At 44.6% G+C, this 144,179-nt stretch overlaps 1 protein-coding gene across 1 annotated transcript; it reads right to left on the bottom strand.

Annotated features, from left to right (window-relative positions):
- Positions 1 to 34,349: 34,349 nt before the first annotated feature.
- KCNU1 (potassium calcium-activated channel subfamily U member 1) lies at positions 34,350 to 136,685 on the bottom strand. The gene is made up of 27 exons (XM_056860894.1): positions 136,494 to 136,685; positions 134,476 to 134,577; positions 131,639 to 131,700; positions 127,815 to 127,905; positions 127,152 to 127,263; positions 124,183 to 124,258; positions 122,030 to 122,105; positions 119,994 to 120,164; positions 118,809 to 118,900; positions 116,183 to 116,293; positions 115,133 to 115,238; positions 113,713 to 113,795; positions 112,980 to 113,049; positions 110,989 to 111,145; positions 107,181 to 107,319; positions 105,627 to 105,695; positions 104,415 to 104,501; positions 101,039 to 101,151; positions 92,845 to 92,911; positions 68,110 to 68,209; positions 62,372 to 62,596; positions 60,634 to 60,805; positions 45,004 to 45,093; positions 43,130 to 43,263; positions 39,685 to 39,885; positions 37,468 to 37,553; positions 34,350 to 34,530 (listed from the first exon to the last, which is right to left on the bottom strand). Exons 1-27 carry the CDS (start codon positions 136,683 to 136,685, stop codon positions 34,350 to 34,352), a joined length of 3,165 nt encoding a protein of 1,054 aa, XP_056716872.1.
- Between the last annotated feature and the right edge of the window lie 7,494 nt (positions 136,686 to 144,179).

Raw genomic sequence — 144,179 nt, 5'->3', positions numbered from 1 at the left:
CCCTAGGCAGACACGATGGGTCCACGCGTGCCCACAGAGAGAGCTCGGTGTGCCAGCTGTGGCAGGCGTTCCATAGGTTCGCCAACACAGCTCTATGACATTGAAGTCCCTCCCCTCTCCAAACCCTGGGGCCTGGCAACCCTTCCGCCACCTCTCCAAGCAGTGGTGGGAGGAAAATAAAAAAAACATTCATGTCATAGAGTTGCTGCCATAGCGTTTCCAGTGATTCCTAGAGCCACAGAGTTTCCAATGATTCCCAGAGCTACCATTTGTCACTTTGGTGTTTTACCTGGAAGTGATGTAGTAAGAAGCAGAAGAAGCAGAAGAAGAGTTGGTTTTTCTATGCTGACTTTCTCTACCTTTTTAAGGAGAATCAAACTGGCTTACAATCACCTTTCTTTCCTCTCCCCACAACAGACACCTTGTGAGGTAGGTGAGGCTGAAAGAGTTCAGAGTGAACTGTGACCAGCCCAAGGTCACTCAGCTGGCTTCATGTATAGGAGTGGGGAATCAAACCCAGTTCTCCAGATTAGAGTTTACCAGTCTTAACCACTACACCACACTGGCTCTCCTAATGACATGATTCTAGCAATCTGAGGGCCACATTCATATTTTGGGAGGGGGGTTGATTTTAATGGTTTTAAAAATGCAATTTTACCATGTATGTTTTCAAGGGCCACCTTGGTGACCCTTGTATGGGCAGAAAGGTGGGATGCAAATTCTGTAAATAAAATAATATTAACTTTTCCGTTAAGATGGTAAGACGTGGGCTTTATCTCTTTATGACATTGTACAGCAGCGTGCTTGACCACATGAAAATGGGTTGTATGAATGCTACATCCCTTGCGTACAGAGGTTGGTGTCTTGCTCGACTGTCATTTCTCTATAACAATCATGGTCACGGGGCTGAAATGCTTCTATTTTAAACTCTAATCCATTACTTCTGCATAACTCTTGCAGAACAGATGTCCTTGAAATGTCAAAGTGGAGCAACATGCTCAAGGGATTAAGGGAGTTCCACTCGGTAAATGACACTATACAGTTGCAATTGATGTCCTGGCTTGAAGAACGAATGGCAGTGTCTTGAGGGTGGTATTTAATTTAGAAAAATAAAAAAAAAGGCTTGGAGGTTCTTCTAAGTGTCCTGAACTCCCTGCTTGATTCTGAGCTTTGGGAACTGAGCCTAGAAATCATTTGCTTTGCAGTATGAAATGAAGTTAAATCTCTCTCCCCACCCCCACCTAGAGCATTCTATGTATTTATTTATTTATCTCTAGGGAACTATTTATGTTTGGATCCCTGTGCATCCTGAAACCCAGGGCCAAACCACACATTACTAGGGTTGCAGGTCCCTCTTTGCCACCGATGGGAGGTTTTTGGGGTGGAGCCTGAGGAGGGCGGGGTTTGGGGAGGAGAGGGACTTCAATGCCGTTGAGTACAATTGCCCAAGCAGCCATTTTCTCCAGGTGAACTGATCTATATCAGCTGGAGATCAGTTGTAATAGCAGGAGATCTCCAGGTACTACATGGAGGTTGGCAACCCTACACATTACGAGTTTTAACCTGGTGTGCCTGGCTTCCCCTGACCTGACTTTGTAGCCCATCGGTACATTCCCAGCTGGTAAATAGTGTCTCTTCGGACCATTTCAGGTTGGGGGAATGGCACAGGAAGAAGGCTGAAGCCCTTACCTCTGCTAGGGTGGCCAGACTTCAGGTGGGGCCTGAAGTTCCCTGGAATTGCAGTTGATCTTCAGACTACAGAAATCAGGTCTCCTAGCTTTGCAGGACAGTCTCTATGGCATCACATCCCTGCCGAGCTCCTTCCCCTCCCAAAATGCTGCCTTTCCCAAGCATCACTCCTACATCTCTAGGAATTTACCCAGCCAGAGTTGGCATGCAACCCAATATCACAGTCCAGATTCAAATTGGGGTAAGGTTGCCAACCTCCAGGTCTTGGCTGGAGATCTCCTGCTATTACAGCTGATCTCCAGGCGACAGAGATCAGTTCACTTGGAGAAAATGGCCGCCCTCGTGGGCAACCCTAAAAATCAAGAAGGGGTCCCTGAGAACCGAGAGCCACGACCACTGGAGATTCAGAAGTGATCCTTGCAGAGGGTTGCTGGGTTTCAGGTCTGTGGAGATGGGTGGTGGTGATGAGGTTCTGTCATCCATGGAGACTGGGATACAATAGGTGAAGGTTCTCCATCTAGAGCTCCTTGGATGAAGAGTGGGTTAAAAATATGCTGGGTAGGTAGAGAGGAGCTCTTGGGCCTACGAAGAAGGAAGGCAGTGATAAGAGAATTTGCGATTTCGTTTTGGATGCCTGAAGTTGGTCCTCGCTGCAGGAAGAGCCTTTCATTCTTTCATCACCTTCAGAAGAACGATGTTAACTCAGAGCACACTGACAGGATCTCAGTTCCTCATCTCCGATTTCACAAACCCAAGCCCGCCTTTCTCTTGATAACCAATCTGGGCAACACACTTGCTGACTGACAGTAACAAATGAGACCAATTGTTGCTTTTTGACACCACCTTTCAGTGGTGAGATGACAGCAAGAACAATGCATTTGTTTGCTGCCTGCAAACACTCCGGGGATCGTCTGTCATCACCGGAGCTGTGTGTCAAAACGGGTTGCGCTGAGTGACTGTCAGAGGAAAAAGGGGACAAGTTCACCCTGCGGTTCTCTTACTGCTTGGTCTTGAACATGGATTCTCCTTGTTGCTTCCATTATCGCAGCTGAGGATGCTTGCACTTCTAGAGAAGGTTTGTTGACGGCTGTATCCAAGGGAAATTCTGCCCCACATTTACAGGTCTCCCACATTTGGAATCATTTAAAAATCTCAAAATGTAATTTGTATTTGGGAGACCAAATCAACTCCCCCCACCAGCAAAGAAGGAATCCTGATTTTAGGACATTTTTTTGATCAGGGAAAGGGTAGGCATACCATATGCCAGTTTCTGGAAGGAGATCTCCTGCCAAACACCTCCGCTGCCCTCCATTGATAGGGTTGCCAGGTCCGTCTTTGCCTTCAGCAGGAGGTTTTTGGGGCGGAGTCTGAGGAGGGCGGGATTTGGAGAGGGGAGGGACTTCAATGCCATAGAGTCCAACTGACAAAGCAGCCATTTTCTCCAGGTGAACTGATCTCTAACGTCTGGAGATCAGTTGTAATAGCAGGAGAGCTCCAGCTAGTACCTGGAGGTTGGCAACTGTAACCACTGCTCATTTGGGTGGTGGGAGGAAACTGGCTGGTGAAATGGGGGAGAGGGCAACTCCATAGAGTTGGGGCAAGTACTATAGCATTTCCTCTGGTGTGATGACATCACTTCCGAGTCATGCTGGAACTTGTATCATTGCCCAGGGACTATGATTGTGCCTCCCTCGTCTCCTGCTGGGGTTGTCAGGCCATGCCACGCCTGGTGACCTTAAAAAAGAGTCAGGTATGTTGGCTTCATTGTTATGTAGAATTTTGGGAGGAATCCTAAGCAGGCCTACTCAGAATCCTACTCAGGTCTATTCAATGGGGCTTATTCCCAGGCTTTTGTTTGGCTTTTCTAGAACAGATCTGAATCCAAGTAGGAAGTTACAGTTCCCTGTCTATCATACACATGCCTTCTAGAACATACACAGTAACACCATGGTTATGGTTGCCAGGTCCCTCTTCGCCACTGGCGGGAGGTTTTTGGGGTGGAGCCTGAGAAGGGCATGGGTTGGGGAGGGGAGAGACTTCAATGCCATAGAGTCCAATTGCCAAAGCAGTCATTTTCTCCAGATGAACTGATCTCTATCAGCTGGGTGTCAGTTGTAATAGCAGGATATCTCCAGCTAGTACCTGGAGGTTGGCAACCCTAACCATGGTTGGACATTGACTTATTAAACACAGTTAATCTTAACTATGGTTTCTTGTGATATAGGAATACAGTCATGCCTCGTTTTATTGTGCTTCGTTTTATTGCTCTGCACAGATATTGTGTTTCCGAGCAAGTCTATTGGCACTATTTTTCCAACAGCACGTGCTTACTTCATGTCTCTGTGGCACATTTTGGTAATGCTCGCAATATTTCAAACTTTTTCATTATTATTGCAGTGCATTGGTTTTTTAAGACATAATGTTATTGCACACTTAATAGACTACTGTACAGTGTAAACTTTTATACGCACTGGGGGAAAAAACCCCATGTGACCCGCTTTATTGTGATATTTGCTTTATTGCAATACTCGCTGGAACCGAACCCACAATACTTCCGAGGTATGCCCGTGCAGAAATCCTGGCTTGTTCCCCACCAATTGCCCTTACGTGCTCTTCCAATGACAGAGATCCCTGGCCAGAGCAAAGACGGCGAAACCAACCTTTGGTGTGTAGGCCTATCAGGATTTGAATGGTCAACTACAAGCAGAATGCAGATTTCAGAATCTAACCATATTTAAAAGAAACCAGGGCTTTTGTGTAATGCATGAAAGCTCAGAAAAGCTAAGCCACATTTTGTGTCCAAAGAGCCTTCCCAGGATCTTTCGGATGGTTTTCCTGCCAAGTGCTTCCCTCCTGCATGTCATTTCTTACCTTCTGAAAGAGGATTTCTTTTTCATGACAGTTGAGTGAAGATAAAAGCACACGACACCCTCGAACCCTCCACTGTCTTTCAATGACTGTAACATTCCGGACAAACTTAAGGAGACCTCTGTGGCCCCCATTTCCTATTTGAATCTTTAATTGGCAGCTTAAGACTTTTAGAGAGCGATGGAAATTTGCAGTGCCTAATTGCTGCTTTGCTGAGGGTACTTACAAAACTATTCTTAGCTTCTTCTTTTCTTTAAAAAGCAATTTTTATTCAATTCACACTTTCGTTGGATCACAGGCAGAGCCAAATTATGCTACCTGTATTCACACTAATTTCAGGGGGAAAGAAAAGAGAACCCTGCATAAAATAGAGTCCTATAGTGATGTCTGATGAGGAAGTGTCATGATTTTTTTCACTCCCGGGGGAGAGACTCACTTATAAGCAAATTATACAACTGTAAAGAAACTGACAAACAGCCAACCATGCAGTTCCAAAGACTTAGGGCATTTAAGTTTTCTGAAAGGGGCAGCAATTTTCACTAATTCCTCCCTTCCACTGAACTCCCACAAATGTTGTTTTTTGGGGGGAAATCTCCAGTCCCACAGGAACAGCATAAAGGACAAAATGAAAGACACCAGTGGGAAGGGGGAATTCGCGCCAAGTCTTTGGAATGTGGTTGGATATGGGCCACTCAGGCAGATTATGTGTTGGACCAACAGTGAAATCCTGCAAAATATTCTAATTTTAAGAACTCTTTCACTGTTCTTTCCCCTACTGCTTCATCTCTGTTTTGCGTGCACACGGAAAGATCACATTCAGGGCTGCTTCCAAGTTTTAGGGGCAGTTGCCAGGCTTTCCCTCCCCTCCCCAGCATGGTATAGTGGTTAAGAACAGTGGACTCTAACCGGGTTCATTTCCCCACTCCTCCACATGAAGCCTGATGGGTGACCTTGGGCTAGTCATAGTTCTCTCTGAGCTGTCTCAGCCCCATCTACCTTACAAGTAGGGTTTTGATAGCATACGGGCCTGCCTAAATCTCCAGGACTGGACCTGGCAACCCGGTATGCAAGCGCACTGACTGCTTTCCAGCTGCGCACCTGCCCCAATCGCTATGGGGCGGTCGCGGCGCGGCTCATCTGAAACTGACACAGCCGCTCTCGCCAGCCCGGGCAACCAGCCACTAGGACCAGATGCAAAGGGCCGTCTCTTGCGAGCCTGAGAGGAGCCATGTTCCTGTAAAACCTCTGTTCCAGTAGCAGCCATTTCGCAGAGAGCTGACAGCCACGTACTCAATGCGAGCTGCTCCCCCTCCCAACTTCCTCCGTTGCTCAATGGGTCGTTAGCAGTAATCCTGATATCCAGATGAGTCATCCCCCTTTTGTCCAGCTGCAGCGACTCCAGGACATTTGCACAGATCGCACCCATTGTTCCTGAATGTAAACTCATCAGCAGAGAGATTCCAGACCATCACGGGTTGTGAAAGCCATTGGAATTATAATAGATTTCCAAATTCTCACTACCCTGCCCCGGTAGACACAGCTTAATCCTTTTGGTCACCTTTTGTCACCTGGGAACCTGGGAGGGGTCAAACCCCTCTTCCCGCCCCCAGAAAATAGTATAACTGGGATACCCCTGGCCCATTCTAGGCACCTTAGGTCTTTCCTGGCACCTTTGCCGTTACTCTGTTGGTTTGGTTTCGCGAGCCTTACCACGCTCCCTCCCGCCTTGCTGGTCAAGTCTACGGGAACCCCCCCCATCTCAGTCTTCCTTTTCAATCTGTTTGTAGCCTGCGTGAGTTGGACAACACCTCATCTAGATAAGGTAAATATTGGGTCAGCAATAACCTGCCACATTGGCAAATGTCCCTGTACTACTTTCTTTAATTTACTAGCCTCTTCTATGCTTGTAATGCACCATTTGAATGCTTGAATACATAAACACTGTTTAATTTGAAACTCCTAGTCTCTGTCTTTATTCAGACGTCTCATTAAACGGATTCTGGTATAGTTGAGTGCGAGACCGCTATAAAAATACATAGTTACCGATTGCTCAGCTAATTTCCCCATATAAAGGAGCAATTCGGCTAACAGATTACTGGCGGAGAAGGCGGGCACTCCTACATGTCTGAATGCATGCGAGTCGACACGTGTGCATTTAGCGTGTAGACGTAGGAAAAAGTTTTTTGAGACGCTTTGAATTTTGACCATTGTCACCGAAAATCAATTGTCACGTAAAACGACCGTGTGTGTGTGTGTGTGTGCGTGTGTGGCTCTAGCGAGCGCTATCTCGTGGGTTGGCTTCTCCCCCCTTCATTCTTTCAGCCCCAAGTCCAGCCACCAGCTGAGCTATCTTCTCAGCAACGCAAGGGGACTGCAAGGCTTTGCCCTGGGAACCACCTCTCTTCGGAGACTCCCCATTTGAACGGCTATCTGGGTTGGGTGTTGCAGAGTAGGGTTGCACGTAGACATCTGCACCTACATGTAGGCAAATATAATATTCCCCCCCTTCTCAAGAAACCGCTCGATAGGAACCCCCCCAAAAAACTTTTGAACCTCTGGAGAAAAGTTTTTAAGCCCGCTTTAAAGAACTGCTTCCATTGCCTCCTTTTCGGGCTGAGCCAAGCCCTGCCGTAACTGTTTCACTCGGTCCTGACGAGGATCAGAGTCAGGGGCGAGTACAAAGCCCAAGTTAGGAAGAATCTCGCTCAAGGAAAAGACCTAGGACGGGTCAATTCTAGTGGAAAGTCAGGAGGGGGCCGACGTCTGGCGAATCCGACTTTACGCTTAGGGAGAAGACTGAGGACGGGTCGACCCTAGCGAGAACCAGGGGAGGACCGCGTAGGGTCAAACCTGACAAAAACTGGGAGAGGGCCGCGAAAGGCCAATCCCACAACTACCCAGGAGAGGACCGAGTAGGGTCAAACCTGACAAAAACCGGGAGAGGGCCGCGAAAGGCCAATCCCACAACTACCCAGGAGAGGACTGCGTAGGGTCAATCCTAAGAAAATCGGGGAGAGCCATGATAGGCAAAGCCCGTTTAGAATCAGGGGAGGACCGCGTAGGTCGAACCTGAGAGAAAGGATCGGGAGAGAACTAAGGATAGATCGATCCCAAACCAAGCTAGGGGAGGACCGTGTAGGTCGAACCTAAAACACCCGGGACTAACGTGAACGGACCCCACAGGGCCACTCACAGCACATCCCGAGACTTCGCTCATAGTCAGGCACTAGGACCCAGGGGAACCACGGTTAGGTTGAATGGTTCCTGGTGACCTATAAAGGAGCATCCGAAACCCATCGATTGCATTTACAAGTAAATAAAACCACAAAGAAGGTTAGCCCCAAATAAGGATAAGGAACGGAGTTAACTCCAAGTATGTTCACCATGGAACACAAGGTCAAGAAACCGTCCAGCCTTCCATATCTGGAACGGTGGCTGGCAAAGAAAGGGGATTGTCCTTGGGAGGAGGGAGCTTTCAAAAGCTCAAACCCCCTTAACAATCTGAGGGACACCCTACAATCCCTCTTTGACAAAAAGAAACCGTCCTCCTCTAAGAAGGACCGGTTCATCGCCTGGGGTATCTTTTTAGCGCTCCAAGAGAGCATGAGTATGGTTAAAGACACTCAGGGAGCATACGATGAGGCAGAACAACTCTCTGCCTAGGTCCAGCAATTAAACGCTGAAATCCTTAGCCTCTCCTTTGCTAAGCAAGCAGCCAATGCAGCCGCTGTAAATCTAGGACAAGAGAACGAAAGCCTTGTCCAACAAAATCAACAACTAACTAAACAACTCCAAGAGACTCAAGAAAAACTCGATCTAGCAACTAAGGCAGCCAACTACTTGGCTGAACAAAATAAAAAGAAATATGAGGCTGTCTCCCACGAAGCGTGTAGGGAAGAGATAACTGCCCTTAAGGCTAAACTGGGTATCCAAAGCGCACTAATTTGCACTGTACAACCAGAGACGTTAGAGAAAATGCCCTTGTACCCAGTAATCCCAGAGAAAAGGGCTGCAGAAGCAACCCCCCCACCCCCTATCAAGCCAGTACTGGCCAAGACGGTCCAAGTCACCACAGGAGAAGAAGAAACAGTTAACAAAGCCATCCTTGAAACCAGGTGATGGAATGTAGAGGAGTTAAAGGCAATATCCTCACATATGGGACCATTCAATAGGGAGAATGCCATTCAATGGCTTGCCTCCGTCTCATCCACCTATCCTACGGCCGATAGTATCGACCTCACATCCTTAGCACTCCAATGTACCCCACTGCAGGATAAAGCCAGGCTCAGCGCATTCATTTCCACATGAAAGTTGAGCAGCAAGGAGGTTGAGGAATGGATGACCGAAATTATCGAATTTATGAGGTCCGGACAGTCCATTCAGGCGCTCTTTTGGAAAGAGCACCAGACCCCTGGGGAAGACCCATCCGCATATGTTGCCAGAAAGCAACTACTGGCCAGACTGGCGGATATAGTAGGAGTGGATGCCAATGGAGAACCAGACTATAATATCATCCCCTTTACTGTGCCTTTATAAAAGGGCTAGACCCAGATACTAAAGTGACCGCTGGTCTACTGTCCATAGGCGACATGCCTTGGCACAAAATAGAGGACAAATTAAGAGATGCCTCTTACATAGCCTGGGAAAGACAAACCCTGGCGGGGGAAGGAGTGAAAAACAAACAGAAAATGAAGAATACCCCAGAACCCATTCAAGAGGTTACGTATTCTAATAACGGTCCCCACTCAAAATATAACCCTGAGCGTGCCCCACAGGGTAACGGACAAAAGGGAATGGGGAACCGAGAGCAGCACCGAGGGTATGACCGAGGCAGAGAGGGCCAACCCTCATACTATTGCAAGCAACGTCAACAGGACCATAAGCGCCAGAATTTCACCCAGCCAAGTGCTCCCCCAAAGCCAGAGGAGCACAGGACACAAACTGAGCCCCTGCAACCCCGCAGGAACTCTATATCCGGGTCCTATTCCTACCTAGGCAGAGACCCTGTGAGAATGGCGGCCTGGCACAAACTGAGAGATAAAGGGTTTAGAATGGAGGAGTTCAATGGTAAACCCACCTCAGTCTTGCTTCGTGCGTTGGCCGAAGTAGAGGAAAGCGAAATCCCAGAACAGCAAAGGCAACCGATCTACACAATTTGTAAGGTCCAGACCCCCACTCAAGCAGCGCCGACCAAAACCGAACCCCCCAGTAACGAACTCCCTCCACAATAGGGGTGCCCGGAGTCCCTAGGACTCCCCACAGGGATCGTGGCAACTCTCACTCCCGACCCTTGGGGGAGACCCACTGTTAAGGCGGAAGTTGGGACTCCCGGGAAGACAGAAACCGCCACCCTACTCATAGATACTGGGGCTGCCCTCAATGTGCTGCACCCCAATCTAGCTCGAAAAGGACAAATTACTTCAAACACTATAAACCTCTCCGGATTTGGAGGAGGCAACCACAGGGCTAAAGAATGGGCCAAGATCCCTATAGAAGTAGGGTATGTCCGAACTTCCCTGCAAGCCTGTGAAAACAGCAGGGAAGACGACGGTATTTTAGGGATGCCCTTCCTCAAGGGACTACAGCTCACCATTGACCTAGCAAATGGACTCCTATGGCATGTCCCAGGAGGACCTGAATTTGTAAATGCGGTCCACCGCTGTGCCGCCCTAAAGGCTCCCTTTCCCTTGGCTCCACTGATAGAGGACTCTTGGACACAAGAGTTTCCTGACGTGTGGGTCCGGGATAAGGCTGAGTGAGGTCTGGTTCATGGTGCCTGTGTCCTCATTGAAGGGAAGGACCCCCCTCCCCAGCGGCAGTACAAATACCCCATGGATGCGGAGGAAGGTATAGGGAAAACCATTAAGGGACTTTTGGAATGGGATGTCATTCTCCCAATGCAGTCCATCTGCAATGCCCCCTTGTGGCCAGTTTTAAAAGCAGATGGAGTCACGTGGCGAATGACTGTTGATTTCAGAGCCCTCAATGCAGTGACTCCCCCAGTCGCCCCAGTGGTGGCCAAGTATAATGAGATCCTTGCCGCCATCGCGGCGGGATCAAAGTTCTACTCAGTCATAGACCTGGCCAATGCTTTTCACAGCATTGAGCTCCATCCATCCTGTTGGTACAAGTTCGCTTTTACCTTCAGAGGCCAACAATATGCGTTTAAACGCACGCCCCAAGGATTTCATTCTTCCCCAAGTATCTCCATGCACACGTGGTTCAGATGTGGGAAAGACTCCAGCCTGACTCGCGTTCACACGTGCTGAGTTACGTGGACGACATCCTAGTACATTCTGAGTCAGCTGAAAAGACTGCTGACATCACAAAAGAAGTTCTGAGACTTATCGGAGAGACGGGCTTCAAGGCGAGCCGCGAGAAAGCTCAACTGGTCAAAACCAGCGTCAAATACCTAGGACTAGCACTAGGACATGACGGAAGAACACCAGATGCACAGCGGGTGGAAGCAATTTCAAAACTCCCCGCTCCCACTGATGTTCCCTCCCTCAGAGCCTTGCTAGGGACCTTTAATTTCTCGCGCGACTTTATTGAGTCGTTCTCCGATAAGGCCAGACCCCTGTATGCCTTGCTGAAAAAGAACGCCCCTTGGAAGTGGGACTCGGAGCAACAGGAAGCTTTTGCTGCCCTGAAAACCAGTCTCATGCAAGCCCCTGCGCTAGCACACCCCGATCCAGCTAAACCCTTTCAAATTCAGCTTGCCACCTCAGAGCGAAGCTTAGGGGCCACGCTGTCCCAAGAACATGCGGGTGCCCCCAGAGTAGTGGCCTATGCCTCCAGAAACTTGACCCCCGTAGAAATGCGCTTCAGCCCATGTGAAAAGATATGCCTAGCACTAATCTGGAGTCTGACCCACTGGGAGTTTATAATAGGAGGATCTTGAGTGGTAGTTCACACTACCCATACTCCTCTTAAATATATTCTCTCTGGGAAAATCCAGGACGGACAGGTGTCCAACGCTCGGATCGCTCAATGGACTCTAGCCCTGGTAAACAAGGGAGTAGAGTTTCAGAGAGCCTCCAGTGAGCCATCTTCCCCTTACGGCCTCATAGTTACAGGAGAGGAACATGAGTGCCCCCTCCCAGTAATAGAGCACGACCCCTGGCCAGCAAGAGAGGGGGTCCCCCTAGCAGAAGCAGAAGCGCTTGGCTTCGAGTGCTGGTTCTGTGACGGGTCCTCCTTCTATGTTGATGGCTCCCCTCGCACCGGTTTTGCAGCCGTCAGAGTTAGGGATCACCATGTCCTGAAAGGAATAACGCGCCCTCACTCCAGCCAAGCGGCTGAGGTAGATGCGCTTTTAGCCGTCTTAGACTGGGAGGATCCCAGAACCCCAATTGCCATATATTCCGAATCAGATTGGGCAGTCAGAGCTGCCACTATCTGGCTCCCGGTGTGGCAAAATAACAACTGGAAAACGCAGGATGGCAAGGCAGTCACATACCAGCAACGCTGGATGGATGCCGCAGCCCTAATTCAGAGGCGCATAGCCATAACTCAGATAACACACGTAAAAGGGCACCAAAAAGATGACTCAGCAACTGCCTACTGGAATAATGCAGCAGACCAGGAAGCAAAAGCAGCAGCCGCTTATGATAAACCCTCCCCACCCCACTACATCAATGAGATCAGATCAGTAACTACCTGAAGGGCTGCTGCCCAAATAAAAAAATCCAGAAGTCTTAGACTTGGCCACAATGCAGAGCTCAGACAAGACCATTCAAGAACTAGCCCAAGCAGGCAAAGATGCCACGGGTAGATTCTCCATCCAAGAAAAAGACTCTATAATCTGGGCGGTAGACTCAGAGGGCGAGTTCCATTGGATTGTGCCCACAGATGTTAGAGGGGATCTCATTCAGTTTGTCCACGAACAGGGACACCGGGGCAAAGAGCACACGCTCTCCCGGGTCCAGGAAATTGGGTGGTGGCCGCACATGCGCCAGGAAGTAGCTCAGTGGGTAGACAACTGCCTCTCCTGCGCTATGATGAATGCGGACTCATCAGGCCCCAAAGCCCCCCTCCAGAACCAAAGAGTCAAAGGTCCTTGGGCACAAATCCAAATCGATTTCATCGGTCCTCTCCCAACCACTGCCAGGGGAAATAAGCACTGCCTGACTGTCATAGACCCGTTCAGCAAATGGGTCGAGGCTTTTCCATGTAAAAGGAACGATGCAACCACCACAGCCCGCCTTTTGTTTAATAATATTTTTAGCCGCTTTGGAATATGCGAAGTGGACAGCGACCTCGGGACACACTTCACTGGGCAGATCACCCAGGAGCTGTGCAAGGTGCTGGGCATAAAACAGAGATTCCACATCGCTGGCCACCCCCAGTCAGCGGGGACTATTGAAAGGACAAACCGAACCCTCAAGGAGGCACTTCGCAAAATGGTGAAGTCCTCAGGGAGAGATTGGGACGAAAAACTCCCTATCATTCTAATGGCCCTCAGAGGCACTGTTGCCACCCACGGCTATACTCCCCATATGGTTATGACAGGCAGAAAAATGCGCCTCCCTGAGTCCCTCTGGATTGACTCACAGCTACCCAATGACATGGAGACTGTAGTCATTAACGAGGAATGGGTCCGCAGCCTGGTCAAAACCATCTCAGAAGTGCACCTTCAAGTGGCACGGAACCTAGGAGTCACCCAGCAAAAGATAGACAAAAAGCTAGGCTGGGTCAGAAACCCCCAGCAGTGGGAAGAAGGACAGTTGGTCCTCTACAGAAAATTTTCCAAAGACGGGCATCCCTTGTTCGTAAAATGGCAGGGACCTGTACCTATCACTAAGAGAGTGAGCCCTGCCGTCTATCAGGTCGCCATCCCCAAACAGAAGGGAGACACCTGGTATAAATTCTTCCACTGCTCCCAGCTAAAGGAGTGGAAAGGCAAGCCACCAGAAGCCCAGCCACAAATTCAACAAGCCGCGAGGCCCCCCTCGCTGTCCCCAATCGCAGAAATCAGAACTAGGCAGATCTCAGTCATGAGCATATCACACCTTCCAACAGTCCCTCTGGAAGGCACCTTCATGGAGATCTGAAACAGGCTGTCGCTAGTTTTATTGTTTTTGCTTCTTCTGGGTTAAAAACCTCAGAATAAGCAAGGAGGGGAAAGAGGAAATATTCCCCCCCATAAAATTTTCTTTTGCTGAAACCCCCCCCCCATATCCTGAATCCGATCCCTCTCTGTAATTGCAGGGCCCCCAAAATGGAATGGAACATATGGATCAGGACCTTGTTCTTCCTCGCTACCCTGCAACTTAGTAACGGCCAATCCTTGCACAATGCAATTCGCAGCATTTCGGGAAAACCGCACTGGACATGTAAAGGCACAAGGAGAGAACATGAGCCCATGGTCTGTGACATTCTTAAGAGTAGTTATGCACGCACGGAATACCCCTACTTTTCCCCAAGTAACAGATTTAGAAGTTGTGAAGAACAATGGGATAAACCCCCAAACTTGATTCTCATGTGTATAGAAGTTAAGACCAGCGTTCAGGTCCTCATGTGCTATTCCCATGAAGACAGACAAATTCCACTGGTCGAAGCTACTTGCATTTGGAAACAAGCGGGGAACCCCAACCTCAAAGACTGGGCCCACATAACTCTACCACAACCCAAGCTCAAAACCCAGTGTAAAAAGAAAACTACCCCAAAGCCAGTGACCACCTCGGTCCTTACCCCCACTCCTCCTCCTGTTACCGAGGACTGGGCTCCAGCTTGCGCAGTTTGCATGTTGTCGGCCGCAAGTTGGAAGGCAGGGGAACCCCTAAAAATCATTATCCTAATAGGCACCAGGACCAAAATGGAAGTGTCCACGAAATTAACCACCCCTACCGGGGAGGTCATCACAAACCAAGTGGGAAACTGGACAAATACCCCTTGGACAGTTAGCAACGAGGACTTGGTGAAGCAAGGACCTCCGGACTGGCTCATAAGGTCCACGGACCCCAAATGCCCCAATCAAGCCCACTCAATCAGGTTTCACCACCTGGGAGTGATAGAAATCCGTCTGACTCATTCAGTGAGTCAGTACCACTTAGAAGTGGAAGCAGGGGATTCCTTTAATTTAACATTTGACCCCCTAATCTCAGACCCACAAAAGCTCATGGACAATTTCACTAAGGTCGCTGGCTCCCATGTGATCAAAACAGATATAAAAGAAACCGTTCTGATCCAGCCCCAGATGTCTCTAAAGGAGATCCGAGTCCAACTCTCGGGTCTCAACACCACGCATAGATTGCCCCAATGCGCCCCCTATTTGAAACCGGGCCAGGAAGGATGGAAAGCTTGGCTCAGGTTGTGGACAGACGTCTCTCCCTCCCCCAACAGAAAGAAAAGAGCAGCAGCCGATTGGATTGCCCCCGCAGCGGGAGGAGCAGCCCTTATAGATGCGGCAAATATTGAGGTCCTGGCTAATAAGTTTGCTTATGCTACAGCCACGATCTCAGACCTAGGCAAGCCCATCTCCAACTCCATGCAGTCCATGTCCGAAGTACAGCACTCCATCAGTGAAATATTAGTAGATTGGGAAAGCCAAATTGAAAGGGACTTTGCTCTCCTCTTAAAAGGGACTCAGTCTCTACAAGCTAATCTGTCCATTGCCATAGCTTGTACCCAAGCCCATAGTCTAAACACAGCCGTGGCCATGGGAATAATTAAAGAAGCTTCAGCGGGGCACCTCCCCCTGGAAATCAACCTCATCGCCCCAAGGCTAACAGCCACCGAACTACAGCTAGAACCACGGTGGACCCTAATGAATTCCACCTTCCACCCCCAATCTCAGGAACTTTTACTGTATTTACTAAAGGCTAGCAGCCGAGAATATTTTCCCATTTTTCCTATAGTTCCCCTAGGCTTGCAAGCAGGAGAGTCAGATGTGCTCTACGCTAATAACCCCTCCCACTGGGCACGACTCTCCCCTCACGGAATAATCTTTTTGAATACCGAGGGATGTGTTCACAGAGACCGCCTCGGCTTTATTTGTGAGGACTATGCGTTAGAACCTCACCACCCCTGTCTAACCCCCCAAATAGATCAGGTCAGCACCTGTAAATATGACCTGAAACAGGAGAATGGATCTGCACTGGTATATCTGGGGAAAGGATGTGCTTGTGTAAGATCCCCCTGCCCTTTTCTTATCCTGAATTCCTTTTTGCTACAACCAATGCTCCCATTTATGAACAGATGTTTTTGCAACCTCACATCTGTACAGGGGTGTGATTTCCAGTACACCATCCCTGTATGGACCCGTGAGGAAATGATTTTGTCCCCAGAACTCTTCACCTACATCCAACCCCTCTTTTTGGGAATGGGCTTAGAAGCCATAAGTCAGCTTTTCAGACATCCCAAGCTCCATTCCACCCTCCAGAAAATAAAGCAGTCCGGAGACACCAGCTCTCTAATCGTTTCCCATAATAACAAGGAGATACACCACTGGTGGGAGGTTTTTGGGGCGGAGCCTGAGGAGGGCAGGGTTTGGGGAGGGGAGGGTCTTCAATGCCATAGAATCCAATTGGCAAAGCAGCTATTTTCTCCAGGTGAACTGATCTCTATCGACTGGAGATCAGTTGTAATAGCAGGAGATCTCCAGCTATTTCCTGGAGGTTGGCAACCCTATTTACAAGGTGTCTGTTGTGGGGAGGGGAAGGGAAGGAGATTGTAAGCCGGTTTGAGACTCCTTAAAGGTAGAGAAACAGCAGGGTATAAAAACCAACTCTTCTTCTTCTCTGCCCACCACCAGTCATTCATGCCCTCCCACCCACCTGCATGTCCCCACCTGCTTGTCTGTCCTTCCCTTGTCTGCTCACAAGCACTCCCACTACCCATGCTGGCAGTTGCCTGCAGATTTTTCCCCAGTGTACATACAGGTAGTACATACAGCAGGGAGCTTAGATACTGGCAAGTGAATGGGCAGGGGATGCTGGCAACAGTAGGCCCTGCCAGAAACCCTGGGTCCTGACAGCTGCCCCACCCCAGGGTATGGTGATGCCAGCCCGGCTGTGCAGTTAGAACTTGCATGTGGATGGCCATAAAGCCACCCAACACCATGTTGTGAGAGACAATTCCTTACGTTAATTAGGTGTTGTGTGAAGGAGTATTGTCTTTTGCCTGACCTAAATCTAGTGGCAGTCACATTCACTGGGTGACCCCCTCAGTTCTTATACTATACAGAGCAAAACAGCTTCTAATCCACTTTTTCTGTTGTGCACATAATTGTATAAACATTAATTCATTGATTCATTAGTTCATTCATTTATAAACCACCCCTCTCGGACCAAAGCTGGGCTCGGGGTGGCTCACATCATTCATCTCATCCCTCCTCATTAACCTTTTTGTAACACCCCAAAGGCCTAAACATACTCAAACCTCATGATTTGCCCCTTTATTTATTTCACCTATTTACATCCCATCTCTCCTCTGTGTGCTCAAGGCAGCTTCAATAAAATCAAGCAGTAATGCACCACTTATAAAAACTACAGTCGGCAGCAAACAGTCATTCTAATACTCAGAAGACTTAAGCAATAGTCAAAAGACACTGTGGAACACTTGTTCAAAGAGGTGCATCTTAAGCTGCTGCCAAAAGGTGGGCACAAAGTGGGACAAACAGATTCCCAATGAGAAGGCATTCCAAAGAGAGGGGAAAGACAAAGAAGAAGCTCTGTCCTGTGGATAGTTTCAGGTGGGTAGCCATGTTGATTTGCAGTAGAAGAGCAAGATCTGAGTCCAGTATTGCCTTAAAGACCAAGAAGATTTCCTGGGGATAAGCTTCTGAGAGTCAAAGTTCCCAAAGTATGCAAGGAAGGGAGCTTCGACTCTCAAAAGGTTATAACCTGGAAATCTTGTTGGTCTTTAAGGTGCTACTGGACTTGAATCTTGATTTTCTCTTGTCTTGTCACTTCACTCAGAGGAGGGACACAAAAGAGAGCCTACAGTGATCATCTCAGTGACCACATGAAGCTTCCTTCTACCAAGTTGGATCAATGGTCCATCGAGGTCAGTATTGTCTGCTCTGACTGGCAGCAGCTCCCCAGGATCTAAAATAATTCACATCCCCTAATACCTGGGTCCTTTTAACTGGTAGGGTTGCCAGGTCCCTCTTCGCCACTGGCAGGAGGTTTTGGGGGCAGAGCCTGAGGGCGGGATTTGGGGAGAGCAGGGACTTTAATGCCATAGAGTCCAATTGGCAAAGTGGCCATTTTCTCCAGGTGAACTGACCTCTATCGGCTGGAGTTGTAATAGCAGGAGATCTCCAGCTAGTACCTGGAGGTTAGGAAAACAGCATAGGAGAATATGTTTACAAGAGTAGCAAAAATCTTACTAAGTGCTTAGACATAAATGACAAAACAATAATGGAATACATAAACATGAACTAATCAACTACTGATATATACAATATATACAAAGTATGTATGATGCAGTCTCTATGCAACAGAAGTCTTCTTGGTGTATATTCTTCTTGATATTGACAAGTTCTTAAAATAATCCAATAAATGGTATATAATCAGAGTAATCCCAATAACACAATTAATGGGGAAAGATGGGGGGATGGCCGTTTCACAGTCTTTTCTTCAGCCCCAAATCGAATCAACTTTTATGTTTCCATATTAATTCTCTGCCTAATACATCATCAGGTTAGTTTACTGGTTCCTCGAAGGATACTCCAAAGTGTGGTGGAACCTGTGAACGTCTGCATGCAAATCAGGAGCTTACCAATGAGCAATAGCCTCACTCTGGGCAGGATGATATTCTGTGAACACTTTCCAGCTCTCCTGTACCCTTTTCCAGATTGAGTGACAAGCACTGTGCACAGTGGAATTCCAACAGAGCCAGGTATCTCTGTCTTTCTCCACTTTGGGGCATCAGTAGGAAAGGTTTGGCTCATCAGGAGAAGCTCAAGCAGTAAGGTGAATTTAAAAAAGGAAAATCTGAACAAATGTTTTTGCTCTGGAACAAAATTAAAATCCCTGCATCATCTAAATCATATCCCTAGGAGATGAGGACTCCACCAAGAGCTCATTGACCCTGTGTAAGGAACCACTAGCATGCCGAGTTCCACTCGCAGGGGGTACGGCTTCATTAACAAACGGCGGAGGGCCTCAGGTCTATCATTCTCTTGTGCTTCAGTTAAATCCCCAGAACTGACCAGTTTCAAATTGGAACGGCTGTTATTAAAACCATAAACTATGAGTCCGTTCAAAGCCAAATGAAGGGGAAGTTGTAGAAGGAGACTGAATAACCCTTTGAGCATCGAATGTCTCCATTGTTATTTTGGATCGGCTGATGCTCCACTGACCTAATCAGAGAATCCCTCTTGCCACTGGCAGACAGTTAGGATGTGGTCTTTTTCATGCTGAACTCTTAGCCCTGTCATTTTTCCTCTTTAAAGCAATTTACTAACATGGGGAGGGGTGCTTCTTGGTTATATATTTATTTAAACAGTCCCCCCACACACTTTTCTCCATAGGGAGAAAATTGTTTTATGGTTTCACTGCTGTTTGCTTAGTTCTGCTTTACAGTTTTAGTAGTGAGCTCCCTCGAGTCGGTTTGGAAATGTGGCACACAGCGCTTCTCAAGAAATAAACAAAATAAAGCATCTTACAATGTCATTGTTCCTTCCTTCAATTTATGCCCCCAATAGTAACCCTGTGAGGTAGGGTAGACTGAGAGAGTAACTGGCCAAAGGTTACCTATCAAAATTGTAATCTTGGTTTTAACTTTTTTTAAGTTGCTGGTCAGATGACTGTAAATACTTTATGCTGGAGGGCACTTAGAGAAATTTGAATGAAGGAAATGTTCAAGGTACTCCATCGTGCAAAATACATGTCACTCCCACCACATGTGTAACATTTTGCCTCAGATGTACAGGGAAGTCTGTCATATGAAAAAAGCCTTTGCTCCTTCTACTGCGGCCCTTACCTGGATGGCCCAGGCTAGCCTGATCTCGTCAGATCTTGGAAGCTAAGCAAAGTCAGCCCTGGTTAGTATTTGAATGGGAGACCACCAAGGAATGTCAGGGTTGCTATGCAGAGGCAGGCAATGGCAAATCACTCCTGTAAGGCTCTTGCCTTGAAAAACCCCATAAGGGGTCACCATAAGTCAGCTGCAACTTGACGGCACTTTACACACACACCCCTCCTGCTGGGATCGGTATGTTTCCTTTCCTCCTGTTTCATTTAGTCACCCAACTGTTGATTTAGTACTTCCAAAGGAATTTGTCGAAATTGGTGCTTGGTTTCTTTAGACAATGCACATAGAAAAAAGGATTTGTTTGAGAGAAGAGAGATTGGGTTTTTTTCCCTTTCCACACACCCCTCCTCCATTTACTAAGTATCTCTTTATTCAACACTTTAATTACTTAATCGTAAAATTTCTTTAGGGGGTTACTTAGAAAGAAAATTAGCATCAAAGCTTGGCAGGAATTCTGAGGCTTTTGGAGTCAAGCCAAACTGCCTCACCTGTGATTAATTAGATGCCCCCCATAAGTGCCAGAGGGCTGCTAGCATTTTTAAAGCAGTTACATGACTTCTGGCAGCTCAGAGATTATGATTGATGGATTAGTCTAGAGTTGGGTGCCGCACGTGCTTTTTTTGGTCACGTGTGCACGCCCACCAGCACCTTTTAACAAATGCAACAAGGGAGACGTCGGGCCTGAGAGGTCCAAGGTTTTTAGCATTACGAATGCTCAACCGTGACTCAGCTGTTGCTGGAGATCCTCTACTTCGCGAAAAGGAGTTGCTCAGTTCTTGCAGGTGACTCAGCCATCGTTCTGCAAGCCTGCGTCACTTTTTGTAGCAAAGTTGTTCGGCAGCAACTCCGCTATCCCGCACCAGCTAGCATTTCCATTGCAATGGTGGATGTTGTAGGATGTGGTTATATTCATAGGACAGACCCCTTTGGGTAGTGCCAGTGACATCATTACTGGCGAGTGACATAATTCTTCCGTGCTTGACTAATGAACACATGAAGCTGCCTTATACTGAATCAGATGCTTGGTCCATCAAAGTCAGTATTGTCTACTCAGACCGGCAGCGGTTCTCCAGGGTCTCAGGCTGAGGTCTTCACATCATCTACTTGCTTAGTCCCTTTACCTGGAGATGCCGGGGATTGAACCTGGGACCTTCTGCATGCCAAGCAGAGGCTCTGCCACTGAGCCATAGCCCCCCCATGTTGTGTACCTCCTTCAGTTTTAGTCTTCTAAGCTGAATCTCCCTGTAGTATTCCAACATGAAACTGATTTCTCCTCACACTTTTCAGCAGTGCCCTCACTTCACAGACCTTTTCATTATCATGTTCACTTTTTGTGCTGGTACAGTCTTCACAGTATCATTTCCTTGGCTGTGATTACATAAAGATAAATTTTAGGGCCCCATCCTGTCTTCATTTATTTATCTGTCATATGTGGACTAGACATAGTCGTATAGAAGAGCATGTTTTCTCAAGAATCCTACTCACATCTATTCAATGGGGCTTACTCCCAGGAAAATGTTCTTTGGACTTATGGTGCAGAAGACTATAATGTGCTCCAGACATTGTAGGTGTGCAAACACAGTCACGTGCCTATGGTTGCCAATTCCAGCTTGGGAAAAGCCTGGAGATTTGGGGCATTGCCTTTGGAGGGCAGAGTTTGGGGAGGAAGGGAGCTCAGTGGGGATGTAATGTCATGCTAGGACTTCCATTTCTCCTAGACTCTATGGTATACCATACTGTGTGGCCTCCGAAGCTGCCATTTCCTCCAGGGAAACTGATCTCTGTAGTCTAGAGATTAATTGTAATTTGGGGAGAACTCCAGGTGAAAAATTGAGGATCATAATCCTAAGCGCTTTTCATAATCAAAATAGTAGATGTAGTTCCTTCTTGGGAAAATGGTACATTGTAAGAAGAAGGAGGGGAAACAAACAAACAAACCCTCACCTTTGTTTAACCCCATCAAACACATTTTGAGAGACACTGTCCTTCAGTGTTAATCCTCTGAAGATGCCTGCCACAGCTGCTGGCGAAACGTCAGGAAAGAAAATACCAAGACCACGGTCACACAGCCCGGATAACCTACAAGAACCAACATTTTGTCTCAATTTGCTGTCTGAAGAACCTGTTCCTATAAAATACTTAAACCCTTCTTAAATCAAAAAGCAAGGTAAGACAATTCACTTTGATGCTCCAAACACATGCATAACATGATTATTTCCAACTTCTCCTGGTGATAATAGAATTATGCAAAAAAGGCCTTGACCCAATAATGCCTTTACCTTTTTCTTAAGTATGGGCTTCCAATCTGCATCTGTTGTCAAGCAGGAATGCACTCATAAAGGACACAAGAAAAATGAAAAAGTGGAAGATGTCAAGAAGGAGGCCATGTAGAGAACCAACAATCACTTTTCTGGGGCCTTGGCAAATGTTACATGCAAATACATGTAACAAAATTCAGCAGCCATTTTTTGAAAGCAGTTGTGTGTGTGTGGTGGGGGGAGAGATTTCTACGAATCATACAACCAGTTTTTGTAACTACTCTTCTTTCACTTGACAGTCCAGGTTTCTGAAGTTTGGGACAAAAATCTAGAGGCCAGTATCCCAGTCATATGATCAAAATTCAGTTCAAAAATTGCAGTCAAAATTGGCCTCTGCTTTTCAAGGCTTTGGTTAAAAGTAGCCATTTTCCCTAATGCTGCTTCTACTGCCTGGCTATTCTTTTGTTATGTTGATGACTTAGAAAAGTCTGAAGTTGTTTCCTCAATGGATGTTAATTGTCAGAAGATGATCCCTTGTTAGCTTTAAGTACCATGAGTCCACGGAGAAAGTGAACCTTCCCAGCTGAAAGGAGCGGTCAGGGGTGAGTGTATGAAAAAGCAGGAAGCTTCATTTGGAACAAGAGAGAGAAGGAGACAGACAGAAGCTGCTGTCAGTTTGCTGAAGCATCATGGGATGCAGGATCTTTCTTGGGATCTGAATGGGGTAGTGCATTGTCTGCCTTGTAACAATACCATCTTGCCTCAATTCGTCTCTGCTTCTATCATTGTAAATAAAACAAATATTGCAAAAATGTCCTAAGACTTCACCAGTCTCTCTTCCAATGGGGACAAAGCCCAGGTGGTAGTGGTGGTGGAAAGTACCTTCAAGTCACTGCTGATTTATGGCGACTAGTTGGATTTTCAAGGCAAGAGACATAGAAAGGTGGTTTGTCAGTACCTTCCTCTGCATAGCAATCCTGGACATTCTTGGAGGTCTCCCATCCGAATACTTGCCAAATACTTGCCCTGCTTAGCTTCCGAGATCTGAAATGATCAGGCTAGCCTGGGCTATCCAGGTCAGGTAGCATTGCATATTTGTCCTTCAAAGAAAGCCGTGCCTTTAGAACCTCAAAGTCTAAACAAATGTCAAAAATAGGAATTGGTATTTTTTGAATGAGCTAGCATCTGCGATGACTCTGAATTTTGAGACATTGGGGTAAACAGAGAAGAACTAGCAATGGTGCAGATTTCACCCTGAACACATTTGCCTGTTGAACTTATGTTCAAAGGTGGTGATGCGACCTGATCATTGGATTTGTTCAGTTTACGCCAAGCAGATGCAAATGCCTGCTGAACCGGTTTCCATCTGGTCCTTCCAAAACTGACCATGCAGAAAGATGCTGCAGATTCAAACTGCTCAGAAGCCCTTAGCATCACTAAGGACTGCTTGGATGAACACCGAAGGGAAGGATTTGATTGAATCACAGCATTTATTGGTGAATGATTGATACAATTTGTGAGTGATCTAATTTTCAATTTAAACAATCGCCTGCTGAGCAGAGCAATTTGGCAACAAGGATAGGAGGGGGGGTGTCATAGAATATTGGCCTGTGTGAGAATGTGCATGCCAAAAACCCAATTGCCCTATACCGTGTGGTTAGTAAGAAATACAGTGAGACAACCTGCCGAATGCCAACGAACAGATCGACGAACTGATGAATCGATTGTCGAAAAATCAGGTCTCTGTTCGCAACCAGCAAACAGGTTGTGAGCTGAAGCAGCAGGTGTTCAAGCATCTCTAATAAGATCAGTAACAGACAAAGGGACAAATCACACATCATTTATCAAATAAATCTCACGGTTACTAAATTTTACATGAAGAGCAGGTGCATGCCATAAAAAGAAGTATAAAAGCAGATATTAGGTCATAAAACAGACATCAAAATAGCCACTAAAGAAGCCACTAAAATCAGGAAAAAATAAAATAAAATGGGAAGAATATGGACTTCCTGAACATTAAGGAAATCGAAAAATGTGCAGTTTTATATATCCTTAGTGAGCTAGATTGAAGAAGTAGCATGTGTGTGTGTAGCCATTTCATTGTCTACTGCTTTTCTGTCCGAGAACTAGAGAATATCCAGTAGCAGCTGAATCTTCTGAAAACTGGGGATACACCATTAACTCTTGAGAGCTCCCCAGTACCTCATTGTCTGGTCTCAGACAGAGAGGGAGCAGCTGCAGTACTGTCCCCAACCCCAAACATGTTTGAAGGACTGAGCATTGCTGTCACGCTATGAAAGATGGTAGCTTTGAGAAATGGTAGGAACACCAGCAAGGTTAAAATCTCTTATCCCTGACATTGGCACAAGTGACAACCCGTTATTAAAAATATACTCCTGTTGGCTCTAAATCTCAAGCAGTTGAAAAGGCTGCCAAACCACACAACAAAGGTAATCACATTTTCCCCACACCTTTTGCTCCTCGTGATGTCCCTTGGGGCTTCTTCTTTTCATTTAACACCAGTGTCTTCCAGTAGATTCCTCCAAGATTATCAACTAACCTTTCATTGATTCCAGGTTACAGCAATCCAGGTTGGGCTGTTGGCTATGGTGTGGTCCTGGCTAACTGGCAAAAATATTAGACTTTCTATTTAATGGCTGAATCCAGGTATCAGCCAGAAATTCTACCATCTAACACACCTACAGTACAAGAAATTATTGAGTCAGGGCTGGGACTTCTTTTCTCATTGGCAAGATTCTCTCATCAGGTAGGCCTTAGCAGTTTTCTCCCTCCAAAACATCTGCCATTTTAGGCACCTCTGTGTGCATTTTTGGTAGAGTGACTCAGCATCCCCTACTGCCTTTCTGGCCATTTCTCTGAAGAGTGCAGGAAAAAAAGACAGCTCCTGCTTTGGTGTCTTTGTCTTCTCTTTGGCACCGTGAGTCTACTGACAGGGGCTGGGATAAGAACAGGGCTCTGCATGCAGCTGTGACTCAGGTGAGCTGAAAGTCCTGAGTTCAAATGTCTTGCCCATCATGAACTTACCAGGTCTAAAGTCTCTGTTAGTCTTGACTCTCCATCTCCATAATCTAACATGCCCCTCCTGCACCCAAACATGCTGTTAAATTATCATGTTAGAAAACATATTTCAGAACGAGTACTTGTTTTTCTGATATGGTAACTTTTAAAGTGTTTTTTTTTTAAAGGGGGGCTTTCACAAAAATACCTTGCAAAGCATAACAAAGTTAGTAAAATCCCTGTGGGTACTAGTTAATGGTGAATCCCTCTGGGCTCAACTCAGAGTTGGCTCTGTAAACTGAGCCTCTTTTTTTTTTTTTTTTTGGCTGAAAAAAACGGACACCTCCCACCCACCCCGAGCCCCTATTCCAGACTTTGAAAATCTCATGGCACTTTTGAAACAGCATCAGGAATGCCACAGGGGTTTCAAAATCTTCCCACCCCAGTTCAATTTTTCTGACCGTGGAGGTGACTGTGGGTGGTAAGGAGGAGCGGAGAGCCTCTCCTTCTCCCTCTATTCCCTTATCCGAGTTTCTGGCAGTGTCCGATGCACCCTGGAAAATGTAGTCCCCAGAGCATGTGATGTTCTAAGGAATTCTCTGTTATGGATTCACATTCTGAAATCAGGGGATATGAACTTCAGCAGCACCACAAGGCCCTGTCAGCATCAAATGAAGAAGAGTTGTTTCTTATTCTTCACACAATAGGGTTGCCAGGTTTTTGGGGTGGAGCCTGAGGAGGGTGGGGTTTGGGGAGGGAAGGGACTTCAATGCCATAGAGTCCAATTGCCAAAGCAGCCATTTTCTCCAGTTGAACTGATCTCTATTGGCTGGAGATCAGTTATAATAGCGGGAGATCTCCAGATACTACCTGGAGGTTGGCAACCCTATCACACAAATTAAATTGTGGAACTCCGTGCCCCAGGATGTGGTGATGGCTGCCACCTTGGAAGGCTTGAAGAGGGGAGTGGACATGTTCAGGAGAGGGGTATTCGTGGCTACTAGTAAAAAATGGATACTAGTCATGATGCATACCTATTCTCTCCAGGATCAGATGAGCATGCCTATTATATTAGGTGCTTTGGAACACAGGCAAGATAATGCTGCTGCAGTTGGCTTGTTTGTGGGCTGCCTAGAGGCACCTGGTTGGCCACTGTGTGAACAGACTGCTGAACTTGATGGGCCTTGGTCTGGTACAGCATGGCCTTTCTTATGTTCCTATGTACCCCACTTTTTCTAACGTCTCAAAGTGGCTTATAATTGCCCCCCCCCCCATACAACAGGAACCTTGTGAGGGAGGTGGGGTTGAGAGAGTTCAGAGAGTACTGTAACTTCCCCAAGGTCACCCAGCAGGCTTCATGTGGAGGAGTGGGGTGTCAATCCTAATTCCCCAGACTAGAGTCCACCGCTCATGTGGAGGACTGGAAATCAAACCCAGTTCTCCAGATTAGAGCCTGCTGCTCGTAATCAGTACACCATGCTGGCTCTCCAGTATGGGAACAGAGCTGCAAGTAGCTTTGCTTACCAGGCACTGGCTCTATTTTTAGCAGTAGCAAAGAATGGGCTATTGATCTTCGGCTATGCCCTTGCATAGTGACCTGAAACATTAAACCTTTCCATTGGTTTAGCCTTCTTAAGTACCAAGTGTTATTAAGGATTGCTGTCCACAGTAACACAACAGCTATTGTTTTCTATCCCGACGTTCATGGATCAGCAACATCCCACTGAAGAGTGATTGGAAATGACAAGCCGAGAAGATTATGCCTCTCCTGGCTTTGGAATGGAGGAATCCATCAAACAAAACACACCCCAGGAAGAGAAATCTTACCTCGCTAAGCAAACATGCAAGCCACCCACCTTGTCAGGTTGAAGGCTTGGAAATTCCCAAAGTGAATTCTAATCCCTGAGTGACAGATTGTCTTGGGTTCCCTTGCCCTGACGGGAGATTAGATCTGTTACAGTTGGGCACCTCTTCAAAAATACTTTTACATCTCATTGCTGTCAGCAGTCTCTTCTCACCTGTCTCCACCTGGGTGTTTGCCTTTTGCATAGGCCCTTATGCAACCAGGGAAGGGCCGTGTTTACAAGTCAGCCTTTCGACTGTGGAAATACCACAAGCCACAACACACCTTGGTGATGAGAAGCCTTCAAAGTTCCTTTCAACAGCAAGCAATCCACCTGCTGGTAGGAAACATGAACTTGGGAATTTCCTTTTCCCTGTAGTCTCCAATACTATCAAATTCACATTCGTTTTTAAATTAAAAGATGACATCACAATGCTAGGTAGTCAATTGGATTTGGTGACATTCTGATGTCACTTAGGGTTTGGGTTGCCAACCTCCAGGTAACAGCTGGAGATCGCCTGCGATTACAATTAATCTCCAGCTGACAGAGACCAGTTCACCTGGAGAAAATGGCTGCTTTGGCAATTGGACTCTGTGGCTTTGAAGTCCCTCCCCTCCCCAAGCCTTGCCCTCCTCAGGCTCCGCCCCAAAAACCTCCCGTCGGTGGGGAAGAGGGACCTGGCAACCCTACTTAGGGTAAATAAACCCCCATTCAGAGGGGAAGGGAATGCTTTCTGTTATATCACCATTTTCAACCCCTTTCCTAGTTAACCCTGAAAAATTGCTGAGAATGATCATTCATGAAAATGAATCATCTCAATCCTATATATCATTCCTCAATGAAAAAGATTAAAAAATGCCCCTCGGGGGTATTTATTAATAGCTGGGGATACTCATAATTTGCTACACTCAATTTTTTAAGCCAAAAATCAAAATCTGCATATGAATATGACATATTCATTCAGATTTGCATTCTTTACTTTCTGATCCTACGTAAGTGCAATAATTCTTTGAATGTGTATAGCGCTTTCATTGTTCAAAACACTTCATACAGATTATCTCCGTTCTTGTAAAAATCCGGAAAGATGGATCAGCATTATTCACTCCATGCTACTGAGGAGCGGGGAGGCTGGAAGTCTCTTTTCTCCTCCATGGGGAGGAAAACACATGGAGGAGAAAACATTGTGCCAGTAAAAAAGCATGAAGAAAAGTGGCTCTGTCCCACTCCCCACCCCCCAACCAAGCATCTCTTTCACTAAAGCAGTCTCTCTTTTCCCTGCTGCTTCTCTGGGATTTTGTTGTTGTTAAAAGTTTGGGCAAAATTATGTAGTTGAGTCTACAATCTGGGTCAGAAAATACACACAAAAACCTTCATTTTGTTTGACTGGCCACGCAATCCTTGCAGAACTACTCTCGTGTAAGTCCACTGACTTCAGTGGACTTAGGCTGGTGCGACTGTGCATGGAACTGTGCTGCAAGAAATATGCGATGTTAAATATATCAAGGCTTTTAAGGAGATATAAACTGCAGGCATCTCTGGGGGCAAGGGAGCTATTTGAGGTTTTATTTTGTATATTGTAAATGGTTTGTAAGCCACCTTGGAGAGAGCCGGCATGATGTTGTGGTTAAGAGCAGCAAACTCTAATCTGGAGAACCATGTTCGATTCTCCACTCCTCCACATGAAGCCTGCTGGGTGTCCTTTGGTCAGTCACAGTCCTCTCCGAACTCTCTCAGCCCAAGTGGAAGTAGGCAGTGACAAGCCACCCCTCAACTTCTCTTGCCTTGAAAACCCTACAGGGTCACCCTAAGTCAGCTGTGACTTGACGGCACATACACACCCACGAGCTACCTTGACCCATGAGGAAAGGCAGGTGTGATGGATAATCTGCAGCGAGAGCTGACAGACCAAGAGTGGGCGGAGCCAGAGAGCTGACTCTCTCTGACAGAAAGCATTCAGAGCTGGGTGAAGGGACGGAGAAGAAGCGAGACTATACTCTGTGAACCTGAGGGGGTTCTGTTAAGGCCAAAGTGATTGACACACACGACCTGCGGGAGTGACAGGAGTGAGAATTGGGTTAGAGAGGGCCCATTCTCAGGTCACGAAGGGGAACTAGTCCCTGAGGTAGAGCTATTCCGGTAGCAGGGAGGTGTGGAGGATTACAGCCACTGGTGTGGGGTAATCAGGGAGAGAACTGGAAGAGGGATTTTGCATATTTACCCAAACTTCTGTGAGTTCTCTGAGGAGGGAAAGGAACTCAGGCTCCCTTCGCTCCTGTGAGCTAGGCTGGGGACAGAGACTGAGAGTCTGCATCTGAATAATGGTTTCTGCGAGGTAGAACTAAGCTTGAAACTGAGAACTGAAGGAACTTGAGTGAAGAAAACATCTAAGCGATCTCTGAAGTAATCTTGCGTATATAAATCTGACTCTGAGTTTTCCCTCCAAATTTCTGCCTTTTTCTTGAAAACCAATCTCTGTGAGTTCTGTTCAATAAACTTCCCTGTTTTGTCTGTTTAAGTTAAAAAGCCTCGTCTCCTATTTCTCACTGAGGTAAATACTGGTGTGGGACAGGAGGAGAAGGAAAATAATCTCCTCACAAATACACTCAGGCCAACGCTTTTCCCTCAGCATATATGGCTGGGCTGAGAGAGTGGGATATTGAAGTGGTTGAAAGGGGTGTGTGTCATAACAGGATATAAATATTTTAATAAATAATGAGTTGGATCCAAAGACATTTTCTTCTGGTGAGAAAGGGAGCAGGTGTCCCCTCTGACCACTAAAAAATATGCTCTGGGGGCCTGCCTGGACAAAAGCCATATGGAACAGGGGCTGTAATAAGAAGAAAGGCGGTAGGATTGAGCAAAACAAACAGTAGAAAAGAGCAAGAGTCCAGTAGCACCTTAAAGACTAACAAAATTTCTAGCAGGGTATGAGCTTTCATGAGCCACAGCTCACTTCAGGGTATGAGTTTCTTTTGGCTCACGAAAACTCATACCCTGCCAGAAATTTTGTTAGTCTTTAAGGTGCTACTGGACTCTTGCTCTTTTCTACTGATAGTATGAGGGTTGCACTTTTTTTTTTGAGCCGAACAGAGTTTGCCTCCTAACGCCACTAGTTTACCTCCTAAGCCCAGCGCAGGCATTCCTTTCAGGAATGCGCTGTAACATGGCTACTCATCATAAACAAACAAGCAAACAAAAAAACCCTGGCTAGATACAACCAGAATAACAGCTAATTGTTTTAAAAAATCATTGTGGTTTCTCATATAGCTACATATGCTAGCTATCTATGTAAAATCAGAGTAAGAAGCTGCATTGGAAAAACTAGAGCATAATGGGTAGAGGCATACAGGAAAGGGGTCAGCCCCAGCTTCTCCTGTTTCAGGAGCTCCGGTTGCAAACTTGGGAAAGACCTCTCCCTGACCCTGGAGAGATGAGGTTATGACCTGTCAATCCCCACGGAGATACTGGCCTAGGACAGATGAAGGCTGTTTTTTCCCAACCTGACATGTCCCAGCTTTGTTTCTGTCCTGGCCAACCCTTCTTATGCAGTCGCCTGCGTTTGGAGCTCACTGTTTCTTCTAAACCACACCTGGTGTTTTCCCTTTAAAACCAAGGGACGACATTGGTCTTCAGCTTCAGGGATCGCTTAATTGGCTCCCCCAGTAAGATTGCAGCGAGCTCAGTTGGCTGATAATGATTATAAATGACAGAGACTATCAGATTTACCTTGGGACCTCTCCAGGGAGTTTGCAGTTAGTTTAGTCTGAACTCCGCCTCAGCTGCTTTTCTTCTCAGTATGCGGTGGCTGGAGTCAAGCTGCAGGCTTTCAAACCTAATTAGTGTTAGGGGAAGGGACCCCCCGCCCAACACTTCCATTTACCTGCTTTTGTAGAGAAACCAACTTCAGCCTCCTGCCTTATTCAGGGCAGGAAAAGCATGCCCTAGATTTGTACTTAAACACACACACATATGCACATGCACACAGAGAGTGCAATCCTATGCAGATTTACTCCAGTCTAAATCACTGTAGTCTACAATAACGGTGTGTGCATAATGGCCTTGTAGTCTTTAGGCCTCCCTGTGTTGGCTGCTGGGCTATGAAAGACATCATTAATCTAGGACAACTGCCTGCTGAGCACAAGAACATACCCTTTGGTTTTGCAACAGCACCCCAAACAACCCCAAAGTTGTGAAATGTGCACCATAGTTGACATAGTATTTTCAGCTAAATTCAAGTCCAGTAGCACCTTAGAGAATAACAAGACTTTTGGAGTATAAGCTTTTGAGAGTCCAAGCTGCCTTTGTCAGATAACATTTTCAATGTTTCACATGCAACAGTTCTGCCAATATTATTCTCTCTGTGTCATACATGGCACTTGAGAGATAGGAGCTTGGTTTACAGTGCCATCGAAGCACAGCTATACCCCAGGATGGACTAGGAGGAAAATACAACCCTGAAAAAAGAGCTGCTAGTCTTGGTCTGCCCCAACTCCAGTTAGGGTTGCCAACCTCTGGGTCTGGAGATCTCTCGGAATTACAACCAATCTCTAAACTTCAGAGATCAGTTCCCCAGGAGAAAAATGACTGCTGTGGAGGGTAGACTCTATGGCATTATACCTTGCTCAGTTTCCTCTTCTCCCCAAACACCCTTCTCTCCCCAGGCTCCACCCTCAAAGCTCCAGGAATTTCCCAGTCCACAGCTGGCATCCCTAATGAGGCACCCTTTCTTTTCCCCCACTCCCAATATTTGGTGCCTTCATCTTCCTTAGAGTGGGTGAAGAAGAAGAAGAGTTGGCTTACAATCACCTTCCCTTCCCCTCCCAACAACAGACACCTTGTGAGGTAGGTGGGACTGAGAGAGCTCTAACAGAGCTGTAACTTGCCAAAGGTCACCCAGCTGGCTTTGTGTGTAGGAGTGGGGAAACAAATTCAGTTCACCAGACTAGCCTCCACCGCTCATGTAAAGGAGTGGGGAATCAAACCCAGTTTTCCAGATCAGACTCCACCACTCCAACCACTGCTCTTAACCACTACACCCCACTGGTAAAACACTCCTGCCCCTGTTTGGGCAGAAAGGTGCATGTGCACATTACTGAATATGTATTTGGATGTCAATTTCCAGGAATCTGCCAATGCTTCCACAATCTACTATACTGTAGAGTTTTTGCTATTATCCCAATATTTTAGAGCCTTGTGGGAAAGCGTTAATCATAAAGGTAAAGGTAAAGGTCCCCTGTGGAAGCACCGGGTCATTCCTGACCCATGGGGCGACATCACATCCCGACGTTTTCTAGGAAGACTTTGTTTGTGGGGTGGTTTGCCGGTGCTTTCCCCAGTCATCTTCCCTTTACCCCCAGGGAGCTGGGTACTCATTTTACCGACCTCGGAAGGATGGAAGGCTGAGTCAACCTTGAGCCGGCTACCTGAAACCAACTTCCGTTGGGATTGAACTCAGGTCGTGAGCAGAGCTTCGACCGTAGTACTGCAGCTTTACCACTCTGTGCCACGGACATGATATAAATATGGTGAACTACAGAGGATTACACCCAAGAACCCAAGACATCTCGTTCCCACTGCATATCCCTCTCATATATTTCCTACAGGTCCCCTAGCCCCTAGATCAGCATTTAGCGGAGATCAGTGGGTTGCAGTGAGAAAGTTTTGTTGTGCTCATGGAGAATCTAGTCCAAATACTAACCCAGTTTATGCAGAATTGGCTGCAGCTTTTAGTTCCTTTAGTTCATGATGATTTTTACCTCTCTTTTTGTTGACATTATGTACGTATATACTGATAAACACTGCAAAAAAGTGGCATGAAAGCATTACAAGATTTGTTTGTTTGTGTGTGTTGTTTTACCATTACTTGGGAGGATATGTGCACATCAGTCAAATCTCTTGTAAGAGAGCTTACGTTACAGATGATGCAAGATAAAATTCTCAGGTTGCAATCTCAACAATGCTATAGGTGATCCTATGGATTGTTCCATGAAGCCATTTGTAGTGTCAACTTATCTAGGGTTGGCTGTGGTTTCGAAGCATGTATTGGAAATGTCATTGATTTAGGAAATTCTCCATCCTATTAATCACAAATGGTATGGTTTGTTTTGGTTTCCCAAGAAGGTGTTCTCAAGAACACACACTTTCATTCTTGATAGTTATTGCCACTTCTCATTCTGGTCTGTTCTCATCAGATAGATAAGTAAATGGTAAATAGTTGACCAGTTTGGAGGAATCATAGAATCATAGAGTTGGAAGGGACCACCCGGATTATCTAGTCCAACCCCCTGCACAATGCAGGAAATTCACAACAACCTCCTTCACACACACCCAGTGCCCAGAAGATGGCCAAGATGCCCTCCCTCTCATGATCTGCCTAAATTCATAGAATCAGCATTGCTGACAAATGGCCACCTAGCCTCTGCTTAAAAACCTCCAGGGAAGGAGAGCTTACCACCTCCCAAGGAAGCCTGTTCCACTGAGGAACCACTCTAACAGAAAATTCTTCCTAATGTCTAGATAGAAACTCTTCTGATTTAATTTTAACCCCTTGGTTCTGGTCCGACCTTCTGGGGCAACAGAAAACAACTCGGCACCATCCTCTATATGACAGCCCTTCAAGTACTTGAAGATACACATCCCTATATGTTTTTGGGAGGAGGGTGGAGGGTCAGTACATCCTACCTCTCCACAGAATTGCCACTTTTGCCTCTTATGGTAGCAGATGTTCATGCAGTGGTAAGGCCCATAATGAGAGCTAGTGTGGTTTAGTGAGCATGCCAGACTACGATCTGGGAGAGCCAGGTTTGAATCCCTACTCTACTGTGGAAGCTCATGAACTCTCAGTCCAAAGTGGTGGTTGTGGGGATAAAATGGAGAAAAGGAAAATGATGTATACTGCTTTGAGTCCCCATTGAGTAGAAAGGCAAGGTATAAATGAAGTAAATAAACAATAAATATTAGCCAAACCCAATGTATGAAGGCTCTATGGCTGTGGCTGATTCTTGGATTTAATCTAGAAAATCAACTGGACATGCAGCAGGTCTGGATTGGTCCAATTCAGACGTTATCTGGTGGATCCTACCACTATTCTACCACTCCACTGATCAAAACTTGAAGACTTCCTCCACCCCAAGGAACTTTCCTCCAGTTTCTTCTATTGCAGGCCCGTCTGTTGGAGAGAGGGGAAGGGGGTCCGTGGCTCAGTGGTAGAGCATCTGCTTGGTATGCAGAAGGTCCCAGGTTTAATCCCCAGCATCTCAAGTTAAAGGGACTAGGCAAGTGGCTGATGTGAAAGAGCTCTGCCTGAGACCCTGGAGAATCAATGCTGGTCTGAGTAGACAATACTTACTTTGATGGACCAAGGGTCTGATTCAGTATAAGGCAGCTTCATGTGTTTGTGTGTTCTTGTTCAGGGAAGTGCTCCTTAGTCTGGAGGAAGGCTTGAAACTTTGCTCATCAGGGTGATAACATGGAGTAGAACCCACCCCAATAATATCAGTATTGGTGACAGGCAAGGCACAAATCTCCCTACTCTACAGTATCCAAACTAACCCTGTACCACTGGATGAAATCTTTCTTTTTTGCACTTTTTAGATATTCTCCCTCCTCCTCTTCTTCCTTCTCTCCATTGTCATCTCAGGGGGGAAAAGGAATAGTCTTTATTTGTATGGAGATTTGATTAAAAAAAACATCAGAAAATCCCCCCTACAGTACTCAAGCCTGACCTCCGTCCCTTTGGTATAATATTTTCAACCACATCACTCAGGTGAGTCGCTGAAGTGTCAAATGGAACAAGGCAAAATAATAGATCAGAAGCGAAGATCTCCGAACTGCTGGATGGCCGAGAAATCACATACCTAATTTTTTCCATAAAGAATAAAGAAAGAGAAGAAAAAAGAAGAGACAAGAAGAAAAGAAAAAGTCAGCCATGTCAGAATAGGAAGATCCAAGGAGCTAGCTCTCAGTTAGCACAATTGAGCAAAACAAATGCTAAAGACCTAAATTTTTATACCCCCAAAAAAATGCAAAAAGGAAGGACTCACCCCATAAATACTCTTCAGATCTTTTGGCACCCTTTTTCTACAGCATCTCATGCTGTCTACTGCCATGAACGGTGCAAGTTAAAATATTCATCTGCAACTGATGGATTAGGACCTGCAACTGATTTCAGGTGGGGGCTGTACCAATGGCACAAGTATATTTTTCTTTGATGTTTCCTTTTTTCAAAGAAGGGCAGGTAACAGGGAGAGGGCACTCAATACTGTAGTCTTGCTAAAGATAAGCAGGACTCAGTTGGGTCTATGCTTGGAATCTTCTGGCAATCCCATGCAAGCCACTTGGAATGTAACAGCAGAGGAAACGATGGAGCATCAATACCAAATGGTAACAAAAGGCAAAGGGCTCAGTTCCTGAATCTTTAATTAATATAGGTCAAGGTAGTCCCCTGTGCAAGCACCAGGTCATTACTGAACTATGGGGTGATGTCACATCCCAACATTTACTAGGCAGACTATGTTTAAGGGGTGGTTTGCCATTGCCTTCCCCAGTCATCTACACTTTACCCCCAGCAAGCTGGGTACTCATTTTACCAACCTTGGAAGGATGGAAGGCTGAGTCAACCTTGAGCCGGCTACCTGAAACCGACTGGCAGCCGCCAGTCTTTTTCACTTTTATCATTTGCTGGCCTCCCCATCCTCCCCCAACCTGACTTGGGGGCCCACTGTTGACCAGGCCTGTCTAGTGGCTGTGAATGGAAAGAAATGTTTTAATGTAAAATGAAGAATGAGTTTTAAAGTATGTTTTAATGTAAGTTTTAACTAATGTTTTATGATTATGTTGTGAGCCTGGCTTGCTGGAAATGAGGTTGAGATAGAAATGCAATAAAGAAAGAAAGAAAGAAAGAAAGAAAGAAAGAAAGAAAGAAAGAAAGAAAGAAAGAAAGAAAGAAAGAAAGAAAGAAAGGAAGGAAGGAAGGAAGGAAGGAAGGAAGGAAGGAAGGAAGGAAGGAAGGAAGGGAAATGGACATAAAAAAACCCTGAAGTAAGTCCATGTTGCAGTTTGGGCTTTAACAAAAGTCATAGATTCATAGAGTTGGAAGGTACATCTAGGGTCATCTAGTCCAACCCCCTACACAATGCAGGAAATTCATAACTACCTCTCCCCAACACCCCCAGTGACCCCCTACTCCACGGCCAGAAGATGGCCAAGATGCCCTCCCTCTCATCATCTGCTTAAGGTCATAGAATCAGCATTGCTGACAAATGGCCATCTAACCTCTTCTTAAAAACCTCCAGGGAAGGAGAGCTTACCACCTCACGAGGAAGCCTGTTCCACTGAGGAACCGCTCTAACTGTTAGAGGAACCGCTCTGTCTGAAAAAAAAACTGAAGCTGACCAAGTTAAATGACTCCTTGAACTGGCTGTATTGAACAGCACTTTACTGTTGTGAGATATCAAAGGAAAACAAGCCTAGGCTGGGGAGCAGCATCATGGTTTATGAGCAACAGAGATATTTGTGATCGTGAAATTAATGTCGGTGGAAAGTGCTGCCAAGTCGCAGCTAACTTATGACCAACCTTCATGGGGTTTTCAAGGTAAGAGACAAACAGAGGTGGTTTGCTGTTGCCTGCCTCTGGACTTCCTTGGTGGTCTTCCATCCAAATACTAACCAGGTCCAGATAGGGTTCAGATTGCGCGAAATAATGGTATCTCTTTACTCTGCTCTGGTTAGACCTCACCTAGAGTATTGTGTTCAGTTTGGGGCACCACAATTTAAGAAGGATGTTGACAAGCTGGAATGTGTCCAGAAAAGGGCTACAAAGATGGTGAGGGGTCTGGAGACCAAGTCCTATGAGGAAAGTTTGAAGGAGCTGGGTATAGCTGGTTTAGCCTGAAGAGGAGAGGACTGAGAGGGGATATGATAACCATCTTCAAGTACTTGAAGGGCTGTCATATGGAGGATGGTGCCAAGTTGTGTTCTGTTGCCCCAGAAAGTCGGATCAGAACCAACAGGTTGAAATTAAATCAAAAGAGTTTCCGTCTAGACATTAGGAAGAATTTTCTAACACTTAGAGCGGTTCCTCAGTGGAACAGACTTCCTCGAGAGGTGGTAAGCTCTCCTTCCCTGGAGGTTTTTAAGCAGAGACTAGATGGCCATCTGTCAGCAATGCTGATTCTATGACCTTGGGCAGTTCATGGGAGGGAGGGCATCTTGGCCATCTTTTGGGCATGGAGTAGAGTAGGGGTCAATGGGTGTGTGAGGGGGGGAGGTAGTTGTGAGTTTCCTGCATTGTGCAGGGGGTTGGACTAGATGACCCTGGTGGTACCTTCCAACTCTATGATTCTATGATTCAGGGCAGACCCTAATTAGCTTCAAAGAGCTGATGAGATTAGGCTAGCCTGAGCCATCTAGGTCAGGGCATAGCACAGTTCAAAACATGGACACACCATTCTAAGGCTACTGACTTCAATTGATTTAGATGAAGGTAACTCTGTTTAACAGTTGCCAATCAGTCAGTGGTAGTGGTGCAGACTTCACAGATATCAGTAATTGCTAGGGAATGCCCTAAACAAACAAACAAACAAACAACAGTATTTTGCACAACTACGATACAAAACGGAGTCTTATCAAGACTGAAAGGTATCAAAGGTTATTCCTGTTCTTTCATTTAATAATTTCCTTTAAATACACTATACATATTTGATATCCACCCAGACTAGTGAACTACAGTATTTTGACTACTAGTAACTAGTCTAGATCTGTATGGGAAGTTTGAATTGCAGTATACTTTCCTATTTTCAGCTGAATTGTATCCCTCCTCTAATACACGATAAAGACCAAAGCAAATGATCCCAAACATGTCAAGTGCTTTACAGTACATATCTCCAAAGAAGATCTGTAGGGAAGAAGAAAAAAACAACCAAAAAAACTAGCTCACCATCCACATGGTTTGATCAGTAGGGTTGCCAGCTCAGGGTAGAGAAATACCTGGAGATTGTTGGGGTAGAGCCTGAGGAGGGTGGGCTTTGGGGAGGGGAGGGACTTCAATGCAGTCCAATTGCCAAAGCAGCCATTTTCTCCAGGGCAACTGATTTATATCACCTGGAGATCAGTTGTAATAGCAGGAGATCTCTAGCTAGTGCCTGGAGGTTGGAAACCCTATTGATCAGTGAAATACCAATTGGGGCCTGTGGTTTAAATCAGCAGTTTTTTAATTTCTTGTTGGCTGTGATTTGACATCAAATACCTCTTTCCGTTCCTGCCTTTCACCAAAGCAGATCATCATCACACATGATGAAAACCACTATTTTCTGCTTTGTGTTTATTTATTTCAAAATTAATATCAGAAAATACTGCACTTTTAATTTTTTTAAATGTATATTGAGCTCATGTTGTCCTGAATGTTTAGAGCTAATGTATAAAATACATACAGAATTCAGCTGCAAGCAACCAAGCAAAAGCAAACAAAATAAAATGCCGCATTGTGAGAAAAGTGGAAAAGATACAAAAACATTGAAAAAATAATTAAATGAAATATGATGACTCATTCATATATTTCTGTTTCTGACCCTCCATGGGATATGTGAATGGTCCCCATTTCATTTCTTGTAATATTTGTTTATATTTGAATAGGCCTTTGTTACTGTTTTTATAGATTCCTTTGTACTTGGTCCACATTTATGGTATTTATTAATTGGAATTTACATGCATAATGTACACCATTACATGTATTCTTCATCTAATTTCCAACTTGGTCTTGGCATGCAGATCAAAAATCCACACAATGGGGACATGGGAATTGTCTAGCTGTTTCTGTAAACCTTGGTGATTTCACATTTCTCATCCAAACTGTTCAGTCCAAAACTCCCAATTTTGACTTTGATATCACTTTTTTCTTGTGCAACTCAAATCCATGATTAAAAAAAACAAAACCATACCATTTTCTGTTCTGTTACACCAGATTTCTTTCCCCAAATATACAAATTCTTCAGCTGTATTTGTTTGTCAGTAAGTCAGCAATATATGTTATATGGGGCTTGAAGGAAAGTGAATACTCTACTCCTGGCTGCTGGTCTCTGCTTCTTCCACCCTTTCTCCCACTTCTTGAAACTGGCCATTTATGCATGACTGTTTCCTCGCAGTCACCTTGCCGACTACTTTGGAGCTTTGCCTTGGTTATGCTTGCATTTTCCGACTGTCAGAGGTGGCCTCACTCTCCCCTCAGGTTTCTGCACGTTTTGCCCACATTTTCTGGATTCATGTTTAGCCAGCAGCCAGAAAACATTATTGAAACACACGGGGAGAGTGAGGTGACCTCTAACGGTCAGAAAATGCATGCATAATCAAAGCAAAGCCCCAAAGTAGTCGGCAGAGTGACCGCGAGGAAACAGCTATGCATAAATGGCCATTGGAGGGCTGCTGACTGAGACGAGCTGATGTAGGAGTAACCTGGAGCTGATTAAGAGTAATAGGAAGTTTGAGTGGTAAAAGGCCCATTGCGATGCGGCACTTCCGGGTGTAAAACGCATTGCAAGTTGCCGTTTACCACTCAAACTCCCAGTTCGAGTGGTAAAAGGCCCCTTGCAATGCAGTGCTTCAAGGTGTAAACCAGAAGTGACATGCTGCCGCAGGTAAGCACTCGTGCACATGTTGCCAGCTGACCCTCAGCAGGTCGGCAGGCAAGCAGGTGGATTGGCGGGGGTTTGCCCGCCACCACCTGGCACTTGGCAACCCTACCCCCATATTCGATGAGGTTCATCTGACCCTTGTTGACTCAGCTAAGAGTCTTGGGGTTACACTGCACCCAGGATTATTGCTGGAGAAAGAAGGTAATTCAGTTGCAAAAAATGTTTTCTTCCATCTCCATTTAGTCAAGGTGATGGCTCTGAACTTTGACTCAGCCAATCTGGCCACATGGATTCATGCCACTGTAACCTTGAGGAATTTCGGCCTTAAAGCCTTCTTCAGTGGTCTGTATACATACAGTTCTGAATACACCTATTCCATTATACATTAATATAACTCACCAGGACTCCATCTAGTAAATCTGGATTATCTGTTACTGGTAATAGTGCAAGCTTGCACCTGTTTCTAGGAGCAAATTGTGTTATGTTGCTACAACTGCCATTCAGTGAAGTCTCCACTGCTAGATATTCTTCCAGTTGTTGGCTGGTTCCACCAGTAACCAGAGTCTGGAGCAAAGCCAACACATGATGGTTATAGTAGGCCTGCAATGGAAGGGGACAGTAAACAGAAAAGCTCATCTGTCGATAAAACTCTACAGTATCATAGACAATTCATGACAAACCCCTTTGCAAATGAAACAGCGGAGCAGGCATCTGGTATGCATTCTTGAACTTGAACAGTTTTCATGGGATACCAAGCGTACTTCTTTGGTCTAGTGGTCACCCTACACAAACTGGATCTTGCTGACACCTCAGATCCTACAATGCAGCCAATTTCATAGTAGGGGAACTTCGGTAATGATGGAAAACCCAGTTTCCAGATTATTTCACTGCCATTGAGGAATATGGAACCCCTGATAAGCTTTTTAGGAGGTCTAAGATTCCTCAGAACTAGGGCTGGGTCAGGAATAGGGTTGCCAACCTCCAGGTAATCGTAAGAAAGAACAGTAGCTTTCATTACCACATAGGGTTTCTTTGTATTTAACCTCCAGGTAATCGCTGGAGATCTCCTGCTATTACAACTGATCTCCAGCCGACAGAGAGCAGTTCACCTGGAGAAAATGGCCACTTTGACAATTGGTCTATATGACATTGAAGTCCCTCCCCTCCCCAAACCCCGCTCTCCTCAGGCTCTCCCCTAAAAACCTCCCACTGGTATCGAAGACGGACCTGGCAACCCTAGTCGGGAAATAACAGGAGTTTTGGGGAGTAGAGCCTGGGGAGGGCGGAGTCTAGGGAGAGGAGAAGCCTCAGAAGGGAATGATACCATAGAATCCACCCTCCAAGCAGAAATCTCCAGGCCCCACCAGGAGGTTGGCAACGCTGGACCTTGTCAATTGTCTGATTGCCAAACTCCAGGTGGGACCTGGAAATCTTCCAGAACTGGAACTCAACTCCAGTTCCCCTGGATAAAATGGGTGCTTTGGAGGGTGTATTCTATGACATTATACCTCCCTGAGGCCCCTCCCTACCCATACCCCTCCCCAGGCTCCATCACCAAATCGCCAGAATTTTCCAACCCAGAGTTGGCAACTGTAGTGGGTCAGTGCAAGATAGGGTTGCCAAATCTAGTTTGGGATATACCTAGATATTTGGGGTACAGCCTGAGGCGGGTGGGGTTTGGGGAGGGGAGGGACTTCAATGGGATATAATGCCATAGAATCCACATTCCAAAGGGGCCATTTTCTCCAGTTGAACTGATCTCTGTCACTTGGAGATCAGTCATAATGGTGGGAGAGCTCCAGCCACCACCTGGAGGTTGGCAACCCTAATGCAAGAGCATGTTCTCACTCCCCCTGTGTGTGTGTGTGTGTGTGTGTGTGTGTTAATTGCTGTTAATCAGGTTGCCAACCTCCAGGTAGTAACTGGAGATCTCCTGCTATAACAACTGATCTCCAGCCAATAGAGATCAGTTCAACGGAAGAAAATGGCCGCTTTGGAAATTGGACTCTGTGGTACTGAAGTCCCTCCACTCCCCAAACACTGCCCTCCTCAGGCTCTGTCCCAACAATCTCCCACCAGTGGTGAAGAGGGACCTGCCAACCCTAGCTGTCAAGTCACGTCTGACTCATGGTGACCCTATGAATCAATGTCCTCCAAAACGTCCTATTGTTAACCTCCTTGCTCAGGTCTTGCAAACTGTACTTGTGCTGATTTCAATATGCATGTCATCTGCAGTATATGTGTGTAACAGAGAGAATATGGGTAGGCCCAGTGGGATTTTTTCCCCTGCAGCCCTGTGATGGTTCTTAGCAGTCCCAAGTACAAATAAGGTAAATGGTGTGAAATCTTTGAATCACTCCAGTCACTGAAATCACTTTGTGAACATCTAGGAAGTTTCACAAATATTTCACTCTAACACTGTTAGAGCCCTCTTCTGTCATTTAAAGGAGTTATTGAACACATGAACACCTGAAGCTGCCTTCTACTGAATCAGACCCTTGGTCCATCAAAGTCAGTATTGTCTACTTTGACTGGCAGCTGCTCACCAGGGTCTCAGGCAGAGATCTTTCACATCACCTGCTTGCCTGGTCCCTTTAACTGGAGATGCCGAGGATTGAACCTGGGACCTTCTGCATGCCAAGCAGATGCTCTATCACTGAGCCACAGTCCCTCCCCTATTATGTGCTATAAGGGTTATCTTCCTCAGAAGGGAAGAGCACTTTATATGCTTAGCTGAGGGGTGCTGAGCTCTTTAGCATCTCTCCACACTTTTTTTGACTTCAAAAGGATTGCATTTCCATACTTGGATGAATTAATAGGATTTGTGTGCCACCTGCATTCTGTGCTTTATTTGCTGAGGTACACACTGTTGGAGTTTGCAAAGTGAAAAGAAAGACAACTAAGTTGAGAATGAATGAGAAAAAAATGTTCGTAGAAGGATGTTTGCATGGCATGTAAGATTTCAGTGTATTCCACACAAGGTTAAAGATGCTTCCAAAATTTTGTTCACTCAAGGATCTCCCTGGATTTGGCCATCCAAATTTCCTGATCTGGGTTCCAACGTGGAACCGAAACATTAAAAATTCTCTGTCAGTCCTTTTTTAAAATTTCTGAATGTCGGTCAGAATTGCTACGCATGCACAGTTGGTCACAGGTTTCTGTTCTTCTGTCTTTCCCCCAGTTCTGTATTACTAATGTGGACATGCACACTGATGAAGAGCACATTCCTGAAGGGGGGGAGGTTAAGCTCCTTAGGAGCCAGCGTGACCACATTCCGGCGTAGGTACCACCTTATTACGGATTAAGGTTGCACCTACTCTGGTGTATGGGAAACTTGGCGGTGTCCAGGCGCCGCCAGCCCGCGCCGCCAGCCCCTGCCACCAGTGCAGCCATGCCAGAAAGGCTTTCCCAGTAGGGAAAGCCCATGCTGGCATTGTGGGGGGGGGCATTCCCGGGGTGTTCCTGGGGTGGAGCTGCCCTTAGGCAGGTTCCACAACCCTTTTGCCCTGGGAATGCCTCCTTGCGCAGTGGCAGGGCTGTGCCACCTTTTTTTGGTGGCACAGCCCTGTTGATGGCATTGTAGGGTTACCAACCTCCAGGTAGTAGCTGGAGATCTCCTGCTATTACAACTGACCTCCAGCCGATAGAGCTCAGTTCACCTGGAGAAAATGGCCACTTTGGCAATTGGACTCTATGGCATTGAAGCCCTCCCCGAACCCCGCCCTCCTCTGGCTCCGCCCCAAAAACCTGGCAACCCTAAGGCAATGGGAAATTTCCCCCTTGTTCTCCATTTTTAGTTGTAAAACCCCAGTTTTGCTTTATGTCTGAACAGCGTATGACTTACAGTGCACAGCAGAGAATTCAGAAAGCTGTCAGAGAACACCGTTCCTTTGCAAAAATGTGTGATGTGCTGGTTGTGAAAGTCCCCTGCATTTCCCTCAATGTTCTGCTCAAAGAACTGTGCATTGGAAGCGACTTCTGTAGGAGGAGAGAAAGCAAAACTCCATTTCTGACAAACGCAGGGGCTTCCCACAATTCATGGAAATTTATCAGTAACACAACGCATTCTGCAATGTGCAGGGCCTACGGCTGTAAAAGAATGATGAGAACAGCGATGTATTCACAGAGGGGAGTTGTTTATTTTAATTAACTTGCACGAACGCATTCTATCTAGTTAGCACAATTTTATCCTGGCCTTCCTCCAAGGAGCTTAGAGAGGCATACATGGCCCACCTTGCCTTTTTTTTTAATCTTCACAACAATCCTATGAGGTAGTTAGGCTGAGGGAGTGACTGGCCTACTGTCACCCAGGGAACTTCATGAAAGGATGGGGGAGTTAAACCTGGGTCTCCCAGATCTTAGTCCAACTCTTTAACTGTACTGGCTCAAATTAAGGCCAAGGAATGAAGGTTAATTAAGAAACTAGCTGTCGTAATAATACACTGCAAGCCAAATTCACAAGCGAACTAGACAGTGGCAATTGCTCAGAGGCCCAGGGGCCATTTTGACCTTATGCCTTATTTGCTAAGTCAAAGTTAAAGTATTAAGACCACAGTCTTCACTCATTCGAAACAACTAAGGACTCTGGGTAACACAATTCTACAGCAAGCACAAGACCTGGTTAGCATTAGTGATGAGGAAAATCACCACAGAGTGACTTTGCGCATTTTTCCTCCACATAGGCCAGAGGTCTTGTAAAAGTCCCTTGTGGAGATGAACTCCCCCCCCCCCGCCCTCAGCATTTCAGTTAACAGTCACATAAAAATGCAGATTCACAGGTTTTCCAGTCATTGCCATTTTGGCAGTTCAACCAGTTGACATCATAAGAGAAGCTTCTCTTCCTTACCCAGCATCAGCCTGCTACTGGGAACCCAACAAAGTGCTGGTTCTTAGGCTATCTGCAAGGTGAATAAGGATGCCCTTTATTATTTCTCTTGGTTTTTATAAGTTGGCATTGGGAGAATCTAGGGATAACAAGTTGCCGGCTTTGGTGCGCAACCTTCTGCCCCCCTCAAGCCTTCAGCACCTGCTGTTGCTCGAAAAGTGAGGGTGAAACAACATTGCACTATGCCATTTCTGCCAGTGTCCATGCACCGCTAAGCTTCCCTAATGAGCATGGCAGTATAAGAAATATACTATGAAATAGTACAGAATGAAAACTCCAATCAAAAATGCCTCTTTCTCTTGTCTTAGTATGCTGGAAGCTGTTTGCTGCCCCAGAGCCACTTAAATTGGGGGACGGCTCCTTAGGCTGAAGGAAGGCTTCAAACTTTGCTGAGTTACTTGGTTGGATACAGTCCATTACGCGTCTGATCTGTCATTTTTACTACTGCTGTGGACAAAAGGAGAGATGGTGGAGTACCAAAAAGCTCCAAGGGTGCACTGAGGGGATCAGAAGGGCCTCAAACGTTTAAAAGCACTTCCCAGCTTCCATGCAAATGTGCTCACCCTTTTAAAAGTCTTTCCAAGATGGAAAACAAGAGAGATGTTTTAGTTTCATGCTGGGCCTTTGTGACACTTTGCTATCGTTCTTCTCCCAATAAACTATCCCGACTCTTTCGAAGCCACTGAATTAGCATTTAAGTCAAACCTTTTAATGTTCCTTGGACACGGCACACTGTCACGTTCTGTCTCTGCATTGTAAAGAGGGCTAGGAGTAAATAAATAATGCAGCAGGCATAACGCTTTGGTGAGAAAGGCTCCCGAAGAAAGACTTACTCAGCTCGGTGATGATGGGGATACTTTTAAAAGGAAGCTGTGGCAATTGATTCTCCACCAAGCCTCTGCTAACTCCCAATGACATACCAGCTGTCAGCATGAGGGGGAGAGAGAAAAGTAAAGTCAGGAATTAAATGAATAGATTTGGAGTTTGCAGGCAACTAGGAATGTTTCAAAGATACATTTAATCTGAATTTCTCCTTGGAGTTTAGTGCTTTGAAATACCTTGCTTTTTTTGGGAAGGGGAGCCAATGCATTGTTTGTGTAAAGTCCCATTGAATCTCAGGCCTTTTATTCAGAGACGTTTTCCTGCGGACACCCTCCGACTGCTTCGGGGCTTCCGTTTGATTATACATGCCTTTCCTGCCTGTCAGAGGTCGCCTCGCTCTCCCCGTATGTTTTGCCCAAGTTTTCCAGATGCTGTTTTAGCCAGAATCTGGAAAATGTGGGCAAAACGTGTGGGGAGAGCGAGGCGACCTCTGACGGGTGGAAACAGCATGCATAATCAAAAGGAAGCCCGAAGCAGTCGGCGGGGGGTGACGGTAGAATCAGTCCCTGCATAAAAGGCCACAGTGACTTATTGTGACCACAGCAAGAGGCTTTCAAGGAAGTGAGAAGCAGAAGTGGTTAGCCATTGCCCTCCTCTGCAAAGTATTCCTTGGTGGTCTCCCTTCTAAGTACTGACCCAGCTTAGCTTCTGAGATCTGATGAGGTCAGGCTATGCCATGCTGCCTTCCATCCCAGCCAATGCATTAGGAATTTTCTATTGTTCTATTCCCCCACCCCAGTTTTCATACAGTGCATTGCATGTCCCAACTGTTATTTATTTCAGTTCATATTCATCTCCCTTCCCATGTTACTAGTGTGTACATGGGCAGTGATAAAACACCACAAAAAAACATTCCTGATGTGATTGTTCATATAGATGTATCACCATTCTTTTTGGGTGTTGTTGGATTCATTCACTGGAATGAGGGTAGCCATCCAAATGCTGGCAACTGGCAGGAAACTGTGAGGGGCTGGGACAATGAAATCAATGTCATGCTGACACTGTAACATCACTTCCAGCACAAACCCAGATGTAACATCACCACTTTGGGGTGAGGGTAAAGGATTCACCCCAAACGCTATGGATTTGGGATTAATCGTAGATGCAGTCACTTCTGGGTAGCACTGGAAGTGATGTTGCAATGCCAGTGTGATACCACCCCTTCCCATTTTGCTCCCACTGCTACATGGGTCAGCAACAGGAGCCTGGGGTGGGCGGGAGGGTGGAATGGAAGAAGGGTTGCCAGGTCCCTCTTCGCCACTGGCAGGAGACTTTTAGGATGAAGCCTGAGGAGGGCGGGGTTTGGGGAGGCGAGGGACTTCAATGCCATAGAGTCCAATTGCCAAAGCTGCCATTTTCTCCAGGTGAATGGATCTCTATCGGCTGGGGATTAGTTGTAATAACAAGAGATCTCCAGCTAGTACCTGGAGGTTGGCAACCCTAAATGGGAGGTTTCCTGTGAGACCTAGTACCCCAACTGGAGTTAGGGTGGCCAAGTGCCAGGTGGCGGCGGGCAAACCCCTGCTAATCCAACTGGTTGCCCGCTGCCTAAGTGAGGGTCGGTGGGCAACGCGTGCATGAGCACCTGCCTGAGGCACCACGGCACTTCCTGTTTACACCTGGAAGCACCGCATCGCAAGCGCCGCATTGCATCGCAAGCGCCGCATCGCATCGCAAACTCCCAGCTTGAGTGGTAAAGGCCCCGTTGCTATGCAGCACTTCTGGGTGTAAACCAGAAGTGCCGCGAATGCGTTGGCACAGCCACGATCTCACTCACCTCCACCTGAAAATCCTCCCACCGGAGCAGAGGAGGGACCTGGTAAGCCTCCTGGTAAGCCGGAGCAGAGTTCATGTATGCATCAGTAAAAGACAGAGTGAAAAGAGTCCTGAGGTAGTCATACCCATGACTACGTTTGTGTATAAAATTACTTAATCAAAGCAAATGTCTGCCTTGTTAATGTGAGAGGGGAAAGGTGCAAATGATCAGAAGGAATGGAATGCGGCAGCAAGCTATGAATTATCTGGAAGTAATATTAAAACCATCCTCGTTAAACCAGAGTTAAGGAGCTGTGGAACTCAGAAATTCCAGAATGATAAAGAAATAAAACTGGAAGTATCTGTTCAGCTTAAAAAAAAAACTAAAAAAACGCTTAGTGTAAGTTGAACAAAGAGTGCCTGTGCAGTCCTAAGAACTCTTTCCTGGGAGTAAGCTCTACTGAATAGACCTGAGCAGGATTCTGAGTTAACCTTCTTGGGATTGCTCCCTATATTCTCTAACATTTCACGGATTAAATATATGTTTGTAACACTCCAGTTCTCCTATTGAGAATCCCTGCCTGAACTCTGCCTCCATTATTAGACATTGCTTTACTTTATCTTCTGTATGCTATGCCGATTCATTCTGAAATAGCTCTTCTGCTGATTTAAATGCCAAGAAAGCGAATCAGCGATGGTTCTTTTGGTTAAAGAGATACTTAAAGAAAACCTAATTGTCCTACACTGGTTCAGAATAGCAGCTTCAGTGTGCGAAATGGCAGCCTGTGTAGTGCATCAATGTTCATGCCTTTATTTTCATGCACATGAATAAACATACATTTGTAATATCATTTAGGGAATTCTGTTTATTAGAATCAAGGTTACTACTTCTATTCACTTGAAGCAAGGTTCACCTTCTTACCTACTGACACAATGTTTAGATACTTTTGATTCTGCTTAGATACCAGGGATCCTGGTTTGCATGTGGAAGATCCAAGATTCAAAGTAATGATAAGGAGATTTTCTCCACTATGGCCTTTTATGCAGGAACGTTTCCCTGAGGTCACCTCCATTGACTGCTTCGGGGTTTCCTTTTGATTATGCATGCCTTCCCTGCCCGTCAGAGGTTGCCTTGCTCTCCCCATGCATTTTGCCTGTGTTTTCCAGATTCAGGGCTAATAAAAAAGGAAGCCCCGAAGCAGTCGGTGGGGGTAACAGCAGGGAAATGTCCCTGCACAAAATGCCTATTCTAATATTATCTTGCACATTGGTAAGACTTCACAAAAAAAAAAAAAAATTCTTACCAGCGTGGTGTAATGGTTAAGAATGATGGTTTGGAGCGGTGGACTCTGATCTGGAGAACCGGGTTTGATTCCCTACTCCTCCACATGAGCGGCGGATGTTAATCTTGTGGACTGGATTTGTTTCCCCACTCCTACACATGAAGCCAGCTGGGTGACCTTGGGCTAGTCACACTTTCTCAGCCCCACCTACCTCACAGGGTGTCTGTTGTGGAGAGGGGAAGGGAAGGTGATTGTAAGTCAGTTTGATTCTTCCTTAAGTGGTAGATAAAGTTGGCATATAAAAACCAACTCTTCTTACTTTTTCCCGGTGTTTAATCTATGCACACATGCCAGGGAACAAAGACGCAACAAAACATGCATGTAGAGTGTTCAGGACAAAGTTCAGAAATGAAAACTACAGAGAATCTTTGCTGCCTCCAGTTCCATTTGAGAAACAACACAGGTAGTCTAGAACTGAAAAATCTAGGGCTAAATTCAGACAAGGAAAATTTTGCAGAAGGGGAAGATACTGGGGAAGACCTTTCTCTTCCTGAGATACTGAAGAGCAACTGCTCATTGGAGTAGGTATTACTGAGCTAGGTGAACTTGGTAGAAGGCAGTTCCTATGCCCTGAGAAAGGTTTTAAAACATTCCCGAAAGGAACAAAATATAGGAGCAAAACAAGATTGACCAAGGGCAGACCATATTTTCTAGTACTACCACTACTAGTTTCTATTTTCTATTAACTAGCATGGGGGCCATGGAAGGGAGGCAACATGGTATAGCCTAGGGTTGCCAGCTCTGGGTTGGGAAACACCTGGAGATTTTGGGGGTGAGCCTGAGGAGGGCAGAGTTTCGGGAGGGACTTCAATGCCATAGAGCCCAATTGCTAAAGCTGCCATTTTCTCCAGGCGAACTGATCTCATTCTCTATCAGCTGGAGATCAGTTGTAATAGCAGGAGATTTCCAGCTAGTACCTGGAGGTTGGCAATCCTAGTATAGCCCAATTTCATCAATTTTGGAAGCTAAGCAGGGTGGATAGTACTACTTGGAAGGGAGACCATCAAGGAAGCCTCTGCAGAGGAAAGCAATGGCAAACCACTTCTGCTTCTCACTTACCTTAAAAGCTCTTTACTGGAGTCACCATAAGTCAGTTGTGACTTGAGAGCACTTACAAACATAGCACAATCATATCTTCCCTGCTCCATTCCTTTATTATTTGGAATGTTTACTGGGAAGGATTTCTTATCAGAGGCATTGAAGAACAACAACTAGTTACAGTGGGCAATACAGGCCTAAATAAAACAACTGTCTCTCTAAGTATAAGGTAGCTTCATGTGTTCTTGAAAGATCTGGGCTGTGATATAGGGTAGTCCCCTGGCCACTGGCAGGAGATTACGGCGGAAGAGAAAGATTGCCAGATCCAGGTAGAGTTGCCAGGTCCCTCTTCACCACCAGCGAGCGATTTGGGGGGCAGGGCCTGCAGAGGGTGGGGTTTGGGGAGGGGAGGGACTTCAATGCCATAGAGTCCAATTGCCAAGGTGGCCATTTTCTCCAGGGGAATTGATCACTATCAGTTGGAGATAGGCTTGCCAGGCCCCGCAGCTCCATGCGGATGCTCTAGCGATACAGACCAAAACTGTATGGTTTCCATAGAGTTTCAGCCAAGGTTGCCAGAGTGTCCGCGTCTCTTCTGGGTAAACCCGGAAGTGATGTGCGCAGAGCGTGCGCACTGGCCCTCAGCTGGCCGGCGGGCAACCCAGTGGATTGGCAGGATTTTACCCGCCACCACAGGGCACCTGGCAACCCTAGCTGGAGATCAGTTGTAATAGCAGGAGATCTCCAGCTACTACCTGGAGGTTGGCAACCCAGGTTGGGAAATTCCTGAAGATTTGGGGATGGAACCTGGGGAGGACAGGGACCTCAGTGGGGTACAATGCCATAGAATCCACCCTCCAACGCATCCATTTTCTCCGGGGAAACTGGTCTCTATATTCTGGAGATGAATTGTAATTCTTCTGGGGGATCCCCAGGTCCCACCTGGAGGCTGGCATCCCTGCTGTGGAAATAGACTCAAAACTAAAGAGAACTAAAGAGAACCAATGCAAATTTGATTGATTGACATAATCTCTTCTGATTGCAGGATATCATGCGGAGTACGCATAGCATACTTTAAATAAACACCAGAAAGCAAGATTGAATCCCCCAGTTTTCAAATGAAGCTCAGGGCAGTATTTGGCACACTTAGTTCTCCCTCAAATATGCTAATGAAGAAAACAAGGTCACATTGCCAAGGTGGCAATAAATTGGATTAAAAATTGAATTGACTGCATAAGCAGGAATTTAGGTGGTATTAAACATGTTGGTGGGATATTCATGTCATACGATAAAGGAATTAGAAACTAGATCTTGGAGCACACACAGACAAACACAATCCTACAGAATACAGGAGGAAGTTTATGCAGCAGTTAATCCAATTTATATGTCAATGAGGCCTATAGTAGTCACTCAGCAAATTGTGAAAATGGACTGAAGAGATGAAAGTGTTTTAGACAGGCTTCGAAGAAGTTAGGAGAACAAGACAAAGAGATTCTGAGTACATTGGAAGGGAAAGTTTCAGCACTTGCCTAAGGTAATAGGAAGGACAAGACAACATGCTCAGTAAGGGGTAGAAGGTAATATGAAAAACCTGCGAAGAAGAAGAAGAAGAGTTGGATTTTATATGCCGACTTCCTCTGCCACTTAAGGAAGAATCAAACAGGCTTACAATCACCTTCCCATCCCCTCCCCACACAGACACCCTGTGAGATAGGTGAGGCCGAGAGAGCTGTGACTAGCCCAAGGTCACCCAGCTGGCTTCATGTGTAGGAGTGGAGAAACTAACCCAGTTCACCAAATTAGCATTCTCCGCTTATGTGGAGGAGTGGGGAATCAAACCCAGTTCTCCAGAGCAGAGTCCACCACTCCAAACCACCTCTCTTAATCACTACACCACGCTGGCTCCAGTCAGAGTAGACAATACTGACCTTGACAGACCAGTTGTTGGACTCACTATAAGTGTGAGGATTCCCAACCTTCCTGTGCGAACTCCATAAAATCACTTGCTCAGACTGTCATGCAGAAACAAGGAACTTTATTGGAAGCTTCAGGTAGTACAGGCCTTACACTGGTAAAGTTGCAAGTGAATACAGATTCACAAAGACAGAATTATAACCCCTACAGGGAAGCAGATGTCAAACGTATGTTATGGGAATCTACGAGATAATTGTGCATGGTACAAAACATCAAAGAACTCAGAGCTTGTTAGTACTATCTACCCACCAAGGCCATAGCTGGTGGAAGGGAGTCAGTGAGAGCAAGGGAGGGGTGTGGGAAGAGGGAAGAGACATTCCAACCTGGGGCCTGTCAGACGCTGCGCCTTAACCAAGGAAAGGCAAGAGGCCTGGACTGCTTTTACGAGTCCAGGGAGGGGGGGGGGGAAACATACAAGGCAAATGCCTTACCCAAGGCAAGGCGTACAGACCCTCACAATAAGCAAGCTTCATGTGCAGGAGGAAACAGCTGGGAAGAGAAGAGAGATGAGGGTGGAAAGAACCTGATAAAAGAGGGGAGAGGAAGTAAGGGAACTCTGGATGGAAGGAACTGGAAAATTGTATTGCTAATAGAAAAGGATAATGAAAAAGGGGCCAAAGTTGAATTAAAGGACTTGAAAACTGGGAAGAAGAGTTCAGGCTGTATTTGGCCTATAGCCATTTTTGTTACATTTTTTCACTATCTTGTGAATCTCTCGCTTGCTTCTGTCATATGGCTGCATCCTTCATACATAGTTTTAATTAAACCTTATACTCCCTTTAAGATAGCATTTTAGATAGCACAAACCCCTGGTAAGGTGAGAGAGGATGCATTTGTAGAGGTTGTTTTGGGTGGGGGGAGGACACTATTACACATACTGGAATTATTTCATATGGGGATATGTACCGGTATGTATTTTCTTTCCCATTACTGGATATTTAGTATCAAGCATCCAATTACTATTATTACTAGCTAAAGCTCCATCAAGTTTGATGAGTGAGGGGGAAAGGGGAGGGACGATCCTTTGAACAACTCAGCAGGATTGAGAATTCTCTTATCAATGCTCTTTAGTCATGATAACTAGGAGCAGATTCTCCATGCTCAAAGGCAGAGAGAGCACCTTTTATTATCAGCTGCTGGAGAAAGCTATCACCAACTTGATCTCTTTTTCTGCTGGACATCAGGTCAGCAATTCACACATCTGCTTGTCAGTTGAACTTAATGATGTTGTCTGAAACTATTAATTTCCACTGAAATTAGAGATGAGCAGATTCCCCCTATTGCTTCATTGTGCTAGAATTTCTCTTTGTACTGCTTTCCACTTCCCTTATTTCTCGGTGCTAAAATCAATTCCAGAACCAAAGCAATAATAATTTATTTGTTTCCATTCCCTCTGTTCATTTGCATATCTCTCCTTCAGCATTACTGATGCACATATACAGATTGATAAAACATTGCAAAAAAATCCCCCAAAACAAAAAACCCAGTGTTGATGTGATCACATATTTTGTGCAGTATTTTACTGATGCACTCCTATGAAATGGAGAAATGCAGCTCATAAGGAATCTTGACACACTTATATGTACCTTCCCATCAAGGTTGTTATTATTGTTATTGTTATTGCTCAATGTCTTATCAAATGGGTATGTATACATTATTGGGGGAAGACAACTGTAGGAATTAAATGTATTGAGAGCTAGGCAAACAGAATATGCCAACTGCATTTGCCAAGTTTCTATTAAAAAAAAAACAGAACAAAGAAAAATACCTAATGCATCAGTTTAATTTGGGAAAGAAGATAATTCAGAACTCTGACTCAATGAAGAAAATCAGTGAAGAGAATGAAAATATGAGGCTTGCTACAGAATAAATAGGGTTAGGATCAGGAGGTTAATGTACAACACCATTGCAGTCGCTCACTACAATTTAAAAGAGAGATTGATTTCAGTTTTTTCAGACGCTGTTGTGTCTAATTTGGACACATTGTCCTTATGTCAATATTTTTGTTCCCACATAGTACACAGCCCTATACCTGAAATCCCTCATCTGGGCAGGGTGCTATTACCAAAGATTACTTAATTGCATCTTACTACTGTATATTTGAATTGCAGGAGCATATTAAGTTGTCAGGTTTAATTACTGTTGTATGTTTAGATTATGCCACAGATTATTTAGTTCAGTACCTAGGTTTGCCAACCTGCTTGCGACGTAACATGACAGGGTACTAATTAGAGTGATGCAGAGAAATCTAAACTTCTCCATGATGGGAAACACTGCACTGAAGCATCTGCATGGATCCTCAGAAAACACTGCTTTTCAGTGGGTCTTCTAAATTATTAAACAAGGGTTTTGTTGACAGTCAAAGGCAAGTATTCTGGGACAAGGGGTTGTACGGTGGGCTTCCAATGAACCCTTATAAAATAGAATAGAAGGGGCAAATTCACTGAGGATAGGCCTTCCACTGGTAGGGTTGCCAGGTCCCTCTTCGCCACCGGTGGGAGGTTTTTGAGGTGGAGCCTGAGGAGGGCGGGGTTTGGGGAGGGGAGGGACTTCAATGCCATAGAGTCCCATTGCCAAACCAGCCATTTTCTCCAGGTGAACGGATCTCTGTCGGCTGGAGATCAGTTGTATTAGCAGGAGATCTCCAGCTAGTACCTGGAGGTTGGCAACCCTATCCACTGGCCATTAGACATGGTAGCTAGGAATGGATCCTCTGTGTGTACAAGTAGATTTCCTGCACTGCACTCCTCACACACTGGGGATGATTGCCACCATATTGATCTATTTGCCTGCTGACCTGCATCAACTTGACAGCTGCTCCAAGACACAGAATGCTAGGACGGGTGTGCCTTTGGTTTTAACCTGCTTTCCACCAACCACCTTTTCCTTTTTAGCTCCTCTCCTATTTGCATTTTCCCCCAGTAAGGCTCAATATTCCATTATCAGAGCAATAATGGAAAAGTAGTTGCAATGTCAGACTAGGATCTGGGAGCTCAGATGGGAATGCCAACTCTGTCTTGGAAGCTTGCTGGGTAAGGCCAGCAAGTCTGGCTTGGGAAATTCCTGGAGATTTGTGGGGGGGGGGGTGGCTGGGGAAGGGAAGGGCTTCAGCAGGGTATAATATCATAGAGTCCACTCTCCAAAGCAGCCATTTTCTCCAAGAAAAAAAATTGCTGTAGTCTGAAAATCAGTTATAATTCCTGGTGATTTTCAGGCCCCACCTAGAAGTCGGTAATCCTAACACGAGGTGACCTTGGGTCAGATATCTCAGCCCAATTTACCCACAAGCCTGTTGCTGTGAGGTTAAAATGGTGGCAGGGACAATTAACTAAAAACTGCTTTGGGAACCCAACAGGGGAGAAAAGTGAAATATAAATATTTAAGGAAAAAGAAGATGAGAGAGACAGAAGGAAACTGAGGGAACTGCACAGATAACAATATCAGAAGGGGTTTTCAGTGCCACTCAGCTGTGTATTAAATTAATTTTTAAATTGATTATATTTGATTGTATTTGTTTTATCAAATTGTAATTATGATGTTTTACATGATGTTAGCCACCCTTAGCCCGGTTCACTGGGGAAGGGTGGGATACAAATAAATTATATTATAATTATTATGTTCAGCCACTGTAGCGCAGTGTTTAGTGTTGTGCCATTCTGAGATCTGGAAGACACTGGTTCGAATCCCCACTCTGCCATGGAAGCTTGTTAGGTGACCTAGAGCTAGTCACATGCTCTCAGCCTAGCCTACCTCATAGGGTTGTTGTAAGGACAAAATAGAGGAGAGGGAAACTTTGTAAGGCACTTTGGGTCCCCATTGGGAAGAAAGGAATGCATAACTGAAGTCAGTCAGTCAGTTAGGGGAGGGGCTGTGGCTCAGTGATAGAGCATCTGCTTGATATGCAAAGGGTCCCAGGTTCAATCCCTGGCATCTCCAGTTATAGGAACCAGGCAAGTAGGTGATGTGAAAGACCCCTGCCTGAGACCCTGGAGAGCCGCTGCCAGTCTGAGTAGACAATACTGATTTTGATGGACTGAGGGTCTGATTCAGTATAAGGCAGCTTCATGTGTTCATCTGTTCAGTAAGCAAATACATAAGTAAATAATGCTTTGACACATTTAATTGCCCCTTCCAACCTCCATAATAGGCTCGCATTTCAAAATAAAGGTCTTATAATATGCTCACATTTCAAAATATAGGTATAATATTGGCCCCAGAAACATTCAGAGCATGTGTGAAGTATAGGATTTCCAACCTCAAGGTAGGACCTAGAGTTCTACTGGAATTTCAGTTGATCTCCAGACTTCCAGAGATCAGTTCCCCTGGATGAAATGGCAGCCTTAAAGGGCGGACTCTGTGGCATCACATTCCCTGTGAGCTCCTGCTCCACCCCAAACTCCACAGGTAACATCCCCACATCTCTAGGAATTTCCCAAGCCACTGTTGGCAACCGTGGGAGGAAGGATGCTTCCTGATTCCTTTTTGGTTAGGTTTTTGTTCTCCTTTTTTCATGACTAGTTTTGTACATTCATCTGACTTGTGTCTTCTTCATGTACATTTTCATGGACAATGTGCACAGCAATTATATGAGCAATATGCAACGATGCATTAATAAGTGAAACATGTTTATTGTGGAATACAACTGTACTGTGCAGTACAATTGTACAATCTTGTACATGTTCATGGACAACACATACAGTAATTATATGTGCAATATGTATATGATGCATTAATATATGTGTAGCACTAATCAATTGACCCACAATTGTGAGGGAAAATGTATATATTCATGGAAAAGACTTGAACCAGTGTGATCTAGTGGTTAGATGCCAGATGAGGATCAAGGAGATGCAGGTTCAAGTCCCAGAATGGCCATGAAGCCCACTAGGGTGATTGGGGGCTTATATCACCGGCAGGTGCTCTGAAGAGGGTCAGAATGTGGGGGGGAGGAGTAGATAGATAGAAAATAGCATGAAAATAAAACATTGTCACATTCCATTTACACAGTGGGTATTTAACTGAAGTGGGTATTTTACCTCAAAGCAGCGTGGATGATAAATTCAAAATCATTCCTAGTGGGGAAGCATTTTCTTGAATGTTTGAACTACCCCTCAGTTGTAATACAGTTTGAAACTTTGAAAAACACAACCTGTTATTATTGTCTCTGAAATGCAGACCTAACATTTCATGATGTGTATATATATATTTAATTATTCAAGGGAGTTGCATTCTAAGCCTGCATCACAGTCATGACAAAAAAATGCAGTTTTGGCAAAGTTTTTGATGTGAAACAAAGAGACTTTATCTAGTGTTGCAAAGTTTAAAATAACAACTGAATGGGAACAGCAGGGTGGCAGTATGTCAAAACAACTCAAAAATGGGTCTGTCAGCAACTGAGAAGCATTGTGTTTAAAAGGCAGGTTTTTTAATTGTCTTTATTTTTTTAAAAAAACAGACAAGCAACTTCACAGCCGAATCAAAAACATATTAAATCTTTTCCTGTAGCTCACAGAACTATTATGCTGTATTCAGCACTCAGTGATCAACTTTATTGCATTTGATCCCCTTTACATCATGGTTAGCCTTCTCTGTGGGTAATGTTACAAAATAATGTTCCATAACTTTTTCCCCTTCAGAAAAGCTTGGCTTGGGAGGAACTAATGGGGTGTATGAAAGGCTGAGGAAGAGGAAAGTACTTGTGTGTGTGTGTGTGTGTGTGTGTGTGTGTGTGAGCACACATGGACATTTTACATGACTCATAGAACACTTGCAAAAGTCGTGTGGGTAATTTTAAGTTATTGTTTTTTAAAGTCACAGTTTGAGGATTTTCTCTGTCATGCTTGTGTGCCCTTTCTTGTGATAGCAGAAGAACATGTGAAGAACACACACCGATGCCTTATACTGAATCAGACCATAGGTCCACCTTGGTCCAAATTGTCTACTTAGACTGGCAGTAGCTCCCCAGGGTCTCAGGTGGAGCATTTTCACTTCACTTGCTACTTGATACTTTTAACTGAAGATACTGGGGATTAAATCTGGGACCTTCTGCTCTACCACTTAAAAGAAGAGCTGGTTTTCATATGCTGACTTTCTCGACCTTTTAAGGAGAATCAAACTGGCTTACAATCGCCTTCCCTTCCTCTCCCCACAACAGACACCTTCTGAGGCAGATGAGATTGAAAGAGTTCCATGAGAACTGTGACTAGCCCAAGGTCACCCAGCAGGCTGCATGTGGAGGAGTGGGGAATCAAACCTGGTTCTCCAGATTAGAGTCCACCACTCTTAACCACTACACCATGCTGGCTCCACAGCCACAGCCCTTCTCATGAAATAGCTATCTAAGTACTAAGGATGGAGTTTTCACTTAAACAATAGGAAACACAGAACATGAACATGTGAAGCTGCCTTCTACTGAATCTACCCATTGGTCTATCAAGGTAAGTCTTGTCTAATCAGGCTGGTAGCAGCTCTTCAGGGTCTCAGGTGGACATCTTTCACATCACCTACTATTTGACCCTTTTACCTGGAGATGCTGGGGATTGAACCTACGGCCTTCTGCATGCAAAGAAGATGTTCTGACAGCGAGTCAAAGTTCCTCACCCTATTCCTTAACATTGGCCTCACTGCAAAAAGAAAGCTTCAAAAATGTGGTGAATGATTACAGTAGGGCACTGATTCAGTGGTAGATCATCATATTTTGCACGCTGATCAAATCTGCTTTCATCAATTAACCAAAAAAGGATCTTGGGTAACAGGGCTGAAAGATTCTAAAGCAGAGGGTAGATTCAATAGTGATGCTGCAATATTAACAAAGAATGAGCCTCGCTGACGATGAAATTTATCCTGCTCTCAAGGTGAGTATTCCATACTATCAAATTGCTGGTTGGTTTGAATAGTATGGTTTCCATGCAGTTGGCCAAACTCATAATGACATAAGCAGACCGTTGGTGAATGCTAAGGATTGCTTTGTTTGGACCAATGGAAACTGCCGTTTTTTCCAGCCTTCTCATGTTGGTGAAAATGAGGAAGAGCAATTGCGAAGGAAGGCTGATGGAGTGATGAACTAGTGGGGAACTGGTGGGGAAGGGATTTGAGTGTGAGTGTGTGCACAAATGGGCATTGTATGAGGTGGTGGCAAGTGCTGTGCGAAACTGCCATAGATCAGTGGTACAGCACATGCTTGGAGTGCAGAAAACCCCAGTTTCAATCCCTGGCATCTCTGGTTAAAAAGACCATAGTAACGTTAGGAAAATATCTAGCAGGATTAGGGAAGCGCTCTGCCTGAGATCCTTGAGAGCCACTGCTTTTCAGACTAGATGCTATTGATACAATTTGGTGGGAAGATAGCACCCACCCATTGGGAGCCCCTGGCTTCCCACCATGTCATAGGGACATGGTAAGATGGCACCTGCCCTCCTTGGGCTCCAGTAGTGGGGCAGGATGTGGCAGCAGCCACCCACCTCACCCCACATAACACGATACAACATGAAGCCACCCCCTGCCCCCTTGTCTCCACAGTTTTTTTCCCATCCTTCCTGGGTCTTGGTCAGATTAGGTCTGCAACCTGGTCGTCAAATAAGGCTTCAACTGAAAACACACTCTGCACATGTGCAGATGCTCGGACTCAAATGATGAGCTGAACAAGAAAACAGTGTTTGATTCCCAATACATCCAAGCATTACAAGCTATGTAAATTCATATTCTGAACTTGGTAATTATACATCTCAGCAAGATCACTGGCTCTTCCTAACGTCCCTTCATTACTATAATCTTTGCTTTGGCACTGCCTGTGCATTATAAAATCTCTTGAATGATAATAAAGAAATGGGCAAACCACTTAGCGAAGCCATCCGTTCCCACCTCATCGCCAGTTAATTAATATTTTGTCTTTCCCAAGAGGACGACAAATCTGACTCTTTTGCAAAATTAAAGGTGGGGGAAGAGAAGCAATGAAGATTTTTTTTAAAAATCCTGTCAGACTGGAGTAGTTTTGTAGGCAGGTCTAAGCCAGGAGCCTCTTCCTCCTATAGAAGCCACAACCCACATCCTCTTACTTCCCAAAAAACATTCACTATTCAATGTATATGACACAAACTGTTCCATATGTTATTTCTTTTTTGTATTTACCTTTATCTTTGCTCCTCTGCTTTTCTATGTTTGTTTTGTACATTCATGTGCATTGAGTATGCACACTGTAGCCCTCACCTGGATAGCGCAGGCTAGCCTGATCTCATCGGATCTCAGAACCTAAGCAGGGTCAACCCTGGCAAGTATTTGGATGGGAGACCACCAAGGAATACTAGGGCCATGATGCAGAAGCAGGCAATGGCAAACTGCCTCTGAACATAGCTTGCCTTGAAAACCCCACTGGGGGTCACCATAAATCAGGTGTGACTTGATGGCAAAAAAAAGGGTGCATTGTAGGTTTTTATGCACACACCAAAAAATTAGGAAACAGTGTGAAGAAATAGGAAACGGCACACAATATATAACCATGGGAACAATCTGTGCAAGGAAGAAGCTACATTAAAATGAGGATTTTGGGTCAAAAGAAGAACGGTGAGAACTTTCTTAAAATCTCCCCTGGAAATATTATAGCAGTGGCAGTAAGGACAGCAGAAACTGCTTGCACTGCCATTTCTGTGCTCAGGTTCGAAGGGGAGGGGGTCTGTTCTTGCAAATACTGTGAGCTTGTAAAACAGGTGAATGTCCACCTGCTGAGTTCACCTGCTGAAGGAGGTCATCAGTATCATTAGTTTGGTATGTCCATTCCATTTAAAACTGTTGACAATTTTAAAGGGTGTGCGTTTACTTATTTGACTTCATTTATAGCCCATCACTGAGACTCGGGGCAGATTACGAAACATTACCCCCCCCCCCCACACACACACACAATGCAATAGGTCTAGGATTACAGAATTTAGGAAACAATGTGACCAGAAAACTGTCTAAGGCATGACATACCATCAATAATACCATATATCACTGGAAGGAGAAGAAGGAGGAGAAGAAGAAGATTTGGATTTTATATGCTGACTTTCTCTACATTTTAAGGTGAATCAAGCTGGTTTACAATCTCCTTCCCTTCGTTTCCCCACAACAGACACCCTGTGAGGGCTGAGAGTGTATGACTAGCCCAAGGTCACCCAGCTGGCTTCATGTGGAGGAGGGAGGAAACCAACCCAGTTCACCAGCTTTGAGTCCACCGCTCATGTGGAAAAGTGGGGTATCAAAACCGGTTCTCCAGATTAGAGTCCACAGCTCCTAACCACTACACCACGCTGGCTCCTCCTTAACAATGTTTAGAAGTGCAAGAGATTAAAAGACATTCCTAGCAACACTATTGAAAGTGCCTACAGACTTAGCTCATGTGTAGACTAAATAGCACTCATCGCAGGCTGTACCACATGAAAAACAAGGCTCGTCGTATTCCTGTGTACCGGATTACTTTCTCCACCTTCCCCCTCTTACCTCCTGAATGTCTGTAAAATGGCATGGAACGGATGTTGAGGGTCGCCAGGATAGATTTTGTGTCCACTAAAGTCTGATTACCAGTGCTTCTGGCATAGGCTGAGAGTACAGCACACATGGCACAGTGCTTGATGTTGACAGTCTTCAAGTCTACACAGGAAAGGGCACTGCCCTGGTAAGAGAGTAGGAATGGAGGATGAGAATTAGAGGGCAGTGCCAGGTCAATTCACATGTTAGTAAATCCAATGGCTGCCACAAGGACTTTGGATCAGATGTTTGCCTGGAGTTCCATGCTGGGAACTGAGTTCCCAGTTAGAGTCAAATATCCATTGAGACTGTGGTGAGCAGGGAGAAGAGGCTTAAACCTTGTGTTTTCCTAGCCTGAAATGACCCAAGAGAATCACTCTTCAATCCCGTTGGAGGAAATGAAATGTAGTGAAACATAAGTTTCCCCAGCAAGGGTCCTTTCAAATTGGGAAAATAACATAGGGGAGGGGGCTTCAGCCTGTCGCTGTAGTATAATTTATTGTGGTCCTTGACTGGTATAACCTGTCGATGTGATCCCCACCCAAATTTGGCTCCTCGGAACTGAGTTCCTATGACTGTCATACATATGTTAATAGGTGGACATGAGAACTGGCCCTGAGAACAGTGCCGAATTCAAGCTTCAGTTGAGATGTATGTGCAGAAGTATAGAAGCTTCTTCCAAGGGCACTGACATCCGAGAAAAACAGATCAAGCCCACATCAGGACATTACTGCTACAATGACTGAACTACTTATCATCCCCTTCTGAACAATTTGATGAATAAAATAAAGAAACAGAGAAAATTCATTCTATGGGGGTTGCAAGGCTCCAGAACTAAGAGGCCAATTTCAAACTAACGGTCAGCTACAGACCCTAGTAGCAGGCTATCAGAGCTTAAATTTGAATACTGGAGAGTCAGTGTGTTCTAGTAGTCCATATGTTGGAGAGACCCAGGTTCAAATCCCCACTCTGGTGACTTGGACCAGTCCCATAAATCTTTGTATACTGAGTAAGACTGAGTATTGAGATGTTAAAACTAGGGAAGGGGCTGTGGCTCAGAGGTAGGTAAAATGAAAGACCTCTCCCAGAGACCCTGGAGAGCAGCTGCTAGTCTGAGTTTTGCATGCAGAAGGTCCCAGGTCACCTGGCATCTCCAGTTAAAAAGACCAGGTAGGAGGTAATGAAAAAGGCCTCTACCTGAGACCCTGGGGAGTAGCTGCCAGTCTGAGTTAAGGTTGCCAGCTCTGGGTTGGGAAATACCTAGAGATTTTGGGGGAGAGCCTGAGGAGGGTGGGGTTTGAGGAGGGGAGGGACTTTAGTGCCATAGAGTCCAATTGCCAAAGCGACCATTTACTCCAGGGGAACTGATCTCTGTTGCCTGGAGATTAGTTGTAATAGCGGGAGATCTCCAGCCACCACCTGGAGATTGGCAACCCTAGTCTGAGTAGGCAATGCTGACCTTGATGGATCAAGGGTCTGATTCAGTATAATGTGTACATGTGTACAAAAATGTGGCTTTTTTAAAAACAAAAGCGTGGTCACAGGGAAAGAGAAGACGCAACGTGGAATAATCCCCATTCTTCTTTTCAGAGGCTGCCAGTTAGGTACCACAAAAGTTGTTTGGGCTAGGCCTAGAGTACAATACAGGTTTCCTACAATAAGAAAATACAAAGGAAGCTTGAAACAAATGATAAATAATGGATCTGTATACCTGCAATAAGAACAGTTTAGGGAAATTCTGGATGAATTCCCATTCTCTCTGGAGATATTCAAGAGATCCAACAAAGACAATATCCTTCAATTCGTTAAAGGAGAAGTTGCTGGCACGCAGGGGCATCACAAAGTTGCGTAGTCCAATCAGGGATGAGTTGGCATCTCCGAAAACACAGACGACAATGTGATTGCGAAACACAGGGCCGAGCTTCCTTTTTCGCATCTAAACGAGATGGGAAAGAACTGTTTGTGGCCATGGGACAGTTTGTTCCCTTACGGAGAAGACTCGCAGGAGAATTTGGAGCACCACCATGCTGGGCAACAAACAATCGTAAGTCACATAACTGAGGCAGCGACAGACCATCACGAAGTGCATATCGAATTTCCCTTTGGGCAGAGCATGCCCAAAATTTCAGTGGGGCTTGTGAATCAGATCAACGTGGACATCAAAAAAATCAGATTCCAACAAGCCCACCTGAACTGATTAACCTGAAGCAGTGCTTTGCATTTCTTAAGAGCCTTTTTAACTAGGGTTGCCAGGTGCCCGCTGGTGGTGGGCAAACCACCGGCAATTTACCCCTCTGCCCACCAACCACCTGAGGGTGCATACCACGCGCGTCACTTCCGGTTTAGAACTGGAAGTTCCGCCTCGCAAGGGGCCTTTTACCTCTTAGTTTGAGTGGTAAAGGACCGCTTTACCACTCAAACTAAGAGGTAAAGGCCCTTTTGATGAGGCACTTCCGGTTCTAAACTGGAAGTGATGTGAGCGCGTTGGCGCGCATGCGCACGCACATGCACACGCACTTAACAAGAAGAGCCTCTTGCCGGAGGAGGTAAGGTACCTAGCAACCCTATCTTTAACACAACCTTTTGTGTTTGCTCTGCCCCCACCGTGAAGAATCACCTCAAAAAACCATGCAAAATTACAGCTATGCACACGGTGGTTGTTAATAGCTATGCAAAGAGGAATGAAAGAGAAGGTGTGTGTGTGTGTGTGTGTGTATGGGTGTGTGTGTGTGTGTGCGTAATTTCTCCTTTTGCATCAGGACCCTGAATAGGCATTTTAAAGTAAAGGTAAAGGTCCCCTATGCCAGCACCGGGTCATTCCTGACCTATGGGGTGACATCCCATCCCGACGTTTCCAAGGCAGACTTTGTTTGCGGGGTGGTTGGCCATTGCCTTCCCCAGTCATCTTCCCTTTACCCCCGCAAGCTGGGTACTCATTTTACCGACCTCGGAAGGATTGAAGGCTGAGTCAACCTTGAGCCGGCTACCTGAAACCGACTTCCTGTCGGGATCGAACTCAGGTCGTGAGCAGAGCTTGGACTGCAGTACTGCAGCTTACCACTCTGCACCACAGGGCTCCTACGGCATTTTAAAAGTTGCATTTAAAAAAACAGCTTTGAGCGAGCATCAAAATTGACCCTGCATAAATGGCCCAGGTCTCCATTCTTCTTAGCATTGCCCTTTTGAATGGTCAAAGATGATGTCTCCTTTATTTGCCAGCAGAAAAACTGGTTGGATTCAGCTCATTGTTTTCCAGACAAATTGTATGTGTTCCTGTTAAATACATACAAATTAGAGTCCCGTAAAGAAAATCATGTTGCTTCATAGCACACCACGCTAATTTTTGTACTATCTCTGTGCATGTGATATGACAAAGCAACTATTAATTAGGTATGACTGAGGAAACCTTTACATGATTGGTACATGGTATATGTCCACACTCCCAATCTAGAGCTGTCAAACTCGCGCCTTCATAAAAACACTCCTGCCACAATGGGTTTTTTCTTCTGTGAGAAATAAAAGACTCATGTCAGGGGAACTTTGCTGATGACTGATTAGAATCATAGCCAAATTAAATGATCATCTCTAACTAATTGGATTAGTCTAAATTGAATAATGAAACCTCGAGTTCTATTTAGTGGAACGTGCCTTAAATCCAATTATTAGTCTGTCAAGGGATGCTAAACAATTGAAGCGATCCATTCTATAGGCTTTTAAATAGGGATGATTAGGGAAAAAGCGAGATTGCGGGTCGGATGTGGTCAGATGTTTCAGTGTAGAGGAAGTGGTTTGATCACCCGTTCCCTGACTTGAAAACCCTGCCGTAAATATTGTGCTTAAACCACTTCTCCTCAAGTCACAGCTGACATATGGCGACCCCAGGTGGGGTTTTCAAGGCAAGAGATGTTTGGAGGTGGTTTGCCATTGCCTGCCTCCATGTCATGACCCTGGTATTTCTTGGAGATCTCCCATCCAAATACAAGCCAGGGTCAGGGCTGAGAGTGTGTGACTGGCCCAAGGTCAAGATCAAGTTTATTAATAGGTCGACAGACCAATCACGAGCCAACACATCAAAATTTCAAGAAACAATAGTTTTGCACCGCAGAATCACAGACTGCCCGCACATATAAAAGTGTAAGGTCAATAAAAGCAACCCTGGTTAAAATTATCACATTAAAATTGATAAAATTGTAAAATATTCTAGCAATCCTTCTCTAATAAAGCTCTGCGTATTTTAATAGCAACAGCACAGAACTTGGCAGTTTGGAGCGTAAGCTGAGGGTCTTCTCCTAATAGGAGCTTCTTTGCCGAAAGCTCAACTGACTCATCAGGGAATTTACCAAGTAGGGGGGAAAGACTGGCCCAAGGTCACCCAGCAAGCTTCCATGATGCAAGTGGGGACTTGAACCTGGGTTTCCCAGGCCCCAGTCCAACTTCTATCTTGCTTTAAAATGAATGTCTGTCTTCACCCCAAGATGCTTACTGTTAGGGTTGCCAGGTCCCTCTTCGCAACTGACGGGAGATTTTGGGGGCAGAGCCTGAAGAGGGCGGGGTTTGGGGAGGGGAGGGACTTCAATGACATAGAGTTCAATTGCCAAAGCGGCCGTTTTTCTCCAGGTGATCTGATCTCTATCGGCTGGAGATCAGTTGAATTAGCAGGAGATCTCCTGCTACTACCTGGCAGTTGGCAACCCTACTTACCGTAGGCCCATTTTTCTTTGGGCCTCGGTGGCCTCCTGATCATGCTATCCCAGTTCAACTGAAATTTTCACCAAGAACTCCCAGTTTTTGTATTCTGGCACCTGAAGAGAAGTGGGACAGATGTAGGGATGCTGGCAAAGTCTGAGAGTTTGCTGATTCGGGCTAAACATTGCAGGTTTGTATCGGTTACTTTAACCAGAGGGCAGAATTTGCAGCTGCTGAACATGTTCAGTTTACAGTCCCTGGAACTCAGGGTTCGGGTTTTCAAAAGTAACCATGTAACTTTGCCTGCTGACTATACCTTTAGTATGTTGATGTCAGCATGGTTGATAGATATTTTCTCCTTAGGCATTAATTGTCAGGGGATAATCCCCTCATCTCCCTGAGGTTTCAGGAAAATAAAAGGGGATTGTTTGTGTATGTTTCTGGGGTCACTGCCTCTGTAACACACCCTCCCCCTCAGAACAGTACACAGACACATGCACTCCTTCCCCCCTCCCATGACTGAATTATGCAGTTGTTGATGTAATTTACACTAAAAGATAAAAAATAATGTGTAAAGAGCTGTAAAAAACCCAGCTAAAAATCAGATTATTTAAAGAAAGAAATCTCTGGATATTCTCATGTTTCCTGCGAACACAGACTTTCTCTGCACAGGTCCGCACAGGTTTATTCCTGTGCATCATAAAACTTCTAGTACAGTGGTTCTCAACCTTTTTTGCTCCATCCCCCTTTTTCACCATAGTTCAGACTACAATTCCCCCTTCCCAAAATAGTCTATCTCAAAAGGTGCATTCCAAATAATATGCACTTTGCTGAATAGTGGTCCCAACCCCCCCCCCGGAACCCTAAAATTCCCCCCAGGGGGGAATTCCCCCCTTGTTGAGAACCCCTGTTCTAGTAGATTAAAGCGCAGATGCATTTATGAAACTACATAATCTCCAGATTCACAGTGCAAAAAAAACAAAACAAAAAACCCAAATCACAACAGGTCTGGGGAGAATGGAAGTAACTTGAGATAGGTTAATAAAGTAACTGATTTCCCTGATTATGAAGGAGTTGGGTTCTGTGATCCTAATGTAGCCAGATTTCAAGGCTAAAGATGCATGATATTAACAAGAAGAAGAGTTGGTTTTTTATACCCCGATTTCGTCTACCTTTCAGCAGTCTCAAACTGGTTTACAATCGCCTTCCTCTCCCCACAATAGATACCTTGGGAGGTACTGTAGGTGGGGCTGAGAGAATTCGGAGAGAACTGTGACTAGTCCAAGGTCACCCAGCAGGCTTCAAGTGGAGGAATCAAACCCAGTTCTCCAGATTAGAGTCCACCGCTCTTAACCGCCACACCGCGCTGGCTCAGTTTCAGAGTCTCAGTGAATAGGTGCACGGATACAGCAATGCAAATTCAATTTTAAACAACCAAAGGAAAAGACATAAAATAACCGCAGCAGCAGCAGAAGGAAGAAGGGTGGGAAAATATAAAACAAATAGATACTACTTTTCTTTTGTACACTGGGGTCCAAAAATAGTCAAAATGCACTTGGGAAAATGCTGAGATAGCATTCAGATGTCACGACAAAGGATTGGATCCAACAAAAAGGAAAAAGGCCTCCTCTTTGATCACTCAAAATGGCTATGCTGAGAATCATGGAACATGAATGTACAAAAGCAATGTGGGATGGGATGGGAATTGGATGAGGTTGAGTGAAAAAGCTGGCTGGATCCAACCCAAAGAGAGGTTCATCCATAAGGCTGTGCTTGTATGTTCCCCTGACTCCCGCTTTGTGCATGAACCATGATTGAAGACATTCTGTTTTGGGAAGCCTTGAACTAAACTCCAGTTCATCACAATGTCTGAATGCAGGCATTTGAGCAAAATGGCTTGTTTCCCTCTGGGATACTAAATCTCTGTTTAATTCCAAAGCTGGGGATCGATCCTGGGATCTTCTGAATGCAAACCATGTCTTACACTCCCAGTCCATGTGCCAGCAGTATTTCACCACAAAGGAAAGGTGGCACCTTTTAGGAAATTTCTATGAAGTATAATTTGTGGATGCTGCTTTTTCATTTATTTTTCTGGAAACGAGTGTTTTTAGATCGCTGTGTCTTTGGGGATTTTTTTTTTTTTTTTGCATATTTGTTTTATAGTTTGTTGTAAGCCACCATATGGATCCATTTAGATGGGATATAAATGTTTTCAATCAACCAATCAATCAATCAATCTCTGTTATACTTTGTGTTTGTCAGGAAAAAGAGTGATTTTAAAAAAAGCTATCACTATGTCCCCACAGTACAATAAACAACAGCTCCATGTTTTAGATTTTTAAATCTGTTTGAACTCAGCTGGATGCAGGCACTTCTCTCAGTGGCCCAAAACAGGGCAGGAGAAAGGCAATCCATATAGAAATCTAAGTAGTAAAGGCCCAGACATCAGCTCTGGGTCACCAACTTCAAGGTAGGGTTCTCCCATAATCACAACTAATCTCCACACTACAATTTCCTTGGCACCCTTGGAGGGTGGATTCTATGGTAAATCGTAGAGTCTAGGAGAGCTGGAAGCCCTGACAGCACGCCCCCACTGAGTTCTCTGTTCTCTCCAAACACCACCTTCTCCAGGCACTGCAAATTTCCAGAAATTTCAGAAGCTGGAGTTGGCAACCTTAACATAGGCATGCTGAAACCCTTAATTCATGTCACATAAGAATTAAAATCACAGTGGCCTACATTCCTTATAGGTATTGTACCTACCAAGATAGCCTTTTCTAAAGGGACAGCTTCACACCAATGGAACATTCCTGTAGAGTCTAGCAAGAGGTCACTTGATTTTCCTTCTAGGATTGTTGACTTTCTAGGTGGACAAAATGATGGATTAGTAGGATGCGACATTTGGCACAATAAACAATGACTTCTCCATAAACAGCAGCTCCCCAGCTAAACATAGGTATCATTTTGAGCCAGCTGGAACATGATATAAAGTCTTCTCCAGGCTAAACATACTCCACTCCCTCAACCTTTCCTCATAGGACTTGGTCTCCAGACCCCTCACCATCTTTGTTGCTCTCCTCTGGACACATTCCAGCTTGTCTACATCTTTCTTACATTGTGGTGCCCATAACTGAACACATCTTTCAAGTAAGCTAATCTGAGATGGAGTAACTGGCCCAATGTCGCCTAGTGAGATTCATGGCAGAGTGGGGAATTTGAACTTAGATCTCCCAGATCTTAATCCAACCACCATAACCACACTAGATCTGTCATTAATAAAGCAAATACCTTTTTGGCCTTGAATGAAAATCTATATATGATTCCCCCCCATGCAATTTATGTGGTATTTATACACACAGTATATGTCATTGATGCATATAATATTGGCATAACATATAATGCCAATTTATTAATACACAATAACACACACACACATTTTATATGAAAAATTCAGCACAAGGAAACAGAAACTTATGCCAAAATAAAGAATCACTGCTTTGGTTTGCAAAAGGGAGAAGTGAAATTGAAACAGAGATTCTTTGGGTCCAGACAGCAGGGAGGAGAAATTCTAAGTCATCCCCACTTAGTAAAGCTGGACATGATTGATGGGTCCTTGCCAAACACCTTTCTATACATCCCTGAAAAGTTGATGTATGAATGCATCTTTCGGTTTGATTTTATGCCGCAGAAAGCAAATGCGGTGTAGGGCCACATTGCCTCTTTCTTTTTCTTTTCTTTTTCTTTTTTGCCATTTTGAATGGGTTTCTTGAAAGGAAATCACTGATAGTAGAGGATAATGTGGGGGAATAAATTAGCCGGTGTCTCTCAGTACGCCTGTGCCAAGAATAGACATTTCTGTCCATTAGTCATATGGCACCTCCCCAGCATTTGAAACCTCCTCCCTCCTGCCCAGATGATGGATTGGTCAGCTGGTGATTAAATTGTGTTTTGGCAAGAAGGAAGCTATCTTCTTGCAAGCTCTTTTAACTCAGCCCAGCTCAGCAAATCAATCAGTGCACACTTTCCCATCATCATAAAACCATGATCTATGTACACAAGCTGTCACAGATGATATCTCCCTTCACTCAAATGTTATAGGAAGCATTGATGCCCCGGAGGAAACACCTGTCAGAGCTCTGGGTAGGGAAATAAAAAGGCAAAGCTGCTTGAAACACACTTCATCACCAAAGCATCCTTCTCTAGATATCATTGTGAAAGCCAAAAAAAAAGGGGGGGGGATGCTCATCTATCTTTCTGTTCCTTAACTAATGTTCCCTTTCTGCCACATTCTCTGCAAATAATAGGAACCTTTCAGGAATCTACTTTTCTTGGGAGATCAGTGAATCATTCTAGAGAATGCACTAAAGAGCTTCAGGAACATGAGGCAAGAAGAATGAGGATGATAGAAATAGAAATCTAGGGTCTGGCATAAACTTGTGGCCAGGTGTTCCAAGGGCTTTTCACACTACCCTGTTTCATTTGTTATGACTTTGGTGATCCAGCTGTGCATAAGGGGAGATCATGCTATGCACAATTGCTATTTGGGTGAACAGAATGGTGCATACATTTTCCAGCTTTGGGGCGTCCAATTGAAAAGATGGATTTTTGAAGTTGCACATTTAAATGTCCTGAAGTGGGAAAATTACCAGGTTGCCCTATTCAAACAAAATAGTAACTGTGCATATTAGGAGGATTATGGGTAACATTACCTATAATCCTCCTAATATGCACAGTTACTATTTTGTTTGAATATTATGCAAGGTTGGAGCACCAAAATCGTAACGACTGAAGAGGGCTAATTTCAGTTGTGTTTTCTTTCAACCTTACTGAAGCAAATAAAAGTTGGCAAATGAAGTCTTATGCAGATTTACACCAGTCTAAGCCAATGATTTCCAATGGGCTTAGACTGGAACACACTGTAGAACCCTTTTGTGAAACCTTTGCAAAACAACAGCAGAACCAGACCCTTTTATTAGGATTGACTAAAACATTGTGGAACTCCCTGCCCCAGGATGTGGTGATGGCTGCCAGCTTGGAGGGCTTTAAGAGGGGAGTGGACATATTTATGGAGGAGAGGGGTATTCATGGCTATTAGTTAGAATGGATAATAGTCATGCTGCATACCTATTCTCTCTAATATCAGAGGAGCATGCCTATTATTTTGGGTGCGGTGGAACACAGGCAGGATGGTGCTGCTGCAGCCGTCTTGTTTGTGGCTTCCTAGAGGCACCTGGTTGGCCACTCTGTGAACAGACTGCTGGACTTGATGGACCTTGGTCTGATCCAGCATGGCCTTTCTTATGTTCTTATGTTCTTACCACAAAGTATTCAAAAGCTTTTGAGTTCCGCACACTATAGAGAGCAGGTTGCCAGACTAAACGGTCTGATCCAGCAGAATTTTTCTTATGTTTGTATTTTATTTACACATTTGGATGGCAAGCTGCTTCTGCCTCAGAATCATGCAATATTGTTTCAAAAACCCATTTAAAAACATTAATTAAAACACCAAATCTATCAAAATCTCCACCTGCAATCCCTTTTTTGCAACATCCACGCATCTGGGGAATCAGTGCTCCCCCATTTAGTAACTCCCCCCCCCACACAACTCTGTTAACTCCCAAGTGGTCTGCCTGCTTGAAAGATTATTTATATTATTCTGGACTGGCAGCAGAGTGGCGTAATTAGGATGGGGTAGGCAGACACATTTCATGGTGTTCATCCCACAATCCTACTCTTTTGATCCAGCAATAAAAACACACACAAATAAAATAAAACAAGGACATAAGAACATAAGAAAGGCCATGCTGGATCAGACCAAGGTCCATCAAGTCCAGCAGTCTGTTCACAAATTGGCCAACCAGGTGCCTCTAGGAATCCCACAAACAAGACGACTGCAGCAGCATTATCCTGCCTGTGTTCCACAACACCTAAGATAATAGGCATGCTCCTCTGATCCTGGAGAGAATAGGTATGCATCATGACTAGTATCCATTTTTACTAGTAGCCATGAATAGTCCACTCCCCTCTTAAAGCCTTCCATGTTGGCAGACCTTGAGTAGGCCAATTGCCCTGCCTTATCTTATTTTGCTACCCTACCAATAAGACATGGAACCATCACACTTGCTGTTGGAAGGATTATTTCATTTTTATTACACCCTTTCTCTGAGGAGTTCAGCGTAGCATACACAATCTCTTCTCCTGCTTCCAGTTTTGAATCACAGCAATCCTATATGGTAGGCTGGACTGGCCCAAAGACATGAACAGGGATTTGAACCTGAGTTATTCTGATATGTCCAGCCACTATAAAATCACACCAGTTTTCATATAACGCAATGGGAATGTTATCTCAAAGAAACACAGTAGGTTTCAAATGTAGCAAAGACTACACAATGTTTCCTTTTCACTTTAATGCAGTGTTTTGGGAAACCATTGGCTCTCCCTCAGCACTTCATTACCATGAATTAACACCACTTGATCTATAACAGCTCAACAATATGTTTTGCTTACCATCATGGAAAATTTAATAAATGTACGCCTGTGTAGAGGGGCTTATTGTAATTGAAAATGATTATTATTTATAGCATTCCAACCACTAATCAGCAAAAGGCCCCTGTAGACAGATAAAACAAATCACCAAATACACGGTAACATTTTAATAGTGATTATATCTATTGTGTTGGGAGAAGAGTACAAATGAACGGATACTTCTGCGCTTAGCTATGAACTATTTATTTACGAAGGAAGAGAAGAGAAGAGAAGAGAAGAGGGGAGGGGAGGGGAGGAGAGGGGAGGAGAGGAAGAAAGAAAGAAAGAAAGAAAGAAAGAAAGAAAGAAAGAAAGAAAGAAAGAAAGAAAGAAAGAAAGAAAGAAAGAAAGAAAGAAAGAAAGAAAGCTTCCCTGTGGAAGTTCCAGGGGAAAACTTGGAATATTGCAAACAACTATAACAGCAGCAGCAGCAAAACACAGTAATTTCCATCTTTGCCTTTGGCCCTAACTTATTTCTGAGAACTTCAGATGAAACTGCAACTTGATGCTGACTATCAGCACATTCCTGACTGGAATGCCTGTGCCGGGCTTGCGTTGCCTCCTAAGGAGGTTTCAGCCCGGCCGAAACCTCCCTCCGACACAAAAAAACCATGCAGCCCTCATAGTGGAGTATCTCGGAGGGGGGGAAGGGGGCATTCCTGAGCCAAAACGGGAATGGCTGGCACTATAACACCCCGGGAATGCCTCCTGGGATGCTGTTATGCCCCGGGAATGTCTCCTTGGATGCCGTAACGCCCCGGGAATGCCTTTGCCGGTGTCTGGATGCCAACGGCAGGCTCCGCCAGCAGCCGGAGACCGGCATCCAGCTCAGCACACCGGCGCTGGGGCAACAAACACCGGCATGCGCCTCCCGGACGCCGGCACTATGGGCCCTTGTGCCAGTGTGGGCCTTCGCTGGCCTCCAAAGGCCTTTGGGCATGGCCGCCGGCATGGCTCAGGAATGGGCTGTGCAAATCAGTGTTTCTCTTGCTGAACCACTGCTGCAAAACCTGCAATCAATCTGCTATAAAGCATACTGCAGAAACACTACCTCCATTTTATCACGCAAGTAACAGAACCATTACAAAATTAAGAACCCTCCCCCCACACACACACAATTGCAAATGGTATGAATGGAAACTGTGTGAAGTATGAGGAAAATTGGGGGGGGGCACACTTTAATGTAGTATAATGCAATGCAACAACAGTGCTATCAGTCGAACGGTCTGTTTAGCACATGGGATGCTATCACTGTTCTCCATGCAATGATATGAAATTAACTAGCGGTCTTTCAGAGCAGCCTGAATCAAACCATACAGCCGGTACATGTGATTGTAGCAGCTCTGAGTTTTGCTATCTTGATTAGCACAAAGGGCCCTATCGTTATGGTTTCAAATGACAGACTAATGGGTATTCAGGGACATGACAAAAGAAGGTTAATGTTCCTTAATGACTGGGGATGTTTTCTTTAATGTCTGGAAATCTCTAGCTCCTACTTTCAGAATGTGAAACCAATCAGGGCCAGAGGGCAGAGAAACTGTAGCAAATGTAAAGGGCGAGGGGAGCACTGAGTTTAGTTCGATTGAAAGCAATGAAGGGGAATTGTCTATAGAAGAAGAGTTGGTTTTTATATGCCGACTTTCTCTACCACTTTAAGCAGAATCAAACCGGCTCACAATCACCTTCCCTTCCCCTCCCACAACAGGCACCCTGTGAGATAGGTGGGGCTGAGAGAGTTCTTAATACAACTGTGACTAGCCCAAGGTCACCCAGCTGGCTTCATGTGGAGAAGTGGAGAAACCAACATGGTTCACCAGACTAGCGTCTGCCACTCATGTGGAGGACTGGGGGAAAACCCGATTCTCCAGATCAGGGTCCACTACTCCAAACGACCGCTCTTAACCACTACACCATTCTGACTCTCTTATAGGGCCTAATTAGTTTTGTAGACAACTGGGGAAGGCAATGGCAAACACCCCGTAAACAGTCTGCCTAGTAAACGTTGGGATGTGATGTCACCCTATGGGTTAGTAATGACCCGGTGCTTGCACCTTTAACTTTTTAGTTCTCTGTTTGGGACTTGGCTGCAGCATCGGTAGTTTGTCTGCCTGCAGTATATTCTGCTTAACTATTTGTAAATAGAACAAATATTGTGAAGACCCCATCAGTCTTCCGTGCTCTCTCATCCAAAGGAAGCTAACTCCTCTTGAGCAGCCTCTGGAATCCCTGCTCACGGAAGCAGGGAGCCTTTCACATGGTTCAACTGGAGTCCAGTGCTATCTTAAAGACTAACAAAATGTATTCCATCATGAGTTTATGTGAGTCAGCACCAACATCATCTGATGTACATCTGTAGGACATAGATGGGTGTGGAGAGATGTTACAAAGAGAGGCCCATTGGAAACGAGAGCCAGGCAAAGAGTGGGTGAGGACTACTCCCAGCTGAAGACAGATGGGCAGAGAAGGATCAGCACGGTATCAGATCTAAAGAGGTTTCAGGGTAAGAGCTGAGAACTAATTAACATCTGTAAAGGGTGGGGTCATGCTGAAGCTGTTAGCACCTATCTTGGAGAGGAAACCCAAGTTCATAACAGACTGATACCCATGAGCACAAAGTTGTTGCAACAGAGGTCTCCGTTGCTGTGTGTTTGCATGATGTACTAGCTACATGATCCACGTGCATATGAGAGCCATCTTATCATATGATGGTCATGTGTAGTGGAGCTGCAGTTATGAACCATTTTTAACTGTGAAAGTGACCTCCACCATAATCTGTTAGGAAGTGATGTTACCTTTTCTTACCATGGAATAGCCAGCAGGCTATCTTCTTATCCTAGTTTCTTTGCTACAAGCTTACATTCCTGTGTCTAATGTCCTACCTGGAAAACCTGCTGCTAAAACTTCTGAGAGACTAACCCTCTGCAGAAGCAAGGTACCAAGGTACTCAGATTCATGAGTCTGAAAATACATCCCATGACCTGAAATTAGCATTAATAAGAGATGCTTCCAAAATTGTCCTCATCAATATTTTCCCCCAGTTTTTAGGGTGATGTATGTAGTCTTGCAGAACCAGCACAGTGCAATGGTTAGAGTGTCAGATTAGTACTGGAGAAACCTGGCTTCAAATCCCCACTCAGCCATGGGGTTCATTGGGTAAGCCACCTTCTAGTTTAGCCTACTTCACAGGATTGTTATGAGTATAAAAATAGAGGAGACTACAATTACATAAGTTGTTCTAAACCTCCTTGGAGAAAGGGTAAGACTAAAATATTGTAATCTTGTTTCCAAGCAGAGCTGATGTCTTAGGAACTCCACCTCCATTGTTCTGTATTTCTGACAACATTTTGTATGACCCACAATGCACATGCAGTTTGCCATATCTTTCACTATCTTCCATTCATTTTCTCCCCTTCCCACATTGTGTGTGTAAAGTGCCATCAAGTTGTAGCCAATTTGTGGCGACTCCTCTGACTTTCAAGACAAGTGAGAAGCAGAGGTGGTTTGCAATTGCCTTCCTCTGTAGAGTCTTCCTTGGTGGTTTCCTTCTGAATATTGACCCTGCTTAGCTTCGAAGATCTGACAAGATCAGGCTATACCATGCCACCTTCCTCCCCCCTTCACATATTACCAATATGTGTGTGTGTGTGTTTTTTAATATATATATATATATATATATATATATATATATATATATATATATATATATATATATATATATATATATATATATATAATATATATTAAAAACTGCAAAAAAAAAGTCTTGGTGTGACTATATAGTTGGATCAAGTTACTTTTTGTGTGGTGTTTTGCCAGTGCACAGGAGAGCACATGCATGTCAGTAAAACCTCCCAGTTAAATCCAAATTAAGAAGGGGTAACAAGCAGCACTGAGATAAAATTTTGGAATAATGAAGGAAAGGAATAAAGAAAATTGGCTGAGCTCTAAATTAAAAGTAGACTTGCTTTTCAGGGTCTGCTTCATGCATTGCTAGTTGTGTGCTAAAGTGCCCAGTGGGAGTTGTAGCAAGTTCTCCTGCAAATACCACATAGGTATGGTTGGAGCATAATCAGAAGGTTCCCAAAATGGCACATAGGCAAGAAAAAAACAGCGCTCTTGGCAAAACAGAAAAGGGATATTATGACAGTGACAAGAAATAATTCCCAGTGACAACACTGTCATTTATGAGAAGTTCTTGACAGCTCTTCATTGTGTTTGGCTACTGCTTATCACCTTGCATTTGCATGGCTAGTTAGTGGGTTAATTTAATTATAGGCATTGCTTGTCAACAGGTCGGTGGAGATCTGAATAGGGCAATGGAGCCTGTTTTTCTGATTAGGAAACGGTATGCATGCCCATACTTGAAAGCCCTTTAGGGACTGATCAGTGTCTTCCAAATGGATGTTTTAAACTAAGAACAAGGCTGTTCTTCACTCGTAAGAGTAAAGATTAAGGTATGGCTTGGACTCAGATCACACCTACTTCTAAATATATATGAAGGTGAGTTAAAATTGTATGGGGGGGTGGAGTCACATTCCAGAAAAAAACTTAATTTCTGTGAAACATGGGCCCCTGATTGGCAATAACAGGGAGAGGGCTGAGAAAGAGGGGTGAAATATTCTTCTCTATAGAATGGGGGCAGGAAGCATTAATCTTACAGTGTGACCCTGAGCCCCCCCAAAGGCCTCAGTGCAGGGTGTGACCCCAACACTGACATAAATCCCATCCCTTTAGGATTTGGCTGCCCGCCTCATATGGCTTTAGATATGGCTTCACAATGTTATCATATAGCCAAATTTGACTGGCTATGTAGCACCATGATGTAATAATGCTAGCTGTATAATCCATGACTGGCTGGTTCAACACTGTGAAGCAACAAACAGAACCTAAATGGAATCTAACAGTTTGGGAAAGGTAAGAACATGGAGGAGGATTGTCGAAGGCTTTCACGGTCAGAGTTCATTGGTTCTTGTAGGTTATCCGGGCTGTGTAACCGTGGTCTTGGAATTTTCTTTCCTGACGTTTAGCCAGCAACTGTGGCAGGCATCTTCAGAGTAGTAACACGGACAGTGTTACTACTCTGAAGATGCCTGCCACAGTTGCTGGCGAAACGTCAGGAAAGAAAATTCCAAGACCACGGTTACACAGCCCGGATAACCTACAAGAACCAATGGAGGAGGATTCTTTTGGAGATCATTTCATCCCACAAATTATTTTTATTGCATTGAAAATATTTTCTGATGAAATTTTGGCTCAGCTCTACAAAATAATGTACATTGGAGAAACTCAGAGTAACAGAAGAAAAAGGGATTTCAGAAGAGCAGTGAATTTTCATGAGGTTTGTCACCCACCAAAGTTGCAACCCATAGTATTCCAGTCTTGCTTTATGCTGACGACTCAGTTCTTTTGTCTTGTACAGGAGTTGGATTGCAAAGATCATTACATTTTTCCCCCCTGAGTATTGTTTTAGGGAAGGTCTTCCAATCAATCACCATAAATCAAAGATTATGATCTTGTCTTAGAAGAGAAAACTGCCCTCTTTCCGTTGGGTACTAAATGGCATTGCTATGGATCAGGTTAAGGATGTTGCTTATCTTGGTATTCTCTTTTCTTATAATCTGAGCTGGAATTTCCTTCAAAAGACTGTGTCTGATAAAATCAAACCTAGTGTTGGGGCAGTTGTTAATTATTTTAATACCAAAGGTGGAAAATATATCCCTGGAGCTATTCGAGTTTTTAATCTACAAATTATTCCAATTATTCTTTTTGGTGCTGCTATTTGGATAACTGCTGTTAATGAGTCTATAGATCGTCCTCTGCTCCAGTTTTTACAGAGGCTGTTAAATCCCTCTTGGTGCAATGTTGGTGTTGTCTTTCATTCTGAGTTTGGCCAAATGTCTTTTAAAACCAGAGCATGGTTGTTTGCCTTTAAGCTACAATTTAGGCTGGGTTTTTTTAGCACTGAGAAATTTCTAGCTTTTTTTTAAGCAGGACTCATATAGACCCTCGTGGCAAAAAAAAATTGACGAGAAATTGTCATTGATGGGCATATCATGGGATTATTAAGTGACAGTGATCCTAAGGTTACATTGGCAGTGGTGAAATTTATCTCAGTCGTTCCCATCCCTTAAACAATAGATTTAGAATTATGCTGCTCAAGATTTATGAATCAAGGAGCTTCTTAAGGAGAAAGGAAAGAAAGAAAAGGAAAAAAGAAGAGCATGGAATCCTGGTCCCCTAGATATATGAAACTTTTAGTGTCCAATTTTCATAGAAAAATAACAATGGAAATGAACAGTTGTCCATCCAGTCTATGTAGATTCAGGGCATAAAAATGAGCCCCATATCCTATAGATCACCCTCTGCTTTTCAGCAGTATAAACACATTGGAAAATGACACATTTTAAAACTTCACATTCACAAATACACAGGTTGCTGTTACCCAGGGGAAGTAGGGCTTCCAAGCCCTCTCTGTGGGGTGGGAGATCTCCCATTCCCAACTCCCAGCTCCCATGGGGAGAAAAAATAAAAAGAAAGAAAGAAATGGCCATTAGCCAAACAGCATTATGCTACTTTTGAGGAAAATATGGTCATGCCATCAGTCCTCTCCAGGAATCACTCAAAACTCTATGGTTTCACCACTATCATCAATGGCTCTCTCCCCGTCCCCACCCCATGATCTCCTGCTGGTTAGAAGGCAATGCCTGGCATCCTGACAAGGAAGAGAATTTGGAATTGTGGTAGATAGATTGCTGGAAATATCAATGCAATATATCATAGCAGGGAAAACAAGCAACTCTTAATATTAGGAATTCTTAGAAAAGGGACAGAATGTTTAAAAATATCCCATGAGCTTATGTGCCACAATTCAAAAAGGGACCCATGTGCACACAGAAAGAAGAAGAGTTTGTTTTTAAATGCTGACTTTCTCTAACACTTACGGAAGAATCAAACCAGCTTAACAATCACCTCCCCTTCCCCACAACAGACACCCTGTGAAGTGGGGGGGGGGGCTGAGAGAGCTCTAAGAGAGCTGTGACTAGCCCAAGGTCACTCAGCAGGCTTCATGTGTAGGAGTGGGGAAACAAATCCAGTTCACCAGATTAGCATCCGCCACTCATGTGGAGGAGTGGGGAATCAAACTTGCTTCTCCAGATCAGAGTCCACCGCTCCAAACCAATGCTCTTAACCACTACACCACGCTGGCTCTCTCACAGGTACTTGTGCACTTGCAAGTATGTGTGGGATGCTGTCAGTTATTTTTTCTGGTAGTAGTCTCTCTCTCACACCTTGGAAAGGCACTCTGGAGTGTCTCCTAAACTTTGGGAAGAATATTTTAAGGATGGTGGTGGTTGACATTGGAAGGGTGAGGATGAAAAAGGCCCTGTGTGTATAGACAATCACACATGGTTGTTTGGATTCTAGCCACCATGAGGCCACGTTCAATATAGTGTGCAGTTATCTAGTCAACCCATTTCCAAAAGGATATCACAGACATGGGAGCAATATTAGAAAGGCAGTGGGCTGTGATTCTATGAACAGTTAGTTAGAAGTAAATTGCCTTGGACATAGGCTTGCTTAGTCCTACCTCTGGCCCCCTCTGCTGCCCATGGACTCTGCCCTCCACTTGCTTTGCAGTCATGCCTCACTGGCTGAGAGCCCCCTTTAGGGTTGCTAATCTCCAGGTAATGGCTGGAGATCTCCCACTATTACAACTGATTTCCAGGCAACAGAGATCAGTTCACCTGGAGAAAATGGCTGCTTTGGAAGGTGGACTCTATTGTATCATACCACATTGAAGTCCCTCCCCTCCCCAGCCCCTGCCCTTCCTAGGGAACAGGGGGCCAAGGCTGGATGTCTGAATCTATAGTGGGAGACCTGGCCCCACTACCTCTCTCCCAGCCCTCTCCAGCACAGACTGGCTAGAGAATCTGGGCATGTGCTCATCAAACCTGTTCCCTCCTTCTTTTAAGACAGGCTTACTGGCTGCACAGGTTTCCTGCTTGCCCTGAGCCTGTCACAGGGAGAATCCTTCCCTCAAGAATGCAGTGGCTACCTTTCAACTAGGGTTGCCAGCTCTAGGTGGGGGAATACCTGGAGATATTGGGGGTTGAGCCTGGGAGGGCGGGGTTCGGAAAGCGGAGGGACCTCAGCAGGGTACAATGTCATAAAGTCCACCCTCCAAAGGAGCCGTTTGCTCCAGGGGAACCGAAATCTGTAGCCTGGAGATCATTTGTACTTCTGGGAGATCTCCAGGCCCCACCCTACTTTACAACCCAAGCTCCATATGTAGCAAACCTGTACCTGGGAAAGCCTGGATCACTTCATTAATCCCTTTTATAAGTGTTTAACTCCAGTCCCAATCCAGCAATTAAATGAGAGCCATTATGGTGTGATTTATGATATATGCATAAGTGTTAGAATGACTGAGGATAATTAAAATATAAAGTGCATGCTGCCAAGGGGTTCACTCATTCTCTACATCCTAAATACAGATTCGGGAGCTGACCAGATTATAAATAGACTGGTTTATACAAATTCACAGGGAACACTAATTAGCAAACTCGTCCTTATGCACTTGGAATAGTCTGAGTCGATTATGTTTTTACCTAGTGCACAGCCACTTGAAGGGGTACAGGGGCTTCACACAGACATGAAGAAGAAGAGTTGGTTTTTATATGCCAACTTTCTCTACCACTTAAGGGAGAATCAAACCGGTTTATAATCACCTTCCCTTCCCCTCCCCCCAACAGACACCCTGTGAGGTAGGTGGGGCTGAGAGCTCTAAGAGAGCTGTGACTAGCCCAAGGTCACCCAGCTGGCTTCGTGTGTAGGAGTGGGGAAACAAATCCAGTTCACCAGATTAGCCTCCGCCGCTCATGTGGAGGAGTGGGGAATCAAACCCGGTTCTCCAGATCAGACTCCACCGCTCCAAACCACTGCTCTTAACCATTACACCATCTACTTAAAGTTTTGAGCATTCATTCCACGTGACTCCTGTATACCAGCTGCACAATCTCTTGTCTTTCCATAGTACATATAGGAGGAATCACAGGCTGCATAGGAGTCCTGCTATCCATATAGATGTCAGCATGTAATACTTCCAGATGCAGCACGTCACACTCTTCCCAGATGCCCTGGATTTGTGAGAACCTGACCCAGAAGTACAGGGACACATGAACACATGAAGCTGCCTCATACTGAATCAGACCCTTGGTCCATCAAATTCAGTATTGTCTGCTCTGACCAGCAGCGGCTGTCCAGGGTCTCAGGCAGAGGTCTTTCCTAGTCCCTTTTAACTGGAGATGCTGGGGATTGAACCTGGGACCTTCTGCATGCCAAGCAGATGCTCTACCACTGAGCCACAACCCCTCCCCTTCCATGAATACATATGTCTCTACAGTCGGGTAGTAGTAGAAATTCACCCAGTTGTGTGAAAGGACTCTAAGGGATTTGTGGGTTTCACTAGATATATCTGTCTGTCTAGATGTTATACACTGGATCATTTCAGATCACCTGATTTCACCCAAGATAAAATGAAATGTGGAAAATAAACCTGAGCCTGAAAACCAAGTTTTCCATGCTTGTTGTCAATTAATAGGGAACCAACCACTAAGCAACGTTGCCAATTGGCCAGGAACAAAAAAGCCCCTTCCTTTTAACAGAGGTTTAATGAGTAGAAATTGGTAGTTGAAGCTTTCCATGGCAGGAAATGAAGTCATACCACTTGGCATTTGCTGCAGATCAAACAGATATGAAAAGGACAGCTGAAGGGACCAGTTTCAAAGTTAGCAACCCTGAGGTAAATGTGAAATATTCTACAAAGCAGTTATAAAACTGATTGCAAGCTATGTCTTTGTGTTGTAAAATAATGAAATAAGTACATATTCAAGAACACAAGTATGGGGGGAGGAGCATTCTGTTTTTCCCATATGAATAGGGTTGCCAGGTCCCTCTTCGCCACTGGCGGGAGGTTTTTGGGGTGGAGCGTGAGGAGGGCGGGGTTTGGGGAGGGGAGGGACTTCAATGCCATAGAGTCCAATTGCCAAAGCGGCCGTTTTCTCTAGGTGAACTGACCTCTATCGGCTGGAGATCAGTTGTAATAGCAGGAGATCTCCAGCTAGTCCCCGGAGGTTGACAACCCTATGTATGAACGAGACATGGCTGGTGACGTCCTCTTGAAATCTGTATTGTGAGAAGCAGCTGTGCTTGCCGGGGTTGCCATTCATGCAGAAGGACAATTGTCGCATTGGTTTAGATGTGCCAGGAGCTGCCTTTTGGCCTCTCTGAGATGCAAGTTAAGATTCTCCTCTCCTGCAAGAACGCAGGCAGCTAGGATTTCCCAGAAACCCCAGTGTGGGGTAAAAGCCAGGTAAGGTCAGAAGTTAACACCGCCCTGTCCAAACTGACAATACAGGGGCACTTTCTTTCGTGTAACGAAACCTTCTCCACCCTTGCCTGTCTCTCTTTTCCAGAGAACACAGTTTTACACTTGTCCTTCACACAAATAACCCGAGGGTGGGAATTATTCAGAAAGCTCATGTTTGACACCCCATCTGTTCATTTCTGACAGCGATATATAATGTAAAGCTATAAAAACTTGAAAAATAATGCAACATAAAAAGAGATTGACTCGGCTCCAAGAGGCCATAAACGGTAACAAATACCACTGTGTGATTTATTTTCTGCTGTAATCTTTACAGTAAGTCATCTTTCAGACATTTCCTCGTGACAGGTTTTAATAATATTAATGCCCAGAGCAATCCAAATCATCGCCAATAGACATATTTATCAAGCTGCCAATCCAAGTAAATGAAATTCTATAAGCAATAATGTAACATGTTAAAAGGGAGCTAATAAAACAAGTCAGCAGAGAAATATTACTTCAAAGAATTCTCCTTTCTCTCTCTCTCTCTCTCTCTCTAATCCGTCCCTGAATGTTATACAGCCAAAATGCAAATCTTTTTTTCCCCCTTCCGTGATTTATCGCTCCGAAAATATCAGTGACCTTTCTCCAGGCTCCTGCGCAGCCTTCATAAAGAGTGTGATGCATCCTGCCAGATTAACTGGATGTGGGGCTGCTTAGTATTACCACTCCCTCCCTCTCTCTCTCTTGGACCAGGATGTGATGGGTAGCATCAAAGAATAAGATCTTAAATCCTGGAGATTTATGAAAGGCTGACATGCCCTAACTATACCTTGGCAACTCAGCAGGTATTTATGAACAATTATCCAGATGCTAGATAAGTTTCAATTAAGCAGGAACACAAATTTTCTTTAAAAAAAAATCTGGCTTTCTCTTTCATGTAGCTCATTTTTAATGAACGTTTTGTTTGGTTAAAAGGTTCAGATTTAAAAAAAACCCCTCAGGATTTAAACCAAGGGCATGCTGCTGCACCCAGTTTGTACTTCTGTCAGATTATTACCTCACGCTTTCCTCCAAGGAACTGAGGGCATGGTTCTCTTCTCGACATTTGATCCCCAGAATAACCTGTTTCGGGGCCTGTGACTAGCCTATCTCAAGCTGGCCTAAGATGGATATATGCTCCCTTACCCATGTTGAATTAGAGGCTGGGGAGGAGGGAAAATAGTGGTAATTCTTCTGCAATTTGTTCTCTGTCAGCAGGTACCTGGTACAGTCAGAGTCTAGTTTTGATCGACCCTGAAGCTGATAATAATTTGTTCCTTAACTGGGATGTTTATGTGAGTTTCTTTGCTGATAAAATCTCTCTTATCCTCTAATATTAGGATGCCAGACTGAAGGTGGATCTGTTACCTGAGGTATCAGAAAGCACCCACTTATCAGTGCACTAAATATAAATTCAGATTGATTTTGCCTCTGGATGCTGACAGGATCCTGGGTGTTGGGAAAACCACAACTGCCCCATTTGATCTTTGGTCCCTGGATTTGTAAAATTGTGACAGGAAAAGGTAGCAGGATCCATTATCCACCCACCCACCCATCCAGTAATATTTCCATGCTGCCTCTGAAGAGTCCTGTTCAAAACAGCTAACAATTGAAAACCACAGTGTAAATACAAGCCAATGAAAAGCACAAGCCATTAGATAGCAGCAACATAAAAACCTTTCTATAAAGCAGAACATACCATTAAACCCCTAATTACACCCTGGGTAAAAAAGATGTGTTTTAGCCTGGTACCAGGTGAGTCTCAAGGGGGAGGACATTCCAATGGTGAGGAGCCATCATAGAATATGTTCTGTCTCTAGTCGCTACCTGCCTCACCTCTGAAGGCAGGAGAACAGAGAACAGGGTTTGAGAGGCAGATCTTAGCTGGTGGGCTGGATAGTATGGGAGGAGATAGCCCTTCGGGTACCCTTCCCCCAAACCATTTAGGGTCTTAAAGGTAAGAACTAGCACTTTGACTTTCCCTCAGAAACAGATGGGTAACCAGTGCAGATCTTTCGGGACTGGGTGGTGAGATCCCTATCAGTAGCCTGGTCACCGTGTTTTGGACCAATGGAAGCTTCCGAATCATTTTCAAAGGTAGCAGGATCCATTATCCGCCCAAATCCATCCATCCATCCATCCATCCATCCATCCATCCATCCATCCAGTAATATTTCCATGCTGCCTCTGAAGAGTCCTGTTCAAGGCAGCTTACAATTGAAAACCACAGTGTAAATACACATAGAGCGCATGTGTCTTCATTGAGACAGGATATCTTCCTGAAGCCTTTGAACAAAGTGGTCATTAGTCAGCTTCTTTAAAAAGTCTTCACAGGATAAAGATGCTGTGGCCAGCTGGTTTCCAACTTTCCTCAGCTCTGTCTCATGTACTGGGCATATTTGCGGTGTTCCTTGTAGAAACTAACCCATCATTTCAAAAATATGCCAAATACTACAATTTTATATGTTAAGTCATAAACGATGTATTTTATGTTGTTAAAGCAATAAAAAGCGTGATAGGAAAAGTATTGTCTATATTCCAAAAGTCCCTCAAATTATTATTTTTCTTCAAAATGTCTTGAGATTTTACATTTGTGGTCTGAAGAACTAGGTTTACCGTTTCACTTTTTTTGGGGTAATAACTAGCCTTAAAGATTGTACAAAAAAAGCAAGGAGAGAAAGTAGGGCCACCAAGATGAAAAAAGAAGAAGGAATTAGGTACATAAAAAAAGAGGTAGTTGAAACATTTAAGGGTACATATAAATGAATTTACTCTGAGCCTTGCAACACTTTTTTTTTTGTTTTCTTTATATATACGTTTTTCCCAAGACCACATGTAAGGAAAACCAGGGCTGTGTGGTTCTGGCAGTGTATAGAACTGATTGGCTGGAGTCTGTGTATTCAAAAACTAGGGTTACCAGTTCTGAGTTGGGAAATATCCGGAGATTTTGGGGGTGGAGTCTGGGGAGGGCAGGGTTTGGAGAAGGGCCTCAGCAGGGTACAATGCCATAAGGTCCATCCTCCAAAGACGCCAACAGAGCCTTCTGCCAGCGTCCGAATGCCGTCAAAGGCCACGCCGGCGTCCCAGGAGTCGTTCCCGGGGCATTACAATGCTGGGCTGGGGGTGGGGCCGCCTTTAGCCGGCCTCCAAAGCCCTTTTTGGCCTGGGAACACCCTTTTTTTATTTTTGGCAAGATACGCCACCTTTTTGATGCCAGGAGGAGGTTTCGGTGGGGCCGAAACCTCCTTTGGAGCCAGCGCAGCTACGTTGCCTCGAGAGCCTGGTGCCGGCATTCCTCTCAGGAATGCATTGTAAAACTGTTTTTTTAAAGGTACCCAACAAATATTAAATTATTGGAAGAGATTTAGAACACCACCAGTCAGCTGCTGCAGCTGAGCTTCTGCCCTGCCCCTTTCTTGCAAGAAAGCTTTTTAATACTGAATTGGCCCAGACATGTGAGCCTTTTGGCCTCCAGCTCTTAGCATATAAATACTTAAATTAAAAAATTAATTAGATACATTTACAAGTGGCCCTATAAGGAGACTGCCTGTTTGAAATGCAGCAGGAGATGCAAAAGCAATGATTCCATCAGCATTTGATTCACTGATAAGCATGTCTACCAGAAGCATTGCAAATGGGGGGGGGGGCAGGCTTACTGCATGGGAAGAATAAAAACGGTGAGTCGTCTTTTTTTAAAAGTATATCAGACATTCCGACCGCTGACCATTAGACATGTGCTGATTTTGAGCTTTGCAAAAAGCCTAATTCAGGCTTTTACCCCACAACTGTAAGGGCTACAAATCTCAACTGTGATAAAAATGGAAACTCCAGGATTCTCTAGATGGAGTGAAATGCAAGCAGACCCTGGGATGATTCCTACTTTCCTGTTGTTTGACCTGAGAATGACCATTATATAGTATGTGTCTAAAGGAAGTACACTGTACCATATATAAATACCAACTAGCATATAAAAACTACACACGGGTGCAAAACATCAACAAATCTAAAACCAACAGGGAAAAGCAGAGGACTGAAACCATTAAATGGATATAAAACAAAATGAAATACAGAATGTTTGCTCAGTGCTAGCTAGATTTTATACTGGTGAAATCCTGCAAGGTGTGGAGAACCTGGTTTAGTAAATGCTGCGGCAGTTTCTTACAGGCAGGGGTTAGCGTTAAGGGTCACAGGAGGAATGACCTCCCCCTAGAGTGTAAGCCCCCCTTTTGTAAGGCCTATAGAACATCTGACAGTGAAAATCCTCTCCTCTTTTAAGTTAAACAGCTGCAAAGATTTCAGCAATATCTGTAATCCCCAATGTGTAATCCCACAGTATGGAAACTCACTTCCCTTAAATACCTCCCTCTGGCATAATTGACTTTTCATGCACATTTTAATAATGATATTTCAGCAGGTTGAGAGAGGTCCTTTTTTTCAAATTATGTTATGGGCCAGGGGAGGGAGAGTGTGTTATAAAACTAATTACAATTTTTTTTTTCTGGTGGAGTCCGCACAAAGCATGGTGTTTATGTGTGTTTATATGCAAGTGTAAAGGTGTGTGTACATGGCCAAGCCTAATTCCCTGCCTGAAGGGATGTGGGCAGTGGGTGCGGTTTTGCCTCCACCCACATTGGAAAGGGAGCAAGGGGCTTCAAATGGGCGGGGCTGGGCTGAGCTCATGGCAACTGAGCCAATCAAAGGGAGGCAAGGAGTGGCTATTGAAGGCAGCTCTGCCACCCTGGCCGCAGGCTGGTCGCTGCAGCAGCTGCCCACAAGCAAGCTGGCTGTCACTATGGCTGAACAGATGGGCTCGGAAGGTTCTTTTATTTGTCAGCTCCGCATTGTTGGATGGGGCTGAGATAGGGTTGCCAACCTCCAGGTACTAGCTGTAGATCTCCCACTATTACAACTGATCGCCAGCCGATAAAGATCATTTCACCTGGAGAAAATGGTCGCTTTGGCAAGTGGACTCTATGGCATTGAAGTCCCTCCCCAAACCCCGCCCTCCTCAGGATCCACCCCCAAAACCTCCCACCGGTGGTGAAGAGGGACCTGGCAACCCTAGGTTGAGAGTTCTATAATTAGGCCTTAAAGAAAGAACTTAACAAATGGGCCTGATTTCTTGATTTAAATTTATTAGACTTGTGAGACTGTATATTAGACTGTATATGTGCCTATACAGACATGACAAGATATTACTTATTTATATCATGCTTTTCTCCCCCACTGGAACCAACACCGGCTTTCTTCCCTCCCTCACAACAATAGTGTGAGATAGGTTAGGCTGAAGCGACTGCCCCAAGGTCGCCCAATAAGCCTCTGTTGCGGAGTGTGGATTCATGCATGGGTCTTCCAACCCTTAGCCCAACATTCTGACCGCTACAACATCCATTTTCCGATTACTGACCCCTTCCTACAAAGACATATTTAGAAATCTCCCACTTATCCAAGTGTTTTGATATCTAGATTTCATCCTCCTCACTTTATCTTCAGATTCTAATTAGGGATGGCAGCAAATAGTTCAAGTAGCTGTGGCATATGTAGGGATAGTTGTCAAGCAATTGGGGGAAGGAATCCGAGGATATTGGTATGGCAGCCTCCAGGTGGGACCTGGGGATCCCCTGGAATTACACCTCATCTCCAGCTGACAGGGATCAGATCCCTTGGAGAAAATGGATGCTTTAGTGGGTGGACTCTATAGCACTGCACCCCACTGAGGTCCCTGTCCTCCCCAGGCCTCATTCCCAAACCTCCAACAGTTTTCCAGCCTGGATCTGGCAACCCTACCCCCATCCCCCGCCAGTGGCCAAGGAGACCTGGCAACCTTATGAGGACAAAAGCTAGCTGCCCATTGGCTGTGTGACTGGGGTGGGAAGTTGGGAAGGAACACATCTGGGGATGAGCAGCCATTTATTAAACCCTAATTAATGAGACCCGCCATGGTGTAGTGGTTAAGAGTGGTGGTTTGGAGCGGTAGACTCTAATCTGGAGAACTGGGTTTGATTCCCCACATGAGCGGCGGATGCTAATCTGGTGAACCAGGTTGGTTTTCCCACTCCCCTCACATGAAGCCAGCTGGGTGACCTTGGGCTAGTCACAGCTCTCTTAGAGTTCTCTCAGCCCCACCTATCTCACAGGGGGGGGAGGGGAAGGGAAGGGGGGGAGGGGAAGGGAAGGGGGGGAGGGGAAGGGAAGGTGATTGTTAAGCCGGCTTGATTCTTCCTTAAGTGGTAGAGAAAGAAGAAGAAGAGTTGGTTTTTATATGTTGATTTTCTCTACCTTTTAAGGGAGACTCAAACCAGCTTACCATTACCTTCCCTTCCCCTCCCCACAACAGACACCCTGTGAGGTGGGTGGGGTTGAGAGAGTGTGACTGGCCCAACATCACCCAGCTGGCTTTGTGTGTAGGAGCGAGGAAATAAATCCAGTTCACCAGATTAGCCTCCACCGCTTATGTGGAGGAGTGGGGAATCAAATCCAGTTCTCCAAAATCAGAATTCACCGCTCTTAACCATTACAAGTCAGCATGTCAAAACCAAATCTTCTTCTTCTTCTTAATTATTGCATGATATGAGGGGAGAGGAATGAGGCTTTGTACCTCTTTGCACAGGGGAGGAGTGCTGGCTGAGTTTGAAGTCAGGCGGGGGCAGTCAATATTGTCAGCCTTCAGTTGCTTGTAACTGACTCTGATCAATTTGTTGTAAATACTACCACAATCGATCCAGCCTTTAGATGCTGCCTATAAGTTGTAACCCACCCTAAACAGGAGGGAAGCGTTCATAGTTGCTAGAGTAATTATTTATTTTGTTTAAGAGGAGAGGAGTCTAAGAGAGCAATCCTAAGCAGGTCTACTTAGAATCCTGCTCAGGAATCTGAATTTAATGAGGATTACTCCCTGGAAAATGTTCTTAGAATTGCACAGTAAATGTATTTACCATGCAATTTATCTTAACCCTGATGAAGCTTCCCAAAAAGTCATGTTACTTTGTAGGTTTATAGTACTTTACCATTTCCAGGTTAAGTTAGTAACATATGTGTTTTCTCAGTTTTTCCCCTTAGAAAGAGAGCACACAAGAAATTTGTACCTCTCTCTTTTTTGTGATATTTGTATGCCTGAATTTTTAAAATATTTTTTATTTGACTATAGAGCTTCTAGATCTCAAAAGAGTTTCCAATAGCATATATACCACATGCGGGCACTTGAACAGCAACTGGTAATATCTTGAGCACTCAGTTAGTGTAGGATCCATAACTTACATATTTATATTCTGCCTTCTTCCCAATGGGGACCCAAAGCAGTTTACATCATTCTCCTCCATAAGACACTCCCCACTGTGTTTCCCAGCATATGGGTAATTCTTAGGGATGCCGGCCTCCAGGTGGGACCTGGGGATCCCCTGGAATTACAGCTCATCTCCAGACTACTGAAATCAGTTCCCTTGGAGAAAATGGATACTTTGGAGGGTGGACTCTATGGCATTGTGCCCTACTGAGGTTCCTGTCCTCCCCAGCTGCATTTCTAAATCTCCCAGAGTTTCCCAGCCTGGATCTGGCAACCCTAGTAATTCTACCCGGCTTCTGAGCACAATAGTGGAGCTCCTGCTTATTTATCCTTGTCCTCGCACTAAAGCTATACCTAGAGATGTTGTCCATCAAGACTAATTCACATTGATTGTAGGCAGAAGAAGAGATGGTTTTTATATGCCAACTTTCTCTACCACTTAAGGAAGAATTAAACTGGCTTACAATCACCTTCCCTCCCTTTCCCCACAACAGACACTCTGTGAGGTAGGTGAGGCTTAGAGTGTGTGACTAGCCCAAAGTCACCCAGCTGGCTTCATGTGTAGGAGTGGGGAACAAATCCAGTTCACCAGATCAGCATTCGCCGCTCATGTGGAGGAGCGGGGAATAAAACCCGGTTCTCAGTGGCTCGGTGGTAGAACCTCTGCTTGGCATGCAGAAGGTCCCAGGTTCAATCCCCGGTATCTCCAGTTAAAGGGACTAGGCAAGTAGGTGATGTGAAAGACCACCACCTGAAACCCTGGAGAGCTGCTGCCGGTCTGAGTAGACAATACTGACTTTGATGGACCAAGGGTCTTATTCAGTATAAGGCAGCTTCATGTGTTCATCAGAGTCGACTGCTCTGATGTTACTGGATGTAGTGACACTTCGATTCCAGAGTTTAAATTTCTTATTTGGTTTCCTTACTCTAGAGTTGCCGATCTTCAGGTTGGGCCTGAAGATCTCTCAGAATTATGGTTTATCTCCACACTACAGAGATCGGTCCCTGAAGGAAATGGTTACATTGAAAAGTGGACTGTATGGCATTTTACCCTGCTGCAGTCCCTCCCCTCCCCAGGCTCCACCTCCAAATCTCCAGGAATTTTCTTACCTAATGTTGGCAAGCCTAAATCACATGCAGGAACAGATACCATAGTTTCCCTCCCAACCATATTCATGAAATTCAATAGAAATATTGTCCTTGAAATTGATAGCCAGTGTTAGTAAATGGCATATAATGGAGCAAGAATGGTATAAAATGTAAACAAAACAATTTAAACAGAAAATTTGCCAAAGAAAAGAAGTGGGATAAAAAATGGTCTCCTTGACCAGGCTCACGAATTAAAAGAAGGCTGCAGAAGGCTTTGCTCAGGTAAGCAAAGTTGTCACAGCAGAGCATATCAGGAGAGGCCATTCTACAAATGTGGGTCCCAGGCCATGAAGAATTTGGTAGAAAATAACTAGCACCTTAAAAATAACTAGCACCTTGAATCATACGCTAACTGGAAACCAATGGAACAAGTGCTGAATAGATTAATGGGCATACTTTGCCTAGCTCCTAATAGTAAATGAGCTGTGGCCTTCTACATAAGCTGCGTTGTACTGAATCAGACCATTGGTCCATCAAGGTCAATATTATCTATTCAGACTGGCAGTGGCTCTCCAGGGTCTCAAGCAGAGGTCTTTCACATCACCTACTGCCTGGTCCTTTTAACTTGAGATGTTGGAGATTGAACCTGGGACCTTCTGCATGCCAAGCAGATGCTCTACCACTAAACTACGGCCCCTCCCCAACTGAAACGTCTGCATAACTTCAAGGGCAATAGTCCGGTTTCAAAGTTCCTATGACATGGATCTATGTGGCCAGATTCCTGCTGAGCAAAACCCAACAAGACTTCTGTAAACATAGGTCCTGTCTCACTAACCTATTAGAGTTTTTTGATAGTTCCGATAAGCATGTGGAAAGGAATGAGCCTGTGGACATTGTGTATTAGGATTTCCAAAAGTATTTTGACAAAGTCCCCCACCAGACTGCTAAGCTGGCTGAAAAATAAGAAGCAGAGAGTAGGTATCAATGGTCAGTTCTCCCAATGAAGTGAACAGTGGGGTCCCTCAGAGATCTGTGTTGGGACCATTGCTTTTCAGCCTGTTCATCAGTGACCTGGAGTTGGGGGTGAACAGCGAAGGGGCCAAGTTTGCAGATGACACCAAATTATTTAGGGTGGTTAAAGCAAAATTGGACTGTGAAAAGCTCCAAAAGTATCTCTATACATTGGGAGAATGGGCATTCAAATGGCAAATGAGATTCAATGTGAGCAAGTGTAAAGTGATGCATATTGGGGCAAAAAAATCCCAACTTCACATATACACTGATGGGATCTGTGCTGGCAGCAACAGACCTAGAAAGGGTAGTGGATCACTCAATGAAGATGTCGGCCCAGCGTGCAGCTGCTGTAAAAAAGGCAGATTCCATGCTGGCCATAATTAGACAAAGAATAGAGAATAACATTGCTGATATCATACTACACTTGTACAAATCTATGGTGAGACCACACTTGGAATACTGTGTACAGTTCTGGTCACCACACCTAAAAAAGGATATTACAGAGCTTGAGAAGGTGCAGAAAAGAGCAACCAAAATGATCAGGGGACTAGATCAACTGCCCTATGAGGAGTGGTTGAAACAGGGCTGTTTAGCCAGGAAAGAAGGCAGAAAAGGGGAGACATGATAGAGGTCTATAAAATTATGCATTGTTTGGAGAGAGTGGACAGGGAGAAGCTTTTCTCCCTCTCTCATAATACTAGAATGCAGGGCCATCTACTGAAGCTGGAAGGTGAAAGATTCAAAACTGATAAAAGAAAGTATTTCTTCACACAATGCATAGTTAAATTGTGGAACTCCCTACCCCAGGATGTGGTGATGGCTGCCATCTTGGAAGGCTTTAAGAGGGGAGTGGACATATTCATGGAGGAGAGGAGTATTCATGGCTATTAGTTAAACTGGATACTAGTCATGATGCATACCTATTCTCTCCAGGATCAGAGGAGCATGCCAAATATATCAGGTGCTGTTGAACACAGGCAGGATGCTGCTGCAGTTGTCTTGTTTGTGGGCTTCCTAGAGGCACCTGGTTGGCCACTGTGTGAACAGACTGCTGGACTTGATAGGCCTTGGTCTGATCCAGCATGGCCTTTCTTATGTTCTTGTTTCACTCACAAACAAATTCTACGGGAAACCAGACAAGGGGATGTTTGCATAACAAAGAGAGCTCTGACTGTCTTACCTTTCATTAATATTCAGTGCACTGCGTTGAGTTGGGGCCAGATACTCCTGTATGGCTGTTTCATTTTCTGAAAGAGATAGTTAATAAGGCATTTGTTCATTTCTCTCCTGAGATGGAAAAAGAATACCCAATCAAGAGACCATTTGGTGACTTTTAGTGGCACCTGGAGATAGCTGTCCTGAAGAAGCTACTTTACTAGTATGTCCCTAAGTATATTTCTACTTCCAAGACCTTGGAAATTCAAATGAGTCTGAGTCAGTTCCTGCAACTGACCAGCCACAGTTTCCTATTATTTGGTATTCTCACATTACATTGTTCATGCAAGGAGACTTGCATGCACAAGACCTGGCAACCCTATGCCCACAGGCTCATAAATGCTGGGGACCTCTGGCCTAGTTAAAAGGCTCTCAGACTTCCCTCTATAAAGCCTTTTGAAGATTTCCATAGAGATACTTTCACAATTTCCCCAATCTCGTCAGATTGGGAAGCTAAGGAAGGTTGGCCATGGGTACTTGGATGGGAGACCACCAAGGAAGTCTAGGGTTGCTATTCAAAGGCAGGCACTGGCAACCCACCTCCAGATGTCTCTTGCCTTGAAATCTCTGAGGTTGCTACACATCAGCTGCAACTTGACTAGGGTTGCCAGGTCCCTCGTGGCCACCAGCGGGAGGTTTTTGGGGCGGAGCCTGAGGGCAGAGTTTGGGGAGGGGAGGGACTTCAATGCCATAGAGTCCAATGGCCAAAGTGGCCATTTTCTCCAGGTGAACTGATCTGTATCAGCTGGAGATCAGTTGTAATAGCAGAAGATCTCCAGTTACTACCTGGAGGTTGGCAACCCTAAACTTGAAAGCAAAAAAACAAACTGAAATGGAGTCTTCCATTATTTCACAGGATTTTCCCATGCACTATGCATACATATTATGTCACAGGTTTCACTTGTTTCTGTTTATTCATGTGCACTACTAACATACACACACGTTGATATAAGAATGAAAAAAAGCACTATTACTACAAACATAACATTTCAACACCACAGTCATTGTTCTTCTGAAGATAATCATGGATATTTCAATGTGTGACCAAACCCCACTGGTGTGGGGTGCTGAGCTCTTGCTTGGAATGGGTTTGCCCTTCATTACAGCCCTGTGCAATGCACACAGGAGACAAAGCCACAAAGTTAGCAGTGGGGCTTGCCTGCCATCTGCTGTTCAGAAGAGAGAACAAGATATACAGTTTAGAAAACGAGGAAGCATGGCAAGTAGTAACAGAGGGATGAACAATTCTCCATGCAGCAAAGCGAGTCTATTAATTTAAAAAAATTCAGAGAAATAAGCCTTGCCCCATGAGCCTGTGTGCTGACCCAGCAGTCCAGCATAGGGATGCCAGCCTCCAAGTGGTGGCTGGAGAGCTCCTGCTATTACAACTGATCTCCAGCCGATAGAGATCACTTCTCCTGGAGAACATAGCTGCTTTGGGAGGTAGTCTCCATGGCATTGAAGTCCTTCCTCTCCCCAAACCCTGTCTTCCTCAGGCTCCACCCCTAAAATCTCCAGGTATTTCCCAACCCAAAGCTGGCAACCCTAGTTCAGCATGAGCCATATCACCGATGTGGGAGGACGCAAATAACAGATTTCAAGCCGGCCACTTGGCCCTGGATCTAATGCTTGTACCACATCAGACTCCAAAGAAGGAGTTCATTCACTTTCCTTCCCACTGTCATAGCTGCGGTCAATTCATGCTTACTCAACTTTACCCGTTAAGATAATTTTAGAATTTCCCCTAGCAAAAATTTGAAGTGCAGTGCTTCAGCAAAACAGAAGAGGAATCTCATGGAAAGCAAAAAGGATTTTCTTAAGACTTGTGAAGAGCAATGTGGTATTGGTACAGAGACGTTTTTGAATTTCTTATTCAATCCCTGTTTCAGTTTTGCTTCTTCCACGTCAGAATCAAACCTGTGATTCTTGTTTTTCCCACTATTTTCTGTTTCTTTGTACCAAATTACCCCACTACTATTTGTGTATCGATAAACCAGTGTAATATTCTAAACATATAGGATGTGCCTAAATGGCCTGCCTTATACATGTAAATAATACATAAAAGGTTAAGGTAGTCTCTTTGCAAGCACCTGGTCATTCCTGACCCATGGGGGATGTCACATCCCGACATTTACTAGGCAGACTTTGTTTATGGGGTGGTTTGCCAGTGCCTCCCCCAGTCATCTTCCCTTTACCCCCAGCAAGCTGGGTACTCATTTGACCGACCTCAGAAGGATGGAAGACTGAGTCAAACTTGAGTTGGCCACCTGAAACCAACTTCCAATGGGATCGAACTCAGGTCGTGAGCAGAGCTTGGACTGCAGTACTACAGCTTACCACTCTGCGCCACGGGGCTCCTAAAATAATGCATTTTTAAAATAATTCATTTTTAAATAATGCATAAGTGGTTTATTTAAAAAAAAAACTGTACTACATAGTCCAAAATGCAACCGAATGTGCAGTCAACTCTGAAATGTGGCGGACCAAAAGTATTAATAAATATAACAATAAATAAAGGGAATGTTGCTTGTTCCTATGATTTGGCACATCCTAGGCTAGCCTGATCTCGTCAGATCTCAGAAGCTAAGCAGGGTCAGCCCTGGTTAGTATTTGGATGGGAGACCACCAAGGAATACCAGTGTTGCTGTGCAGAGGAAGGCACTGGCAAACCACCTCTGTTAGTCTCTTGCCATGAAAACCCCCCAAAAGGGGTCGCCATAAGTCAGCTGCGACTTGAAGGCACTTTACACACACACACAGTTTACTTTACCAAATGATGCTGCCCTGTCCAATCAAGGCACATGGAGAGCTTCAGAAGAAACTCGGATTTTCCTTAAACACTTTGGAGGCCCATTGTATCCTTCAGGCACTATTGAGCACTTTATGCTATGTAGAACCTATATTCGCAAGCCAGGCCTCCATATCTTTTAAGTCTCCTTTTTTCATAATCAAAGTCACTTGTCTTCCACCTTATGACACACAGCTGAAGGCTTTCCCCTTCCTGTTGAATGCTTTCCAAAGAGTAGCTGTGTTAGTCTGTTGTAGTAACCAGAGATCCAACAGCACCTTTAAAACTAACCCAGTTTATTCCAGCATAAGCTTCGTGAGTCAGATCTCACTGGATAAATCGCTGGGGGGGGGGGCAAGCCAGCTCTGAGGCCAGAGTCATAGCAAGATAAGGGCCAAGGTTGCCAGGTCTCCCCTTGCCACTGGCTGGGGATGGAGTGGGGTAGGGTTGCCAGATCTAGGCTAGGAAACTCCTGCAGATTGAGAACAGAGCTTGGGGAGGATAAAGATCTCAGTTAGGGTTGCCAGGTCCCTCTTCGCCACTGGCGGGAGGTTTTGGGGAGGAGCCTGAGGAGTGCGGAGTTTGGGGAGGGGAGGGACTTCAATACCATAAAGTCCAATTGCTGGCCATTTTTCTCCAGGTGATCTGATATCTATTGGCTGGAGATCAGTTGAATTAGCAGGAGATCTCCTGCTACTACATGGCAGTTGGCAACCCTACCAATTGCCAAAGCAGCCATTTTCTCCAGGTGAACTGATTTCTGTTGGCTGGAGATCAGTTGTAATAGCAGGAGATCTCCAGCTCCCACCTGGAGGTTGGCAACCCTAATCTCAGTGGGGTCCAATGCCATAGAGTCCACCCTCGAAAGCATCCATTTTCTCCAGAGGAACTGAACTCTGTTGCCTGGACATGAGCTGTAATTCTGGGGGATCCCCAGGTCCCACCGGGAGGCTGGTATCCCCTAGTAGGGCTGTCAATTCGGTTCGGTCCGAACTGAAAATCAACCGAATTTCCCCTGATTCGGTGATTTTCTGTTCGGACGGATCCGAACTCAAAACTAGCGGGCAACCGGGGGGGCCAAATTCAGCGAGTTCGGGAGTTCGCGAATAAATTCGGCCAATTCGGCCCCCCTTCAGGGGAGCCCGCTGAAAGGCGCGGGCTGCCCTTTAAACTGATCTGAGCCTCCCAGCTGGGAGGCGCAGGTCAGTTTAAAGGGCAGCCCGTCCCCCTTCAGCGGGCTCCGCTGGAGAGGCGCGGGCTGCCCTTTAAACTGACCTGCGCCTCCCAGCTGGGAGGCTCAGATCAGTTTAAAGGGCAGCCCGAGCCTCTCCAGCGGAGCCCACTGAAGGGGGGCGGGCTGCCCTTTAAACTCATCTGAGCCTCCCAGCTGGGAGGCGCAGATGAGTTTAAATGACAGCCCGCGCCTCTCCAGCGGAGCCCGCTGAAGGGGGGCGGGCTGCCCTTTAAACTCATCTGAGCCTCCCAGCCTCTCCAGCGGAGCCCGCTGAAGGGGGGCGGGCTGTCATTTAAACTCATCTGTGCCTCCCGGCCGGGAGGCATAGATGAGTTTAAATGACAGCCCGCGCCTCTCCAGCGGAGCCCGTTGAAGGGGGGGCTGTCCTTTAAACTCATCTGAGCCTCCCAGCTGGGAGGCGCAGATGAGTTTAAATGACAGCCCGCGCCTCTCCAGCGGAGCCCGCTGAAGGGGGGCGGGCTGTCATTTAAACTCATCTGTGCCTCCCGGCTGGGAGGCGCAGATGAGTTTAAATGACAGCCCGCGCCTCTCCAGCGGAGCCTGCTGAAGGGGGGCGGGCTGTCATTTAAACTCATCTGAGCCTCCCAGCTGGGAGGCGCAGATGAGTTTAAATGACAGCCCGCGCCTCTCCAGCGGAGCCCGCTGAAGGGGGGCGGGCTGTCATTTAAACTCATCTGTGCCTCCCAGCTGGGAGGCTCAGATCAGTTTAAAGGGCAGCCCGAGCCTCTCCAGCGGAGCCCGCTGAAGGGGGGCGGGCTGCCCTTTAAACTGATCTGCGCCTCCCAGCTGGGAGGCTCAGATCAGTTTAAAGGGCCCCCGCGCGCCTTCAGGGAATCCCTCTGAAGGCGCGCTGGGGCCGAATTTTCCCCCGAACTCCGGATCCCCCCGAATTACCGGGGATCCGAAGCGGGGGAGTTCGGACTTCGGCACGTACCGAACCCACAAGGGTCAAATTCGGCCGAATCCGAACTGTACCGAATTTTTTTTTTTTGACAGCCCTATCCCCTAGTAAGGGAAAACAAAAAGAAAAGAGGGGGAGAGGGGACAAATGGAACTGAACCAAAATGCTGATTCCAAACCGAAGAGGTTGAGCTGGAAAATGCTAAAATTACAAATATATAAATTTTAATAAGGTGCACAATCAAGTTAAAAACATAAGGCCTCTTGCATAGGTAAGACTTTCACATTCAATATATGTAAACATAAACACCTGCGATGTACAGTCTTACATTGACCAAAGTGGGATCCAAAAAGGACCAGACGCGTTTCGGCCTAAGAAGGCCTTCCTCAGTGGTCAGTAGTATAGTTATAATTTAGCACACATCCTGATAATATAATTATATCATGTGTGTGTGTGAAGTGCCGTCAAGTGGCAGCCGACTTATGGTGACCCCTTTTGGGGTTTTCATGGCAAGAGACTAACAGAGGTGGTTTGTTAGTGCCTTCCTCTGCACAGCAACCCTGGTATTCCTTGGTGGTCTCCCATCCAAATACTAACCAGGGCTGACCAATCATATCATAAAGAACAGTAAAAATATGTATAAAAGCCCTTCTACTAAAGTAAAGCTCCCTGTAAGTTTATTTATTTATTATATGCTAGAACGTGGCTTCCATGCCTCACCTTCTGTTGCATGCTGGGCTCTTAAGGATGTGTGTACATCAAGCAGTGTAATACTTGATGTACACACATCCTTAAGAGCCCGGCATGCAACAGAAGGTGAGACATGGAAGCCACGTTCTAGTATATAAGAAATAAATAAACTTACAGGGAGCTTCACTTTACTAGAAGGGCCTTTATACATTTTTTTTTACTGTTCTTTATGATATAATTATATTATCAGGATGTGTACTAAATTATAACTATACTACTGATCACTGAGGAAGGCCTTCTTAGGCCGAAACGCGTCTGGTCCTTTTTGGATCCCACTTTGGTCAATGTAAGACTGTACATCACAGGTGTTTATGTTTATATATATTAAATGTGAAAGTCTTGCCTTTGCTAGAGGCCTTATGTTTTTCACTTGATTGTGCACCTTATTAAAATTTATTTATAAATCGTAATTTTAGCATTTTCCAGCTCAACCTCTTTGGTTTGGAATCCCCTAGTAAGGGCTTGTTGTCTAAGTGACAGGGATCCCAAGGCTACATTGTCAGTGGCAAGATTTGTTTCAGTCCTTATATCCCTCAAACATTAGATATATGCTGCTCAAGATCAATGGATCAAGGAGCTTCTAAGGGATAAAGGAAGGAGGAAGGAAGGAAGGGCCTGTGAGAATACAACTGCTCCACAGAGATGCTTTGATTCCATTTACTAAGTATTCTCCCCCCGCCCAGAAAACATGCTTTTAAACTTGTGAGATGACAGCTTCCATTTAAAGAATGAGAGCCTTGCCCACCAAAGATTCCTCCTGCCTCAGGGTACACTTTTCAAAATTGTTATTGCCCTTGTCAGACTTAATTGCTGGGAAAAATGTGCTTTTTGCTGCTATGATTGTAAGCATGCCAGGGTGCTTTGAGTGATGTAAGGGCTAATTTATACTCATTGATTTAAGGTAAATGAGTCTGAAGTTTAAAAATAACTGTTCTTGTTCAAATTCTGTGTTTCTGATGCAAACAGATACATACAGTGCAATTCGAAGAGCATTTTGCTCGGAGTAAGGCCCATTGGATAGACCTGAGTAGACCTGCTTAGGATTGCTCCCATAGACGCTCACAGTGCAATCCTGAACAGAGTTGCATCCTTCTAAGTCCAGTGAAGTCAATGGACCTTGGACGGTGTATTTCTGCTTAGGACTGCTCTGTTAAATACATGTGCCTAGCGAGAGGATTTGGGAAGTGTTTGTAGGTTATAAGGAAATACCCGCTCCATTTTTGAAGCTTCATTTGATAATAAAGAAACCCTGTCTAGCAAGGAAGAGGCACCGCAACCTCCAGTGGAAAACCTGTGCAAATTTACCATATAACTGCCTTTCTCCCTGACCTGGATAGCCTCAGGCTAGTCTGATCTCATCAGATCTCAGAAGCTAAGCAGGGTCGGCTCTGGTGAGTATTTGGATGGGCAACCTCCAAGGGTCATGATTAGGGTTGCCAACCTCCAGGTGGTGGCTGGAGATCTTCCACTATTACAACTGATCTCCAGGCGACAGAGATCAGTTCCCCTGAAGAAAGTGGCCGCTTTGGCAATTGGACTCTATGGCACTGAAGTCCCTCCCCTCTCCAAATCCTGCCCTCCCCTCCCAAAATCTCCAGGTTTTTCCCAACCTGGAGCTGGCAACCCTAGCTGTGATGCTGAGCCAGACAATGGCAAACCACCTCTGAACATCTCTTGCCCTGAATATCCTAAGGGGACCCCATAAATCAGCTGTGACTTGCCCTTCTTGCCACCAGGCCTGCATGTCCCACCTATGGAAGAAGGCTGGCTACAGCCTGGTATCTGATTGATATGTGTCTAGGCCCCTCTGTAATGCAGTTCTATAATAAAAATTACTACTAGTTGAAAACAAGGGTCTTGGGACTCCAGCCACTAGAGAAGCTTCCAGAATTCCACTCTACGGTTTCAGTCTTCTCACATCGTCAGGCTCTCCTTTTAGCTCATTTAAATGCCTTTCCATCCATGGTCATGTTGGGCAGATATACCGGGATTCCTTTTCCGGACCGTCTCTGCCCATGTAACACGGGCGAAATTGAAACGTTGGACCATTTGATGCTCCGCTGTCCTCGCTGGTCTCAAGACAGAGATGCCCTTATTGCCCCAATCCTCACCAGCTTGAACCTTTTCTACATGCCTGGGTGTTGCCTTTTTTGCTTGGCGACTCAACTAATGGTGCAGCCACATCAAATGTTGCCCGCTTTTTGGCCAGAGTGGCTGCTCTTAAGAAGAAAGAACTCTCAACGCCTACCTTTGGCAACTTTTAGTCAGCTCACTCCACCCCAGTTTATTTTAGGAATTTTACTTATTGGGCTGATGCCTAATTTTTAGCATTGTTAACTTAAGATTGTATTATACTATGTATTATGCTTCCCATCCTCCCTCGTCTTCCCCTCCCTTCCTTTCTTCCTCCCTTGGTCCAAGACTGCGGTCATAGACCTAATAATAAATTATAAAATACAAATTACCACTAGCTGAAAACAAGGGTGCACTTGATCCAGATGTCCCTGAACAACGGCATTTTCTCATATCATCCGGATCACTGATGTCACTGTGGCATGTTTGACAGTAATAACCAGCCCTAGGCAACACAAAGAGATAATAAAGTTAACAATGCAGAGAACAGCCAAGAGAAGACAACGTGGATAGTATTGCACAAAGGTTTATTTGATGAGAGCACAAGATCAGACTTCTGCATTGGATGGCATGGAGGTAAATAACATCACCTGGTAATTTGCTGGAAATCAAAGTAACATAAAAGGGACAACTAAAGGAATGAGTTAAAATGTTGGCAGTCATATATATATATATATATATATATATATATATATATATATATATATATATATATATGTGTGTGTGTGTGTGTGTATATGTGTGTGTATATATAGATAGATATAGATATAGATATAGATATAGATAAATATAGATATAGATAGATATATCTATATCTATATGCCACAGCTTTGCCACAGCTTTTAGATCCTTCTTTCCACTTTTCGGTGTTACTGACCTGCATTATATGTTTTAATAAAACCCCACAAAAAAGCAATCTTTGTTGCAATCATACATACAGTTCTATCACCTTTTTGCAGTCTTTTACAATGCTTCTCTATGGAGGAGGGGACAACCCCTTCCGGACCCCATAAAATTGGACCCCCTGACTCAATTTTCACCAACTTTTAGGGTTCATGCAAGGAGAGTTCCTTGAAGCTACCCTAAAAATTTGGGAACTCTACCTCCAAAAATGACTCCCCCCGAGCTCATTAAATAAAATTCCATGGGGAAAAACTTGGGGGAAGCCGAAGCCGAAAAAAGCCGAATACCAATTCGGCAGATTTGGAGATTGGCTATCCGTCTTTGGCTTTATTCCCAGGTTTTGGTATTTGGTAAAACCGGAACCCGAATATTGCCAAAATGGCTAATTTCAGGTTTATTTTCAGTTTGGGTTTATCGATAAGCACAACCCTAATTAGGTCATAGAGGTGTTCAGTCCAGGAATTCCCTCAAATCGTAGATAATTGATCTTATTAAAGAATACATTTTTTTCTCTTACTGCTGGATGCAAGAGAAAAAGTGAAAGTTTCAGACTAGGATCTGGGAAACCCAGGTTTGAATCCCCATGCTGCCATGAAAGCTTGGGCCAGTCATACACTCCTCACCTAACCTACCTTACAGAGTTGTTATGAGAATAAAAGGAAGGAGAGGAGAACGGTGTGACCTGCTTTGGGTCCCCACTGGGAGAGAAGGGTGGGATATAAAGAAAGTAAATAAATGAATAATAAAATAAATAATAGCAGGGGGCGGAGTTAACTTCATGGACAATTCTCAGATCCATCCCCATCACTGATCTGTTTGACTCATCCAGTTGTGCTGCTGGGCTCTCTTTCTCTCTCCCTCTTTTACCAATTACACAGCACATTAGTTTGCCTTCATTCCTCCTTTGCTGAATCCTAGGGTTGACAGCTCTGGGCTGGGAAATGTGTGTGTCTGTTAAGTGCTGTCAAGTCGTTTCTGACTCATGGCAACCCTATGAATCAATGTCCTCCAAAGTGTCCTATCCTTAACAGCCTTGCTCATGACTTGCAAAGTGTGGACTGTGGCTTCCTTTATAGAGTCAATCCATCTCTTCTTGGGTCTTCCTCTTTTCCTGCTGCCTTCAACTTTTCCTAGCATGATTGTCTTTTCCAGTGACTCTTGTCTTCTCACAATATGTCCAAAGTACGACAGCCTCAGTTTAGTCATTTTAGCTTCTAGGGTCAGTTCAGGCTTGATTTGATCTAAAACCCACTGATTTGTTTTTTTGGCAGTCCAGGGGATCCGTAACACTCTCCTCCAACACCACATTTCAAAAGAATCTACTTTCTTCCTATCAGCTTTCTTCATTGTCCAGCTCTCACACCCATACATAGTAATAGGGAATATGATGGTATGAATTAACCTGATCTTGGTTGCCACTGACACATCCTTACACTTAAGAATCTTTTCTAGATCCTTCATGGCTGCCCTTCCCAGTCTCAATCTCCTTCTGATTTCTTGGCTGCAGTCTCCCTTTTGGTTGATGACGGAACCAAGAAATAGAAAGTCTTCAACCATTTCAATTTCCTCATTGTCAACCTTAAAGTTTTGTGATTCTCCTGTAGTCATTACTTTTGTCTTCCTGATGTTCAGCTGCAATCCTGCTTTGGCACTTTCTCTTTTAACTTTCAGCAGTAGTCGTTTCAAGTCTTCACTATTTTCTGCCAGTAATGTAGTATCATCGGCATATCTCAAAATGTTAATGTTTCTCTTGCCAATTTTCACTCCACCTTGCTCTAAATCTAATCCAGCTTTCCTAATGATATGTTCTGCATACAGAATGAAGAGGTAGGGAGATAAAATACATCCTTGTCTAACACCTTTGCCAATTGAAACCATTCTGTTTCTCCATATTCTGTCCTAACCGTGGCCTCTTATCCAGAATACAGGTTGTGCATCAAAACGATCAGATGTTGTGGCACACCCATTTCCTTTAAAAACCAGCCAAAGTGTTTCATGATCCACACAGTCAAAAGCTTTGCTGTAATCTATGAAACACAAACGAATTTTCTTCTGAAATTCTCCTGTCTGCTCCACTAACCAACATAAGTTTGAAATATGATCTCTAATGCCTCTTCCTCTTCTGAATCCAGCTTGAACACCAGGCATTTCTCGTTCCACATATGGTAAAAGTCTTTGTTGGGAAATACATGGAGATTTTTGGGGCGGAGCCTGAGGAGGGAGGGGAGGGACTTCAATGCCATAGAGGCCAATTGCCAAAGCGGCCATTTTCTCCAGGTGAACTGATCTCTATTGGCTGGAGATAAGTTGTAATAGCGGGAGATCTCCAGCTACTCTACCTAGAGCTTGGCAACTCTACTGCTTGCAGTGCTGCCTGCCAGCATATGCAAACAAAGTATTTGCTCCTGAGCCTAATACACAGTCCCGATAAGAACATCAAACAGGAGCCACTGTGCTGTATCCTTTCAAAGCAAAGCTTGCTCTTCTCCCAGACCAGTGAATGATGTAAACAAGTACAAGACAGTTCAATCAGCACAGTCCTCTTAGGTGGCCCAATTGTTGTGTAACTCTGCTGACTGGAACATGTCCTGGAGGTGAGCATTCCTACTAACTGAACTTCCTCCATACCCACTGGTAGTTATGTGAAAGATCCTCTCCTAAACTTTCAAAGGAAACTCACGATTTTGAATACACCCACGAAAACACTTGCTCTTCTTAAAAGGCACCCAAATTCAACCCAAAGGTTAATGATTCAATATTTCAATGCAATGCCACAGCTTTAATGCAAGTAATTAAGGCAGGTACCTTTTGACTTCGATTGCAGATCTGGCAATGAAAAAGCCCATGGTGTTGTACTGGATTCTAACAGTCGAAGGTGGATTGATCAGGATGCTGTGGGCAAACATGAAAACAAAAATTAGTGCCACTTTAGCATCATTTTTTAACCCATACCACTGGTTTTTATTTACCAATGTTGGATGATGACAACACCTTGTAAGATCTTGTAAGAAGAAGTAAGATTGTTTTTTTTTTTTAATGATTGATGAGTGGGAGAAAATGAGAAAGGTGATTTTATGTGCTTGCTAATCCCTTGGCCATCCTGACCTAGCTGGCCCAGGCTAGCCTGATCTTGTCACATCTCTGGAAGCTAAGCAGGGTCAGCCCTGGTTAGTATCCGGATGGGAGATCACCAAGGAATTCCAGGGTTGCTATGCAGAGGAAGGCAATGGCAAACTACCTCTCTTTTCTTGAAAACCCTTGATAGCACTTTACACACACACAATCCCTTGGCCAGACTACAGTGGCTCTGCCATCAAAAGAAAAACAGCTTGGGGGAGGAATGGTTTGGAGTGAAGCAGCAGCTGGGGGCATGAGGTTTAATCCTTTCACCCCATTTGTTTGTTTGTTCATTTGTTCATTCATTCATTCATTCATTCATTGTTATATCCTGCCCTCGCTCCCCAGCCAAGGCCAGGCTCAGGGCAACTCACAATTTTCCATACAATAATTATAAATACAATAAAACATCATGAAAACACTACTTTACATTAAAAAACCCGAATAGTTTCCAGCCCCTTTAACATCCAATGGTTATAATAAAATCTACAAGTTAACGCACACTCATTATAGAAGATTGAGCTGCAGCAAGGCATATGGGCAGCCAGAGCCCCCACATAGTAGTTGGTAATAATCCAAGCAGAGGGTGGGGGGAAAGATAGGGAGGCCATGCCAATGCAGATGGAAAACCAAGGCTGTCCTAACCATAGGCCTGGTGGAACAGTTCCATTTTGCAAGTCCTGTAGAAAGCTCTAAGGATCCATGCGTTTTTTCCTTCAATACTACCTTCATACCCACCCCAGCCCACCCAGGTGGCATCATCCTCATGACAAATGAGTCGCTAGTAGTCCCAGCACGGCAGTTCAAGTTGCACATAGGTAGTTTTGATTTTGGGAGGGGGGAGGAGTAAGTAGCTACTTCTAAGATGAACCTCATAAAAAAAAGCGTTCCATTGTTTACCTGTTGGCATAAAGACCCTGTCTGAACTGGATGGCAAGCAGTATGAGATCCAGTTTCACAAAGCATATTCTAGGAAAAGAGATTAGCTGATGTTAAAAACATGGCTATGTATAAATAGGCAAGGAGGGAAACCTGGGATGTTCAGGACATGGTTAGAGTTACTGCCTTTTGAAACACACTAGAGCAAGTGTGGTGTAGTGGTTAAGAGCAGTGGGCTCTAATATGAAGAACTGGGTCGATCACAGTTCTTTCAAAACTCTCTGAGCCCATGCAGAGGGAGGCAATGGAAAACCACCTCCAAATGTCTCTTGCCTTGAAAACCCTATGGGGTCACCATAACTGACCATAGTTAGCGGAGTGGCCCACTTTTGGGTGATCACACAAACCATCATTAATTTAACTTAACCTTGATTTTGGTGATTTCTGAACCAAGCCATAGACACTAACAGCGCATTCCTGAAAGGAATGCCTGCACCGGGCTTAGGAGGCAACCCAGCGGCGTTGCCTCCTAAGGAGGTTTCGGCACTGCCAAAACCTCTGCCTGGCGCAAAAACCCCGTGCAACCCTCATCTCTGCAAAAAAAGGGAGTGTTCCTGAGCCATTTCGGCTCAGGAGGCCGACTAACATCGACCCTGCCCCCCAGCTGGTGCCGGAAAGCCCCCAGGAACACCTCCCGGGGTACCAGAACACCTCTTGGCTTGCCACTACAGCCTGTGCCAATGGCTGGATGCCGGCGGGAAGCTGCGGTGGTGTCTGGGCCCAGTGTTGCCGCGGCGGCAGCCAGGGACCAGCGTCCAGGCCTGCACGCTGGTGCTGGGACCACTCAAGCCGGCGTGCGCCTTCCGGGCACCGGTGGTATGGGCCCCTGCGCCGGCAGAGGCCTTCGTCAGCCTCCTAAGGGCTTTGGGTCGGCCCACCAGCACATTTCAGGAATGCGCTGTAAACAGTCTTGGTTCATTGGTTCCAAATAGGGTTGCAAACTCTGAGTTGGGAAATTCTTGGAAATTTGAGGTTGGAGCCTGGGGTGGGTAGGGTTTATGAAGGGGAGGATTCTCAGTGGGCTTTAAAGTCTACTTTCCAGAACCAGCATTTTCTCCAGGGGTACTGATCACTATTGTCTGAAGATCAGGTATAATTCTAGATCTCCAGGTCTCATCTGGAGGTTGCCATCCCTAGTTCTAGAAGTTTATGTTAGTCACGAGGAAGCACTATTTTTTTTACTCCTTTTTTTTTGAAGGTCTGTCTTTAAATGAAATTGCCTTATACTGAATCATACCATTGAATGATCAAAGTCAGCATTGTCTAGCAGCAGCTCTCCAGGGTTTCAGGAAGAGGTCTATCACATCACCTACTACCTGGTCCTTTTGAATGTGGTAAGGCTAGATGATTAGGGCTGTGTGTGGAATACTTTGTATCACAGTTATAATGTCTGACTTATCAACTAGTCCACAGTTTGAAAAGCCAGGCAACCTTATCTGGCTAATGGTTACATAACAAACTGAAGAAAGGAAGAGAATGTCAGGCAATGAAAGCTGAGGAAAAACCACCACCTACCGGCAAACTTCTTGGAAGGTCATGTCAACAAAATTATAGGAAAGGCAGCCAGTCAGCACATTATAGTCCATGCCTTGTATCCCATGCCAGTGTCCAAGCAAAATGTTTTTGCTCTGCAATAAACATTTATGAGAAAAGTCTTATTTGGGGACTAGTGCTGGCATTTCTGATGGACATCCAGAGCAATCCCAGGCTGAGTTTATTCCAGTCACAGCTTATTGATTTCAGTGGGCTGAGAGAGGCTGAACTCTCTCACATGTTTGGAGGGCATATAAGGGCCAAAATAGACATGGTACTGACAGATCTGTATTAAGAAAAAGGAATGGGCATGCTTCTTCCATTCCATTCTATGATGGATCTCGGCCAATTTGTCAACCTTCAATGTGACTGTTGGACTTCCCTTGTCAAGGACCAAGGACACTATCACTCTCAAGCTATTATATTTTTGTTCTTAGCTGACACTAGGAAGCATTTCCTTTTTGACTGTGTTCTCCACTGAGAGTTAAGGCTATGAGTATCTGGTGATTATTGGCGGGGTGTGTGTGTGTGGAAATCAAGATAAACCTTGTCGAAGGCTTTCACGGTCAGAGTTCATTGGTTCTTGTAGGTTATCCGGGCTGTGTAACCGTGGTCTTGGAATTTTCTTTCCTGACGTTTCGCCAGCAACTGTGGCAGGCATCTTCAGAGTAGTAACACTGAAGGACAGTGTCTCTCAGTGTCAAGGGTGTAGGAAGAGTAATATATAGTTAGAAAGGGGTTGGGTTTGAGCTGAGTATTGTCCTGCAAAAGTATTGTCCTGTAAGTATCAAGATAATGTGCTAATGAGGGTATGGTATGTTAATATGGAACCATTGTATCCTGAAGTGATCTGTTAATGTGTGTAATCCAAAGCTAATCTGTATGGCTATTGTTGAATGTTGTCTTTGTCTGGAGGTTTTTCAGGGCAGGAAGCCAAGCCTTATTCATTCTTAAACTCTCCTCTTTTCTGTTAAAGTTGTGCTGATGTTTATGAATTTCAATGGCTTCTCTGTGCAATCTGACAAAATGGCACAGAGAAGCCATTGAAATTCATAAACATCAGCACAACTTTAACAGAAAAGAGGAGAGTTTAAGAATGAATAAGGCTTGGCTTCCTGCCCTGAAAAACCTCCAGACAAAGACAACATTCAACAATAGCCATACAGATTAGCTTTGGATTACACACATTAACAGATCACTTCAGGATACAATGGTTCCATATTAACATACCATACCCTCATTAGCACATTATCTTGATACTTACAGGACAATACTTTTGCAGGACAATACTCAGCTCAAACCCAACCCCTTTCTGACTATGTATTACTCTTCCTACACCCTTGACACTGAGAGACACTGTCCTTCAGTGTTACTACTCTGAAGATGCCTGCCACAGTTGCTGGCGAAACGTCAGGAAAGAAAATTCCAAGACCACGGTTACACAGCCCGGATAACCTACAAGAACCAAGATAAACCTCTTCAGTGAAGACTGTATATGAGATGGAATCAGAAGGGGAAAGGGCGAGAGAGAAAAAAGTGGACTATTAGAATAAATATTTTCTTTTATGCACGGGGGTTTCACCAGGGGTTCAAGGCTCTCTTGACTCATACTTTTCTGTTCTGAATCCTAAAAATGCCTTGCATGTTGTTGTTTGCCCTGGAGAAAGTCCTGGGGTTTCCAGAGTACTGCAGAATCACCAGCAAAAATCCGGAAGCATCTGAGTCCCTGCTCCTTGAAAACACTGCTTTGTAATTGGCTGTAGTGCTTACTGTGAGAACCCCTGCCCCCAGCTCTCCTCTCCTGTGCTTTGGCTTATGCATGGAAATGGGAAAGATTTGACCTCAGGAGAGATCGAAGAATCACGTTACTACAGGATCGGACAGACCTGGACATTGCATGAGGTCATATCTAAAGGATGGAAAACTCATGCATAACTCCAATGAAAAACCAAGTCAGACAAACGGAGAAAATAGGTCAAAGTGCCCATGCATAAAGACCATGGACTACTGAAGTAAAGGAACAGACAAGGAAAGGAAAGGCAACTTTCCCTGATGTAAATATATTTACATTATAGAATATAAAGAATAAGCTTTTTATAAATATACATTTGATTAGATAAATATTTACAAACTTGTCTTTCTTGAACCCCATTGGACCCAACATTTAATTGAGAGTACTTTAGTTCCTTTCCAGTTTTGGATTCTCTCTCTTAACTCAGAGAATTTCTAAAATTAATTTTGCAACCACAACATGTGCAGTTTGCTGGAGCTTTTATTCATTTGCATCTTTCCTCCCAGCTGTGATATTGATGCACACATGTGCACTTATTTAAAAAAAAGAGCCCTTGATAAATCATACATATGCATTACATGAGGATTATTTTTGTAGAATATGTTACTGATGTGCAGATTTATTTATTGAGATGCATACATTTATACTATGTCATAGCCAATGCTCTCAAGGTAGCATACAGACAAAACACACATTAAAATGCAATAATTATCTAAAACAATAGAATCGTGCTTTATCTTTAAGGGGCATTTCTGAGCTACATGTTGCTTGTTAACAAAAGGGGGGTTAAGAGGCAGCCAGAAGGCAGACTTTGATGGGCTTGTGGACAATTTTAATTTTTGTTCCTCTAATATATAATTGCCCTGACCTGGATAGACCAGGCTAGCCTGATCTTGAAAGCTAAGCAGAGTAATCCCTGGCCAGTATATGGATGGGAGACCACCCCAAAATACCAGGGTTGCTATGCAGAGGAAGGCACTGGCAAACCACCTCTGTTAGTTTCTTACCTTGAAAACTCTAGTGGGTTGTCATAAGTCAGCTGTGACTTGAGATTAATATATATAATTATATACACCATAAAGACTGTGCCTCTTAACTCATTCATAAAATCAAAACTGGAGGCTTGTGCAGTCTCAGAGTGCCTTGGAGAACAGGGAGAGGGATTAACCCATCAAGCTCCTTTTGATTTTGCAACTAAAAACCCATCTCCTACTCTGATCTTAGCGTTTTAAAGAAGTTGTGAGTGGTGTTGCACAGTGGTTAGAGTATGGGACTAGGATCTGGAAGACCCATGGTTTGACTCCCCATTCTGTCATGGAAGCTTGCCGGGTGACCTTGGGCAATCAGTCTCAGTCTAACCTTTTCCAAAAGGTTGTTGTTGTGTGAGGATAAAATGGAGGTTGGATGTTTGAAGGGGTACGCCATAGGAATCTAAATACGTATGGATGAAGCAAGATACATGATATTCATCTAGTAGGTTAGAGCCCTCACTTGCCCTTTTGCTGTTGAGAATAACCATGTATTAGATATGAATATGAGAGATTATTTATTTATTAAATTTCTAACCTGCCCTCCCCAGCTAAGGTCAGGCTGAGGGTGGGTAATAACTGTAACAACTACATTGCATGCATGCACACACATACACACACAATTAACATTAAGCAATAAGATAGATGTATTATAAAATCTTAAAAACCCATAGATGACGCATAATCCGGCAGGCCAACCCCTCTGGCACAATTGCACTAAGTATCAAAAAAGTGGGGGAAAGAAAGGTAAGGAGGCCAGCATAGGCAAAACCTGTGTCTGTCCTCAAGATGTGAGCTTGAAAGCTCTACAAGTTTAACTTTGCAAACCTCCTTTGATTTATCTCCCCGTCCAGATTAGCAGTGACAGCAACTGAGAAAAGAAGCACAAAGCACTGAGTAGATTGGACTCGAACATGGACTGAACACCTGTGTCCTTCCCGTGTGGCAGCAATTTGCAAGTCCCCAAGACCTACCCTTGTGTTCTCCCGAACAAAAAGTCTGGTCAACAGGGTGGTCAAACCCGGCACTAAGCAACTTTGTGCTATTAATCCAAGCTTCAGTTCCGCAAAGCAAATGATGCTATCTCCTTTCTTCCAGTCCCAGTTGGGGAGTTTAGGCAGGTAAACCTGTCGGGAGAAAACAAGAAAAAGAATGATAACTGCACATTAGAGAGTAAAAGATTTGACAAAAAATAGTTTGGTTTTGGGAGAAGAAGACCTGCATCATAAAATTCTGAAGGATTTGTGTAAAACATTTAAACTAAATTTTAAAATAGCTTGAAATGGTGCTTTGGATCTGAAGCCTTGCTTCCATTTCCATCGCTTACAGAAGGGATCGTATAGTGTGCAGCACTACACCAGCACGGTGCAGTGGTTAAGAGCAGTGGTTTGGAGCAGTGGACTCTAATCTGGAGAACTGGGTTTGATTCCCCACTCCTCTACATGAGCGGCGGACTCTAATATGGTGAACTGGGTTGGTTTCCCCACTCCTACACATGAAGCCAGCTGGGTGACGTTGGGCTAGTCACAGCTCTCTCCATCCCACCTACCTCACAGAGTGTCTGTTGGGGGGCAAGGAAGGGAAGGTGATTGTAAGCCGGTTTGATTCTTCCTTAAGTGGTAAGAAAAAGTCAGCATATAAAAACCAACTCTTTCTTTCTTTCTTTCTTTCTTTCTTTCTTTCTTTCTTTCTTTCTTTCTTTCTTTCTTTCTTTCTTTCTTTCTTTCTTTCTTTCTTTCTTTCTTTCTCCTGGTGCTAGATGCTTTTCAGCTTATTAACATTCTGATCTTCCATAAATGAAAGCTCCTTTGGGTTGCTAAGTCTTGCTTGGGAAATTCCTGGAGATTTGGGGAAGGAGCCTGAAGAAGGCAGGGAAGGAGCTAAGCAGGGATGTGATGTCATGGAATCCACCCTTGGAAGCTACCATTTTCTCCAGACGAACTGATCTATGCAGTCTGGGGATCAGTTGTAATTTCAGGAGATCTCCAGCCCTCACCTAGAGGCTGGCAACCTTAAGGCATCAGGATAACATATTGGCCATTGGAGGACTGCTTCCACACCAGAAAAATGTGTCATGTAGGTGAAACCAAAGCTTACAATCCAAGCCTGTGTCAGATCGAGCTGATCCAGTTGGATAATGGCAGTGCTTTCTTCTGAGCAAAGAGCTTTCCGCTAATACAAGTGGCTCTTTCACCAATGGAAGAGTGTCTGCCATGAGCAGAAGTATTCTTGCATGTGAGTCTCACCACTATTTATTAATTTATTTTATTTAAAACATTATCAGGATCCATCTCTGAGTGTCTAAAGGCATTGAAGGCAATGTAACAACTGTAAAGTTTGAGGATTTATTGATTTATATTTTCAGAGGGTAGCCATGTTGGGCTGAGTAGAACAGCTAGATTTGAGTCCAGTAAAATCTTAACAACCAATGAGATTTTCAAGGTATAAGAGTTTGAAAACTGAAGCTCGGACAAAGGGATCTTTGACTCAAAAGTTTATTTTCTGAAAATCTTGTTGGTTTCTCAGGTGCTACTGGACTTGAATCTAGTTGATTTATATTGAAAACCTTCTCAAGCCTGCATAGCACCCACAGTAGTTCAAAGCACATCATTTAAGACAGAGTTTATCAGTGCAATCCTAAGGGCACTTTCACACATGCCAAGTAATGCACTTTCAATCCACTTTAAATGTACTTTGCAGCTGGATTTTACTCTGGGAAACAGCAAAACTCACTTGCAAATGATCCTTAGCTTGCATTGAAAGTGGACTGAAACTGCATTATTCAATATAAGTGAAAGTGCCCAGAGTTACACACACGTCTAAGCCCATAAGACAATGTACAGTGTAAAAAAAACCCAAATAGGACATAAGAGTTCAGTTTAATCTCCAGCTCCAGTGTAATTTCTGCAGTAAAAGGATCTGATCAGTGGACAGACAAGATAATGCATAATGCAATACAACCTTGTTTGAAGACTGGATGATCTGTATTATAACTCTGACATTGGAATATCGATTCTTGATGGACAACACCCTGCATAAAAAAAAAAAGCTGTTTATCAGTGGGCCAGAAAATTGCACATCATTTATCATTACTTATCCAACGGTAAACAATGAAAATATCTGTGTTAAATAATGTCACAGCTGCTATTAGCTAAGTTAACAAAAAGCATAACAATCCAAATATTTTCATTCCTCTTCAGCCTGGTCCAAATGAAGGAATTATTGAGTTCTTTTCCCCCCATTTGTGTGTTTTGGCTGAGACCCGTTTTGATGGCAGGGCATTGTCAGTAAAATGGCCAAGACAGACATCGCATCAAATTCCACTTGGTTGGGTTTCAGGTACTCCAGCATGGTGTAGTGGTTAAGAGCGGTGGTTTGGAGCAGGTTTGATTCCCCACTCCTCCACGAGAGCGGCGGACGCTAATCTGGTGAACTGGGTTGGTTTCCCCACTCCTACACATGAAGCCAGCTGGATGACCTAGGGCCAATCACAGCTCTCTTCAAGCTCTCTCAGCCCCACCTACCTCACAGGGTGTCTGTTGTGGGGAGGGGAAGGAAAGGCGACTGTAAACTGGTTTAATTCTTTCTTAAGTGGTAGAGAAAGTTGGCATATAAAACCAACTCTTCTTCTTCTTCCTCTTGAATGAAAAGACAAATTTCAGGGTGGAGGACCACCTCTTCACTCCTGTCTTACCTCATGATGTTGTTAGTGTCCTCAATGTAGGGTGTGGCAGAACATGTGTCAGCTAAGATGAGACATGCGTCAGCTTCATGTATCTGTTTCCCAAGGGGGGGGGGAGGAACAGAAAAAAAAGTAAGCTAGCAGCCCAGTTCTACCTATGTCCAGTCAAAACTAAGCATAACTTCTCCCCAATAAATGTACATAGGATTACAGATTCAGCATTCATAGGGTTGCCAGGTCCCTCTTCATCCCTGGCAGGAGGTTTTTGGGGCAGAGCCTGAAGAGGGCTGGGTTTAGGGAGGGGACTTCAATGCCATAGAGTCCAGTTGCCAAAGCAGCCATTTTCTCCAGGGGAACTGATCTCTGTTGGCTGGAGATCAGTTGTAATAGCAGATCTCCAGCTAATGCCTGGAGGTTGGCAACCCTAAGTTAGTCAACACTCTTAATTAGTTATCTAACATCCTTGTTCAATGGAATTTGAAATCTTCATTATGTTTCCCTGCACAACAGTCCTGTACTAGAAAGCAACTATCATTACACTTTTCTAGACAGAGAACCAATGGCAGAAGGGGAATGTGAATGCACTTCTTGGATGCAAGTTATTTGTACTATGAACTGAAACATAGGGCACTTTCACACATGCTGAATAATGCACTTTCGATCCACTTTCAATGCACTTGCAGCTGGATTTTACTGTGCGAAGCGACAAAATCCACTTGCAAATGATCATTAAAGTGCACTGAAAGTGGATTGAAAGTGCATTATTCAGGATGTGTGAAAGCGTCCATACTGTCTTTCATAACCCTTCAGCTGAGGAACAAAAGCAATTCATGGTATAAGGGGGGCATCCAACATGATTATATCTTTATATTGAGGGTCACCGCTCAAGCTTTCTTGCCATTGTCTGGATGTCTGTCTATTTCTATAAGCTCAGTCTCCAGGGCAATGTAACTTGAAGAGGACTCAGGATATGAACATACGAAGCTGTCTTCTACTGAATCAGACTATTGGTCTATTAAGGTCAGTACTCTGACTGGCAGCAGCTCTCCAGGGTTCCAAGTAGAGGTCTTTCACATCAGCTACCATATGCTTCTTTTAACTAGGAATGTCAAGGATTGAACCTGGGACCTTCTGCATGCCAAGCAGATGCTCTGCCACTAAGCCACAGCCCTTTCCTTGGGCTTGCACTGAACCATCTTGCCTAGACTGGCAGTGGCTCTCCAGAGCCCCAGTCATCTTCAACCCTGCTGTCTGTGATCCTTTTAATAGCAGATGCATTTATAGCTAATTATTCCCTGCCATTGTGGGCTCTCCCCATTTTATAAAGAAAAAAAAAACATCTCATTATGGATAAAGAATACATTGTTCTTTTTGTTCCATGGAAGTAAATTCATGGTTTGAGGATTTCCCTGTAACGAAAGGGAAGCCTTACCCGAATTCTCCGCAGATCTTCATTCTTCATTACTGAGCCTTGGAAGAAAGAGGCATAGGCAGAATAGCATCTGAATACAGTTTCCAGTTCCAGGTCGGGGGCCTGCCTACATAGGAAAGATGTTTGGAGACAGATTGGATGGAATCACGCCAGCCTCCCGATGCTCTCCCTTTTTTTTGTATCATAACCAGCCTGATGAAGTGCTTTGATGAGCCTGAAAGCTTGTTCACTTCTCTGCAACTTTTCCATTGGTCCTAATAATGGCATTGTGCTACTAGCTTTGTCCTGACGTTTAAAGCTCTTGCAGTTCCGCACACATACTACAGAGCAGGATCATGACTACCAGCTCTATCCCCAAAACTCCATGCATCTAGATGAATGTCTACAGGGAACTTTGCATGCATACATGTGAACGCACATGGGCTTTGCATGCACAGAAAAAAGTAGGTTCCCAGTTACCCACATAAAAACAAATGTGCACACACTTGTACACTTGTATCTGTACATTTGTATCTGCACACTTGTATCTGTACACACAGATATCTGGGGATGGAGCCACCAGGCTCAATCCAGTGTACCTCTGCACATGTGGAGTGTATGCGCTTTGAACGACTTAATAGGGCTGCTGTTGCACTCTGGCAGAGAATGTGAAATGCAAATATGTGCTGCATTTGGACAAGAGTTCAAGACCATTCCTATTAATCTCCCCAATGTCCTCTGATAGACATGTGCAGTAACAGTTTGGCTTACTTCTTACTCTTGGGGGGGAATGCCTGAAGATTTTTGGGGTGGAGCCTGAGGAGGGTGAAGTTTAAAGAGGGATGGGACTTCAGTGGGGTAGAATGCCATAGAGCCCACCTTCCAAAGTGGCCATTTTCTCCAGGTGAACTGATCTCTGTCTCCTGGAGATCAGTTGTAATCCCAGGAGCTCTCCAGCTACCACCTGGAGGTTGGCAACCCGAGTAATTGTTGTTAAAAGCCCCCCCACCCCGAGAATCAGAGAAGTGTGGTCAAATTAAGAAAGGACATAAAACAAGAACTGATACTTACTCTCCCAGAAAGATAATCTCAGTGGTGATCATTCCTGATTCCTGAGATAGGAAGTCTCTTAGAAAAGCTGTTACACTGTTCAGAGTGATATCGCCACAAACAACAATAAACCTGCAGAAACAAGACATGTGCATAGCTTCTTTTCCTGTTTGAAAAAATGTAGTGTGACTAACTCAAATCCAACTCTGGTCCTTATAGCCAAAGTGATCATTCAAATGTTTACTGCAAGGAAGTCATTGTTTCAGCGAGCTGGGTTCAGAATGCACGTGCATATGTACTCAGAATTACATAAAGCTTACTCTTATCTAAACGTATCTACCATTGCAGCCCAAATTTGATTTCTTCCCTACTTATTGGATGCTGCTGTAAATAGATCAACTCGTAGGACTTCTGCGCTGAAATGAAGCCATTGCAGGCGGGGAGAGGGCTTATGTATGCATCAGAACCTCAATGCCAACAGCACATTTCTAGCCTAGGACACAGGCCTCTGGGAGACAGAAAACAAATGTCTCTCCCATAATGCTGTTCTTCAAATTGAGAAATACTGATTGGCTATTCTGCCACAGTTCAAATACTCCCAAAATATGCAACCCGGGTGGCTTGTTTATTCTTTTTGGAATCTAATAAGGCTAGGAAGTAGTTTACACCAGCTAGAAGTAATACCCTACCCTCTGCAGTACTGGAGGGAAGATTCAAGAAAATCCCTTACGAACAGAGATTATGCGCTCCCCACAAAAACAAATCGAATCGATAGAGCACGTGTTTTTTGAATGCACCTTATATAACAAAATTCTTAGAGCAACTATCGGACCATTGCTAGAAAGGTTTCCCGGAAGATCTAATAAAATTAGGCTTGAATATCTTCTGTCAGATAAGAACCACCATACGACACGATTGGTTGCCCTGTTTTGCACCCTGGTCTCCAATCACAAAAAAAGTGGGAAGGGCCTTCAACAATGAAGAGGGGCAGTGATTTCAGTTACTGAAATGACCTAATTTTTCGTATTTGCCCAGGAGAGTGTCCAAGTGCCAATTTGTTGTCAGACATGTATCGTTTTAGCTGGTATCCATTAGGACTATCCTGTGTTTATTAATGCATTTTTGTATATTGCTTTTATCCTTTTTGTAATTAATGTTTCCTTTATTTTTATACTGATCGTGGACTATAATAATAAAGAACGTGAACTACTCCCAAAATATGTGCTATCCAGGGATGCTTAATTGCAGTGTTGGAGTGACATGGAATAATATTTAGGCTTTGTTAGAGACTGCTAATCAGTGAGAAAGTTATTTGAGAAGGATGATCAGATTCCCCTAAGTTAATTCCTTTATTCGGAAATGTATTTAATTTATTTTATTTTAAACATTTTAATGCTGCCATTCCAGCCGACTTAGAGTTCATTCCTGAGCTTCAGGACCAATTGGGTTTAGGAGGCGGTGTGACCCTGCCGCCAGTGTAAGTGCTTCTTATTCTGCAATAAAAAACACTTACACTGGTGGCGGCGGCAGTTCTGTTGGCACCTGAGCACTGTGGAGCTGCATGATGCTCCCCTGGCAGCGCAGTCTCTCTGGGACATAAATCCCCAAAGAGACATGTGGCATGGGAGGGGGGTGAGTTCCTGGCAGTGGAGCTGATGTTAGTTAGCTTTCACAGCCCCTCCGGGCTAGGAACGTGCCCTCCAGGAACAGTGTTGCTGCACCAGGTTTTTCCTGGCTCAGCTTCGCTGTTTGCAATGGGGGGAAATGCCCCTCTACAAGATTGGTACAGAGTACTGTGCATGTGTTTGTTTGCCGACCTTTCCGTTGCTCTACATTACCAATGCACCCAGGTGTTCTATTTTGGTTGCTCTACATTACCAATTTGCATGGATGTTTTGCTTTTATATCAGTATTGAAATGTTGCCTTAAAGCCATGTGTGTGTGGTGTTTAACTGGTGAACTGGAATATATATGTGAATCAGTAAAACATTGCACAAAAATCCTGATGAGATCATACATTACAGCAAGATTGCTTTTTTGCAGTGTATTATTAATGCACCAGTGTACATCAGTAACATCAGGAGGAAAAGGTACACATGAATGAAAGAAACTGAAAGCTGGAGCGAATTGTGCATGTTGAAGTTCTAGTGAGAGTATCTGGGAGGAGTAGAACTCATAGCAAAACTATGGGCAACGAATGGAATGGAATGATGAAATCATCTAATTTCGGTCAGCAATAATATTGATCAGAAATTAAACGGTTCTTTTTCTTTTTAGCAACTGAAAAACATGATCAATAATTTTCAGGCTGGTGCTGTGTTGCAATAAGGCTGGCATTACATACTGAGCATCGTTTTAGAAAAGAGCCCGAGTCCAGTAGCACCTTAAAGACTAACAAAATATCTGGCAGGGTATGGGCTTTCATGAGCCACAGCTCACTTCTTCAGATAGCATCATTTTGTGCATGATGCCTCATCTAGATCATGATGCATATGCTGAATCCTGCTTCCACAGGCTTATACCTCCTAGGTAGAATAAGGAATATACATATATTTGATTGCTGCCAAAACTGGAAAAAAAATATGCTAACAAAGTTCACACAATATATATTTAAATCACACTACGAATAAAAGTAAAATGGACTTACTTTCTGCCTTTCATTGTCACATAGGAACCTTTGTAGATCTTAGTGCTTCCAACAATATCTGCTATTTCAGGTATAAAATTTGCGAACAGCATCTAGGATAACAGAAATATCGATTCAGTTATTTCCCTAGGTTCAAGTAGACTCTTTTAACACCACAATAAATCTGGGTAAATGTGCTGCTTACAACAGGATGTTTGGTGAACGCTTCAGCGCTACAATAATCAGAACAAAGCCACACCCAGTAACAGAGAAAAATACGGAGCTGAAATGAAAGTTGACCAATTATAGCTATTGGGACACATGTAGCTGTTCTATACTGGGTTAGATCGTTGGTCTATCAAGTCAGTACTGTCTGCTCTAACTGCCAGTAGCTCTCCTGAGTCTCCAGCTGAGGCCTTTTACATCACCTACTTCCTGATCCTTTTAGTTAGAAATGCAGGGGATTGAACCGGGCACCTTCTGAGCTATAAAGCAGTTGCTTTGCCACTGAGCCATGTTTTGATTGGCCAGCTAAATGAATGGGTCCATCACAAATCACCTATCAGGTGCTGCCAAAAAGTGGCATACCAGGTCTTGTGGTTTGATTTTCTCCTTACCTGCATCACTAAAAGACTTATGTAACTCCTCTATGAGGTTACTCTACACCATAAGTTATCAGTTACCATCACATATCACTTCAGACATACTGGTTACATCATGATTAAGAGTGAAATTGAAGTCAATGGGTTTAGAAGGGTGTAACTAAACATTATTGCATTAAAACACACATTAGCATAGTCTCAGTATAGCAGAGCATGACTCAAATATTCTTAATATAGAATTCCCCACATATAATATATTAGTTGCGACTTTCCATATCTTGTATTCTTTGGGAACTTCCTATTTCTGTTTATTTTCGCCCTACAATTTACCAGCCTTTTCTCAGAATCTCATCAAAATTGTTCTTTTTTTTGCCATGTTTTATCAATGTGCATGGCAGTAATGCAGAAAGGGAAGGGGAGACACAAACAAAATAATCTGAAAGCTATTGCAAATTGTGCATGGTTTGATTTCAAAATGAATTTAAAGCATTCCACCAGAGGAACCAAAATTAAGGAGCTGAAATGAAGCACAGAGCAAAATTCCATAAGAACCAAAGTGGGCGAAGGGATGTGCTCATTCCTACCAAACACAAATGTAACTTACCAGTCCACCAATGATGAAGAAAAGGAGAAAGCACCGTCCTGAGGTAGTTTTGGCTGTAATATCTCCATATCCAACTGTAGACATGGTCACCATAACCATGTATAAACACTCAAAGTAACTCAAGTGTCGGAAATTGCTCGGACCTTCCCAGGGGTCACCAGAATTCTCAATCTGCACAAGAAACAAATGATTTGAAAATGGAGAAATACATCAACCAAAACTCACGATGCCAAAATGTATGGACAGAACAATTCCCAGGGGGTGAAATCATACAGTGGGTGTTTTCCTTAAGAAATGGAAACATCTGGTTGTGTTTAGGAATCAGAGATACATGACTCTTATGATGGTGGTTGTGTGTGTGTGTGTGTGTGTGTGTGTGCTGTCAAGACACAGCTGACGTATGGCAACCCTGTAGGGTTTTCAAGACAAGAGATGTTCAGAGGTGGTTTGCCATTGCCTGCCTCTGTGTGAGCTGAGAGAGTTCTGAGAGGACTGTGACTGGCCCAAGGTCACCCAGCAGGCTTCATGTGGAGTGGGGAATCGAACCCGCTTCTCCAGAGTAGAGTCTGCTGCTTTTAATCCCAACACCACGTTGGCTCATGGTGGTCCTAAGGAAATGCTATGGACACATGTGCCTCCCTGGGTTCACTGCTTAAAGGAGACTGCTTATCTTTTCCTTGTTTTGACAACTAGTGCACAGAGGTGTGAAGATCAGAATTCTGGCCCTTATTCAGGATTATTTCTGTAAAATACTTTACGTGCAAGCCTTGAGGGTTGGGAGGATGGCTATGGAGTGTGTGTGTGAATTTGTAACATAACATCAAAATCTGATCTAAACATTCTATGCTTGTTAACCTCAGAAGGTTAACTCATCCAAATGAAATTACCTCTGTTATGGTGAGGAATCAAATAGTTCACATCCAGATGCTAGCTGGAAATGCATCTGTGGAAATACATCTGTGGGTGTAGTCTGCTTGTAATCTCCATTTCCCTGTCTCATGCATCATTCACATTACTTTGCACATGAAAAGAAATTATGCCTTGTGCTTGAAGGAGATATTATATTGAGACAAGCAATGTGAGATAGTAGTTAGAACATCAGACTAGGATCTGAGAGATCCGGGTTCAAATCTCCACACTGCCATAAAGTTCACTGTGTAATGCTGAGCTACTCTCTCTCAGCCTTACCTACCTTCCAGAGTTGTTGTGAGAATAAAATGGGGGGAAAGAGGGCATTTTAATGAAGGAAATGTAGGTCTAATGTCTGTGAAAATGCTTCAAGGTGTTATATTTTTTGTATTTATTGCATAGTTTATGGTATGTATTATACAGTTTTATAACACTGCCTTTAATCTGTAGTCCCAGTGAGAACTACAAATGAAGTAAATTATGGCATCCTGAGTTCCTTGGAGAAAGCACAGGGCAAAAATGCATGAAGAAGAAGAAGAAGAAGAGGAGGAGGAGGAGGAGGAGGAGGAGGAGGAGGAGAGGAGTAGGAGGAGGAGTTGGTTTTTATATGCTGACTTTCTCTACCACTTAAGGAAGAATCAAGCTGGCTTACAATCACCTTCCCTTCCCTGCAACAGACACCCTGTGAGGTAGACGGGGTTGAGAGAGTACATAGAGAGCTGTGACTAGCCCAAGGTCACCCAGCTGGCTTCATGTTCAGGAGTGGGGAAACAAATCCAGTTCACCAGATTAGCCTCCACCGCTCATGTGGAGGAGTGGGGAATCAAACCCGGTTCTCCAGATTAGAGCCCACCGCTCCGCTCTTAACCACTACACCACACTGGCAGGAAGGAAGGAGAATGCTGAAAGCTGTAGAGATAAGACAGAGATGAAGGAAATTTTTTTGGGGGGGGGAAGCATACAAACAGAAATTCTATTAGAAAAGCAGCATTTTTACTGTTACTGTTATGCAGATGATACACAGGCAGCAGAGGGAAGACGTGAATCAAGGATCTTCAGGTTCATGGCTCATTTCCCGAGCAGCAAAAGTTCTTGTTCCTAGTTGCCTAAGGAGGCACTATACGTACCCAGTGAAGAAACCCTGCAGCAGTGAGCCAAGTGCTGACAAACACAGCCAGAAGTTTGGACAGCTTGATGGATGTACTGGACAAGCAAAGCAAGATATGGCATGAGTCAGAGAACAGGGACAGGCAGCAAAATAACCTTCTTCCCCCAGCATTCGTCAGGGAGTACACGGAGTGTTCCTAGGCTGCTGTGTTGCTACTGTTCTCTTGTGGAGAGACTAATGTGGATTAATTGATGGATTAATTGTCTTTTCATCTCGATTTTTTGGTTCTGTGGATTCCCCCTACCCTATATGGCTAACACCCAAGAATCATAAAAGAATATACGACTGTTATTCAACAAAATCAACACGTCTTAATGTGACAGCTGATGGCAGAAGAATGGTAGCAGCAAGATTTCTCCTGTGCCTCAAGGAATATAAGGGAGTAATCCTAAACAGGTCTAAGAAGTAGATCCCCACTTTATTCCATGTGGCTTACTCCCTGGAAAGTATTCTTAGGAGTGCAGCCTAAAGCTCTTCATCTTCCTCCTAAAGAGCAAGAAAACAGTGACTTGGCAGAAGAGATTTTTCAAAAATCTCAGTCCACCAAAAATCATCACTTTAATTTTCCCTGGCACAAATTGGACCCACTATTCTTTACTTCCATGCCAATTGGTTTCCCCATTTCAATCCAACCCATAAAATTACACATTTATCAACATTTTTTGTGCATCAATAAATCAGAAAGGCACAACATTCACAACATTCACAATATATGTGTATGATAGGGTTGCCAGCTCTGGGTTGGGAAATACCTGGAGATTTTGGGGGTGGAGCCTGAGGAGGGTGGGGTTTAGGGAGCGGAGGGACTGCAGTAAGTTATAATGCCATAAAGTTCACCTTCCAAAGTGGCTATTTTCTCCAGGGGAACGAATCTTTGTCGCCTGGAGATCAGTGGCCATAGTGGGAGAGAGGGGGGTGATTGGCAGTCCTATGTATATCATAGGTATAAATATTATATAAATATTTATACCTAGTTACATTTAGGGATTATCCAGCAGTAGGGTTGCCAGGTCCCTCTTCGCCACCAGGGGGAGGTTTTTGGAGCAGAGCCTGAGGAGGGCGGGGCTTGGGGAAGGAAGGGACTTCAGTGCAATAGAGTCCAACTGCCAAAGTGGCCATTTTCTCCAGGTGAACGGATCTCTATTGGCTGGAGATCAGTTGTAATAGCAGGAGATCTCCAGCTACTACCTGGAGGTTGGCAACTTGATATAAATTGTATATAAAAGCTGTAGAGTATGCCAACACAGTATCATGTATCCTACCACCCTACTCAGCAACATTTGATCATAAAAACATTTCCTCTGCCTTAAATGACTTCCTCTGACTTCTAGCGGAAGAACTGCTTCAGCTAGGGGAAGGTTCTTTGGGCTTGAGGAAGACTGAACAGAGTGGTAAATTACAGGCCAATATAAATAAACCTACAAAATATAGGCAAATAGTGAAACAAGCTGGGATAATAATTATAGAAAGGTGCCACAAGGCTCCTGTTTATGTTTGCTGCAACCAACTAACATGAATACTTTTGGGCAATTATTTTTTCCTTGTGTTTTAAAAGATTCTTCTTAAAATAAAAACCTTTTAAAACACAAGAAAGAATAATTACAGAAAGGTATTCATGTTAGTTGGTTGCAGCAACCATAAACAGAAGCCTTGTGGCACCTGAAAGGCTAGCAAAACGTTATTTTCAGCATACTCTTTCAGGAGTCAGTGCTCACTTCATCCGATGCAATGAGTGGATCCTCACTAGGCAGTTATTTTACATAGGAGGTTAGAAAAAAATAATCAAATAGCAGGGCCAAGGGGCCATTAAATGCACATGTACTTCCTGCATTACATAGTCCTTAATCCCACAGGTTATGTTTTTGTTTCTCTCCCAAACCTCCTATATAAAATATCTGCATAGTGAGGATCCAGTCATTGCATCTGAAGAAGTGGGCTCCATGAAAGTTGGAATAACATTTCATTCTCCTTTAAAGTTTTACAAGGCTCTTGTTTATTTAAGCAGGGAAGAGAAATTCAAAATCATCCCTATTCTTAAACCTGCCAAGATTCAGAGGGGGAAGGGAGGATAGGTTGGTAAAGGGAAAGAGTACATATTAGATTGTGGCTTACCCACTCTTTATGATTTGGAGGAACTGTAGTATTTTTGGAAGCTCTAACAGTCTGAGTGCTCTCAAGAACCTCAAACCTATAAGGCAAGAGGGAATGAGCTGGAGTGAGAAAAAAAAACTGATTTTGAATTTTGACATCATATATTCTCCAGACGTTCTCCGAATACAGTGCCCTTTCCTGAACGGGGGATGGTTAGGTGGTGCCTGGAGGTAGCCCAGCTGCACCGCCTCCAGAGCAGCTTGCTGCCAGCGGAGCAAGCCACAAAAAGAGGGGGAAAGCGCAATTTAGGGGGGGAAACCGTGGAACTCCTCATAGAGTTCCACAGGGCTGCATCATGATTTTGGTGGCATAACTGAACACCTGCAAAATGGTGCATTCCCAGCTCAGGAGGGCTTAGGCAGCTGCCTAAAGTCATCTTTGCCCCCGGGAATGCCCTTGTGGATGACTGCACAGGGAGATACGCTGGGAAAATGCCAGAAGGAGGTAGCGCCGGAGACCAAGTGCCACACTGCCGATGGTTTACCGGGGGGGGGGGGCTGGCAAAAGTCGCCCTATGCCAGCGTCCGTGCCAGTTTGTGTGGCACAAGTGGCATGGGTGCCGGTGTAGGGGTCTCACCAGCTCCTATGCAGCTCCAGCCCCCCCTTCAGGAATGGGCTGCCCATGGTACAAAAATGACATAATCGAATCTTACTTACAATGAGCTATGCCCAGCAGCATAGACCACCATCCCAATCATTCGTTCAAGTAAGTCTATGAACGTTTTGTACAATGCAACCCTATTACCTATGCAGAAAAGCCCCCTTGAATTGTTCAGTTTTGCATAGCTTGCAGAAAACCAGGAGTAGCCACAACGGAGAAAACATGTGTATGGGAAGTTGCTTATTTTGCCCATTTGCAGGTTGGCACCTGCAGGTTGGCACCTGCAGAAGCTAGGGTTGCCAGCTCCAGGTTGGGAAAAAATCTGGAGATTTTGGGGGTGCTCCTGTTAATGGCCAAGCTGCAGCATGTGAAGGTACAGGGCTGTGAGCTCCAGGCTGGGAGTGCAGCTGGATTCAAGGTCAAGTCACTCAGAGGTTTGTTATGACGGCTTGCTCTCCGTTGGCGCGATAACTGTAATCTATCATGGGAACCAGGCTTGGCCTGGTATCCAACCGTGCCTTTCTGATGTATATGTTCCCACCTGCCTGCCTCCACTCCACTAGAGTCCTCGTACCTTTCCCTGTAAGTTTCTGCTATACACCTCATGCTTCCTGAATAAACTGCTTCTTAGACTACCTTGTCTGGACGTCTGGTGATTGGGATTCGACAGGTGAACTCAGACCTAACATTAGGACTCTAGTCACTCTTTTTTTATTTTATTTTTTTTTAGTTTAGGGAATGTGGTTAGTGCCTTATCCCTAACGTGCATGGCAACAGCACCTGAGTTCACTGGCTCCTCTTCGGAAGAGGACTGCTCTAACCGGGGTGGGGGGGACCGAAGGCCTCTACCGCACGGGAAATCCTCCGACAGCTCCTGCAAGAGGAGACTGAGGATCGGATTCGGAGTGCCCAGAGGGAGGTCGACCGGCACCGGCGTGAGGAAAGGAGGAAGGCCACCAGGTCCTACCTTTTAAACCAATTTCGTCGTTTGAATAACGGTTATGCCAGAAGAGCAAACCCTGCTAACCCAAGAGGGGACTTCCTTGTTACGCAGTGGGTCGCACACACCGCGGCTCTTGAGGATTTATTGGACAGTCCCTTTTTACGGACCACTATGGCGGAGGGCTCCGGAGGCGGCGACCGGTGCCTTTCTGATGTATATGTTCCTACCTGCCAGCCTCCCCTCCACTAGAGTCCTCGTACCTTTCCCTGTAAGTTTCTGCTCTACACTTTATCCTTCCCAAATAAACTGCTTCTTAGACTACCTTGTCTGGACGTCTGGTGATTGGGATTCGACAGGTGAACTCAGACCTTACAAGGGCCCTCTTACAGGCTAGGGTGAGTTGGTAGGAAGTAGGGTTGTGCAAAAAAAACAGAACAAATTCAGTAAATTCTGGGTTCGGGTGTATTGGGCCCGATTTCCCCCCGCCCCCCCCAGTAAACCTAGAATAATCTGAATACCCATACTGGTAAAGGGGTATTTTGGCTTTATTTCCAAGTTTACCAAAGAAAATCGGGTCCATTATAGTCTATGGGAATATTTTCCCCCGAAGCTCCTGTGGGGACATTTTTGGAGGTAGAGCTCCCAAATTTTCAGGGTACCTTCAAGGGACTCTCCTTTCATGAACCCCAGTGTTGTAAACCTCGATCATGTCGCCATTTAGTCATCTTTTAAAAAAAATCATATTTCCTTCCCACAAATTCTCTCCTTCCCTTTCCTTGTAGGAAAAATGATCCATATTTTGGAATATTTTGGTTTCTCCTTTCTGCATCTTTTCCAGTTCGACAATATCCTTTTTTTCTTTTTCTTTTTGAGATGGAAATAACTACATCCATTTGCTATATTCCAAATGTGATTAAACCTTGGTCCTGCACAAGGGCATTATAATACTGTCCATTTTCAAACCTTTACCTAATAATCCCTAGCATGGAATTTACATTATTGATCTCTACTGAAGACCTGAGTCAACATTTTCATTGAGTTACCTGCTACCTATTTTGTACTTTTAACATTTGATACAGTGTGTTGAAAATCCATGGTTGCTTTCCACAAACTGAGGAAATCTTCCATTGGAGAGAAGACTAGTTTTGTTAGAGAACAAAGTCTTCCCCCAGTGGAAGGAATCTTTCCTCCCACAGAAGATTCCTTGTTTAGCAGAAGGGAATCACTGAATGTATCTCAGTGTTTTGACAATCCAAAGTGACCTTTGAGTATTTCACGACTAGCATTTGACAACTTGATAACTCTTATCCAACGTGGGAGAAACATTTTGATTTATAATAAGTCCCAATAAACTTAGGCAACCATAAATGTACCCAGCACACTCACCAAGCCAGTTCTTTTGCAAGTAGAAGGAAACACAGACCGGAGTGATGGTGAAGAAGTCCACAATGGAATTAAGTTCAACCCAAAACTGCAACTTGTCACTTGCTGCCAAGAACTAGAGAAACTACTCAAAGTCAGATTATACAACATCGATTTTCCATCTTACTAGTAGTTTGACACCTATCTATCCACACCAATTACACCATTACACTTAAGAAATGGAAAATGAGAAAATAACAAAACATATCTGTTACTGTTAAAATGATACGGTAACGTTTGTTTATTCCTCCTATTGCACAAAGCAAGGATTATCTGTGAGCAGCTAGTAGCCCTGGTGTTTGTTCTACCAGATTCATTTCAAGATTTGAAAACCGTGTAATCCCAAACATATTTTATTCTTGGGTCTCCCCACTATTGGAAGGGGAAAGGAAGGTTCATACATAGGATCCCAATTGATCATCTTTCTTAAACTGTATGGCAGCATCCTTTTGCATAATGGGAGCAAACCATCCATTTCAAAAGCTAGCTGGTAGATAGACAGACTAAAAATGCTCAAAAAAATCCTCATACCTCCTTCCCAAATTGAACATCCTGCTCTCTAATTTTCTCCCCACCCTTGCAACCACCCCAATCTTGGGGGGAGGGGGGATACCCGCAATCTCTTACCCGTAATCCAAAATAAAAAAGGAAGAATACATTGAAGAAGAGGTCAATATTAATCGTCCTATCTTGGAAGGAGAGGCAGAACTGTATGGCACTGTAAGGAGAGGAAGGAAGGTGGTTAGATCAGTTTGCAGTAAGAGATTTCTATGTAAAATAATTTCATCTGTTTTATGGTGTGTTTTTATACTACTCTGTTTTGGGTTGTTGGCCCTGATTGGACTGAAAAGTGGGATATAATGCTTCTAAATAAATAAATAACCCCTTTGTATCTTTTTGATTAAAAATGGGTGCTGTAGCTCAGTTGAGATGACACAAAACTATGGTTTGTTTTTAATGCTGGTTAGTTTGTGAAAACATGATAAAATCTGCAGATAATTTGGCTTGTCTTTAAAAAGACTGTTTCATAACCCTCACTTAGTAGCCTAGGAGGCTGCAAACAGAGAACAAGCAAAGATTAAACCAAAATGTTTGCCCCGAGACATCACATGAAACCACAGTTAAAATTAAATGTGAATAGCCATCTTGCTATCCAGGTTTAGGCCAGCCTAGTCTGATCTTGCCAGAGCTCAGAAGCTAAGAAGAGTTGGCCAAAATTAGTACTTAGATGGGAGACCACCAAGGAAGACAGGGGTTGCTATGCAAGGAAAGGCAATGCCAAACCACCTGTGCCTTGAAAACCCCATGGTCCTGGGATCACCATGGCCATTTTTGCATGGTCAATTTTGATGCTTGCTCAAGGCTCTTTTTTAAAATGCGACTTTAAAAATGCCTTTTCACGGTCCCAATGCAAAAGGAGAAGTTCCACTCCCCCCACTCGCCTCCTCCTTTGTTCCTGTTTGCATAGTCATTAGCATATGCATAGCTAATACACCTCTGTTGTTTTGCATGGTTCCTTGAGGGAGATTCTTCCTGGCAAACCCCAAAGGTCCCATTAAATGGCCTCTTTAGTAATGCGAAGCAGGTATGCGCCGGCTTCGCAGTCACTTCTGGAATGACGTTTCAGTGTGCAAAATAAAAAATATAGATATGCGGGCCAATTCAGCCTGGAACGCGCTGCTAATTACCATGCAAAAATGGCCCATGAGTTGGTTGCGACCTGACGGCACACAGTTATTATTGTTTTTCAGATCCTGGTTTGACAGACCCTCACTAAGTATATTGGGATGGCCCACATTCAAACCATCACTGTAAGCCTACTTTAATAAAACGTTGGTATTCTGCAGTGTCTGAACTGAGCCAGTACGTCATTTTAAGTTGGTTGCATTGAATATTGTCCACATTCCATGCTGAAGTGGTTTTCATTTCCACACACCCCACCTAAAACAAATGCAGTGTGAAAATGTGCCAATGTTTATATGTCAAACGAGGCACCAGCATGGGCATCTTAAATTCCAGTTTAACAAGGAGAATTTTTAAAATTAACAGGAAAGTGTGCAGTTTGCTGCAGCATTCAGGTCTTTCTATTATGTCTCTTGACCCCTTGACATTACTGAATGGTATTTGCACACTGACAATACATTACAAAAAGGCACTTTTGATGTGCCTTCATGTTTTAGGCAGTCATTCTGAACAGTGAGCCAGCGTAGTGTAGTGGTTAAGAATGGCAGACTCTAATCTGGTGAACCGGGTTCGATTCCCCACTCCTCACCTGCTGGGTGACCTTGGGCCAGTCACAGTTCTCTCAGAACTCTCTCAGCCTCTCCTACCTCACAAGGTGCCTGTTGTGGGGATAGGGTTGCCAGGCCCCTCTTTGCGACAGGCAGGAGGTTTTTGGGGCGGAGCCTGAGGAGGGCAGGGTTTGGGGAGGGGTTTCAATGCCATAGAGTCCAATTGCCAAAGCAGCCATTTTCTCCAGGTGAACTGATCTCTATCGGCTGGAGATCAGTTGTAATAGCAGGAGATCTCTGGCTAGTACCTGGAGGTTGGCAACCCTAGGTGGGGAGGAAAAGGGAAGGTGATTGTAAGCTGCTTTGAGACTCCTTAAAGATAGAGAAATGTGGGGTATAAAAACCAACTCTTTTTCTTCACAATGAAACAATCTCAATACAACCGTATGTGTGATTACTTTATAGCAATGTCCTATCAGTGCAAACACACATCAGTAATGTAGAGAATGGGGGCAAAGACATGAAGGGGGAAAAGCAAGATTTTTTTAAAAGGGGAAAAAAGTCTTCCTATAATTCATAAATTTTGTTTCAAAAACAAGACTGGGTAATTTGGAATCCCATGGCTGGGAAGAAATATAGGTAATGTGAATTTTGGAAGAAGTCCTAATGGGGATTCATAACACGGAGGGGCTAAATACTAAGATGAATAGTACTGAAGTATATTATGTGCTTCATCTGGCCGACTTGGTATTTTTCACCAACCAGCCTCTCAAGAATTAAGGCATTTTATGCACTGAAAAAGTCTTAGTTCAAGCTGGTGTAAAACTAATGGAAGACATTTTATTATTTATTTATATGTGTGATTTCTATCCTGTGATTCAGTGCTGGAAGTATTTGAGTAAAACCGCGTTCCCACCACATTGGTAAGTTGAATTCTGAATTTCATTTGACACCCTTGACAGTTTCCACATTTTCCCCCCGATGTGTTGACAAGTGCAGCATGACAGATTGAAACTGCCAAAGTAATTTTGATTGGTACTTTTAAAAATAATGTTTCTATTTTCAACCAAGCAAAATTCAATGTTTCCTTGAAAAAAGCTTTCTATCCTGACTTTTTTGGGTGTGTGTGTGGAGAGAACCTGTGTGATAAGCTTCAACAGTATGTATCACACAGATACAGCAGTTGCTTTCTCAATGTATCTACAAGTTAATGCTAAGGCTAGAATGATGCATGTGCCTGATTGGTGGCATGATATTTGCCAGAGTATTAAGCATGAGTGTGATTATTGCAAATCTACATTGGCTTGGATCCAGAATAGTTTTTCTGCAGGCACAAAGATGCCTGCCTGTGGAATGTGAGGGGAAGTGGGGAAATTGTGTTCAACGGGTGCCCACAACACATAAACACACATGAAGAAGCTGCCTTCTACTGAATCAGACCCCTGGTCCATCAAAGTCAGTATTGTCTACTCAGATCGGCAGCGGCTCTCCAGGGTCTCAGGCAGGGGTCTTTCACATCACCTACTTGCCTAGTCCCTTTAACTGGAGATGCCGGGGATTGAACTTGGGACCTTCTGCATGCCATACAGATGCTCTACCACTGAGCCACAGCCCCTCCCCTCCCCATGGAAATGCTATTCTAGATCCAAGTCACTGTGTGGTATAAATGATTTTTTTATATAAAAATTGAAAACTTTCCCCAGAGTTCTGGAGGAATGGAGAACCATAGACAACAGATGGCTAGACAGTCCCTATTTTGTCAGACAGTTTGGAATTGGACCGCAATGGCTAGCTGATCCTGAAATCTTCCTTCCCCAGGGTTATAATTCAAACATTCTAGTAACCACATGATTAAGATCATGAGAAACAATCACACAGTTGTTGTGATGAACTCCTATGTTGGTAAATGTATATGGTAAGTGTTGTAAATGAACTATTATCCCATATGCAAAGAGAAATAGCCCCTTGATGCTTATATTGTCTAGACAAAGCCTCATTCACGTAAGCTCTGAATATGGAATAGTAGAATAATAAAATGACATGAATTTTTGAAATTCTGAAAAGTATGTTAGTTGAACTGCATAGTAATCAGCTATATTTATTGTCATTTGACAAATGACACAAGCCTAGTTGCATGAAATGGATTTTTAAACAAGCAAAAAAGCAAGAAAAGGAGTAAATGAACAAAAATTTTGGGAGAAACATCTATGTTTTAATTACCTGTAACAGTTGATAAAATAAATGATGAGTGATCCAATACTAAACAGGAAAACCAGTATTACCTAAAACAGAAATTCACAGAGGCAATTGGTATCAGATACTCCAACTAGTTCTGGGGTTCAAAACCTTTGCTTTTGTGTCACGTCATACAATGCCCATTTACTATTGCCTTAAAAGTTCCCTAGAAATGAAGAGCACCGGTACACATTTTGGTTTCCACATGGAGGCAGCTTGAATTGAAAATGGCTTTCTGTTGTGGCACGCTGACCTTCCTTCGAGCAGTAGTTCCACAATTCAAGCGATTTTCTTCAAGCCATTCCAGACTACTCTATTTGGCCATTTGTGGGATGGCCAGGCTAGCACCATCTCATCAGATCTGCGTAGCTAAGCAGGGTCAGCCCTGGTTAATACTTAGACCAGAGTCCACACAAGGAAGTCCAGGGTTGCTACACAGAGGCAGGCAATGGCAAACAACCTCTGAAGCTCTTGCCTTGAAAACCCTATGGGGTCGCCAAACGCCAGCTGCAATTTGATGGTACTTTCCACCCCCAGAGGGGGAAAGAAAAACACCCAAGTTGCAGCAACAACATCTCCCAATGAGCTACAGATCAAAGGTGGCTTACGCATAGTGGTTAGATTATGCGCCTTGGCCCTTGCTGAACAAACCATGAAAACAGGACACTAGTGGGCAGATGAGCTGACCTAAGATATTGTCCAGCCATTCATTGACTAAGGGGTCAGTATGAGCTAAGGATATATTCAGCATATCGGGAGGAATTTAGCAAGAGGTAGACCTAGGATTTGTCTCTGAACAGGAAGCAAAATGGTGGCTTTCATATCTGCATAAGCTAACTTTTGGGGTCTTTCCTTTTGTGTCTCCTCACTCAGATGCCAAATTCCAGTGCCTCTCCATTTATGCAAACCTGCCCACTGAGATTCTCTTCAGAAGGTCCTTCTGTGGATGAAGAAGATGGTGACCAGCAAGGCCAGCCATTGTTGAAGGTACACTTTTTGGGACCCAGAGATCCAGGAGAACCAGCCTAGGATGCAAGTCCATTACGATGACATGGTCAGTTTATGACATTTCAGAAATAAATTTGGTCTCTCAGAATTCATGAGATGCATAGGGTGGGACTGAAGGCATGTTTGAGCCTCATTGACCAAGCAAAGCACAAACACATAATGTTGCCCTTACTGAGCCATAGGATTGGTCCATCAAGGTCAGTGTTGTCTACTCTGGCAGCAGCTTTCCAGGGTCTCAGGTCTTTCACATTTCCTACTATCAGAACCTTTTTAAATTGCAGAAGCCTGGGATTGAAGTTGGGACCTTCTGCGTGCAAAGCAGATGCCCTGTCACTGACCGACAACCTCAGAGTTGTCATATCATGTCTTTGGAGCATCATTCCCTATCAGCTCCACAAGCCAATGAACTCCAGGCAAGGAGCTCCTCTCCCACCCCAATCTTCGATCAGTTTCTTAGACCTTTTATGCAGGGACATTTCCCTATGGTCACCCCCACCGACTGCTTCGGGGCTTCCTTTTGATTATGCATGTCTTTTCCAACCGTCAGAGGTCACCTCGCTCTCCTTGTGAGTTTTGCCCAGCGTTGTGTAGTGGTTAAGAGCAGTGGTTTGGAGCAGTGGACTCTGATCTGGAGAACCGAGTTTGATTCCCCACTCAAACATACATGAAGCCAGCTGAGTGACCTTGGGCTAGTCACAGCTCTCTTAGAACTCTCTCAGCCCCACCTATCTCACAGGGTGTCTGTTGTGGGGAAGGGAAGGAAAAGTGATTGTAAGCTGGTTTAATTCTTCCTTGAGTGGTAGAGAATGTTGGCATATAAGCGGAAAAGGCATGTATATTCAAAAGGAAGCCCTGAAACAGTTGGTGGGGGTGATCAAAGAGGAAATATCCCTGCACGACCCTGATTTCTTCATTTTTTCCCTCAGTTGCTCAGTATGGCATTCAAATTCAAATTTATTTAACACAGTCCAAGGCCAATAAAAATAGAATCAATGCAATAATTCAAACTTCCAGAATATCAAGTAACTCAAGGGTAAAACATTTAAAATTGTAGATTCACAGAATTATACATTATCATATAAAACCTAGCTTAAAAGCCTATATATGGCTTACCCAAGTTTCCTAATCCATGTTTTCAGTTATGGCATTCAGTTAGGACTGCAGCAGTGGAAGAATGTTATCTGTTGCCAACCTTTGCTGAATGCCATACCTTGTTTGTAAATTAATTGATACACTCGTTTTTGAAATGATTAAAATCTCCTTTTTTTCACTGCTTTGACCTAAGTTTATTAGAAATGTGGGCTATATGTCATCTGAATCATAGAATCACAGAATCATAGAGTTGGAAGGGACCAATAGGGTCATCTAGTCCAACCCCCTGCACAATGCAGGAAATTCCAAACTAACTTCCCCCACACCCCCAGTGACCTCTACTCCATGCCCAGAAGATGGCCAAGGTGCCCTCCCTCTCATGATCTGCCAAAGGTCATAGAATCAACATTGCTGACAGATGGCCGTCTAGCCTCTGCTTAAAAACCTCCAGGGAAGGAGAGCTTACCACCTCCCAAGGAAGCCTGTTCCACTGAGGAACTGCTCTGTAGAAATTCTTCCTACTGTTTAGCCGGAAACTCTTTCGATTTAATTTCAAACTGCAGGTTCTGGTCCAACCTTCTGGAGCAACAGAAACAACTCGGCACCCTGCTCTATATGACAGCCCTTCAGGTACTTGAAGGTGGTTATCATATCACCTCTCCGTCTTCTCCTCTTCAAGCTAAACATACCCAGTTCCTTCAACCTTTCCTTATGCTACTCACCAGTACACGTCCCACAGAGGTCTGAGCGGACAGCATCATCTGCACCCAGTCCTGAAAGCGTCTCTTCCAGAAAACCCACAAACGGGGCGCTGAGGCAACCATCTGCTTAAGGCAAGAGAAATAAATTCCTGAAAATGTCATAGGATATATTGCTACCTTGAATTGTCAGAACCCAGTAAGAGACTCCTTTTCCTCTCTGTGCATCCTGCCCATGCTCTCAGCCTAACCTTGTATTCTAACAACACGGCCTAGAGTCGTAGATAGAATCATAGAGTTGGAAGGGACCATCAGGGTCATCTAGTCCAACCCCCTTCACAATGCAGGAAACTCAAAACTATCTCCCCCCACACACACAACCCCAGTGACCCCTACTCCATGCCCAGAAGATGGCCAAGATGCCCTCCCTCTCATGAACTTCCCAAGGTCATAGAATCAGCAGTGCTGACAGATGGCCATCTAGCCTCTGCTTAAAAACCTCCAGGGAAGGAGAGCTTACTACCTCTCGAGGAAGTCTGTTGCACTGAGGAACCACTCGAACTGTTAGAAAATTCTTCCTAATGTCTAGACGGAAACTCTCTGATTAAATACCCAAGTTGGATATGTTTTGGGCTGGAGTGGCTCAGGGTTCTGAGAACTCTGGGCAAAATGCCATTCAGTGCCCCTTCCCCCAACATGTCACCCCATTGTGCTATTATTATTTTTTTTGGCCATCAAGTCTCAGCTGACTTATGGCGACCCCGTAGGGATTTCAAGGCAAGAGACATTCAGGGGCGGTTTGCCATTGCCTGCCTCCGCGTCACGACCCTGGTATTCCTTGAAGGTCTCCCATCCAAATACTTGCCATTGGCCAACCCTGCTTAGCTTTTGAGATCTGAGGAGATCAGGCTAGCCTGGGGCTAAACAGGTTAGGGCAAATGCACAAACAAACTCTCACACACATAGGGAGGGTTGCCAGCTCCAGGTTGGGAAATACCTGGAGAGTTTGGGGTGGCCTCAAACAATTATTCAAGGAAAAGAGGGCACTTGGGATGAGTCACAGTTGGTTGTATAGGTTCAAGGAAGCCCTCCCCAAACCATTCACAATGAGCAGAATTGGAAACACAGAAAAAAGAAAACTGATATGTTTGACAGATTTCTGCTGCAGGATGTATTTGATACTGATGACTGGAAAGTTTTGATGTCAGTTTCATATCTTCTCATACTTTAGTCTTCTTTCCCCTTCCCTCTGAACATCTTGAGAGCTCTAAACCAGACTGCCAGTGACCAGGGAAATGAATGAAAACATCAAGCTTAATGGTGTTTGTTCATCCATTGTTATTCCAATTAATTTCTATTACACTATCAAATGGAACTAATGGAACTTGGAGGGGGGTGCAATTCATCTGTCAATAAATATATACTCCTAGGTCATTTAAGGGATGGCCTTTTAAAGGATTTTGGTGATGGAGTTCCAAATCCCACCCATTTTGAGCCTTGGGGTAATGGGTAGGCTTCGTACTTCAGATGAATAAAATAAAATCCTGTTCCATAGACTGCAGCACAAGAAATTAGTAGGAAGAGCCATTTCAGAGGAACATAAGATGGCAAGGCCTAACTCAGGACCTCAGACCATGCTAGCCTTCACAAATCATGTGCCAACCTTATCAAAGTAAACTCATAACGTCTTTTCATATACTTAGAACAACCATTTGTACAATGCAATGCGAAAAGGACTTTCTCAGCATTTACGCTTGATTAGCAGCTGGTTCAGCTCATGACCAGCGGTCTGGTCAATAATTTTTCGGGGAGCCAATCATTTGCCAAGCTGTTCAGCTTCATCCAAGCAAATTCAGATGGGTGCATTTGCACAAATATATTGCTTTGGCAAAGCTCCCCTCAATGTCTCCTGCCTTCATTTTTTTAAAAGGCATATAGTTGTACAAATCCATTTCATTGTTTTAGTTGCAACTTACTACTTAAGTGTCTCCATGTGCCTATGATATTTGCCCATAAACGTTTTTTCTAGTAGTGTTTTTTACCTTAATTCCAAGTTTCACACCTAGGAGCTTCAAGACGAAATATACAGCCCTGTTTAATAAGATAACGAAGATGCCTCCCAGAAAAATGGACAGGCAGGAGCATATAAAAGCTGACTGGAAATATTCATTGCAGTGCTGTCCCTGTTCTTTGGTCCAGTCGTGGGTATGACTAGACAGCTCTCTGCCTTCCATATCTGTTCTTCAGCTGTCCAGCTGTCCTCTTCAGGCATGCTAGAAAATACTAGAATTCTAGGAGATTCTTCACTCCTTTGTAGAACCTTTGTGATGCGTTGTCACTGCCAACCAGCAACCTGTGCTGTAATTCTTTGGGTGGAAGAGCTGGGAAATAACATTCCATGGGAAATGAGAGAGGGTCCATGAGAAAGGGACCTCCTGCTTCCTCTTCCCCCTTCATCTTTGGTTTACCCTGCTTTGGCTCCTGCGTCTGCTCACTCACTTACTCTTACTGCCCCTCCCTATAGGGTTGCCTGCTCCAGATTGGGACATTCCTGAAGATTTGAGGTAGAGCCTGGAGAGGATGGAGTTTGGAGAAGGTTGGGATATAATGCCATAGAGTCCGCCCTCCAAAGAAGCAATTTTCTCTGTAGTCTGGAGATCAATTGTAATTTTGGGAGATCTCTAGGCCTCACCTGGAGGTTGGCAACCCTATGCCCTGCTGCTCCCCTCTGGTTTATGATTCAGCCTCCCCCTTCTGGCTCCACTTCCCACTTTTGTCTCTTTCTGCCTGCCCCATCCTCCTTGCCCCGAAGCTCTTCTTCCCCCTCCTGCTTCCCCCTCCATCAGCCCCAGTTTCCCCTGCTCTTCCCTCTGTCTGCTCCCTCTTCTTCTCATACCCCCCCTCTTGCTTACCTCCTGCTATGTACAAGCTTCTGACCTTCTCTGACTGGCAGCAACTCTCCAAAATCTCAGGCAGTGATCTTTCACATCACCTGCTACCTGATCTTTTAACGGGAGATACTGGGGTTTGAAACTGGGATCTTCTGCATGCAAAACAAATGCTCTACACCACAGCCAAGTTCAATAGTGTTGCCAGGGCCCTCTTTGCCACTAACGAGAGGTTTTTGGGGTGGAGCCTGAGGGGGCAGGGTTCGGGAGGGAAAGGACCTCAATGCCATGGAGTCCAATTGCCAAAGCGGTCATTTTCTCCAGGTGAACTTACCTCTATCGGCTGGAGAACAGTTGTAATAGCAGGAGATCTCCAGCTAGTACCTAGAGGTTGGCAACCCTACCGTTTAAGCGGTGCAACTAGTGTTGTTCTGGAAAGGGGACATTTCTTTTTCTGAAATTTCCTTTTTTTTTTTTTAACTCACAGCCTTTGATTCCTCCAGTTCTCTTTCTTTCTCTTTTACAAGCAGGATTTCTCTTTTGGATGGCAGGCGTCAGTCACCCTTTGAGAGTCTCGGCTTGGAAATATGCCCCTGTTTGGCCTTTAGTGGGTGTTCACATTGTCTAATATCATAGGGTGGTAGAAAGGGTAACAGACAACAAAAAAAGATGGCTCAAGAAGCACAACCGCTCACCCCGCCTTCGCCAGTCCGGCGTAGCAACCCCCTTGCGCAGCTGCTGGGATCAGATGCGGTTAGTTAGCTGAACAGTTCTTTTCCCACTGAAATAAAATTGCATCCAAACCTCTCGGGCTCCTCAAGAGTTTTAAACATCTTTTATGAAGCCGACAGATGAATAATGCAATCAGGTTCCTCTTCATGCAATCAGAACAGCGGAGTAGGAAAGTAGTGATTTTATCTGAAAAGAGGACACATGTCCAGGAAAACCAAGGAGCAAAACAGCTCGCTGGCAGAGACTACAACAGTGCGGTATTGCAATTCGGCGATTATCTCCAGCCCATCCTTCCCCCCCCCTCTGAAAGCCAGTGGGGTCCAGCAGCAATCAGTGCATCTGGGTTGGAATGAAAATGGCAGAAAGATGATGTGCCCATGACAGCCATTTTTTCATGGGGCAAAATGATTATCCCTGTTTATGTCTTCGCGGGCCTTTGAGTGTACCCAGTCCAATTATAATCAGCTTTGCAGATATCATAACACTCGAGTCAACATCTGTGGAAGCATGACCCTGTATTCGGATTGTGTGTGCACAAAAACAGTGCTATCTTTCAGGGTTACTCTCAAGGCAGTGCTTTATTTCTGTATATTAGAAACAATCTTGGTGGATAGGAAACACACTCCCCTTCAAGGCTGAGTGAAATCAGGAGAGGAACTCCCAGAGGCCTTCCTTGTACAGCAAGAGTAGAAGCATTATTTAGGTCTATGGTGGACAGAAATGACTGTCTTCTCATGAACCAAGAATAAAGCTAGAGCTATCACCAAATTAACAAAATCACAGTCAATTAATAATGTGGGTTTCAGTTATGTACATATGTGCATTCGAATTGCAACAGACCTATGGTGACCCCAGCAAGGGGCTTTCAAGGCAAGCGAGAAGCAGAAGTGGTTTGCCGTTGCCTTCCTCTGCAGAGTTTTCCTTGGTGGTCTCCCATCCAACTATCAACCCTGCTTAGCTTCCGAGATATGATCAGATCGGGCTATACCATGCGACTGTCCCTTCATTTTAAATTAGGGAGCAACATTTTCTCCGTGTTCCGTTCTTTATTGTCCCAGAATTTTACTCTCCTCAGCTCCATGGGAATAAAAGAGCAGACATGCTGGATCAGACCAATGATCCCTCCAGTCTAGCATCTTGTTTCACATAGAGGCCAACCAGGTGCCCCTGAAAGGAAGGAGGGAAGGGACTAGAATGGCCAAATTATGAACTAGCCTATGATTCTGTGCCTTTTAAAGTGGCTTGATCTGTAGCACATAGGAAGTGAAGCTTTTCACAGCCCAGGGATAGATATTATCACTAGTGTGTAAGAACATAAGAGCTGCAGTGCTAGATCAGAACAATGGTCTATCTAGTCCAGCATCCTGTTGCCCATTGCAGCCATACAGATGCCCCTGAAAGGCCTACAAACACAGCATGAAGCCAAAGCCTCCTCCTTAGGGTTGCCAGCAGCTTGGAGAAAAAGTGTCCAGTCCATTTAACAGAGGCTTAATGGGCTGTTATTTCCCAGGTGATGCTATTTACCTCCATGCCTTGAAAAACTCCACCTGCCCATTTCCACACATTAAGCCTTTATTAAAGGGATGGGATACTTTCTCTCCACGTTGTTGGTAGAGCATCTGCTTGGCATGCAGAAGTCCCAGGTTCAATCCCCGGTATCTCCAGTTAAGGATCAGGTAGTAGGTGGTGTGAAAGACCTCCAGTGGAGACCACAAAGAGCTGTTGCCAGTCTGAATAGACAAGGCTGACTTTGATGGACCAAGGGTCTGATTCAGTATAAGGCAGCTTTATGTGTTCATGTATATGGAGGCTCCATCCAAGAGCCCTAGCTAGTAGTCACTGACAGATGTACCGTATCCTCAAATCAAATTCCTTTGTCATTGGCTGCCCCCTGCCGAGTGTGAGCCTCCCTGTTAATGCCTCCTGAGACTTGTTTTCACATCCTCACTCTGCCTGAAAATTGCCTTTGATTGCTGCTGTTATAAACAGCATTATGAAAGGAACCAGCTGAACAGCTGGATAGAAGAAGAAGAAGAAGAAGCAAAGTCGGTTTTTATATGTCAACTTTCTCTACCACTTAAGGAAGAATCAAACCAGCTTACAATCACCTTCTCTTCCTCTCCCCACAACATACACTTTGTGAGGTAGGTGGGGTTGAGAGAGCTCTAAGAGAACTGTGATTAGCCCAAGGTCACCCTGCAGGCTTCATGTGGACGAGTGGGGAAACCAACCCAGTTCTCCAGATTAGAGCCCACTGCTCCTAATCACTCCTCTTATCCACTACACACCAAGCAGGTGTCTGTTTCCTTTGCAGTAACCTGTAGGGTTGCCAGCAACCTGGAGAGGCCATATCCCACTTCCTTTGACAAAGGCTTAATGGGAGGAAATGGACTGGGGAAGTTTTTCATGGCAGGAACCACCTGGTAAATAACAACCCTTTCGGCCTCTATTAAAGGGGCAGGGCACTTTTTTCCTTCAAGCTGTTGGCAACCTTAAGTTAACCTGTTGGTACACTGGGTTGCAGAAGCAGACTGGTTCTCCTTGTGGCCAGTTTAGTGAAACAGTGGGCAAAAAGCTAATGCATCCTAATTTTTGTAAAAAATAAATAAATCATATCCTCAATATAGCCAGAAAAGGCAAAATCAGGTCAGTGACTTAGAATGGGCAGGTACCAGAAGACAGAGGTGGGACCTGGTAAATAGGTACAATTGAAGGTTAGGGCTTTCTTCACAGCCATGCGACTTGTCCTGCTACCCATTCATGTTTTGAGCTTGGCAGATTTAACTCCCCACAATCAGTAGTTTTCACAACTCTCTGCCTTTTTATGCCAGTACAAAAATATGCATCCTTCTCACTTGCTAGTCGCAACAACACTTTGCTGCTCCTTTGGTGTGAAGCTGAGCTGCTGCCATGTATAGAGCTTACCACTAGATGACAGCATACACCTTTTTAACGGAAACCCTCCTCCGTTTCTCAGCACAACCCCGTCAGTCGCAAAGCAAGAACTATGGGGCAAAAAGAAGAATACAGTAAAGAGAAGAGTGTAGGGCAGGGGTGTCAAACTCACTTGTTACGAGGGCTGGGTAGGACATGAATGTCACTTGGTCGGGCCGGGCCATACCTCACCAGACTAGATTGAGAGTGGGAGGGGGGTGGTTGCTTTGGCTGGCAAGCCTACAGCAGGCTCGCCAGCCCAGATCAGGACTGGGGGAGGTTTCTGTCTTGGCTGGCTCGTGGGCCAGAAAAGAGCTCTCAAGGGGTCGGATCTGGCCCACAGGCTTTATGTTTGACACCCCTGGTGTAAGGGAAGAGGTGAGTGACTTATTCACTGCTGGATCAGGGCAGTGGTCCAGCATCCTGTTTCACAGAAGAGACAACCAGTTGCCCTGGTGGGTCAGCAAACAGGGCATAGTGGCTGAGGCCTTCCCCAGATGTTGCCTCCTAATATTGGTGTTCATAGGTTTGCTGTCATTGAATGTGGAGGTTCCCTTTAGTCACCATGCCTAGTAGCCACTGATAGACTTTTCTTCCATGAATCTGTCTAATCCCCATTGCACACTACTTAGGGTTGCCAGCCTACATCAACATTAATGGTTGCTGATCTGTCAGGATCTGCAGCGGTGTGCATAGTCATACATCCCCACTGAAGTAATAGTTTCCCACCTCCCCCATGTATCATTTAATGACCTGACTCAACCATGACCCCAGGGAAAAACTAATCTCACCTACTGCACAGGTGCAAAAGCAGAGGCAAAGAAAATGTCACCACCAGGGGTGAAAAGCTGCTTGTCATGGTGCCTGAGCTGAGTGGCAGACAACAAAGATACCAGACAAGGTGAAACAGCGTGGTGTAGTGGTTAAGAGCGGCTAGAGAACCGGGTTCAATTTCTAAGGTTGCCAACCTCCAGATACTAGCTGGAGATCTGCTATTACAACTGATCTGCAGCCGATAGAGATCAGTTCCCCTGGAGAAAATGGCTGCTTTGGCCATTGGACTCTATGGCATTGAAGTCCCTAACCCTCCCCAAACCATGCCCTCCTCAGGCTCCTCCCCAAAAACCTCCCAGTGGTTACAAAGAGGGACCTGGTAACCCTATTGATTCCCCACTCCTCCATGTGAAACCTGCTGGGTGATCTTGGGCCAGTCACAGTTCTCTCCGAAATCTCTCAGCCCCACCTACCTCACAAGGTGCCTGTTGTGGGGGGCAGGAAGGGAAGGCAATTGTAAGCCCCTTTGAGACTCCTTATGGTAGAGGAAAGCAGTGCATAAAAACCAACTCTTCTTCTTCTCTGACATTTATGCTCTCCTGATCTGAGCTAGCCAGGGTCACTTAGGCAACTGGGCAAACAATAATTAACTGATTGCCACCTGCTTTTCATGTCTATGCACTGTACATTACATCCCCCCAATGCTCTGATCAGGCCAGGACAGAAAGTGTTAAAGAAAATCCCTGCCTATAAGAGAGATAAAATTAATATAGCTAAGCAGCCTTTCTCCTTACTTACTTGACAAACTGGACCCAAACTTTCTCACTTAAGGAATAAAGAGGTTAGACTGGAGTTTGGAAGCAAATGATCCGGTCTGCTCTGTTCCTTCCCGGTTTCTAGTTTAATAAACATGCATCTACATCTAATGGGCCGTCTGTCAGTTCCCTTTAATAGAAATCACCTCCTCCTCTAATAATCATTAAACAAATTGACAGTGTAATGGCCAGGGCATCTCATCTTAATGCCACCTGCTGCAAGAAGAAAATTTCCTGCTAATATCTTTTCCGAAAGGCCATTACTCTGGTTAACACAGGCGGGACTCCTGATAGAGAGCACAGCACCCAATGTATTGGTGTGAGGAACATGTATATGTGTGTATATATATATATATATAGCGCTTCATATTTTCCTTATAACAATAATAATAATTCCTTACATTCTTGCAATTCAGAAAAAAACTACAGAAGTGCTGATAGAACACTCAAAATCATACCTCTTGGTTACATTGACAGTTAGAAATCCTATTCCTGAGCTCCCCATGTGAATTGTACGTTCCTGCCTTCTTATGTGTGAACTCAGTAGGTTGGACGCATGCTAAATTTTCCACTAACTGAAATTTCCACCCATTCCCCTTTCCACTGTAAACCCTCTTTGTATAATTCCTCAGGGTTTTCTGCCCCCCTCTCCGCCACATTTCATGAGCATTAATAGGTTACTGGGGCTGGGGGTGGGGGGAAGCAGAGAGTTTCCATATATGGGTGGAAAATTTAGTGCCATCCTAAGCAGAGTTACACTAAGTCCACTGAAGTCAATGGACTTAGAAGGGTGTAACTCTGTTTAGGATATTTTCAAAGGATATCTATGTTGGTCAGCAGTAGGGTTGCCAGGTGCCTGCTGGTGGTGGGCAAACCCCCAGCAATTTGCCCCTCTGCCCACTGACCAGCTGAGGGTTGGCGGGCAATTGTGCACGCGCAATTGTGCACGCAGCACTTAGAACCGGGAGTGCTGCGTTGGCGCGCGTGGAAACCTCCCGTGAGGGGGGGAACTGGCAACCCTACCCGCTGTGCATGCACTTCGAGCAAGCACACAATGGGACTTTGAAGACTCCAGGCTCCCTTTGCACTCTACAAGCCGATCGGGCTTGTAGAGTGCAAAGGAGGGCTGGAGCGTTCTTCCCAGCTGTGCTCTGCATTCGCTCCGAGTGCGCGCGCACAGCAGGGCTAGGAAACCGGAAGTGGTGTCTGTTTTATTGAATGTTTTCTCTTGCAGTTCAGCCTGCCTCTTGTTGTTTTTCCTCTCTCCGCTATGTGTTAGTGTGTGCTAATGCTTGTACTCTGAAGGCCTCTCTGTTGTATTAGTGGCTTGCAGTCAGTTATTGCCTTTTGCAAATCCTGTTGCAGTAAAGGTTATTGAACGCAAACTCCAAAGCATGAGATTGGATTATTTCCCGGCCAACATTACCAACGTACAAGGGAGCAAATGCCTGTGGGTCAAACACCACACCCAAAAGAAATCACAGAATCGTGTGCCTATCCATGCACTAAGCAATGGCGAATGGGTAAAAGATGCTAATGAAAGGAAGGAGCTGAAAGCTGGAACAAACTGTTCCAGTCCCAGGCC

The sequence above is a fragment of the Euleptes europaea genome, chromosome 14 (genome assembly GCF_029931775.1).
Source record: "Euleptes europaea isolate rEulEur1 chromosome 14, rEulEur1.hap1, whole genome shotgun sequence".
In the NCBI taxonomy this organism is placed as follows: Eukaryota; Metazoa; Chordata; class Lepidosauria; order Squamata; family Sphaerodactylidae; genus Euleptes; species Euleptes europaea.
Note: the sequence above shows the minus strand (reverse complement) of the source record. Positions and strands in the feature narration are given on the sequence as shown.

Excerpts from the sequence above, each read along its gene's own strand:
- KCNU1 (XM_056860894.1), bottom strand. The coding sequence starts at position 136,685 with ATGGAAGGCAGAGAGCTGTCTAGTCATACCCACGACTGGACCAAAGAA. Across the intron at positions 116,294-118,808 it reads GTGACAATGAAAGGCAGAAA|GTTTATTGTTGTTTGTGGCG; the intron begins GTAAGTCCATTT and ends TTGTTTCTGCAG. Across the intron at positions 92,912-101,038 it reads ACCCTTGTTTTCAGCTAGTG|AAAATGAAACAGCCATACAG; the intron begins GTAATTTGTATT and ends TATCTCTTTCAG.